General features: G+C 40.8%; 5 protein-coding genes across 9 annotated transcripts; 4 read left to right on the top strand and 1 right to left on the bottom strand.

The window, feature by feature from the left end:
• The first annotated feature begins 25,225 nt into the window (after window positions 1–25,225).
• Window positions 25,226–26,003, top strand: kiaa0040 (KIAA0040 ortholog). The gene has a single exon (XM_078173335.1). It carries the CDS (start codon window positions 25,377–25,379, stop codon window positions 25,707–25,709), a length of 333 nt encoding a protein of 110 aa, XP_078029461.1. The 5' UTR covers window positions 25,226–25,376; the 3' UTR covers window positions 25,710–26,003.
• A 14,193-nt stretch (window positions 26,004–40,196) lies between these two features.
• On the bottom strand, window positions 40,197–90,608 carry tnn (tenascin N). 5 transcript variants are annotated; one of them, XM_078173326.1, is made up of 20 exons: window positions 90,480–90,608; window positions 79,721–79,918; window positions 79,176–79,376; window positions 77,185–77,559; window positions 70,339–70,472; window positions 70,093–70,222; window positions 67,966–68,148; window positions 65,868–65,957; window positions 57,776–58,039; window positions 54,493–54,756; window positions 53,881–54,144; window positions 53,268–53,531; window positions 50,682–50,945; window positions 47,292–47,422; window positions 46,228–46,366; window positions 45,964–46,115; window positions 44,812–44,908; window positions 44,548–44,712; window positions 42,999–43,162; window positions 40,197–41,668 (listed from the first exon to the last, which is right to left on the bottom strand). In XM_078173326.1, exons 2-20 carry the CDS (start codon window positions 79,914–79,916, stop codon window positions 41,519–41,521), a joined length of 3,627 nt encoding a protein of 1,208 aa, XP_078029452.1. In that variant the 5' UTR covers window positions 79,917–79,918; window positions 90,480–90,608; the 3' UTR covers window positions 40,197–41,518. The 5 variants fall into 5 exon arrangements, with proteins under 5 accessions (XP_078029452.1, XP_078029454.1, XP_078029455.1 ...); XM_078173328.1 differs by lacking the exon at window positions 54,493–54,756; XM_078173329.1 differs by lacking the exons at window positions 50,682–50,945; window positions 53,268–53,531.
• A 23,709-nt stretch (window positions 90,609–114,317) lies between these two features.
• Window positions 114,318–116,885, top strand: mrps14 (mitochondrial ribosomal protein S14). Its single transcript, XM_033650147.1, has 3 exons — window positions 114,318–114,441; window positions 115,942–116,106; window positions 116,300–116,885. Exons 1-3 carry the CDS (start codon window positions 114,373–114,375, stop codon window positions 116,480–116,482), a joined length of 417 nt encoding a protein of 138 aa, XP_033506038.1. The 5' UTR covers window positions 114,318–114,372; the 3' UTR covers window positions 116,483–116,885.
• A 1,294-nt stretch (window positions 116,886–118,179) lies between these two features.
• On the top strand, window positions 118,180–124,053 carry cacybp (calcyclin binding protein). Its single transcript, XM_033649789.2, has 6 exons — window positions 118,180–118,318; window positions 119,919–120,129; window positions 120,246–120,342; window positions 120,459–120,558; window positions 122,464–122,558; window positions 122,944–124,053. Exons 1-6 carry the CDS (start codon window positions 118,301–118,303, stop codon window positions 123,104–123,106), a joined length of 684 nt encoding a protein of 227 aa, XP_033505680.1. The 5' UTR covers window positions 118,180–118,300; the 3' UTR covers window positions 123,107–124,053.
• Window positions 124,054–126,314: 2,261 nt separating this feature from the next.
• On the top strand, window positions 126,315–134,962 carry plk3 (polo-like kinase 3 (Drosophila)). Its single transcript, XM_033651155.2, has 15 exons — window positions 126,315–126,654; window positions 127,605–127,712; window positions 127,833–127,949; window positions 128,218–128,347; window positions 128,476–128,563; window positions 129,058–129,153; window positions 129,330–129,528; window positions 129,720–129,846; window positions 130,124–130,239; window positions 131,566–131,686; window positions 131,792–131,878; window positions 132,358–132,520; window positions 132,753–132,882; window positions 133,010–133,120; window positions 133,239–134,962. Exons 1-15 carry the CDS (start codon window positions 126,439–126,441, stop codon window positions 133,434–133,436), a joined length of 2,007 nt encoding a protein of 668 aa, XP_033507046.1. The 5' UTR covers window positions 126,315–126,438; the 3' UTR covers window positions 133,437–134,962.
• The last annotated feature ends 9,217 nt before the right edge of the window (window positions 134,963–144,179 follow it).

Below are 144,179 nucleotides of genomic sequence, written 5' to 3'. Positions count from 1 at the left end.
CTTATTTGATGTGTTAATCATTAAAGCAGTAGGTTTACCTCATGAGGACAAGTCTCTCAAAGAGTTTGTAAGACCACTGGTTTCTCCTTGTTGGTTGATTTTTATCTTTTATCGGCCCAATTTGCAGATAACTGGAGGACTTATGTAACACTATTAACAACGTAATTGTTTGATTCGTAACTGTATTCTGATTATTGAATCAATGACAGTACCGTGTTACATTCTTGCATTACAGACAAATGTAAAGTGACCACTGTGGCACATTACTTTTCAACATGTTACCCCTCACACTGGTCGTTATATTTGATATTTACAACAGTGGTTTCCAACCTTTTTTGTCCAACATGCCCCCATGTGGGCTCAAGTATCACACTCTGATCTGTGGGATGGTTGCATAGAATTGTTTCATCCCCACACAGATAAATCAGCTATATATGAATCCACACAAGAATTCTTGTTATATTGATATCCTGTAGTACTACTAACATTAGGAACGGCAGAAACTGTACATTTCCACAATTTACAGTACAATAATAACTTCACGTAACACTTTGTAAAGTGAGTTTACAAAGTGCTTCAACAGACGCACCAAAGCAGGATCCTCCAAAGAAGGCATTAACAACAACACAAAGCCAAACAAAAACAAGACAAAACCCATTTTGCGATGGGATCAATCAGCAATACACGACTTAAAACAAATGTGGGCCAGGAGTGTAAAGTGGTAAAGTGGTGGGGCAGCATGCCCACTAGGCTTGTGCCGGTTTGAAAATTTTCCAACTGGTTGGATTTAAAGCCAAATATCTAACCGAACCGATATATCGAATTATATACCTACTTTTACCACTGGGGGTCGCATTTGAGCTATTTTTCCCAATAAAAGCCTATTATAGGTGTAATGCGCTTCCAATCCACTAGGTGGCGATAATACTATATTAACCGCCAATACACACAAGGTTACACAAGAAGAAGAAGAAGCAGAAGGACACTAATCTCGCAGCAGCAGCAGACAGCTGAGCGGAGCTGCGGAGTTCGCAGTCTGCAGAGCCTCAGACAAACTAAACTAAACACTTGTAGGCTCCTCCACTTCATTTAAAAACATACATAAACCTTATTAAGTTGTCATAATAAATGTTTCAATGCAAGATAAGTTGAATATAGTCCCTTGACACGCCGCTGATGTGAAAAGCTCCCCGCCCCACCCGGTTTATCTGGTTGACGTGAATTAAACCGGGTGGAGCTCTTAAACCGGACCGAACCGGTTAAACCGGGAATCGGCACAAGCCTAATGCCCACCCTTTCCTACTTTCGACCACCGTACGTCGGGTGCCCTTGCTTGGACCACTCCCATCTTTGAACTTGATCAGACACCTGCTAAAATACTCAGAACACCTTTCCGCTAGGGATGCGCGCAATTAGACGTCCGCCCCCTCGCTAGTCGGCACCACAAATATTAGTCGGTTAAACCCAGTAGTGTTATATTTATGTACAAGGCCACTGAACTGTCATGTAGCCACCCACCACTAGTGGTTGCTACAGAGCCGTCAGACAGCAGTCACCCTCCCCAAGTTTTAAAACAGCACGGTAGGAAATTGGAGAGGTGTCCTCTCACAAAACCAGTGCAGTTTGGCAGTACTTTTTTAGACCAGTCGAATCATCTTAATTAAAATTTTCATTTAGTCGACATGGGAATTAGTTACCAGGAACATCCCTGGTTTCCGCTACAATAGGCGTCTCCAGGTTCACATTTCACCATGATGACGTGCACACACACACTCACATGGTGAAAACAATACAAGCCATCACTACAGTGTTGCAGCTGGTAATTATTAATAAATGATACAAACAAATAAAAACAGTGAGAGCAATATAAAGATGATAAAAGTAATTAAAGGACGACAACATCACATAAAAGAAAGTCTATAAAATTTAGTTTTAAGAAGTTATTTAAACAAAGTCACTGATTCTGCGAGGTGAGCCTTATCTCCTCAGGCAGGTCGTTCCAAAGCTGAGACGCCCTGATGGATAAAAGCACAGTCACCTTTCGATTTAAGCCTCGACTCTGGAACAGCCAGAAAGGCCAAGCTGAGGATCAGGGGCTGCGAACTGGCTCACATGGAGTTCACATGTCTGCTATATAGCTTAAGGCTCGACCCAGATGAGCTTTAAGAGTGATCCTCAACCTCGAATATACTTTTAGCTTTTTGTTGTACTTTCTCTCGTCAGTCTGTATGCTGTTTAAACAAATGACTGCAGTTGAAAGTTAAACTGTATTGTGCAGTCAGTTGAGCTCCTCCACCACCTTGTCATATACTCCCTGTTTACTGGGGAAAATACTGTCTGGTTTCATTGATTTACATAATGTCAAACTCTCCCTGTGACGCGACTGCGTACATTTAGCTGTGTTTTAACTGTGTTCACTGTCTGCACATTGTTGCCAGAGTTTTTCTCCAATTTGTTTTTTCCAGCTCCAAAGAAGTGCTGTCCCATTTTCTATTCATGATTTAAGGCCAAATAGGAAATGGAGTTTGATTTTTGCAGTGTGCCAGCAGCGCTCCTTAATGCCCCCCCACTCTGCATCAGCTGAACTACACAGACGACCTCAGGAGCCTTTCAGATGAGAGGAAGCTGACACACATATGAAAGTGTCTCTCAGGGCTGCAGTGACCTGAGGGACGAGCTCAGCACAGAGTCTGTACTCTATCACAGCACCTACAGTAAAAGCAATATTACATGCTCAAAACTTTGGATAGGGATGTTTTTGCAGAGGGCACAGCGCAGGAGTGTGTGTTTATGTGTGTGTGTGTTCATAAGAGCATCACATTTGCTGTTTGATAGGGTTAGGAAACTCTCCGCACTTCATGATTCTATTCTGATTCAGAGGCTGAGCTGTGATTATAAGACAATTATTGATGCATCAAAAATTTTGGATTTCTATTCAATAGTAGCAAGATAAAATCTAAGCATGACACACGTTTATGTCTGTTGTGTTTCAGCATTCAGCTGTTCCACCATCAGAAATATACAGCCTTAATTAACTTTTTCCATCAAATATTTAACACACTTGGGACAGTTTTTGGCGTGAACCTTAATCCTGATCCTCTTATGGCCCTGGTTGGAGTTTCAACACCTACAACACCAAACTTCCCATTGATAAAACAGCGTGTTTTGGCTTTCAACAACTCTATTAGTCAGGTGTCTCATCTTGTTTCAGTGGAAACACACTCTTCCACCCTCACAAACAACAGCTAGCTTAAGGAGATCCTAAACCGCCTCAATCTTGAAAAGGTTAGATTTTCCCTTGGAGACAAGACCTGGAAGCTCTTTATGTAGTTTTTTATTTATTTATTTTTTACTTTTTATTTACTTTTATTTTATTTTATTTCTATTATTTTTTTCTATTTTATTCATTTATTTTTAATGTTATTAATGTAATTTTATCTTTTTATTTATTTATTTATTTCCCTTATCTTATTACTATTATCATTTTCTATGTGCGTCTGATGCTTGATTTAAACATCAGCCGCCTCTCTCTCTGCCCCACAACATTCGCAATAATGATTCGCTTTCCTCATTTAAGTCCCATCTGAAAACACAACTTTTTAAGCTGTCATACTCAGTCTGATTTACTCATATTGAGTTTTGCACTGATATTACTGATTTGTCTGATTTTATGATCTATGGATACTTTGCTGTTTGTTTTTTTACTGTGTCTTATAAGGTCTCCTTGAGTGCTCTAAAAGGCGCCGTTAAATAAAATGCATTATTATAATCATTATTATTTATTATCGTGCTTGCAAGATTTGACGTAAATATGGCACAACAACTGGCTAACAAGATCTTGAATCCATCTTGTTGGTCTTCTGGTTTCCTTTTTTGAATGGTGAATACAGACTGCCGCTGCCTGCTGGTATGAAGAGTTTACTTCTTCTCAGGCACGCGGAGAACGTACATGCTCGTGGCTGTCATTAATGCGGTGTGTTCAGCACAGCTTTTCTGGCTGAGACACAGCCAATGTGAGGTGATGCCACAGTCGTTCATCGCAACTTCTTTGATGTCAGTTTGGTGCGTCTAAGCCTTTATTGGAGCTACTCATACAAAAATAATGTTCACTTAAGCTGCCGTGGGTGAAGTCTGTTTTGTTAACAGGTGACATTGATTAACAGCGATTACCCAGGAGAGGGGACTGGATACTGCGATAATAACGAGATGAGAATATGTGACACAGTGAGGAGATTAATGCAAGCAAAAGATTCAATAACTGTCATGTTGATATAAATTGAAGTTAAGCAGTTTTTAAAGAAAAGGTGTTTCCTATTTCTTCTCCCTGCAGAGTGAACATTTCTAATTGAACTTCACCGTTGTGTCAAAATGTTCCTGTAGCTACCAAATCTGAAATTAACAACCTTTTATTGTTTTCACTTAAAAAGCTGTGACTCTGCACACTGAGTCTTGCTATTTTAAACACTCACAATGACAAAAAAACAGGGAAGTGCACTTTTGTACTTCTTGGTTATCCCATGACCACATAAGGTCACACCACTGTCTGTCTGTCTGTCTTATAAGACTATCAGACATTACTGTGGCAGGAAACACCAGTCAAAGTCTGTCTTTAAAAGATAATGACACAGCTATTATTATGCAGCATTAATCTGCTTTAGCACTGAACTGTTCATGTCCTCTTTAAACTCAAAGACTATCCATCCATCTATCTATTTGAGTTTAGCAGTTTCTTCATGCATAATCTATTTTTCATCCTTGTTTTTTTCTGGCTACCTTAAATTCAAATCTCCATGGCAACCCAAATATCTTGGCTAGCTTGAGTGACTTTTTATTCCCACAGTGTCTCATGTTGCTTCTTCTGTATTTGGAAGTACTGCAGAGCAAAGAGGAACTTAGAAAGTCCCCAATGATTAAATGTAAGCACATTGGAAAAATACTTCCTTCACTGTAAACTTACAGTGTCGCCCTTTTTATTTATTTATGTAGCAGAGTAGACCAAAGTTTTGTTCTTCACAAGCCAAGAAAGAAAAGTTTAAAGTCCCTGAATACAGCGTATGTCATATGATAACTATGCTGAGATTATTACGTAATTAAATGTTAAAATAACTCAGACTGACCTCACAGTTGGAATGTGTAATTAGGTGCCCTTGTAAAAGCCTTACGTTTACATGCCAGCCAATAGCTCTTTAAATGATGGCTTTTCTCGAGTGCAAAAGGCAATTCCTTATATAGACTAATCATGTCTTCGTCTCGCTTTCACTCTGCCTGTTTTCACAGCACCGGGCCCAAACATTTTACAGGACTGAATCACAGCTAAGGTTTGTCTCTGGGGGACTGGTTTTATTAGCAGACTATTTCTGGACACTTGTCAGATTCCACGACAGCGACCCTTTAGTCACTTTTCATTAGCGCTCACATTCAAGAAGCCACAGAGTGCACCGTGTAAGGCTCATACACACTCCTTTTTCAATGTGTGTGTTAGCTGAGCCAGTAGGTCGTAGTGATTTGCAATGCCCTTTTGCACAATCCAGTAATTCCACAAGGCTTTCCCTAACGCTACTGGTAATGTCACAGTCACTTTTTTGCTATCATGATTGTGTGATCAGTGATGCAGTGTGAGCTCACTGGGCTTTCCTACAAATTTGTTCGGCTACAGACCTGAGCTGGATAAAGGGGTGTATTGTTGAGCTGGACTGAGAATAAGGTTTCTATATACCAGATGGGAGCTACGCCCATTATAGTACAATGATGCATGTATTGAGAGTAAGGTTTCCATGGAGGAAATGGGACATGTGCGAGGGTCACTGCAGTGTAAATCATAAGGTAGAGGAAATGGAAGGTATAATAAGGTCCTTATAAAGTAAGAACAAAATAAAGACGGACCTGAAAAGGCACATTGTTGCATAAAAACCAACAGCTTTTTCATATCATTCCTCACCACCTCTTATAGTTGAAAAATGGATCAAACTTTAAGGGACAGCTCACTCCCAAATCTAAAATGCATATTTTCTCTTAGCTGTAGTGCTATTTATCAGTCTAGATCATTGGTTTCCAACTGGTGGGTCACGGTCCAAAAGTGGGTCATGCACTCTCTTTTTATGTACAGTGAATTTCCAGCACAGAGCTTTTATTTTGAAGTGCTGTTTCCTGCTGTTCTGTAAGCGACTAATGGACAGATATGTCACAGAGACCACAAACTAGTTAATCACATGGCCAAACGCAAGTATGACGCTGATGTATTAAACTGTGGGACCTCAAACTAATGACTCAGGAGAAATCTGGACCTCGTGGCCGGACCGGTTGGGATCCACTGGTCTAGATTGTTTTGATGTTAGTTGCCGAGTGCTGGAAATATCAGCCATAGAGATGTCTGTCTCCTCTCAAATATAACGGAACTAGATACAGGGCGCAAAATTAACATTTTACCTCATCTGCCATTGGCTAGTGACGTCCAAAAATTTACCGGCCAAAAATATTTTTCACCAGCCAAATAAAAAAAATTGTGCCTTATTTGACGAAAAATAATTACCTTACGTTTTTAGTATGAAAATCCAACTTTAGGAAAATCCAACCCTGTCCTCTGTGTTTCTTTGGCGTGCTCGCGGCAAAGGCTGCAGTAATAGTATCACGATACCACAGCAAAAATGAGGCAGATGTGCCTTTTGTCATTTATAAAAAGATAAATCACTTTTCTATAATACATCAATGATATTTCAATGGAATAAATTACTTATTGACTTATTCATACTTCAAAAACAGCATCAATAAGTGATTAACATAGGGGGGATCAAAATAAAATAAAAAATAAAATAAAAATCAACCAGCCACCCTCCTCCCCTGACAGTCCCTCCATAAGTAAAGAACAGTCCCTAAAGTGCGGTGAGGTTTATGGAAATGTGAACCGCTCGTTTCTCCTCTGACACGCCACATACCTGTGTGCCGCCACGGCTCGGTTGTCCAGGTACTACTGGGCAGTCATGACACCAACGACAGAGAAAATTACTGGACCTGGAGTCGGACTTCTCTGTCGCCGGTAAGCCATTATCTTTCGCCGAAGAGCACTATGAGCCTCCGCCGTGTTCCTGTCTGTGACCCCCGTTCAACCCACAACCTCTAGGATTCGCCTTTCCTTTCTGCTGCTGGTAGAAACGTGATAATGGGGCACCCACTCCACTAACTTGACATGGAAATGAACGGTAGTCTAGAAAACTGGCGAGTTTTTTTTTTTTGTTTTTTTTGTTTTTTTGGAGGGTGCTCGTGCGCCCTCACATAGACTGCGCCCTGGGCGGTCGCCCACATTGCCCATGGCAAAAACTGTCCCTGGACACAGCTGGCAGAAATGGTCGAAGCACATAAAAAACCCACATGCAATTCAAAATTTTCCATCGGCCACTGGCGGGTGTGTGTTTTTGTTTTACACACCAAACTCATTTTTTACCCGCCATTGGCGCTTGGCGGGTGTTAATTTTACGCCCTGACTAGATAGCACTCAGCTTGTGGTGCTCAAAGCATCAAAAAATACATTTGGAAAAACTTAACAGCAATGTCTCTTTCTAGATATCATGACCCGGCTACTCAAGATAATCCACAGACTTTGTTGTGAGCAGTTTTATGTAGGAACTATTTTCTTAGAAGGAAGAGTGCATCTACTCAAGAACAAGAGGCTCATGTTCATGACAGTGAGAGATGTAAACATTTATGGTGTCGTCCTCGGCTGAGCTGTAACATTAGCTAGCTCAGTGGTGCTAGGTGAGCTAGCAGTAGATGCACACTTCCTTCTGCACAGTGATACAGTTGGCAGGTGTAGTTCCATTGAAAGAAAATGGTTCCCACATGAAGCTGCACAAAAAAAGGTCTATGGATTATTTTGAGAATACAATAATCCAATGGAATATATAGCTGCACTCAATGGCACTGTGTTTGCAGTGCTCAAAGTCCCAAAAAATACATTTATAAAAAAACTCAATCGCATTGTCACTTTCTAGAAATCATGACCCACTTAAGATAATCCACAGACCTTTCTGTGAGCAGTTTCATGTAGGAACTATTTTCTATCTACTGAAATACACCCGCCAACCCTAACACCGCACAGAATGAAGTGTGCATCTACTGCTAACTCACCAAGCACCTGAGCTAGCTAACGCCACAGCTCAGCTGAGGAGGACACCATTAATGTTTACATCTCGCGCTGTCACAAGCCTCTTATCCATGAGTAGATTCACCCATCCTTCTCTACGATGACACAGTTGGCTGGTGTAGTTCGGTAAATATAAAATTGTTCCTACATGAAACTGCTCACACTAAGGTCTGTGGATTATCTTGAGTAACCAGGTCATGATTTAAGAGAAGAGACATTGCTGTTGAGTTTTTCAAATGTATTTTTTTTGGCACTTTGAGCACCACAAGCCGAGTGCCATCTAATTAAATTTGAAAGAAGGCAGACTATGGCCAATACCGCCAACGCTTGGCAGCTCACACCAAAACAATCTAGATTGATAAATAGCTCTACAGGTAAGAGGAGAAATGTATATTTTTCATTCTGAGGTGAACTGTAGCTTTAAGATTTTCAGATGACTCCTGCAGGAATATAAGTATCTACATGCAGGGACGTCTCCAGTAGCAATCAAAAGCGGCAAGTGGAATATACAGTGAAATCATTTTCATATAAACTACTGTAAGGAAGGATTTCCATCAAGGCAAGCGCTGCTACACCAAGGTCATTAATCAACACTTGCTCGAGGTGACTGGACACTGTAGTGCCTCAACAGCAGCTGTGATATAGCTTCACTGTGTAGCACTACACACCCTGCCAGTGTGTGTGTGTGTGTGTACGTGTGTGTGTTGGGAGAGGGGGGGGGGGGGGGGGTTGCTATTTGTCTAAGATGGCTCAGACACACCTGCAGACATGGTGAGGCTTGTCTCATCAATTTTCATGTAACCATGCCCCGTAGCAAGGAAAAGACACACTGCATGTTGAGCCAGTCAGATGCCCTGGAACTGTATTTTCCAGGTTATCAGACAAAATGTAGCTGCAGTAGATTAGTCTAAAATAAAAGTGGGGATCAGATCATATTTCAGATGAAGGACGCATGCATTTGTTACTTTTAACTATCGATATTCTTGTTTGAGTTCTTTTAAATTTCAGCTACTTTAAGATATGAAAAGATAAAATTCCCCATTCATTATAATGAAAAAAACATTATTTTATAAATTCTTAAACAGCTGAATTTGGAAACTAACACCATAAAAACATCAGAGACAGAAGCCCTATTAAGCCTTTCCTCATTTTCTGTCATATATATAATGTTACAATGTCAGATGTTCATATTAAACATAGCAAAGCTACATATAATGAGGTAACCGTATGCCAAAGTGGGACCCTTCCAATGTTTTTTTTCTGCTTTTGTGTCTGTTCCAGATTTTCTTTACAAGATAATTCGCTCCAAGCAAGTTACTGCAAGTGTTTACATTACGTAGCCTACACTGCTACATGTAGCTACATGCTAACGAAAGGGAAACATGTAACCTTGGTTGCTAATGTTGTAAGTTTCTCCCCAGTTTCGGATCATATTCCTGCTGGAACTTGTGAGGATTTGGGTTAGAAGTTTTAATTTGTGATTGAGAGCGCTGCTATTCTCCGTGGCAGTCATTGCCCCAGCTGCAAGTACACTGCTACATGGAGCCTACATGTAGCTACATGCTAACAAAAGAGAAACATGTAATCTTGGTTGCAGATGTTGTTCATTTCTGCCCAAATTTGGATTATATTCTTGCTAGAACTTGTGAAGATTTCGCGTTTGAAGCTTTTATTTGTGACTTTCACTGTAGAAAGTGCTGCCATTCTCCATTATAGTCATTGCCCCAGCTGCAAGTACACTGCTACATGGAGCGTACATGTAGCTACATGCTGACAAGAGGGAAACATGTAATCTCTGTCGCCAATGTTGTTAATTTCTTCCCAATTTCAGATCACATTCCTGTTGGAACATGTCCAATTGTGAAGATTTTATTTGCAAAGCTTTTATTGGTGATTTCTCACATTACAAAGTTCTGCTATACTCCGTTAAATTCATTCCCCAGCTGCAAGTACACTGCTACATGTAGCTACATGCTAACAAGAGGGAAACATGTAATCTTGTTTGCCAATGTTGTTAATATCTCCCCCATTTTGGATCATATTCCTCTTGGAACACGTCCAGTTGTGAAGATTTTGGTTGAGAAGCTTTTATTGATGATTTTTCGCGTTAGAAAGTTCTGCTATACTCTGTTACATTCACTCCCCGGCTGCAAGCACACTGCTATATATAGCTACATGCTAATATCAGGGAGCCATTTAATCTTGCAATCTTTTTTTGTTTTCTGTAACCTTTGGTTGCTGATGTTAATTTATCCCTGATTTCAGATCGTATTCCTGCTGGAACGTGTCAGGTTGTAAAGATTTTGGTTCAGAGGACTTAAATGTTGATTTTTCCTTGTAGACAGTGCCGCTATTCTCTGTTACAGTCACAGGAGTTTTGGGAAAGGGACTTAAGGAGACAGGCGATAAAGGACAGAGGGTGAATATAGGTGTTGTATGGGGAAAATAGTGTTGTTGTTTTTTTAACATTAAAACATGTAAGCACATTCTAGTAGGAATGCAAAATAAAAGTATGAACCTGTAAATCAGCATAATAGGTGCCCTTTGAACATTCTTTTAAAAAGGAATTTCTTAGTGGTTGTGTGACCTGATTATGCAGCCGCACATTCACCTCATTTTGAGTTACTGTATGCTCACAAGCCAACATCGTACTGTTTGTGAGCACAGTATTCAAGTCAGTGCACTTTAGCTCCTCACTTCCCCCTTTCAGAAGAAGAGAATAAATAGACTGCTGCTTAATGTCAGGAGAACACTTTTTTCTTACTTGAATAAAAATCCTCTTTTGCTTGACTGAACTGAAAGGGCATTGACCAAAACGCCACGGGCACAGTGAGTGTGTGTGCGCAGACGCATGACCTCACTCTTTCATATCTCAATTGGATCTCACTCTTATACCTGGTGGTACTAACAATGCACACACACACTTTAACAGTTTTCATTTCCCCTATTTATTTTGGGACTCCGACATGGGTGGAGTGGTGTTGTGGTAATCTAGTGCTATTATGCAAAATGCTGCAACATTGCCTGCAACTTCTGGCTGGTGCAAGGTCTTCAGATTGGTTTGTGCTGTAGAGGAGCCTTTTTTAATATTCTAACATGGGGAGTTTGTTTTGAGACATTTAATAAAGCCTTCTTATGATTTCATTTCATATTCAGTTTACCTAACTTTCCCTCTCTGACATCACTCAGCGCCTCTATGAGTAAAGCAACCACAAGAATCCAGTTACCCATGTAGGAAACACACAGACAGAGGGCCCATTCTTACACAAAGTGGGCAGGGTGCAGTGACGTTGTGACCAAAACACACACTCACTCATAGAGAGGAGGAGGAGGAGGAGGAGGAGGAGGACGGGAAACAAGGGTAGAGAGGGAAACAGGAACAGAAAGTGAAGACTTGTCAAGATGTCTGGGTGAGGGGGACCAGAACAGAGCAGAAACCAGATGCCAAAACAGAAACAACAGAAGTCTGAGCAGCTGACTGGATTAGACAGGAGGGGTGAGCTGACCTGCCACTTCACATGTGCCTGCAGGGTAAGGTGCCGCTTTCAAAGAGATCTTGAGTGCCAGCGACTTGAAATACTTTCAAACTGTTGTGAGTGGTTTATATAAGCTGTTGATGCTTTTCGTTGTGGAAAACAGAGGCAAAGTGCTACTGCTGTTGCAGACTCCTATTTAAAAAAAAAAGTGTTGTTGTGGCAGTGGTTAGATTTGACAGGATGTTTGACAGGCTAGAAAGATAAGCTGATAAGTTTCCTCTTACCTTGAGTGCTGAGTGTCACCTTAATGTGCTTTTAAATTTGTCATTTCTTAAAATCTCTGAAGTTGCTGCATGAATCACTTACAATAGCTTTGCTCTGCTCAGGTGCTTGTTTTTGGCTCCTAATGATAAATTTAGTTTCCTCCTGCTGCTCCTTCTTTAAGAACGTCCTCCACTTTGCTCATTTCACTCAGTCAGGATCGAGTTGACACAAGTCTGAACTGTAACGGGCTTGAGCACTTGCTCTTTCTCACTGCACTCCTCCAGACTATCAGCAGGCCTGTAGCTACTCAAGCGAAACAGCTGCACTAAATAATCCAAGGTAGCTCATGTTTTCTGCAAGACAAAAAATGCCTGTAACAGTTTGTTGGTGGCCGACTCGAGTCAAACTGAACGTGTCAAAGTGTTGTGTATTCATACTAACTGATGAGCGATCTGCTCTGACCGTGTGCTTGGGGCGAGTCATTAAAGATTCCTGCCTCGCCTTCTGTCACAACTTTGTCTTTTAGGTCGCACATGTTCCTTAAAAAGCAGCAGGGGCTAACTGAGTGCAATCATAACATTTTTCTCAGCCCCTTCCTGGCTTTGTGTGCCCCAGAAGTGGCCTTTTCCTGTATACGAAAGACTCCAGGAGAGCACAATGTCATGAGAAAGTGAAGTACCCTGTCAGAGTCTTAGAATGGCATCTCAGTTAGATAATATGAGGCAAGGAAATATTTAAAGCCCACGGCCTCATCGTGTAATATGTACCTAGAGTCCTTATTTTGTATACGCATGGCTGTTTTCTGTATTAACATGACCTCCTCTGTTCTGTACCTTTAAACCACAAACTAACCTCAGCTCAGACATGCACCATCAACATTTACTGTGTGAACACCCTCTGTTCCTCTCAGTGGCCTGCTGAGAAACAGACTCTCAGCACAAACTGGCAATCAAAGAAAAGTTTAAACACTCAAGTGTGAAACTACCTGAGCTGGAAAATTAGGGCTTTACCGAATGTCACTTTTATTTATTTATTTTTATTTTTTGGATATTAAAGCCTCTAGAGTTTTTCAAATGAGGCTTCAAATGTCTGTCATATTTCATGACATCATCACCTTAAAAAAAGTTTTTAAATCCCTTAAAAGAATCATCAATTTGAATGAAGTGAGTCATTGGATTAAATTAGTCAGTCCTTTTTTTTTTTTTTTTACATTAAAAGCGTACTTTGTAGGGATGTCCCGATCACATTTTTTTGCCCCCGAGTCCGAGTCCGAGTCATTTGATTTTGAGTATCTGCCGATACCGAGTCCCGATCTGATACTTTGGCAATGCAGTAAAATTTTTTACTGTAGATTAACTGTATCATCCCACTATTTTTCTGTTCTTTGTGCTCTACTAGGGATGTAACAATATCACAATCTCACAATATTACAATACTGTACCCCAATAACAAGCCCATGACATTTATTGCAGTATTGTAAGACATGTCATGATATCAAAACCTCACTGTATGATAATAGTACAGTAGCTCCACGGTATAATATTAATTCCATTATCCATTAGTCAACAACAAGAACATTTGGTCAAAAATAAAATAGCTTATCATGCCTTTCTCAATCACCAGCCTCTTTCCCTTTATCCCTCCCTCACCTGCCTGTCTGCCCCCACCTCACTCACCCCCCCCCCCCCCACAGTCAGCTGACACGGTGACACGGACGATTGTCTCTCACACTCTCGCAAGCGCCGTCATTTCATATCGTTACATGTCCGCGACGACGCAGCCACACACACACGGACGTGCACGAAAAACAAGCGCGTTGTACCGAAGGCGCGCCGCTGGCGTCGCTTTGGGTTATGAGCGCACATGACGCACGTCTACAGTAAAAGTAATGGGTTTGAGAGTGCAAAAGAGCTACATCTGAACGCCCCCCATGCAGCCCGTCTTGCTTTAGACAAATAGGGAAAACCCTGACATGTATCTGATATGTCATAGGCCTATATCCGATCCCTGATCGGGATGTAACTTCCGATTCCGATCGAGTCTGAAACCACGTGATCGGCCCGATTTCCGATCACGTGATCGGATCGGGACATGCCTAGTACTTTGCCGATATTGATATTGTGCATGGCGATATTGTTTTCATACACGGATGCCAAGCATCTATCTTTTATTACATACATCATTAATCTTTGCAAATACACATTTTAATACAACTTCTGGTGCTAGAATAATAGAATCAATTACCTTTTTAGTCCACTAGATGGTGCAAGGCAAGGCAAGGCAATTTTATTTATATAGCACCATTCATACACAAGGCAATTCAATGTGCTTTACAAGAGAAAAACGTTAAGATAAAACATTAAAGGAACAATAGATCATTAAAAACAAAAGCTAAAAGCAAGAAAAACAGTGCAGAAAATGCATTTAAAAAGCAAACATAAAGCAAAAGCAACAGCAGACATATATAAAAACAATAGCTACAGATTATCCTAACAATAAGTTACATATCTAGTTCACTGGTGAGCTGCAGTAAACAGTAATGTTTTAAGCCCTGATTTAAATGAGTTGACAGTTTCAGCCGACCTCAGATATTCTGGAAGTTTGTTCCACAGGCGGGGAGCATAGAAACTAAAGGCTGCTTCACCTTGTTTGGTTTTGATCCTGGGAACACTGAGTAAACCTGTTCCGTGATCGGATCGGGACATGCCTAGTACTTTGCCGATATTGATATTGTGCATGGCGATATTGTTTTCATACACGGATGCCAAGCATCTATCTTTTATTACATACATCATTAATCTTTGCAAATACACATTTTAATACAACTTCTGGTGCTAGAATAATAGAATCAATTACCTTTTTAGTCCACTAGATGGTGCAAGGCAAGGCAAGGCAATTTTATTTATATAGCACCATTCATACACAAGGCAATTCAATGTGCTTTACAAGAGAAAAACGTTAAGATAAAACATTAAAGGAACAATAGATCATTAAAAACAAAAGCTAAAAGCAAGAAAAACAGTGCAGAAAATGCATTTAAAAAGCAAACATAAAGCAAAAGCAACAGCAGACATATATAAAAACAATAGCTACAGATTATCCTAACAATAAGTTACATATCTAGTTCACTGGTGAGCTGCAGTAAACAGTAATGTTTTAAGCTTTAAGCCCTGATTTAAATGAGTTGACAGTTTCAGCCGACCTCAGATATTCTGGAAGTTTGTTCCACAGGCGGGGAGCATAGAAACTAAAGGCTGCTTCACCTTGTTTGGTTTTGATCCTGGGAACACTGAGTAAACCTGTTCCAGATGATCTGAGGGGTCTGGATGCTTCATAACATACAAGTATATCAGAGATGTATTTAGGCCCGAGACCATTTAGTGCTTTATAGACAAGTAACAAGATTTTAAAGTCTATCCTTTGACACACAGGAAGCCAGTGCAGTGACTTAAGCACTGGTGTGATGTGCTCCACTCTCTTGGTGTTGGTGAGGACTCTGGCAGCAGCGTTCTGGACGAGCTGCAGTTGTCTGATTGATTTTTTACTCAGGCCTGTAAAGACACCGTTACAATAGTCCAGCCTGCTGAAAATGAAAGCAAGAACAAGTTTTTCTGTATCTTGTTTAGACAGAAATTCTTTTATTCTTGTTATGTTTTTAAGGTGGTAGTAGGCTGATTTAGTAATTGTCTTAATGTGACTATTGAAATTTAGGTCTGAGTCCAGAAGTACACCAAGATTTCTGGCTTGATTTGTAGGTTTTAGTGTCATGGCGTCAAGGTGAGCACTGACTATTGATCTTTGTTCTTTGGGGCCAAAAACAATTATCTCAGTTTTTTCTGTGTTTAGTTGTAGAAAATTCTGGCACATCCACGTATTGATTTCGTCAATGCACTTATTTAGTAAATATAGGGGACTGTAGTCATCTGGTGACACTGTTATGTAAAGTTGTGTGTCATCTGCATAAGTATGGTAGGAGATGTTATGATATTCCATAATCTGAGCAAGAGGGAGCATATAGATGTCGCACAGAAGAGGCCCAAGAATGGACCCTTGAGGAACTCCACATGTAATCTTTGTTCGCACAGATTCATAATTGCCAAGTGACACAAAGAAATCCCTGTCTTGTAAATAAGATTTAAACCAATTTAGCACAGTGCCAGAAAGTCCCACAAACTTTTCTAGTCTGTCAGGTAGTATGTTATGGTCAACTGTGTCGAATGCAGCACTGAGGTCCAGTAATACCAGAACCGAAATCTTTGATGCATCACTGCTCAGATGAATGTCATTTAAAACTTTTACAAGTGCAGTCTCAGTGCTGTGATGTGCTTGAAATCCAGACTGAAAGGCATCAAAGGAATTGTTCTGCTCCAGCAAAGGTCTCAGCAGAATTTAGCAGGAAGTTCATCAAAACGAAGGCACCATCAAAAATGCACCATCGCTGTTTAAATCAAACGTCTGGACTTATTTTGGATTCTTTTTTTTTTTTCTTTTTAAGATATTTTTGGGGCATTTTTAGCCTTTAATGGATAGGACAGTAGAGTTGGGTCAGTTCTCGGTAATACCAATTCGGTTCGGCAGTCCGTCTTGGAGCTTTTTTTTTTTTTTTTGAGACTGACCGGACCGCACACGTCATTTAACAACATACTCGGGCGGAACATACGTGGAGCGGACTCCGCGGAGGTTCACCCAGACTAAAAGCAGATGTCCGCAAGCTCTGTGCACGCAAAGCTCAGATTGTACGACCGTGCGGACTCCGCTCCGCGCACCAATGTCACACAAAAGACTGCTCGGCATGTGTTTTTCACATCGCGGGGATTTTTCACGGACATTTTTTACAGGAAACTACAATGCGGAAGTGCGCTCGACTATGGAAGCCCGAATGACTGCGGACATTCCTCGCGGAGTCTGCTCCGCTTATAGTACGCCCGAATCTGTGAGCACCTGTGTCTGCCTCTTCGCCAAGCGCACAGCAAGCAGGAGAGAGAGGGGGGTGGGGGTGGGGCAGGGACTGAGCTAAGGGGTGCAGGTGCAAGTGCGAATTCACCGAGGCCTCTACTGTAGCCTGGAGTTTGTTTAACAGTGACGGGGAGTCAATAATGGTGGACAATTTAGTCTCGAAGAGATCAAAGAATGCGCCAATATGGCAACACTTTGCCTTCAAGCCAGACGAAGGAGGCAATCCTTGCTTGCACTGATTGAGTAAGCTAAACCTGCAAATTTATTTGTAAGGAATAAAAGAAACAACGTGGTCCTGTCACTCTGTTGTCCTATAGTCGTTTTTTATTTTAAATGAGTCAATTGCGCCCCAAAGTGGCGAAAATCCGGTATTACCAACTTGATGTGGTTTTTCTCAAAAACCGGACCTTTTTCTCATACCGACCCAACCCAATAGGACAGACAAGTGTGGAAGGGGGAGAGAGAGAGAGGGAGTGACATGCAGCAAAGGGCCACAAGCTGGAGTCGAACCCAGGCCGCTGCAGCAACAGCCTTGTACATGGGGCGCCTGCTCTACCACTAAGCCACCGACACCCCGGATTCTTTGTAACATGGAAGGAAAGAAGGACTTAGATATGACACGTGATTTGCAAGCAGTGTCATATCAGAATAAAATACTCTGGCAATACTACGAGGGCTCACTTCACACTCCGCCATCCAGAGATAGCGTTAGCCTCTAACCACCAAGTTAGCGCTAAACCCGCTCTGCTGAAAAAAACAACCAACACTGGACGCTCTAAGTTTGAAAAAACTACCATCCAACTTTGAGAAAGCTAAGAGAATAGCACAGTTCATCACCTACTTCATGTGCAAAGATGTGCGTCCATACAGCGTTGTTTAAAACAAAGGCTTTTGTTACACGCTAAAAGCACTCCGTCGGTATGTGACACTGTCCCAACGTTTTTTCACCAACACAGTCGTACCCAACCTCTACAGACAAGTGAAGCATAAAGTTGAGGAGTCTCTGAGTACAGCAGGAAGGGTGGCATTAACTTGTGACGCCTGGACTTCAAGGTCAGTGGATTCATATGTATAGCGGCACATTATTTAACAGAGGACTGGTGACTGCTGTCTCATGTTCTCCAAACTTGACTAGTACACAAAAGTCACACCAGAGCAAACACTGCAGACCTCCTGCAAAATGCAGCACATGACTGGGGGATTGTGGTTGCAACAGACAACGCTGCTAACATGGGTGTTGCCATTCGGTTAGCAGGATAACTGCATGTGAAGTGTTTAACTCCCATGCTTAATCTGGCCTCTCAGAGAGAGTTAAATTGTCAACAGTTCAGTTTGTCAGGTGTATGCAGCATTTATGACAGATTGTATGATGGTGCTGGTCAGTCTGTTTGCTTTGCATCACATTTTGCTGCAATAAAAATGAGTAAAGTCAAATGAACAGACTGAAAACTTTATCTCATGAGGTAAAATTGAAGCTTTCCTTTGGGGAAATAATTTGCAGTCGGGAAAAAAGGTAATAAATCGCAATACATTGCAAGACTCAGCATATCGCAATATCGCAATAAAATCATATTGTGATCTAAGTATCATGATAATATCGTCTCATGAGTCCCCTGGCAATTCCCACCCTGAGTATCTAGGGCTGTTGCTCAAACTACTGATAATACTTACGGACAGAGTAAAGAAGCAGATCCACAGAGAGCCATGTCTCTCTTTCTCTCAAACTCAGACCAAACTTCATTCAAACAGTAAAACTAGGTAGTGCTGATGAAATATAAACCAAAGTTCTGTTATTGTATTTTTAAATAGACAATACAGACACATAATCTAAACATAATCTATAAAAATAATATTTTCGGCAAGAAAAGCTGGCCTTAAATGACTTCACAAACATATTTTAGTGCATTGTTTGGCTGTAATACAAGAATTTGTGAACCAGAAGCGACCGCCATACTGTTTCCTGTATTATAAAAGAGTGGATCAAACAGTGAAACTGTTGATCTTAAAACTGTTGACAGTAAAACTTTCCTAGTCGACATAGTCGTCCATAGTCATTTAGGGCCATTAGTCGACTAGTCGTCTGCATGTTTATGATATTAATTTAATGATTAAATGATATATTTTGGGAGGGGCAACACAATGGTTTGAGTTGAAGGTGTGAGAAAGAATAGTATCAGTAACATTGTTAACACTGTGCTACATTACAGAGAAATACAAAACCATACTAATGAACCTTCATTAATATAGGCCTATATTTTATCTACAAGTGCACGACACTTCCTGTGTCCTTTCAAATTAAATTCCCACAAGGTCCATTCACATAGGTTTTGATTTATTTTGACAAGGCTAAGAAACTAAGCAACCAATGATATCTTGCCAACTAATGACCTTTCTGGTCGATTACGGTTCAGTCAACTATTAGGGGGCAGCGCTTCTGATAAAATATGAACCAAGATTCTGTAACTGTGTCGTCTATTTCTTGTAAGAACTGTTTTCAGAAACATATTTTGGCTTACAGTTTAAATGTAATTCAAGACAGTTTGTTACCAGCAGGCTGCCATATTGTTTCCTGAGTTAAACAGACGAGCTCGCATTACGTCACCCACCAGCGGGAACGTTTATATCAGTCCAGTGCGGCGCAGTGCATTCTGGTAATTTTGGGGGTTTTTTAGCCTCTTGAACAAAAGCGAATGCCACAGCCCCTTTGCATTGTTTTTCTATCTTTTGTCAATAAAGTTTGACTTGTGGACTTTACAGCGCTGTGGAAATGTTTGGATCACACAAGTCGGAAACAATCCCAAGCAGCCACCACTGGAATCTAATTCTACAAATAGTATAATACCTGCTAGAGCCATTTCTACCAAGTCCTAGGTTCCTATTATTTTTTGAGTCACTTTAATGCGCCACCTGACCTGGCATCATGGGAACCTTTAATTAAAGGCAGGTGTGCTGAAGCAAGTGGAGCGTGGAAGACGCCACAGGGTTACAGTCTTTAACTGCTGCCTATTTGGTAAATCTTAGTTTTTATTGTTTGATGAAGTCATCTACTGCCCCATTGATTTGAACTTTGTTTTTGTAAAGGCCTGTTTATTTAGGGGACGTTTGTTAGGGGATTTTTGTTCCAATTTTCTTTAAATGTGACCGTCAAGATAGGCAGTTCATGGTGTCATAGCTAAACTAAAGACAGTGAGTTCATCATATTACCTGTTATGGCATCTGTGGGCAGCTATTTTTTTTAACTTATTCGGAAGCCACAAAAATACTAATATTTTCCAATATCATATATCTTTATCTGCATATGTTGATTTAGATTTCAAATGTCAATGTTCTGAACAAAGCTTTGAAGCTTTAAACTATTCAGTACATTCTATATTCTATTTTAAAACAATAAGCAACTACTTTTCTTGTCTTTGTATGTGAGCACACAGGAAAGACAAATTAAGATCCGACACTGATAATCTGAAAGATCCTTTTTAACAATTCACTGTTAAACTCTGACAACAGTTTGAGGCATAACAATGATCATTCTTCCTGGCCAGAGATTATAATTACCATACCACTTGGTGACTTATCCATTCCATTTAATGACTTTACCACTGAAACATTGTTAGTCATCTCTTTCATATAGCTAGATCACACCTCTCCCGGCCTTTGTCTCTCCTCTACAGACTTATTGTTCAGTGACTCCAGCATGTCGTGTTGACAGTGTTTTCATAATGTGAGGGAGATCAGAGTGTACACAAAGGTGCTGCTGCTCAGCCAAGCTCATCACAACAACATGTACCTACAGCAAAGGAAATGACCAAGAGTAATGTGGCAGTGACATTCTGGCTCCCAACAATGTGCAGTGGAGTTTATAGTCAAGTTTTCATCTGAATGCAGCGTAAATATTAACTGAATTTCCAGAAAATCAGCAAAAGGAAATGTGAATAATGTATGTGTCCATTCATAACTGTTATGCAACTATAAGGACTTGAGTGCATCAAGATTAACAGATGGTGGCGCTAAATCTCTGTTAGGGTGCCATTAAACCATTGCAGAAGAAGAGGATGCAACAACATGACAGTCCACGTATATCTGATATTTTCATTTTCAGCCATTTTTTGTCTCTTCAGTGAAGGGGAGGGCTGAGTGAGGTTAAACTCTCATGCACATCACCAGTTATACTATAAACCTGTTTACACTGCAGTTTATCGCAATTTGTTCAATTGATACATCTGCTTTTATACCTCAGTCAAGTGTAAAAACAGTTTCTGCAAAAAATTTACTTTTTTACCCCCAACATTTTTATGAGCAAATTTAAAACATGCATTTAACATGTAATAAAAAAAACATCTTATGACAATGCTTTATTTGCAAACCTTTGTCACTGATCAGTTCAATCACAGAGTGACTGAACTCAGTTCACTCTTACATATTAATTGTATAATACTTCTGTTAACACAGCGACATGCAGCCAAGAGCAACAGGCTGGAATCAATCCTGCGGCTGCTGGGGCAGCACAATGACTTCATGTATGGTATGCCTCCTCCATCCACTAAGCCACTAGGTACCCTGAGATGGTTCACTCTTTAGCTACTTCCATTATCTGCTCCGGAGAAAACAATGTGTTAAATTCTTTCTTTAACCACTTGTCTGATCTGGCAATTGAGTTGTTAGATTTACTAGCCTGATGTGGCATGTTGCTTGCCCCGGGCGATATCACAATCCTTTTTTTTTAAGCCCTGAGTCTGTGTTAGAGCTGCAAAGATTCATCAGTTATCTAATTGTAAAACAGAAATAATTAATTGGGACCTATTTAGTTGAGTTTGGAAATATTGGTTGGACAAAATGAGACATTTGATTAAGTCGCTTAAAGTCCCATTTCCACCAAACACTTTCGGTATGGTACCTTTGGAAACAAGAGTAACCCTTCAGACATGGTACCTAGACCCTCGGTCCATTTAGTGTTTCCACTGCAAACAGTACTCTTAAATGGGCGGAATATCCAAGGGATATTTAAAAATAGCAGGTTTGTGCATTTAGTCCTTCTCAGGCAAGCTCGAGGGTTTAGTGTTACCGGAGCCCACAGGAACGACATTCTGCGATGCTTTTTCTTTTGTGTGGATTGAGGATCAGAATATATGCAGCTCATATAACCCGGTCGAAATTAATATATAGACTAGAAAAGCACTCAGAGAGTGCAGACCTCCGCCAAGTAGGTGATATTCCCTCCCCCTCTGCATCAGATTTTGCAGCCTGCATCACAATTAGGTTATTTACATCACTATCATTATTAGGTTATATATGCCTTCACCATGGAGACACTGTGGTGTATTTATTTCGTTTTTATTTTGTACCAACACAGAATATCATGTTTTTTTTTGTATTTTTGACTTACTTTTTTTCGAACACAGAACGTTAATTTCAACTTTAGAATTACAACAATATTTAGCAAGTAGAACAAGACGTGCTTTCCAGCCACCAGATGGCGCTATTTTCACCGTCTTTAGAAATTGGAATTGCTGCTGAGGCTGTCAGACGATAGACTTTATTTATTCATTATTTTATCCACTTTGCTTCAACCGATTACCACCAAAATTATCATCTGTTCCTTGTCCCATTATCCACCTTTCCTGAAAATTTTATCAAAATCTGTTCATAACTTTTTGAGTTATTTTGCAGACAAACAAACCAACACCAGCGAAAACATAACCTCCCTGGCGGAGGTAATAAACGCTTGAGTGTATGTCATATAAAAAGTAAAGTCACGGTCAAAGTTGTCACAGTGAAATTTAAGGTGTGTTGTTGGATTCATGTTGTCAACTCAACATGCATTGAGTAACATTACAAGTAAACGTTCCACCCTAAAAATCAAATTTTTTTTTTCTTAGTCTACAGCTGCTGGTGGAGGCAGCGAAACATCCTTTCATTTTATAGTTACAGTTTATTAATAAAACTCTCCACGGTATGAACAGTGGTTACATGAGCCTCAAAACCAGCCACAACTCAGCCCTGAGCAGAGTGACCGTGCTCTATTGACCAATCAACAGACTGCAGTGTTCACAGCTCCACCTTTTAGTACCAGATCTGTGTGCTAGGTACCCCAACAGAGGGGGGACCAAAAATGGGGACAGTACGGAATGGTTCCATTTGTACCATCCACAACTTTTCACAGAGGGAACGGGGAAAAAAGCGTACTGAACTGAACTGTACCATACCGTACTGCTCGGTGGAAACAGTGCTTTAGGCTCTAGTTGAGGATTTTATAAGTTCTCTCACTGTTTTCTAATGTTTTGAAATGTTTTGAATGTAATCAGTAGTTGCAGCCCTGTCAGTATACATACCAAAAAAAAAAATCTCTGTACTAGTAATATTCTCCCACAATGCAAAGCACAAGGGAAACGGCGGAGCTTCTCACAGCTGCAAAAGTCCAGGAGCACCTCAGAAACCGAAAAAATAAGTAGTGGGGTTTTGTTTTTGTTAAGTTTAACTGGCAGTGACACTGTATAGCCGCAATTTGAATTCCACTGTATAGTGCACGCATTGCATCATTTCCTGTTCGTATACACCGATAAAGTATGTTGGTTTCTTGTGTACTAACTGCAAAAACTGTACACTATAAAGAGAAGTATACAGTCCTCAGAGATGCTTGGCCTAAACTGCACAGCTGCAAATGTGACCTTGTTTTTCACATTGAAATAAAAATAAGTAAACAAAAAAGAAGCTGTACACGTAGCAAAAAGCACAGTTTCAAATGTGGATATTTATTTTAGATCAGCGAGAGCTCTCCTTCTGAACTCACACTTTGACTTTTCAGATGACTCTTGCTACTTAGCTTTAAGCACTCAGCTTCCTGTTGAGCAAATGAACAGGAGGGAAGTTAGCGGGCTGTCTGCGGGTAAACCAATTTCACACATGAGACGCAACGCACAGCGACAGCCACACCGAATCTATTTGCTCTCCACTTGCAGGTGCATCTTCCTCTCTCCCTCTCTCTCTGCCTAAGAAGCAGCCAAATGTGAGATGAAAATCTTTTCTCCCTCCTGCATCTAGAATACAAAGAAGCTCTGTAGCCGTGAGCTATAGAGAATCTAGGGGACATACTTGAGTCAAATGGTGTTTGAAATCATTTGAAAAACTATAGTTGTTTAACACCGTTTAAATAAAGACGTCGCCGCGAGGCCTCAGACTTAATCAGTCTCGGAGAAGAAGGGAACAATATTACTTTTATTTCCAAGAGTTGTCTGTTGCAGACCTACTTCACCCATTGACGCACCTTGCCTCGTGTTTTCTTCTCCGAGAGAGCTATTAGGAGATTTCATCCGAGGCCAGAGGAAAATGTGACAATCAGACATTTATGAAAACTTAAGTCAGAGCCCATCTATCTCCTCCAACGGGAGCCATTAGCCGGGTATATTCAGATGAATCTCCTGCAGCAGGTCTCTCTCCAGCTTACCTCTCTCCTTTCTGTCTTTTTTTTTCTGACACTCTCCGTCTCAGTGGGACTCTTAGAAAGATTGGTTACCTCTATCTCTGTCTGGCCTTCTCTCAGACACAATCTCCCTCTCCTCCTCCTCCTTCTCCTCTTCTCTCTATCTCTCTCTCTCTTTGCCCCTGTCTTCCTCAGTGGGACTCTTAGAGAGATCTGCCCTGAATCCTGAATGACTCCTCTGCAGTATTAATGAGGGGAAAGCTGAAAATCTGAAGCTGACTCTGACAAGAGGGGGAGAGCAGGAGTAGAGACGTTAAAGACAGAGACAGAAAGATGGATTGGAGGCATGGAGGGGAGAGAGGGAGGAAGAGCTGTCTGCTGGAAAACCAAATTTCTGTCCATGTTAACTTTCTCTTTCTTTTGTTTCCACAGACACGCCCATATTTAACCACCTCTCTGCAAAACTAAACTGAAAGCCAAAGGGCAGGAGGACAGGAGAAGACTCAGGAAGACAAAGGGAAAGAAAACAGTCCGTGGGATGCCAAGCAGCGTAAACAAACTTGGCTGAAACACAGATTTTCATCAAGATCATCACAACGGGACTATTTCAAAGAAAACCTTGTTATACACAAATCAGCTCTTGGTCTTTTTGATTTGTTTAAAGAACGCGTTGGCTTTGTAACCACCTCACAGGACACTTCAAGGAAGAGGCCATACATGAAGTCAACCTCCATGCTTCCAGCGTTTCCATTTAACATAAACAACCCAAGCTTGAGCGCATATACAACAGGCCTCATCAGATAGAGCTGTAAACTCTGATCTTTAGAAGCAGAAAACAGGAGCACATGAAAGTTTAATGTATCTGACCTGACAGCTGCTGGGTCGGTGGGCATTTGATGTTTTGTTGAGCAAAGAATAAAACTTCATATCGTACAACATTAAAGCTGGAACCACATTACGATAAAGGAGGTAAATTAACTCCATATCTTGATAATCCGTGTGACTCCGGCTGCCTAATATGCACATTTACTGACTCGCAAACTTCACAACCCTCTAAAGGATTTATTAAAACTTTACAACTGCCAGAGAACGTCAATTAACAGGAGTCACAGCTCCGTATCCAAAAGCCATGGATGGAAGAACAGACAGCATCCAAGATTTTTTCAACCAACTTTGGAGCTTCACTACAGACAAGCACGACCAGGGGGTCTTCAACACTGTCTGCCTGGTGGTCCTCCTAACTCTTCCCCTGCTGGTGCTCCTCACCGCTTTTGTTGTGTGCTGCCACTGCTGCTGCTGTCGCCATGCCAACAGCTGCTGTTGCTGCTGCTGCAAAGACGCCATGGCAACCGCAAGGTCAGAAACGAAGAAGAAAAAGAATTCAGCCAACACTGAAGACTTGTGGATCTCTGTCAAGACGGGGCCGATGACACCTGACAGGGTCGCCCTGGCCATGGTGTAGGAATCCATTTTATATTTTGAAATTTCTGATCCTGGGTCAGTTGGTGCAGTCGAGCTGACCAAGCTTCTCAAAAGAGTGAAACTCGAACCAGCTCGAACTCAAAGGACACTTTAGACAAATGGGAGAGACCTCACATTGTCATGGGCACAGATTTGGTTGTAAACAGTGTACAGATTCTTGTTATTTTGTAATCATGTGATGTCATGTGTGGAAAATGTTTACAACATTTTGTATGATCTTTTTAGTGTGTGGTACATAAAGGAAGAAATACGCAGAACCATATATACCTGCAAATATGTGTGCGTGTGCTTGTGTGAGTGGATTAGATAGAGAGAAAGTGTGTGAGAGAAGTAGTGTTATTGAGAGCACTTTGTTCTTAGAGCTCCCATGTGAAATTCATTGCATCTGTATTTGGGAGAGAGAGCCAATTTAAGGAGTGCACAGTGTTCAGATGGCCAAAACACTGCCTACTTTTCACACTCAGGCTGAAATCTAGATTCGTGTTTGACTCACTTCCTTAAAAAACAACAAAAAAAGCCACTGATGTCCAAAAAGTTTCTCTCACAAGATGCAGAAAGAGAAGCAGAACTTATCTCATTTTTACTTCTTTCCTGCTTTCTTACTTTACTTGCTACAGTGTGGGACGCAGGAGAGACACTCCTCCTAGGTTTGGTTTTTGAGTGGTGTTGTATTCAGGTCAAGTGAGCCTTAAAGGCACGATTCATAACCTGAATGTAAGGAAAAGGACCAAGAAGTAGAAAATAAAATTGGAATCTGTTATTCTTCCCTAAGATATTTGAATGCACTGATTAACACAACCAGTCAGTAAAATTTTCTGGGCTTGTACTTACTGAAGTTTTAGATTTAAGTAAGTTCAACCTGGACCCCATTTTCCCATGTTTTGTGTCTAAGTGACAAATGGGCACGACAATTTTTGAAATTATATTATTATTGAGCGAGAGTGCTGCAGCTGGCAGCCATGAAACAGGCTGCAAGGTAACCACTTGGTGTATGTGTACAGTGTAAATTCACGTCCACTAAAAGTGCTTGTTTTTGCCACTGACAGGCTCAAATTATTATTCTAAGTCTGACAAAATTATAGAAAAGATCCCTATAGAAGTCAACCCTTTTGTTGGAGTAAGATCCTCTTTGTTTAACTAAAAACAGCCCCAAAATTGCCACAGGCAAACCCGCCAGATTCCATTTAAATAAACATTAATTTTAACATATGTAGAGTTGGGGATTGTTAGAACAGTGGAAACACGAACCAAGAAGGTTTTGGAGAGTTTTATTTTGTTTTTGTTGACTGTGTTGTTTGGAACAAGGTTGATTTTTCTGAGCTATTGCACCATGAATAAAGTCATCAACTAGATTATGTTGTGTGAAATGGACATCACATCACAGCGTCATGACTATGGCGGACCTGTTGCAACTGTCACAAATTCACATTACTGCTGGTATGAACAGTTGATAATAGTTTTACCACCAGAGGCTCAATGATACAATATTTTCCTGATACTTAAGTCACGATACAATATTACTGCGATTTTAAAGTTTTTGCGATATGCTGAGAATTGCCGTAACATACACAGACCAGCTAAAAATCAAAACCACTGACAGGTGGAGTAAATATCATTGATCACCTCGTTACAGTGCAATGTTATGCTGGGAAACCTTTGGTTCTGGCATTCATGTGGATACCACCCGACATGTTCCACCCACTCAAACACCATTGCAAACCAAGTACCCCGTCTCATGGCAACAGTACTCCCTGATGACAATAGCTCCCCCAGCAGGACAATGCACCATGCCACACCACAAAAAATGCTCTGGATTGGCCCAAGGAACGTGACAAAAAGCTCAAGGTGTCAACCTGGCCTCAAAATTCCCCAGATCCCAATCTTATCAAGCATTCATGGGACGTGCAGGTATGCCAGAGGTACCCCTGAGCCTCAGTGGTGCCTCCTCAAATCGGACTTGGCTCTGACCTGTCAAGGCACAGACACAGTATCTCTGTGACACACAAACATCTGTGTTTGTGTCGGCTCCTTTAAGTCCTGTGGGTTGTGAGGTGGCTAAGCGGCATGACCAACAGATGCTCAATCAGATTGGGATGTGGCTAACTTGGAGGCCAGGTTGATGCCTTGAGGTCTTGTCATATTCCTAAGGCCATTCCTGAACAGTTGTTCCAGTGTGGCATGGCAACTGTCCTGCTGAAGGGCCACTGACATCAGAGAGTGCCATTGCCATAAAAGGGGGTACTTGGTGTGCAGCAGAGATTGGGCAGTTGGACATGTCAAATGGCATCCACATGAATGCCAGAGCCCAAGGTTTCCCAGCAGAACACTGTACTGTAACAAGATGATCAATATTATTCCCTTCACCTGTCAGTGGCTTTAATTTTTTGGCTGATCGGTGTATATTGCTTTATCTTGAGATTTATTTATAATGAGATTACGTTGTCACTCAGTTCATCTCACATAAATAATTTTCATCGCAGAAAATATATCTAATCAAGCAAATTATTTTATTACTCTAGTAGGCTACCAAAAGTTTTATTTGTATTTTCATATCACTAATTTATATGATAAAAAAAACAATACTTGGCATCTGGCGATACAATATTGTGACACTATGTTGTATTGATTTTTCCCCACTGCGACTGTACATAAAGCTGCATTTTATTGAATTCATTTGAGAAACAAACACAATAATAATTTAATCTCTAAGTCAAACTATTGAACTATGCATGTGAATATACCCTAAAGCAAAAACTTACCCAACTTAACATATTTTCAAAATATTCAGAGCAGAGAAACCCTGAAATAATCAAATGATTTGGGCTTCAAGTGGATTGTGCCTGAAGGCTCATATTTTTTTTAAGTGTATGACATCTCAAAGCCCAATTAAGCAGAAGTGTCTCAGCAGTATCATCATGTTCAGGCATTAGTTTACACTGCCACTAAGTTGATCTTCTTGCTCAAGTGCTGCTGGGAAAAACAGGCTCCAACTCATTTCATTTCTGCTCAGACACATACATTCCCATGTGGAAATTGGGGTTTGTCTTTTCTGCTTCATGTTCACAGAGAGAAACTGTGCTTGTTGGGCTTAATTTGAAAGCTTGCCCCACAAAATAAACTCCTCCGTAGCTATGCATGATCTCTAATAAGCACTATCGCCCACACTAAGAGTTTGCCAAGAAATTACATCATCGACATTTTCAGGGGTTGGCTGAACATGTCACTGTGGTTTGTATGCGTCAGACCGATACTTAAAGTCAGTTTACAGAGTTCCTATTTATTACACTGACTATACAAGGCTTTCTCAACAGCTTATAGATTATGATAAGAATGGGAAGTAGAAATAGAAAGGTAAGATTTAAAGGACTTGCTCAACATTTTGGGAAATATTCATCTTTGCTTTCTTGCAGAGAGTCAGATGAGAATATTTACCACTCTTGTGTCTGTATGGTAAATATGTAACTGGTTAGCTTAGCTTAGCACAAAGACTGGTAACAGAGGGAAACTGCTAGCCTCGCTTTGTCTAAAGTAAAGTAATAATTAAAGGTTTTACTGATCATCTTTCCTCTGTAGATTAAAACACATCCACAGAGCTTTTACAAATTTGCAGAATGAAAGTATATTTTTTCCTAAAATAATGTTATGACTGTGAATTAATCATTTTCAAACTTCTGTTGGGTCTAAAATTAATGTTTAGTTTGCCTTTGTGTAAGATGTCTGATGTTTGGTTGCCAATACTGGTGGAACCTTTGCTATGGCACAGTGTTACCTACAGCTAGCTAGCAGGGCCAAAAGGCTCAGGGGGCCCCTAAGCCAGAGCTTCTGCATTAAGTCACTTTTATGACGTTCTCATTTCTTGTCAAAGGGCTTAGTCATGTTTGTCAATAACAGAGCCCCAAAAGTCCTACAAAAGAAAATAAAAACTGAAGGAATAGAGCGCCCCAGGAATGAGTCACAAAACCCAGAAATGAGTCAGCATTTTACCGCGCCCAGTTCCTTCATCTCAAAGTCAATGTTGGTTTTTTTATGGATTTTTGGCTGGATGCCTGAAATAAGGTCTGTCACATTTTGCTCTACAAAATGAAATACGTCAGTAAATACTCCACTTGTTTCTTTAAAAGAGGCAGTTGCTAACAAGTGGCTATATGAGACTCCACAACATCATCACACCGAGCTGCGTCGAACATGGCTTTACAGTGTTGTTATGGTGGTGACGTTAATGTCATGCGACCGCAGTGTAGTTTGCTTTTAGCCTAACATTAAGCTTTTTACTTCTGGCGATTGCTTTTAGATTTAAAAAAAATCATAAAAGTGATGTTCATTCACGAAGATTATCTTGCAGAACAAAATGTTTATGTATCATAAACGTGTTTGCCACAGAGCTAATTTTTGGCAATAATCTGAAGTCCACTGGAAAAATCAAAGAAGCTTTTTGACAAGGGAACCAGTGTGAGGCTAATTTCCGTGTCGGCCTATAATAAAATGTCATTCCTGGGGCACTTTGTAGCCTCAACAGTCACTTTGAAGATGTCACAAGGAAGAAACCATCATGATAGATTTTCAAGACAGTGTTTTTAACCCTCTCAGTTTATCTACAGGACTCTATGCAATCGATCTTTCACTAAGCCCCATCCCTTTGTGATGGTCCGACAAGCTGAGGAGTAAGCATGGAGCCCACACTGTAACTAACTGCACTCCCTGAAGAAATAATCATATTTTTGGAAAAATGAAACAGTGATTCCAGAGAGAAGCAGACAGAGGGGTCTACAGTCTGTGTTTGAAGGATATATCCAGGATGTCAAACTGACTCAGCAGCAACAACAGGTTAAAAAGACAAAGATAGTTAGAAGCTAAAGCCGAACTATAGGCTACAGATCACAGTGTAAAAGTGAACCACCACATCACTGCTGATCGCCACAGAAGACAATGAATATAAAGGGAGACTTTGCTGATATTGAACCAGCTGTGTGGCATCACAGTGTGTGCAGATGAACGATGTTTGGCTTCACCCCCGTGCCGCTGCCAGCACCCGGACCTTAGCCGCCGGATGGGCAGGGATCTCCAGGGTAAGTCATCTGCGCACAATGCAATGCCACAGAGCTGGTTGAATATCTGCAAAGTTTCCCTGCTTCCCTTCACTGGTTCCTGTACAGCAGGGTCGGTCTTTGTTTCACTGTTATAATCATTAAAAAGCAAAAGCAGCATGTGTATACATTCAGTAGGCTATATCTTCAGTAGCTAGCTAGCTAACCCTACACTTTTCAGGGTTTGATTTTGTTTTTGAAACAGGGAAGAAACGTATATCTTTTTCCAACCTCTCCAGGTAACGAGTATCATTAATACACGACATGCCCCAGGCACAACATTTAGCTCCAAATCCACAAAACCAGCCTGAAAATGAAGGAAATCTGAAACGACTGCATTAGAGTCAATGGAGCACAGCTGTGTTGTTGTCAAACCCTGGTCTGAACCAGCCCGATGCTACGTTATGATTGTCTAATCTGCGTCTGGGGACTGGATTTAGCAAAGGGGCAATTTGGGTCATTCCAGTCTGTGGGGAAAAACAACAGCATGTTGTACCTGCCGTAGAGGGGCTAGGGAGCCTTTTATACATTATCCCCAGGGGCCCACTGTGTCATAATCTGCCTGTGCTAGCTAGCCACATCCTAAGATTAGGCCTATCATAACGTTAGATTACATAAATCTTGAAACATTGCTCCACAAACTAACCACAACCTATCACTAATGTATAGTTACATATTGCAAAATGAATTCATTACTCTACAAGGAAAGATTCAGCACTTCACAAGACAGATTCTGCCTGTCAACTCGAACATAAAATATGCAGATTGTGCAACAAACCAGCAACCACTTCTGTTTCTAGCAACTGCGGTATTGTGACGTGAATGCATGGAAGGGGGAGTGCGACATCTAGTGGCCAATTTTATCAATAGCATCTTTAATATCTTACATCTTGTTCAATTAATTCGTAAACGTGTAAAAATTTAAATTTTCTGTTTTACAGGGACTATGTGTAAGTAAATATGTTTCCTGTTTCTGCTAAACAAGTTCAATAATTCAAGACATGACTGCTAATATATTTTTTAATTCATTACATCACAGTTGCCTCCCCGCTGCAATCAATCACCAGCTGACCATGAGTTACTGATATTCATCATCAGTTGCCCAATCCATCATACAGCATTGTGGGTGTTTTTACAGCCCTGTTCTATAAATGAATGCTGAAGTGTTGGTTGCATTAACGAGATTGCTTTGTTTTTCTGTTAACATGTTCACACCATCTACGCTTTTCTCTTGACACCTGTTAGGCAGTCTTCGTGATGTTGAGCCTCACTGTGTTTAAACTTCTTTCACTTTGAACAGATCTTATTATATTTTCTAGAGGAACTTTATAAATCAGCTGCCGGAGTCAAAAGGTAGGGAACATTAAGTATATATGGGTTTTTTATTCCCTTTGTCAGGTCGCTGTGATCAGAGGGAAAAGAGGTGGGAGGATTTGTCATCTGTTTGAACAGTGAATCCAGCGTCCTCGATGGTTTTCTATACAACAGTGCCACTTTTTTTGATCCTATCCAATTATGCATGACATTGTATATTTAGAACATGTTTTTTTGTTGTTCTACAGTTGGAAAAATGCTGAGGGGAATCTTTTTTTTTTTAATTATGTGCCTGGCTGGGCTTTGTTGGTAGCTCTGCATGCATAATTTATCCTGACATATAGAGATGCAATGATAAAGGACAGCACAATGTGGAAGATGACAGGGAAAGAAATAAAGTATATTTTTTAGCAATGTGGAATCTCATATTTCTGTTTCTGATGTAAACCGAAGTTAACTGAGCCATTGAGTTTTGACATACAGTCATAACTTTGTGTGTGAACATGTCATATATTGAGCAGGCTGTGAAGACTCAGACAATATGCTCACAAAATCTCAACATGTATTTATTTTGAGCATACGGGAACAAAGCTCCTGGTTATTTGTGCAGACCGTTAACACGCTGCACTTATTGAGACAAGAACTGTGACTGAATATGAAATGTGAGAAAAAAAACACAAACAACAAAGAAATGCATTTGTTTGTGGTGCATTCACATGCAGCGCGACACCTGCCTAAAAACGTTCCTTCCTATTACACCATCAACTTTCACTGCAGTGGATGGTGGAAAATAAGTAGATAGAAGTGGTGGAGGAAGGATTCCTATGGTATGAGCTGTGTAAACAAAACTGAAAGCTGCAGAGGCAATGCAATTAATAAGCACTTCTGCCTCTAGTGATCTTCATGAACATGTAATTTTCATCATCACTTTGATGGCCGTAGCGGAGTAATCTTTGATGAAAGTAATCAGTTTGGCTGGAGGAGCAATTCATCTTTGACAATATTAAGGCTCAGACATACACTTTGGGAAATTTGTTCCGTCTCGCAGATCCTGATTCTTAACCTGCGTGAGATATTTGGTGTTTGTCAAAGTATTAGCATAACTTAAGTCTCAGCATGTAAACAACATGTTTGTTTATTTCACTCTTTAAGGCCTGCGGTGTGAAAACGATCCTTCACAACTTGTCATCTTTTCACTGTGACGTGAGAAAAAAAAAAGGGGGAGTCTCACATTCGATCAGGAGGTGTATCCAGCTCCCTGACAAATCGGTTTTTATCACTGAGGCGCGTGGCCAAGGTGTGGTGAATTGTAAACAACAATCAATGTGTTGACAGCATTTTTAACACTTGAGTGGTTGAGTGGTTCTCAGCCATTGTTGAGTACTCAACCCGTCATGGTTCAGCTGACATCGAGTAGTATCCCCATCAGCACATTTGTGACTGAACATGAGAGGTACATGTAAATAGCCTCATTCGAGCCGCCCAGCCTGTTGAATGGAATATAAACTAAGCAGGCGAGCCAGCTGTGGCTCTTGACATTTGCTGTAAGAGCACGATTTAGTAAGAAGTGCATCTGATGCCTTTACAGAAATGAACAAAACACTCAAAATCTGGCTGCTAAGGCTGCTGGAAGTACTACGAGCAGGGATGGAGAAAGTACTATAATATTATAGTGGTGGAAGAAGTAGTCAAGTCCTTTACATAATACCACACTGTAAAAATACTCTGCATTGAAACGCCCTGCATTGAAAATGTTACTTAAGTAAAAAGTATTCAAGTACAATCAGGAAAATGTATACAATGTCAATTAAATAAATCAAAATAATTAAAAGGAAAAGCAGCAAGTCCTCATATTTTAGAAGCTGAAAAATGACTTAAATTGTCAAAATAGTTGTCAAGTAATTTTCTAATCATTCAACTAACCATTTCAGCTGCACTTGTATATTTTATATAGTTAAAATCTTAAATGGTAGATTAAGTAGTGACTAAAGTTAGGAAATAAATGTAGTGGAGTAAAAAGTGCAGTCCTTTTGACGTGTAGTGGCGTAGAAGTAGAAAGTAGCATTAGATTAAAATACTCATATAAAGTAAATGTACCTTAAATTTGTACTTAAGTCCTGCCTGATGCCGACTACTACTGTTATTATTAGTCATACTTCTACTATCATCATACACATATGATTATTATTGTTACATACATATACAAGTATATAATAATGTATGCTCTTCCTGAGGTTTCTACCATTTTTTTCCCCATTAAAGGCTTTTTTGGGGAGTTTTTTTCTTATCGGCTATGAGGGTCCAAGGACAGAAGGATGGCGTATGCTGTAAAGCCCTCTGAGGCAAACTGTGATTTGTGATATTGGGCTTTATTGATGAAATTGAACTGAAGTACCGTACTTGTGTAAATGTACTTAGTTGCACTCCCACACTGCAATATCATGATAATTATCATTAAATCATGACAGGCCGAGATAATACAACTGTTGGATTACAGAACACCCTTAGGTTCAAAAATAAATGTCAAACCACAGACCCTGGTGACCAAACCAACTGTGAATTCAAAGATGGCGCTTTGCAGCCTGTGCACATAACTGATAATCAATCATGCATATGCAACTGTCTTCCTCTCTGCAGCCTTACAGAGTCAAAACTGAATCAAACAGAAACGACAAATAGGTTAAAGTCTATGGACAGTAAAGCTGGTGCAAAAAGGATGAAGCCAACTCAACAGCCAACAGAGTCAACAACAGCATCACAGCAGAAAACACAGATGTAGCTTGTAATGAAGCAGTGCAGCAATCACACACATGAGCAAAGAAGAAACTGTTTGTGTTACTAGGTGACTGCAGTTACAATTATCAATACGTTTAGTGTTGTACTCACCTGTATGAACGTCAGTCCTCCACTGTCTGCTCCTGGTTCAACCTCTCTGGTCCCAGTATAACCAGTCCACTCGGCCTCTCTGGTCCCGGTATAACCATGTCCACTCGGCCTCTCTGGTCCCGGTATAACCATGTCCACTCGGCCTCTCTGGTCCCAGTATAACCATGTCCACTCGGCCTCTCTGGTCCCAGTATTACCAGTCCACTCGGCCTCTCTGGTCCCGGTATAACCATGTCCACTCGGCCTCTCAGGTCCCAGTATAACCAGTCCACTCGGCCTCTCTGGTCCCAGTATAACCAGTCCACTCTCCGTCCCACTGTTCCTCAGTTTGTTGAGCTTAACGAGGTGCAGTCACCCACCGTGAGCAGGTTAGCATTTAGCATAGTTAGCATGTTAGCCAGCGCGCATCTGTGGGTGTGTTTGACTCGGGTCACTAATTAGCTGCTAGCCAGGCGGCCCATAACTAATTAATTAAAGATGGCGGCGGCGTCGTCGTTGTTGTTGTTGTTTTACTTTGCTAAGGTACAATGTTGCCAAGCTTCACCCATATTTACACCCATAAATATTTTCATAGCATAACCTTGTGTATTGTTTGTAGGTTACTTTTAATTGCAAGCCTCGGCACAGGTGCGACCGCACACACCGGAAGTGGCGACGCGTCTTTTCCGGTTTGTCAGCCGCTGATGAAATGCCGTCCTGAAACTGCAGACATTTTAACATATTTATTTATTCATCTTATTAAGTACAGTACATTGTAATTTAGTGAACATAGAAAACACTTTTTTTTCTTTTTGTTTTATACAACCCCTACCCATCGGCCCTACCACATGAATAAATAAAATAATATTATTAATAATAATAATTTTTAAAAAAAAGAATAAAAATAAACACACACATTCTTCCTTCTTGACATAATGGTTGAGTCCATGACAATATAGAGGGAGTTGTAAATGTAAAGTAATCCAAAACAATCCCTAGGTAGATAAAATGTCACCATATATTAAATATTTCATTTATTCTGAAATGTCCTCAGTTTGCCTATGTAGTCAATCATAGGGACAGGGTCAAATTTTCCAGATGACCCCTTAGACTATATTTAATTTTCTCCAGGTTTAAGAAAAGCATGAGGTTTGGTGGCAAATGGTGACTGGGTTTATGCTGACTTTTTCATGTGACTTTCGATGTTAATGCATTGAGTACTTACGCAGACCTAAAATTACCTATTTAAAAAATACACATGTAGGCTACACACACTAAACGGAATTTGTCACAGAAACTAGAATCAATGTAATTTGTCAGGGGTCACTGGGGATGGTTGCAACACAGGATGGTTGGGAACCACTGGTCTAGGCCAAGTAGCCTTTGTGCTACTGAGAGAAATGCAAAAGGTGTTGCAGACGTCCCCAATCTCCCCGACTTCTCCTGGATGAGTTACTCGTGTAATGCTTCCATTGTATATTGGAACAGCGTCAACAGAGATGTGACAGAGACACAGTGCATCCAAAATTAGGTTAGCTAATCCCCCTGCAATACCAACAACAGCCACTAGGGAGTACTCACACCTTTACTATATAATGTATGCTATAATGTAAAACTTTAAAACTGTTTAAATGTAAAACTCAGTGGTATTTTTTTTCATTTGCTCAGTGACATTTGCTTCTTCTCTTCTCTTCTCTTCTCTCTGGTATGTACTTCTCTCTTTCCACGAACAGCTCATACGTCACCCCTTTAAACAAACACTCCCTTGTTACAACATTACCAAGTTCTCTCATGGAAAAAACACATCACACTGAACCCGAGGCGTAAGTGTCAACCAAAGTGACACACACAGGCAGAAAAATGTGTATGTCTGCATGCTTATACTGTATATAACCACACAGAGGAGACAGACAGACAGAGGCAGAGGAAGAGGGGCTCCTTCCCCCCCTCTCTGTTTATGCTGGCACTAAGCAAACCACTTGCCTTGCAGAGCAATGGCAGGAACCAATCTCCTTAAAGTAATTTGCAATCACTGTGGCTGAAAAGGCCTTTCGCATCAATGAGCTTTTGTGAGACATTTCATTTCAAAGTTGAAATGAAATGCTATGCTAGAAATATTTGCTGCCAAATTTCAGGCAGCAGCCTTCTCACACTCTCATTTGATTTTCATGAATAAACACTCCAAAAACATTTTCTTTTCACTTCTACATTTGGCCTTTGAGGAAGGAATGGCATTCCCAAAGTGGCGAAGTGTTTGTTTGAATAGATCCTATCTTATATCTGTATCTTTTTCTGTGTGCTTAAATGGTGCAATGTGCTCTTTGTATCCTTTCCATACACTTTTAGCAGCTGTGTGAAACTGCTTCCTGCTCAGACAGCCAGTGAGCTGTTGCCGTCTGCAGATTATGAGATACTGAATTGGGAAACTGTTGTGAGACCAGACGGCAAACAGTCATCAGTCCCCGCAAGTTCAGTTGCTCAATTCAGTATCATGAAAGTGTTGCACTGTGGGAACACCGCAGTTCTAGACAGAGAAAACTCAACTGAAGAGAGTGTCAGCACTCACTGAGCAGTTTTATTGTAAGGAGTCCTCCAAGATTCTTAAGAGATTAATAATGTGAACCCAAACTGAGAAAACTCCATCTGCCAAGGATGTTGTTGAAAACAGACGTAGATGATTTTCTCAAATTAGAAATGCAGATTTACTCTGTGAGGACACTTTGAGAAGTGGATCATTAGTCTGTTGGTCTATTACTGGTGTCAAAACTGAGATAGTTGGACAACTATTGGAGTGATTGGCACACAGTTTTGACAACACCCATGTGTGGGTGAATCCCAGTGAATTTGGTAATGTCCCAACTTTTCCTCCTGCACCACCAGCCGGTTGACATTTTTATTTCAGAGTGAAACGTCTTGACAACTGCTGGATGGATTGCCAAAAAATTTGGAATAAATTTTCCCCCATAATAACTTTAATAACTCCGGGGATCCCTTATCTTTTATCCTGTGCAGAGGTAGGCAACCTGTAGCTCCAGAGCCACATGTGGCTCTTTAGCCCCTCTCCAGTGGCTCCCTGTGCAGTTATCTTTTAACATTTTAATTTTCATTTATCATTGTTGCAGGCCTAAAGTGAATCTTACATTCCCCAGCAATAAAAGTGCGTAGCCTATACATCAATTTAAAAAAAAAGGTTATAACAATTCATCCACTAAAACATGTTTCACATGTCTATGGCTTGACACCTTTTCCTCGACATTTTGCCGAACCTCCCTGTTGGTGGCTAGCCTCGCCATTTTATGCCTCTGCACACCAGTCAAGTTGCAGTTACAGTTTACATTCATTTTCTGTGAAAACACGGATGCTTCACTTACATTTTCCCCCCTGGCAGCATATAAGATCTATTCAATCTACCAGTGTTTCAAGGTGGACACCCAGATTAGCGTCACCAATTCAGTATCTGACCAAACGTAATCTCTACTGTTTTTGAAAAATTATGTTGAATAATGGCCAGAAAAGTGTTTTTGCAGAACGTTATGATGTCACAGCGAAGTTGACCTTTGACCTTTTGAGTATCTAATGTCATCACTTCATAATCACATTTATCCTATTAGACATTTCTGTGAAATTTTGTCATTATAAGCTTATGAATTCTTGAGTTTGGGCCAAAAATATGTTTTGTGAGGTCACAGTGACCTCACAAAACTCTTGACCAGCAAAATCTAATCATTTCATTGTTGTGTCCAAGTGACTGTTTGTGCCAAATTTGAGGAAATTCCCTGAAGGTGTTCTTGAGATATCACGTTTATGAGAATAAGACGGACACAAGGTTATAGTGGCCTTTGACCTTAGACCTACAACCACCAAATCCTAATTAGTTCCTTGTTGAGTCAAAGTGAACGTTTGTGCCATATTTGAGGAAAGTCCTTCACGCTGTTCCTGAGAATGGGACCTACGGATGGATGAACAGACAACCCAAAAACGTAATGCCTCTGGCCACTGCTATTACAAGCTCAGCGGCATCAAAAGGAAAGTCTCACAGGAAAATAGACTTTAATATTGTGTGGACAAATTTGTTTGCTTTTAGTGCCATTGCTGCCAAGTGAAAGTACCAACTAATCATAATTAGCCCACTGCAGAGTCACCACTTTGTGGTAAAACATATTAATGAATGCTCATTTAGACCTATTAGAATTGATGACTTAATAGGCTGTGCTAAATCCATTGTAAGGCTAGAACATGTTTTGCAGCTCCAGATTTTTTTTTTGTTGCTTTCTAAAAAATGGCTCTTTTAATAGTAAAGGTCAGTGACCCCTGATCTACTGCCATCATCAGGTCAAACTTTTACCTCCGCTTATACAGGGCCAGGTCGTTGGGGCAGCAGGCCAAGCAAAGAACCCCAGATGTCACTCTCCCCAACGATACTTTCCAGCTCCTCCTGGGGGACCCCAAGATGTTCCCAGGCCAGATGGGATATGTAATCCCTCGAGTGTGTTCTGGTCCTGCCCCGGGGCCTCCTACCTGTGGAATGTGCCTGGAACACCTCCAATGGGAGGTGCCCTGGAGGCATCCTGATCAGATGCCCGAACCACCTCAACTGACCCCTTTCGATGGGAAGGAGCAGCAGGCGAGCACGAGTGAGGGTACATCCATCGGCCTTAGCTGGTGATAACTCGCTAAACTAAGATGATGAACAGAGCACACACTACCTGCAAAACATGAGCATGTTATGATTTCCGTTGTGAGCCCTGGATCTAATAATGGATGCACTGAAAGGGTTACTCGCCCCTGTAAATGTTCCTTCCGTCCTTACTGGCTGTGTAGAGATCCCTTCTTAAAGCAGTTTCAATGTAAGTGATTGAGGACAGGACCATTCAGTTCAAGGACAACTGAAGCTTATATGAGGTCGCAGCAGTCTGCAGTTACATTGAAAATGCATAGGGAAAAATTTTTTAATATTCCTTGACAGATCTCATAATAATATGTTAGCGCTTAGCTCAAAGTGTCATCTACAGCCTCACAGAGCTGCTAGCATGTCTGGAGACTTAGTCTTGTTGCGTCATCTCAAGATGGATTTATACGGTGACATGGTAACACAGCACTGACATTTCCATGGTAAGTATTCAAACTTCCACCTCTGCAAAAAGACACTCACACATAATTTTGTTCAGCCCCTATCCCTTTAGGCTCTATAAAATGACAATATCTTCATGTAACAAAACCTTTTATTTATTTATTTATTGAGAATGTGTGGCATGAATATGAATGAGCAGCTGTATCGTTAGTCTGACAATACAATTAGTAAAACAAAATAGATTCATATAAGGGTTTTTAAATTCCATAGTCACAGTCCTCATTCCTGACCTTGAAAATCCTGTTTAGGGATTGGCTGGAATAAAACTTTATGGGTCATGAAAGCTTAAAAAGAAATTTTGGTGAATTGAAAATTTATGAGAAGCGCTAGCTATAGATCAATTCTGGCATATCAGCAGAAATATTGATTGATGTGCTCCATCCTTGTCTCGTAAGCCAACAGTTTGTAATAAAAGTGTAAAAAAAATGTAATTATGTAATAAAGTCAAAGTCAAAGCAGTATTAATAACCTTTGTCAGCTTTCCAGATTAAAAACAAGAGTCTGGCCGTTAAGTCGTGGAGGATGGGGCAAACACACTTCATCCTTATTGACGTTTGATATAAACACACATCACATTGATTGATATGCGCTGTCCCTGTCATATGAATGTAAAGCAGGAGCAATATGGTCATTCAGGACAGCCATCCATTGTTATTCTCTGGCTCGTCCTGCACACACTAATGTGATGCGACAGTGTTTGCGGCATAGTGACAGCTGAATGTGACACCGCCAGCCAACTTCATACTCAATAAACTCAGGGGACTAACTCGCTAATCGGTCACACTCCAAACAAAACACACAAGCCGTTTTTACCGCTTTTTCTTACATTTATGTTGTTATGAAAATACTGCTATACACAAGAAAAGTCGCTACTCAAATTCTTCATAAGACATAAAATAAACAAATATAATACAAGTAATCCGGGCTGCTGCCCCGAGGTTTAAAAGAAAGTTAAAATGAATGCAGTAATTGGAAAAAAAATTGATATTTTGGTTCCAAATTTAACATAAAAGCACTGTTTCCTGATTTATAATTGAGGCAGTGAAACAGGAGTTTAAAAAAATAACAATTGCATCATAACTGATAAGACTAAACTCATTAATGTTCACTTAAAAACAACTCCAAGGCAGTTTTCTATTCACCGCTTTCCTGCCATCACACTAAACCTAGGAATTTCTGATGAATCTCATTGTATATAAACAGATAATAAGTTACTATTGCATATGAACATTTTTCTCTTTACCCAAAGAAGTGTTGTCCAAGAGTTGAGACACATCGAAGCATGTAGACCAGTGGGGACATATGTATGTACATATGTACAGAAACACCCAAATCTAGCATGATGGCAGGTTAATGGCACTGATGTCAATTGTGGTTTTAGTGTGAGGTGCTCTGTTATTTCTTTTGGAGGTTTGTGGTTCTGCTCTTCTCTCTGGCCATCAACGATCGCCTCTTCCTGCTGGACATGGCTCCAACAGGTCGGATCTTCATCTCGGTGAAGTCAAGGGACACCAGGTGGCCCTTCCACGGCTCCCAGTTCACTCCCTGACAGCAGATTGAGCGAGGAAGAGATCGAAAAAGGGGAGAGCGCAGTTAGAATGAGACATTGGAGTGATGAAAGGGAAAGGAGAAGGGAAATGAGGGAGACAAGAAAAAGGGTGAGAGACAGAGTCACAGAAGAGGCAGGCGGCAATGACAGACAGGCAGAATGACAAACACTAATAAACACCAGCCTCTGGCTTCATTTCTTGTGAGTACAAACTTGTTTTGACTGTTATTGCATTTTGCCAACAAACATTGCGGGAGACATCTGCAGCGGCAATATTATGGATGAAATCTCGACAAGAACAGAGAAATCCCCTGGCATTTTCTTCAGTATCAGACTCCCTTAGACATAATAACTGTTGTTGTTACCCTATCAGCCTGGTAAAAAACACTTATGGTTTATAGCTGGTGTGAGAAATGTGTTTTCTTATCGCTGCCGATGGATTCAGGCCATTTCTGTTTCATCTGAACAATCCAAAACAAAACAACTAAGAGTGGGCTGGGGTGAAGTTGTCTTTGATTGCTGACCAGGGAACGGCCCCCAGGTCAGCACACTTTTTTTTTTGTCTTTTTGTAAGCATGTTTTGACAGACACCCAAATAATAGTGTTTTTTGGGGAGGGGGGGTCATTAATCAGTGAGTTACATTTGTTGTGCATTATTTTAGCAAATCAATACATGAGAAGCAGCTTGTTGTGAGCAGTCGTTGTATAACTCCTGACAGAGGTATGCACAATGAAAAATGAATACAAAAAGAGCAGAACTTTTCCTTGAAACCTCCAATGACTGTTGAATTAACCAAGAACATCGCTCAATAAAAATTTTATTTGCCACATTGACATTTTGAGCTGAAGGGGACTCACCTCAGAATGGCAAACACACAGAATAAAACAGTTTGGGAATCCAGTTATTATTCACGGCCAAAAAGTCTCCAGTATAACTTGACTTTATGAGGATGATTTCAGTGCTACAACTTGAGGCTGAAGCGAAGCCTTGAGACTTATCTTAAGGACCCAAAGACAGTCAACCTGGGTTAGTATAAATCTGCTATCACATAATACTGTCAGTGCCACCTATTGGTGAGATGGCACACAACACCAGAAGATTTGACTTCTATACTTTGTCCTCGATGTCATACCATAAAGACCTGTTACGTTTGGTCAGAGTATTAATGTCAGTGACAGAACAATATTATTTAATACAAGTATAATTCATTTTGTGCATGTATGCTGATGCACATACCTGCGAGAAACAGACAAACCACTCTAACAGAAGGGATAGCTGCACCCTACAACCATCATGTGTGATCCAATGCAGCACTGCTCACTCACCACACTGTGTCTGACATCTCCCCATTTCCCGTTGGGGTTGGCCAGGTGACAGTTCTTGTACCACCAGGCGCCACGGTGGGTCAGGGCACAGTTACCCAGGGCGATGTCATTATCTGAGTCAACAGTAGTCCAGGGCCGGCCTTGGTGGTAGGTCATCGCATCACCTGGGGATCATCAACAATAATAATAATTAGTGCACTTTAAAGGGACAGTTCACTCCAAAATTAAAGATACATATTTTTCCTTTTACCTGTAGTACTGTTTATCAGTCTACATTGTTGTGGTGTGTGCTGCTAAGTGTTGGAGATATCAGCCACAGATATGTCTACTTTCTCTCAAATGCAATGGAACTGGATGACACTCAGTTTGTGGTGCTCAAAGTACCAAAAAATACATGTGAAAAACTCATGAAATCATGACCCGGTTATGCAAGATAATCCACAGAGCTTGTTGTGAGCAGTTTCATGTAGGAACTATTTTCTTTGTAACCGAACTACACCTGTGACTGCGTGTAAGGAAGCCTGCATCTACTCATGAACGAGAGGCTCATGCTCGTGGCAGCGTGAAAGGTGCTGTAAGCATCAATGGCGTCCTCCTGTAACGTTAGCTAGCTCAGTGGTGCTAGGTGAGCTAGCAGTAGATGCACGCTTCTTTCTGCGTGGTGATACGGTAGGCAAATGTAATTGGGTAGAGAGAAAATAGTTCCTACATGAAACTGCTCACATCAAGGTCTGTGGATTATCTTGCATAATCAGGTCATGATATCTAGAATGAGACCTTGCTGTTGAGTTTTTCAAATGTACATCTTTTGTGCTCTTAGCATCACAAACCGAGTGACATCTAGTTCCATTATATCCCAGAGAAGACAGACATCTCTTTGGCCAATATGTCCAACACTCAGCAACGTACACCAAAACAATCTAGACTGATAAATAGCACTACGGTAAGAATAAAAACCATACATTTTTGATTTGGGGCTTAACTGTCCCTTTAAATGATAAAAACTCTACATAGCAGTCCATTCAGTTCGACCTTCCTCTGTCAACAATATATTCTCAGATTGTGCTGCTCACTTTTCTTCCATGTGTCCCTGATGGAAAAAAGTAATAAAAGGCCAAATAAAGAGATACAGTATACATTATTTCAGCACACTGTGATATGTGTGGATACAGCGTCCCACTTGCTGTGCGTCTCTATCTGTCTGGCTTCAAAGCCCACTAAAAGTCAGCCTCCTTCACATACAACCTTACTTATATAACTCCTGTCTATAAAACCGACTGAATATAAGTTTCTGAAACAAATATCCCACCTACTGTTGGCTTGTATTAGCTTTCTCAGCACCCCACAGACATGGGTGGGGTGCCTACTGCTTGAAACCCCAGTATTCCCACCCCTGTCTGTCTCATTGCCATCCTCGCCCTCTCCTCCTCTCTATAACTCCGTGTATTTGAGTAAAGTGCCAGAGAGAAATTATAAGTTTTGAAAGCTACACATGCTGTCTGCTGTATTGCTGGTAGTTTGGAAAAGATTTTAGGAGCAAAAGGCCCACCTGCTGTCCCCCTGTAGTTGCCGATAGTGAGTTTAAATTTCTGCTTGACCGGTGCAATCTTAAAGTTGTCATATACAGCGTAGGCTCTCTCAGTGCCCAGGCCCAGGTCAAATCTCAGCTCATATTGTGTAGGAGTGTTGGTGAGCTCATATATCTTATCCAGACCTGAGGGAAGAGTCAGAGAGAGAATATGAAAGCAAGAAGAAAAACTGCATTACTGTTCATATGTGCATGTTTCAATGTCAGCAGAGATCCAGTGCTCACCAATCCAGAACTCGTCTGTCATGTTGCCAAAGCCGGCAATGTACTGTCTCCAGCGTTTCATAAAGTCCAGCTTGCCACTGGTACGTCGCTGGAGCACCTGAAAGCAGCAAGCACAGGATGTTCACTGACAGCTGTTGCACAAATGTCTCAAACTGTCTGCTTTGGGATGTTGGTTACCGGCTCCACCACTAAAATGCCAGCAATGACTGTCAATGACCATCATCATCCAGTGATTTGGGACTGCATTTCCATAAAGTTGAGGGACTCAATTTAAAAAGGATGGTCAAAACTGAAGCATCAGCAGTCTTGACTTTAGCTCCTAAAACGCTGGATCCCACATTAACCATAATGCAACTCAACATCTTATGGACTTCATCAGGATAAGTTTTCAGACTTTGAAAAGCAGCAATTGCCAGAATAAATGTTGGCATGGTGCATTTATACTTTATTATGTAGAGGATATATTGAATCTTCATGTTTCTTAGCTTCAATAGTGCTATGGTTAACATGTGGTTAGGTTTAGACACAAAAGCCACTTGGTTATGGTTAGGATATGATCATGTTTTGGCTTAAAATACCCGCTTTTGGTGGCACAATCACGGCTGGAAAGGCAGCGATGTCTCAGTAAAAAACAACCGCTTCTTGTGGTACTATCCTGGCAAGAAACACAGCAACTTGTCGCAAAAAAAACAAACAAACAAACATGCTTTGTGGATAAAAAGCTGTTAAAAGACGACCAGTTTTGTTGTTTGTTGGTCTTGAACATTGGTCTGCAGCTTGACATACGTCTTGCCAAGGTGATGTTTCATCTCCTGCTCCTCTCAATGACAAAAACAGCTCATATTCTGTCACTTCAGAAACACTGATATGAAACATATCAAACGTACACACATAAGGTATCTGTGGTTTGCAGAAATGTGCAATGCCAACATTTTCTTATGGCGACTGGGCTTCTGAAAAGCCACAGAAGTAATTATACAGCTGTTTTCACAAGCTGAGTCATTCGTGTGACGAGTTGGTGGAATGCTTCCTTAATATTTACTGGTACAGATTCTGCCCACATTAAACATTATTGTAAATAATAATACAACAATACACAGTAATATTAATATCCTGAAACCTCATTCACAAGGTCTGTGCAGTAATTCGTACCAGCCAGCCACCTCCATCAGTCTCCATGTCGCAGTACGCCTCAATGGGTTTGGAGCGGTCATTGTTAATATAGACGGTGTAGATACCGCTCTTCTTATTGCCATTCTTCATGATCTGAACGCAGTCCATGGGGAAGGGGTACAGGAGGCCAACTAGAGAAGAAGTGCGACAGCTTTATTAATGTTTAGAAGAAAAAAAAAAACACATCAGGAAGAGAGCATCATACACAGGGAACAGTGGAGACTCAGACAGTAGTGCACAGACCTGTTTTGAAGATGGTTTCTACCACCTTGCTCCTCTTGTTCCCCCTGTAGGCGATGATGGTGACGATGTATCTTTTCGCCATCTCCAAACCGGGTAAAGCAAAACTGCTCTCGCCGGCCCTGAGCTGCTTTTCAACCGCCTGAACACAATAAACAATTGCACTTACTCTTACTGAAATTAAACAGTCAAGTACTTCCTTCATATCTCTCACAAGAAAACAGTAAAATTCTATTTCAGATTTATTGAAACAACATCTTTTGACTGTTAATTTGATGAAGTGGAGAACCATTTTATGTATTTTGATTATGTTATTGTACACTGGATTAAAATGGTGAGAATTATGATTTGCAACATGTTGGGGATGACTGTGACAAACTTTTTCATTCATTCCGATTACTGAATTGTCACAAGATTGCATTTAGTCTTTAGTCAGTCCTGTTTATTCTGTAATGTTGAGTTATGATGTAAGTTGTAATGGTTGCATTGGCACTATGCAATTGTTTTGAGGACCCCAGGAAGAATAGCTGCTGCAATGCTGTAGTTAATTGAGAGCTTAATAAAAACACCCATAGTGTAAGTAAACTTTAATTAGAGACTGGCATTAAGCAGGCACTTTCATTTTTACAAAATCTGTAGAAGGTATCTAGAAAAAGGTCAAGCACCCATGTGCTTAAAACTACTTGTAGCAGATTCATTCCATTTTCGACCACAAGAGGTCAGCGTTCCACAGAGTTTAACTTGAACATACACCTTTACAGCAGCCTCAGCCTATTTGTAACAGCATTTGTATGCTTGTTAAGACAAAACAGGACTTAAAATCCAGCATTCAATGTTCCCATTTGGCCACAGGATGCTCAAAGGAACTGCAAATCTGCTTTTACTGAATGCAGAATAAAAGGTTTTTGCATCCTCCTACACAGTCAAACTCAGTTTTCCTTATGAGGGTAATATACTCTGATGCAGAATAGCTTCACCCTGTGTTTCCACATTGTGAGACATAGTTTCATACCTCAGTTGTGGCACATGAGAATACCTATTAGGGTGAGAAAATATGGCAATGTTACCTCCATGTTGCCATCTTCATCTCTATATGTGAGGATGTAACCATCAATGTCAGCGAGAGGGGGAACCCAGGACAAAAGAGCAGACTCCAGCTTCACATCTGTCGCCTTCAGGTCCTTAGGGGAATCGATGTCTGTGGATGGGAGTGTAAATCAGAGCGGATTATAGCACAAGAACATAGTGTATACCGTATGTTTATTCATACATCATATCAGCTCAGGCCTGGGTTGGGTAAGCAGATGATCTGTTCACTTAAACTGGGGAAAACACTTAATTATAAGTAAATAGAGTCTATTTAATTAAACAGATGTTATATTTTTCAGTAAATGTGCATTTTAATTAAACATTTTATTCAGTATTTGGAGTACAAACCTTTCTCATATTCACATGTGAATTAAGTGTTTCTCAAAAACACACATAACTTCGCAGTGCAGTTTTCATCTTTCATTTCCTTCACCTACCTCTGTGACAAAGCCAACATTAATAAATCTGACACTGTAGCCTTTCAGCCTGAAGCATGACACCAGAGATGACTGCCAGCCTGCTTACAACATACAATTTGCCTCTGCAGATAAACTGGCGCTTATTGCTCTGCCTCGTTGAAACGCTTTGAATGTTTGACCTGAAACACATGCTGAAATAATTTGTCTGACACAAAGACGCCTGCTGTAAAAGTGAAAGCCTTAACCTCCAATGGCTCAAGAAATTAGAGGAAGTGCACGTCACCGTGCCGTACCAAATCAGCTCAAGTAATCTATTATTTATTCAAGTCAGGACTCACACGTTCAGTTCTCAGTAAAAACTCTGCCTTGTGTTTATATTCAGGAATTGTCCAATTCTCCGTTTTAGTATCGCTGGAGAAAATAAACCGCTTTTCTGGTAATTAAATTATGATGGGAGAACAGAAGTGTGAACAGTGACAAATTTAGCAGTGCCATTTGCGGTATCATTAGTGGAAAGCAATGCTGCTGAAAAAAGCCTGTGAAACACACTGATGTTTTAACCGACATATTAATGGTGCTTGTTACCAGGTCTAATAAAATCACAAATGTAATAACAAATGCTTTTATGTGTCCCAGGTGATATCTTTTGACACAAAGGCTTTCCTATCTGAACTCAGCACCACGCTGGTCTGAAGCCACTGAGAAGTTTCTTATGAGTTACGACGAGACAAGTTTATAATCCAAAACTCGGCCATTTGCTGCCTAATTGAAAAAGATCCAGCTGTCACTTAGAGCTCCCGGGTGATTTTACAGATCATCTGGCTCACACAATGATACCCCTGTTGTAACCTGTTCACCATGTGCTGTAGCTGCTATTTTTACCTCACAGTAAGGCCCAATCCCAGTATACCCACTGCCCCTCCCACTTAGGCCTTACTTCTCCCTATTGCACGTTCATGTCTAGGGGTAGGGCGTCCTAAATGCTGTTGGGATAGAGGCTACATGGCCCACCAAACAGAGGTTTTTCAGAAAAAGTTATGAGTAATCATTAGCAACATGGCTGTACGAGCAAGAAAAGAAACCATAAATGTATTTTCTTCATTAATAAAAACTTAAAAATAACATTAACCATCATATTATCTTTGTTTTATGTCATTTCAGTGTATTATGGTCCCTTTATTTATAACAAGCATAAAAAATATCACTAGTAGTATGCTCTTGTCTTGGTAGCAAACCAGCTAGCGAGCTAACATGACATTGTTATTGCTGGTTTGTGCATGACAGTGCCATGTTTTGACATATTTTCATGTTGCATTCCCCTCCTTTAATGGCAAACAACGCTCCAAATTCAACATAAGTTGCTGCACTTGTTACTGCTCCTCTGACATCAGTGCAGACTGGCAGGGTACGTAGGAGCACGGGTTACTAATGTCTACAAAGCACCGCTAGTGAGCCTGATAATTAAGTAGTGTTCTTTTATTTGATGGCTTGTTGTTTGATTTATTGATAGCATGAAACTCGAGTTGTGAACGAATGTTATTGTGATAATACCATTACTGCCATAGTTATATCTATTTATGGAAATGCCATTGATGACTACTGATGACGTTTCAGTGTCTTCCAGGATTGTCCCATTTCATATGCGAAGATTTTAACCGCTAACCCATGTAAATCTATTTCGAGGGGCAAAGGGGAACTCGAAAGCGAGGGGTAGGTTAAAAATGAGAATTGGGAGTTATGGAGTTATGGTGCTCCCTGGTAGTTTTGAAGTTCAGACTTAAATAATTTCATTGTGTAAGAAATATTTTTAGATTTAATATCTCAAAGGCCATATGGTGTAAAAATTGATGGATTACTGTTGCATGTGTGCATGGAAAATATATAAATAAAGTTAATTAATAAAGCAAGTTCAAAGTGCGCTTGGTTTGCAGTTGTCTACAAAATGTGGCAGAATTATAGTTTGACTGAAATACTGTTTTTTGAAACTATCAGCAGTTTCGTAGGTGATATATAAAAAAGGTACAAGTTATTGCATGTTTACCAAAAAGTTGAAAAGGTATCACATGTGCTGCAAAACACCACAGGAGACTCTCTGTCCCAACAAAACAACCCAGATGTATTCCCTGACCTCTGATATTTAATGCTTGGAGCCCTGTGATTACCAGTGTATCCAGTATTGTCACATCAAACAACATTTAAGAAGTAAAATACAAGTATAATTTCGGGGAATCCACAACCAAATCCAATGTTGTTTGTCTGCATTAATTCAAATCCTGGGATTTTTTAGTCTATGGGAACACTCCACAGTGACCTGTTACTGCTTCTGAAGAACCATATTCCCTCAAACCACATGACTGACAGGAAATTCTTATCAGCAGTTTCAGACTACGGTATTTGTTTTTAACAGTAATAGAACAATAACCTGTTTGTTTATGCAAAGATAACTGGAACTCGTTACTGAATAACAGCTTAGTGCCAAGATCACAAGACCACAGCGGTGGTGCTTTTGGGTCCTGCACAATTTATTAATGCCTACCAAGAAAGACATTTAAAACAATCCAGAATTTGTCCGCATTATTCTTGTTGTTACTTTCGTGTGGTATGTCACCCCTATCAGTGTTGATATACAGCATGTCATCCAGTTTTGCTTTAGTGTGTTTGATTTAAAATTATGGTGGCTGATTTTATCATTAATAGACAGGCAGCTCGCACAGTCATATAAACATCAGATTAAGGCATCCCTGAACTGGAGAAAATGAGTTTGGGATAACAACCATTGGTAAATGTTTCCATATGTAAAATGTTGCTTTGCCTGTCAGTGTGGACTGCATAAACGCAAAAAAAATTGACCTTTTTTAAGATGCTAAACGATAAATTGCCATTTCAAGAGAGAGAGAGAGCTCTACTTTTACCAATATAAAAAAGCCTGCCTATTCATAGTTTATTAACCTGTCTCAGCTTTTGTTGAAATCTTCCTGGTGGCTTTGCTTCCCTTGATGGCCCAGATGTAGACAGTGTAGAGGACACCAGGCCTCAGGCCAGTCAGCCTGTAAGAGGTGCTGTCAGACCCGACTGGGATTTCCCCACTTGAGCCCTCAGAGGAGCTGTAGGTTAGGAGGTAGCCATCAATTTCTGCCTGGACTGGATCCCATGACACACTGAAGCTGGACTCTGCTTCATCTCGGGCTAAGAGGTTAGCAGGGTCATCCAGTTCTAGAGAAAGATGTTAGTGCAGGTGGTTATAATACTACAGATGCAAACTACAGGAACTACTGATGCAAACTACAAGATGTACGGTTTCATTTTTCACCCAGAGGCAAACAAATGAAATCTTTTGGCATGCATTTGCTACAAACATTAGTAATTACAAGGAGAACGATGTTTACCTTCATATATTACATCATAAGAAATAAGACACCCTCTATATATGAGATGTGATACATGTTTAAATCTTTCCACTAGCTCCCCTGCCCCCACTGCCCAAATGGAGAGGATGTAAAGGAAATAAGGACTCAGGCAGTAAGCCTGTAAGCCAGCATGGGATCCCAGAGGTGTCTCTGTGCTTGAGCTCTCATCAGAACTGGAGCTATACTTATGTCCATTGATTTTCGACTGCACTTCGTCTCACGACACTGATGATGGACAAGGAGTTAAGTTGGAGTGCCAAGTTCTGCATATGGAGTCACGGTTATAGCAAGAGCTAAGAAAACTTCACCTGGAATAAGGACATGAGAGGCTCTGCGGCCGAGTGAACCTTGCAGCTCCCGAGTTGGGGACGATATCTGTTTGGAAGAATAGAATGGACTAAGCACATTGCAACTCTCTGAATGTGCATCCATCTGAGAGAGACAGAGCACAATTTAATGCTAAATCTAGCCTCATCTATCCCCGATTTACCTGGTGGACGGAAACTAAGATTGGTCGGAACATTTGGGCTTCTGGGTTTCTGGGAAATAAAAGCATCACTGCCCATGTCTCTGGTATGATTTATGCTCTGCACAGAATTGACTCTGTTTAAAATCCCAATCATGGGAGAAAGTGAAGACTCCTTGTCATGGAGACATCCCAAGAAACCTGGTGGTGGACAGCAGGAGTGAAGAAGACTGTCAAACTGAGGAAGGCATCCTTCAGTTGTCCTCTTCTGGTAAAAGTCTTTTCCCATTCAGATATTTAGGTAGCTGTTTCAAGGATCCAGGATAAGTAGGATTTCACACATGATTTAGAGCGAAGGAGAAGGACAAAACATTAGGGGGATTGGGTGCAGAAATACAGACATTATATGAGGTCATGCTAGTGAAGAGACAGCTGAGCCAAAGAGTCAATCTTCAATCCATTCTTCACTGTGGTCACAAATGTTGGATAGTAAAGTACATGTAACTAAATGATCATATGTCTCCCGACATGCTGGCTGACCTCAGTCTACATGATGAGAAGAGTGAAGAGTCCAGAGTAGCATGTAGAGGTTTTTTGGTCACTTGGAAAGAATGAGCCTGAGCCCCGAGTGCCTCTTTATGCTCCAGGCATGACTGACTGAGGGCAGTCTCAGGACATGCTGGAGGGATTACACCTCTGAGCTGGCATGGGACTGCTCAGGAAGAGCTGGAGTAAGTTATTGGGGGAAAAGGATGTCTGGGCTGCTTTACTCACCGTGACCCGCATAAGAAGCTGGCCAGTACATGCATGAAATGATGGATGAATACATTGGAAAACTCCTTAAAACAAACAAGCTGATTAGTCTACCATGTGAGAAACACACTTTTCTTTGGGGTTTACAGGCAAGTTGTCTTGTCAAAATGGCTGTAGATATGATGTATTAAACACAAACATGGCTCCACAAAAGAACATGTGACGTAAGTATTTCTATGACCCATCCTAAGTCCTGCCCCTTTTTGCTCTGTGCTCCAATAACAGTTGAGCAAGCTCAGTTCCTGGCAGAACTCTGTCAACTTTCCACTTTCCACTTTCCTGTTACACTAAATATGCTATGTGCTAGACCCGTCTATGTTGCAAAGAAAAACAAATTCTGAAGACAGTTAGATGATGTGGCTGGGGGACCTGTAAAAGCAACGCTGGACACATTACATTGGTGTCATAGTCTTCACAGACACATTACATTGCATATAGTCACATCTTGAGTTAGCTAATATTAGCAAAATGTAACCTACATCAAGTAAGTCAGATCACCACCGTTAGTCAGATTGCCTCTTCCTTTTTTCTGTGGGAACGTTAAAGAGATTTGGGAAAGGACCGATAAGTTGTCGCTGACATATTTTTAAGGTGACATCATTCGCCAGATCAAGGCTAGATGTCCAGCATCCCATCATGAATGTATCCTTCCACTGCATACTTAAGTCCTCACGGTCAGCTTCTTGAAGCTATACTGCCTGATGCCAAAACAGCTAAACAGAACTGGCACCACCATGTTTCTTTTTGTCAAGCTTGTCCAACCTGGCAACAGCAACTAAAGGGGACAGGACTTTGGATCGGTCAATTGGTCAGGTAGTTTGGTTTAACAGAAAATGGTAGATTTGAGACCTGTCTCGGCTTGTGTCGAGATCTTCTTGCTGGCTTTGTTTCCTTTGACGGCCCAGATGTAGACGGTGTAGAGAACCCCAGGCCTCAAACTAGTCAGCGTGTAAGAGGTGCTGTCAGGCCCCAATGGGATCTCCCCACTAGAGCCCTCAGAGGAGCTGTAGGTTAGGACGTAGCCATCTATGTTAGCCTGGGCTGGATCCCAAGACACGCTGAAGCTGGACTCTGTTTCATCTCGGGCTAAGAGGTTAGCAGGAGCATCCAGTTCTAGGGGAAGATGTTAGTAGAGGATGTTAATGCACTACTGATGCAAACTACAGATTGCAGATGAGCTGAAGCTCAAATGATTTCCATCATCTCATCCCAAGACCTGGCCTCATGGCACATTGAAGCTGGACTCAGTAGTGCTCAGGAGGTGAAGTTCTTCATATAGAGATGTAGTTTTGAAATAGGCTAATTACAAAAAGGTGTTGGTCAGATTATAATGTAGGAATATAAAAATGTTTTAAGATGTCCAAACATCCTCGTGCATTTAGCATTTAACCCCACATTTTGGCATCAGCTGGTCAGATAATAAAATGCTTTGGATTCGAACAGAAAGTCGTAGATTTTAGACCTGTCACAGCTTGAGTAGAGATCTTCCTGCTGGCTTTGCCTCCCTTGATGGCCCAGATGTAGACAGTGTAGGGGACACCAGGCCTCAGGCCAGTCAGCACATATGAAGTGCTGTCAAACCCGACCGGGATTTCCTCACTTGAGCCCTCAGAGGAGCTGTAGGTTAGGACGTAGCCATCAATTTCTGCCTTGGTGTGATCCCAGGACACCCTGAAGCTGGACTCTGTTTCATCTCGGGCTAAGAGGTTAGCAGGAGCATCCAGTTCTAGGGGAAGATGTTAGTAGAGGATGTTAATGCACTACTGATGCAAACTACAGATTGCAGATGAGCTGAAGCTCAAATGATTTCCATCATCTCATCCCAAGACCTGGCCTCATGGCACATTGAAGCTGGACTCAGTAGTGCTCAGGAGGTGAAGTTCTTCATATAGAGATGTAGTTTTGAAATAGGCTAATTACAAAAAGGTGTTGGTCAGATTATAATGTAGGAATATAAAATGTTTTAAGATGTCCAAACATCCTCGTGCATTTAGCATTTAACCCCACATTTTGGCATCAGCTGGTCAGATAATAAAATGCTTTGGATTTGAACAGAAAGTCGTAGATTTTAGACCTGTCACAGCTTGAGTAGAGATCTTCCTGCTGACTTTGCCTCCCTTGATGGCCCAGATGTAGACAGTGTAGGGGACACCAGGCCTCAGGCCAGTCAGCACATATGAAGTGCTGTCAAACCCGACCGGGATTTCCTCACTTGAGCCCTCAGAGGAGCTGTAGGTTAGGACGTAGCCATCAATTTCTGCCTGGGTGTGATCCCAGGACACCCTGAAGCTGGACTCTGTTTCATCTTGGGCCAAGACGTTAGTAGGAGCGTCCAGCTCTGCGTGAGGAGTTATGGTTAGTATGGACTACTAAAGAACATCACTACATCTAGTGCAAACATAACAACACATAAATAACTACACAGCTGATCTAAATCAGCATAATGTGGCTACCTCTTACGCATCACCTTCGGTCACAGTATAAGAGGATAGAAATGTCAAACTTGGATCAAAGTGTTGGAGAGATTTGACATCTTTTTGGTAATTTAGTCAAAATTAGTTCTTGTCTCATCAAGAAGATGAAAACTGTTTAGAAACACTGAATAACTTTAGTTAAACAAATGTTGAAATTATTTCATTATTAATCAAATAATCCAATGTGACGTTTTTTTCTGTTGAGGTTTTGAGTCCAAGTTTGACATCATATCACATTATGTAAGCAGAGCTACGATGAGTATACTATGAGCTATGTTAATTAAAGAACATGCAAACTTCAATAGATGGTGACAGAACATTATTGGAGTTGAGAAAAATCTGAACCACTCAGATTACAGTGATACAATATCACTGTTTAGTTTGGCCTCTAAATGAATCTGTATTTTGACTTTGCTGCTCTATCACACTCCGGATGTTTGACAGTTCAAAAACAGGGAAGGAAGTGTTCACTTAAATACTGAGGGTGAAAACTTCCAACATGTATACACCAAATAATTCACACATCTCTCCCTTGTCATGACAGAGTGATAATAACAATAGTTATTCCTCCCTGTATCGCTCATGTTAAAGAGAAGCGGGGCTGTCAGTTTATTACAGTACATGATAGTCAGCAAGCCCCACTTTGGAGAACCAGGCAGCAGTACCACCACAGAAGCTAAAAAATGTACTGTTGTGGAAGGGGTTAGCAGCAAAATGTATTTTATATTGGAGTTATGATATTTAGCGTGTGAAATAGGGTATGGTGAACGTGCTAGGAAAGGTAGTATCGGCACGGTCACTACCTGGAGCTCGCATAAACGGAGCCTGTTGAAGGTGGCAACGCTGTTTGGGCTGAGAAAGCCATGTGTAATGTAAGGTAAAGGAGGTTGTTGGGTCGGCACGGAGAGCAGTGAGACCTGGCATTAGGGGAGTGTCTCTGGGACGCCAGAGATCCCTGTCTATCTTTGCTCTCTGCAAAGCCACCAAACTCCATTAACAAAAACAGTAATTCTAGCTTGCTTAACATGGCGGCTGCTGGTCTACCGCTGGCTCCTTTGGTTAGTTTGTTTGTGTGAATTTGGTGAATCTGAATTAACCCTTTAAACACCAAAGTCACGCATTAACGTAAACAAACTAAGTGATCAAGGCAGCGGTGGACCAGCAGTTTCCATGTTCAGCGAGGTAAAATTACTGTTTTTGTCAATGGAGTCTGGCTTTGAAGATTGTGTAGATGCGTTTCAGTTCAGTTTCCAGTCGCATAGCGTTGTCTATAGCAAGGTAAAGCAGTGAAGTATTCTTAAACTGATTTTTTTAATGTATCTTAAATACGTTTTGCTGCTGCCACTGTCCACAGAGGACATTGCTTAGTCTCTGTAGTGGAACTCCTGCCTGCTTCTCCAAACTCCATCATCCACTGTAGTTAATACACCATTTATGGATACATATCTCATATAACCCTACTTCACAAAGTTTGAACCATCCCATAAAAGTTCATTAAGACCACAATTGCTAACATCATCAGCTGCCAAAGTAAGCTTGAAGCCACTTCAGATATTTGCCTCCATGATCACTCCCGCTGGTTTATCTATGAGTGAAATTATTGGAGCTAAAATGTCTGTTTTTCTCATCAAAAAGTACCAGCAAAAATCTGAAGACTGAACCTGAATGAAAATCAAATTTAAAATGTGCATTAACATAGAAAAAAGACATCAGGTGTATTCAGCAAACACAGCAACTCAAAGAAGTAAACCGTTTTTTACCCAGTTGGCTGAAAGCAAAGGAAACTATTACACACACATACAGTACACACGCACATAACCATACACCCACAGAAGTGCAGGGTGTAAATTATAAATTCAACAACCTAAAAATTATAAAGTATGAATTACAAAAAGTGTGGAGTGTGCTGTGTGGATTGCTGCTCTTACACTGTATTCCTGACCATATTAAACATTTAGACTGTCGGTATTTAACAGTCACATCAATAAAAATGTGAAAACTGTATCTTCTTTCACTGCTGATATATGAATGTCCTAAAAGTTTCTGGTGTCTAAAGCCGTCTGGATATAAGCCAGTCAGTCATCAAAAGCGTTCTTCTGCCGCCTCTCTTCAGAGACATAAAGGCAAGCAGACAGCAGCAGCTGCTAACCTTCACAGCAGCTAAGATGAAGAGACAGGAGAACACAGGAGAAACAAAACCGCTGGCTTTGTTAACGAAGCAAAATTGGCTCTTCTCAAACTTCTTAAAGACGTTAAGCCCCAGGCTAAACTAAACCGCCTTTAAATCAAGTGTCCAGCCTAATTATGTTAAATAGCCTTGTTTTAGTGGGAGTTCAGTTTCCCTCTTGGCAGTTAGGCAAAGAGGGGATAGCGTGCTAAGTGTAAAGTGTCTACTGTGATGCTTTTTACTTCTTGCCATCACAACAAAGACAAGGAAATTGTGTGGAAAACCAACACACAGGAGATCAAAGTGAAATGATTGGTGCATTGTACACAAGGGCTATTTGAGGTAAGAGCGTCTAGCACAAAGGAGCTTGAAAAAAAGAGCCACTTAAAACATCTTTGTCTCTGCTCACAAGCTGTAAAGAAGAAAGAAAAGGAACACGTTGCCTGGAAACACTTGAGATATCTGAGAGTCCCACGTCAAAATGTTTTTTTGTTGTTTTTTTTTACATCTACTTTTTTTTCAGACTGAGGTGTTAGTGATTAATCTCTTATCTCAAACCTTTGTGTAATTCTTTGTCGAAGTCATATCAAACACCAGATCCTTTAAACATAAAGTGTCCAGCATTAATATAGAAGTAATCTATGAAGTTCTTTCACTGTGGACACAGAGAAAAGATCAAATGCATTGATCACTCCTGTAATGAATTCAAAGTTTACCTGTTTCAGCCTCTGTTGAGCCCTTACTGCTGACTTTGTCTCCCTTATAGGCCCAGATGTAGACAGTGTGGAGAACTCCAGGCCTCAAGCCAACCAGCCTGTACGAGGTTCTGTCACGTCCTACGGGGATCTCAGAGCTGGAGCCCTCAGCAGAGGTGTAGCTCAACATGTAGCCCTCTATATCTGCCTGGACACGATCCCACGAAACTGTTGCAGTGTCCTCTGTTACTTCAGTCGTGATCAGGTTGGTCGGAGCGTCAATGTCTGAAGAAGAAAGGGTGTTGTTAAAAAAAGGAATAACAGACAAATGAGGTGTTCTTGTTCTTCACTGATCCTTCCAATCCATCTACATGTAAAGCTGCAGAAACTCAGCTGAGCAAGCACAATCTAACAGTACCCAGGAGAAGGAAAACAGAGACCAGGAGACGTATCCCTGAAATATGTAATATGCTTTACATAAACAAGACAAGCGTGAAGAATAAAAGCAAAAACAAACACAAAATGTATCTGTCAGAAGGAGGCACTGGCAGGTACAGCAGCAGGAGTAAGCAGCACAAGCTGTGAGGAACAAGTGTGAATGAAAGAAGAAGAGAAGCAACAAATTCCTATACCTAAATGACAAAGGTTGTCCATCAGTGCCTTCCATAACAACCAGTATGACAATGATTTATGTGATTTACTGTTTTTTATCCCCTCTGTTTGAATGATACAGATTTATAGTTTTCGTTCAAATCCATACAAGAAAACAAACAAGTCCAACTCCAAATTTAACAAATGATGTTGTACGTAATGACGCATAGACAACACTATGGTTAGGGTTTGATTACACTTAGGCACAAAAATGACTTGTTTAGGTTTGAGGAAAGGTCATGATTTGGTTTAAATAAGTGTAATTAGGTTAAGGGTAGTGAGCCATGTGGTTGGGTTTAAATTACTGCTTCATCCTCATGGTTACAATAATGAACATGTGGTTAAGGTTCGGGGAAATGGGAAAGAGCAGCGGTCTCACTTGTTGAAGTCTGGACTTTTGTTGACGCATCCGTCTGTGGTTTTGTCGTAATTACTACTGCCAGTAAAGGGTTTTGTCACTTGAATGCACATATGTCATTTTTGGACACTTGCTGAAAGCGCTGATGCTGCTGCACTTCATGGGAAAAGAATCTCAACAATTAGGGATGTGTTTTACTTACAAGGGGCAGGATGGGTACGGCATGACAACAGTTTAATATACAGTTTCAATAGAGGAGTCTGAGGTTGGACTCACTGAAATGGTGTGCAGCATGTGACAGGTATGAGTAAGCAGTAAGCTGCAGCAGTGTTTGGCAAGAAGGAACTATAGAGCACTTTGAGGAAATGTCACTGAATGTTGTTTTTCTTTTCATCTGACAGAGTGGATGTGGCACACTTCCAATATAAATGTATGCAAGCTTGTTCTTCACTTCTCTTTCATATGGACACTGAAGATGACAAATGAACCACCGTCTCAAAGGAAGAGCTCTGAGAAGCTCTTGAAAAAAGCACTAGCACACAACCCCACTCATGCTCTGGTCCTGTTCACTGGGCTCCACAGGATGAGCTGCAGCGGGACGAGGACAGAGGAGCGCAGCAGAACACAGAGCCTGTTTGTAAAGTCAGTGGGCTTGGTGAATCACAGGAGACATATGGAAGACGCAGGCGGAGCAGTTGGTGGTGCATGTGTGTGGATGGGTGTTAGTCTCTGTCGAGGGAGTCTCGATGAAAGCAAAGAGAGAGGGGGAGGGAGACAGAAAATGAAAGAGCCGCAGAGGCCGAGTAAGAGAGACACAGAGGAAGTGAGGGGAAATGTAAAAGCAATCATCATTTAGGATTATTCCTCCGTGGCAGCGGCTCAGTGGAGGTCATTCTTGTGTCAGTGCACAGTCTGCATCATGAAAACTGATTGATGATGCATCCAGAAGAAGAAAGGCACCATGCAGCTGTCTAGCTCTACCCTCTCTTTGTCTCTCCTCTTTTTTCCCGTTGTCACTTTTCTGTCCTTGCGGCTGCACTGCCTGACAGTCTGTCATGAGCTAAACCACAGAAAGAATGTATAATGGCTCCATTTTATTAGGGTTGAGTGTTTTCTCCAAGGCCTAAAAATGAGAGGTCAATGAAGAGTCTAAGTACCTAAGTGAGCGCTACTAAGGGAGCCCAGAAACATACACAATGAAACAGCATATAAGGACTACATCTGAATGTTTGGTTTCTTTGATTATCATACTGGAGACTATAAAAAGCAACAGTTCCTCTAAATAAAAAAGCAAATCAATAGCAGTTTGTATTACACATGCACCAAAAAAAAACAAATATACTACATTTAATCTTTTCATAACTCACTGAATTTTTTGTCCTTTGTTTTGACATCTTCACACAGACTGTGAACGTTTTACTATTACACCTAATAGCTTCACGGTTGCACACCAGGAATGTGTGAGTACAACGTGACACTCAAACAGGCAGCGTGCAGATTGTGTTTGCAGCTTGCAATCTGGTAGCAACTGGGGAGTAGCTGTCACACTTTATAGGAGTAATTTCATTTCAGCTGCACTATCAATGGCTTTTGGATTATGTTTAACAAGTGCATATGTTGTAGTCTAATAGATATTTTTTTGTTTGCTAAACCAAAATTTGCCCACTTCAAAAGAGAAACAATCTAATCCTGTACAGCCAGACATCCGACAGTGCTTTCTGTCTATGTGCCCCCAGTGAAGGCAACACTTGACTGAAACAGGCCTGAAAAGAGCAGATCATCTTAACAACCATTGATAAATCCTAACTTTTCCCAACAAACACTGCTTTGCTACAGACAGCTTGAAGAGAATGAACCCTGCATTTTTTAACCGAAAGTGATGTCGCCTCAACATCTCCTCCTAATCTAATAAAAGTGAATTAAATAAATGGGCATCAAACTGATTTACAACAGTCAGACAATCCAAATGAACTATAGCAAATAAAAGTGTCTGACAGTTTGACAGAGAGAGTGCTATTGCTTTTTATCTGTCACTACAAATCAGCTTAAAATTGCTTTACAACCATCTGAGTTCAGCTTGTATTCAATGCCTTGTTCTTCAAAACAAAACTTTCCCCTCTCCCTCTTTGGTGTTATGTTGTTACCCTCTGGAGTTTCTTTGGCTCGTATAGACGCTATAGCTGCTGTCTTGGCTGTCTGATACAGTCTGTACGTTTTTAGATCTCTTTTTCCAAACACTACGACTTTCTGAGGGCGCCTTGCATTTGCTCTGAAGTTACAGTGTATGATGGATTGAGTTTCTCCAGACGTTCTACCCCACTAGCTGTGTAGTGACAGTGGCTACCGGGCTACAGAACACGAGCTGTGGCTTTGGCTGCTTGGAAAACAGCTTATCCATTATGGGTGGCATGTTCAGCAGAGGCATCGACCACAAGGCGCACAGCAACAGGCCATCTTTCATCATTTACGGCCTCACTGTGCAGAGGAAGCCATACAATACGTCTGTGGATTGGGCCCATGGAAAATATGTGTCAATAGGCGCCATTCTTTTGGAACTACAGTGTGTCAGGTGAGACATATGTTTTGTTGTGGAGTCCTCTGGCGACCACAGGCTTTTTTCATGTTTATCCAACAATCTATTTGTACCACTAGCAGCTCATAATTCTTCATGACAGAATGGACATGTCTACTTTGCCACATCCAGAAGTAGAAACAGCATACAATACGGATGATATGAAAGGCCCCCTTTGCCATCATAAATCATCTGCTTATTATCCATCCACTGTAGCCTGGCATCACCGGAGTAATACACATATGGGAATTAATCTGGATATCTGGGTATTATCAACAGGCGATAGGCAATGCAGTAACAGAATCTGATTCATATTTGATCAGTCCTGCCTTGTTTGACAGTTTGATCTGAGTTCCGTGAGCATGGTGCGCTGCGCTGTACAAAGGGTGCAATTACACACAATCAGAGCAGAGAAATGTGTGATGTGACTTTTCAAATCTGGGCCAGTGACGCTCCTCTGTCAATCACTGTATCAAACCCGCCCCATATTAGATAAACAACTGTGACTGGGCCAGCCAGACGCATCTGCCAGAGCAAATGAAACATGAGCTTGCAGATTCGTCTGGTTTCCAGGCTACTCTCACTCTACTAGTGCTAATTTCACACCCCGTTAGACCAACATAGTTCTTTTTGTTTTTTTAATTAAGTCACTACTAATGCTATCAATCACCAGAAAGTATCAATATATTATTACCTCTCAAAATAAAACAAATCTTTTTCTAATTTCTGATTGTGTGAACATGTACAAAATTAAACATTATACACACACACACAGAAAAGCCCAGCCTCAGTTCAACCCACACCAATCGTACTGTAACTGACGCAAAAATTTCTTTTGAGGATTCAGTGCTGTGCTACAGAATGTATGTATCCATGCATCCTCCTAATGCCACACATAGCTGCTTCATTCAATACCCCTATTATGTGAATGGAAGCATTCACTTGCATAAGTGTAGTATAGTCATACTTTAAAATGCTTTGGCGGCATCTCGGCACGCTGTATCGCCAACTCTGTCAATTACACTGTGCTCGACTTCACCACACCACTGACTGAATGGGTTGTAGCTTCTGCGGTAGTGGGCCAATCACACGTCTCATTAAATTAAGAATGCTTGATGATTGGGTGTGAAATTGCGAGTAAAACCATATATAAAACAACTGAATGCAGGTTTAGTTTGACTGGAAAAGTTTTCATACCACTTGGTATCGGTTTATTTCGGTAGATTTCTTAAAGGCATTGAGTACTGATATCCAGCCTGAATGTGCACACACACATGAACGGGCCTATCGAGCTGTCTCTCACCAATATAACGAACAGACAAAGAGGGGTTAGAGTTCTCATCATTATCTCTATAAAATGTCCCTTCTTACGTTTTCACTTGTCATTTTTCTGGTATCTACTGCACAGAGCTGTCTCGGAAAAAGCTGATGGACAAGTCTGAACAGACAAGGTACTCCCACTGGGCCACATGAGGTGCTATATAGTGTGTCCAGATAACATAAAGACTAAACATTCAGCTCCTCTACCAAAGCCAAGTCCATCTGCTTTTGGTTATATGGGCCTTGGTGGTGACTTTATTGAATCTGAATCAGCAGTAGCAGCCATGGTATGCTGTGTTTATACGCCTTATAATCTTTTGGCAGGTTAGTGACTGTGAAATGTCTGCAGGGATCCACTCGACTCTGGTGTTTTCCTAAATGTTAGCTGTCACTGAATCATTTCACGCTGGAACTGATGGCAGATAAAGGACACCGTAGCCACCCACGGAATCTCTCTTACACACACACACACACACACACACACAAACACATACATAATGTATTTATACAGCAAGACTAGCATAATTTCAACATACCACAGGCTGAGCGAGGATGATTTACAGAGCCACACTGGATGATGCACATATGGAAGTCAAGCCATAAATATTAAATACAGTGCCATTCAATAACCACATACAGCATGCAGTTTACAAGGCCAAGGACATACTACCAATTTCAGCACTATTTACAGTGTACAATAAAAACATGTTTACAAGTTTGGGGCTACTTTTGTCATCTTGGTAAAGAATCGTATATAAACTCCCATACTAATAAACAAATGTATGTGCTTATTTTGCATTTTTCAAAGTGGTAGCATGACAGGGAAGATTGAAATATCCTTTTCCACCAAAATCAGTGAGTGTATGCAGGTTTTTTAAAAGTGGGAAAACCTGTTTATACAGTCAGTAGACTACTTTCCCATTTCCAATAGACCAGAGCTGTGTACTTGGCTCTGCAGTAGCCGAGTATGCCTTTCTGTTTTTTTTCTGGTGTGTCACATTTGATGTCACAGACGACCCAGAAAACAGGTTAATAAACAGTAGAAAGCAGCATGGACACCAGTGAAAATGTTACAGTGGTTACTTCTTTTTTTATATCAGTTTTTTTTTTATCAGGTCGTTCTGTCAAACTCAGTGCTGACTTAATGTTGAATGATGTTCAAACAGTGCTTGGACAAAGATGGATGTTATTTTGTGGCAGCCTGTCATTGTATCACACTTGCATAGGGGCTAAAATTAGCATGTGTTGCATTTCCATCGTTGATAGAACGACAGAACTAAAGTCCACAAATAATATAACCTTTCCCATCATATGCAAAAGCCAAATGTTAGTGGGTTCTAGTGGCTTTTTTGTCCGGCAAGGAATGAGGGACCACAACAAAATACATGATAAAAAATAAAATACATGCAGTGAACCTTGAAAGGAAATTGAGAAAGAGAAAAGTGAGAAAGAGTGGAAGACTGATGGTAAAAATGAGGGGGAAATTTAGAAAAGTCTTTCTACAAGAGCCAGTTACAGCCTCTCCAGGCAAAAGCTCAGTTTCATACTATAACCGTAGCTATGCAGTAATGCATTATGCACGACTACATAATGTCACTGAAACTGCCTCTTTGTGACACATCAATTTTTATATACTGCCTTAGTCTTGCCCTGATTTCCCTATAAATATCTTGATTTCTCATTGCATCCCTTTTGTCCCTGTGCTCTCCTATTATTCTTGCTTATTTTGTGCCCTCATTTCTTGCTGTAATCATAGCACTTGCTGTCTTCTTTTTCTTTATTGCTTTTGCTCTTTTCTTAGTTCCCTCCTTATGTTCCTTGTATCTCTCATTGCATATAACCACGCTGGCCCAGTGCATACAGCGTGTTTGGTGAGATAATAGGTGAGTGTGGTCTCTGTTGCGTCATGCCAGACATCATAAAACCAGCACATCCTCGCTGGCAAGCAGAGCTGAGGACTATCCTCCTCAATCACCTCTAAGCCTTTTCGTGCAACACCTAAAATGAAGGATTGTAGCCACTGGAGTGGAGACAAGCCACTGTCTGTCTGGTGTAGATTAGCACATTCACACACACAGACACATGCAATTACTGCACGAGTAGGTGGCCCACTCACACACAGAAAGATTAGCAGTGTCAGGGGCCCTTGAGCACCTGACTGACTGCAAAAGAAGAGAGGTGAGTCTTGAAAATACCTAGCTAACACTGATGACTAAAAACCATTAAATTGGCTGCCTCAGGGTCTAAAAAAATGAAGAGCCATCAACCTGGAGACTGTTTTTGAACTGAGTAAGCTCTGAGGGTGGATGAGAGATTAGGTGAAGGAGGAAAGAAAGGAAGAGAAATGAAAGACATGAAAGTAGACAATAACAAAGCACAAATGAGCAGAGTAATGGGAGAAACTGAAGACCTGTCATGCCATTGTGGACCACTCCTCAGTCACTTAAATAATAACTTTAAAGCAACTGAATGCCATGACCAGCTGCTAAAGTGAAACTGTAAAATGAATTCCTCCTCACAACCTAAAACGAAACGTTAACACAAATGCGTCAAACCCAACGCCACACCACTAAAATCCAACATTACCAGGCGGACTCTGTAAATCACGACCCTTCTCACTTCAACCATCAGGGCGCATCTTGTAGTCGTTACACCATCCATATCATGTTTCCTCTTGGTGAACAAGCTCACCACAGCCATTACGACCTGTCCAGATTATTGGGCTGTAAATTCCTGGGCTTCGTCATTAACCAAAAATCATGCTCCTTGCCGGCTGTATTTATTATGCTGTTACCGTTGGCCGTGAGTGGAAGGTAATACCAGGTTGTATCATACCACATGTCAGTATTGTGTATGACATATTATGTGTTTTTCCTATTACGTTCCAACCACTGCTGAATAACTGGTGGCCTGACAAGAGTGAAGAGCTGTCTTTGATGCTGCACCCAATTTAAGACTAAGTGGAATATGGATGTCCTCACTGTGTCTTTAATGTGTTTCACTTCCACAAGTGGCTGATCTATCATTTTAAGTGTCATCCAATCCAGACACAGTTGGTGGTAGCACAAACGCAAGTCTCTGCAATTTCCGTCCAGCGGTACTCCATGTGGGGAAAATTGGCCCCATTTTGTTCTGACTGATAATATACAGAATTTACACTGTGTGACACATTGGGTTGAATAGATCATGGACGCTGACATGCTGACACTGACCTGTTGCACCAGTGACAGTGGAAGGCTTTCCTTCAGTGGTTCCTTTGATGGCCTGCACAGAGATCTGGTATTCTGTTCCTGGAAACAGACCTGCAGAAAGACACATTTTTAAATCTCCTTCGTTCCTGTTCCACCACATGTTTATATGTCTGACTTCTCTTCCTTTGCAAAATACTGGAGACTTTCAACTTGTCAGGCCTAAAAATCCATTTGGTTTACCTGATCGTCATAACTCTTGTCTACACTGAGGCCATTATCTATGATGAGGCTTGTCAAGTACACACTGCTTCATTTTAGGAGCTCGCAAGACAAAAACATGGGGAACCACTGCTCTATACTATTATGACATGAATGCTGTCTTCTATCGTCTGTACTAAAATGTATACTGCATATTGTGATACAATGATATTTGGCATAAATAAATATATGACATTCCACTTAGTCATGTATTTGTATTACATGCTTTTATGTACAATTCTGTATTAATATATTGATAATGTGATACAGCTCAGAGGTGTGTTTACATGTATGTACTGTATGTGTGTGCATATTTACTGAATGTGTTTTGAACATATGGATGCTTCACACCCCTTTTCCCCCCAACAATACAGAAGATCTATACAATCAGCACAGTTTGAAAGTTGCCACCCAAGATTAGTGTCACCAATTCAGTATCTGATCAAATGTCTCCCGTTCTGTTCCTGAGATATGACATTAAGTAATGGCCAGAAAGGTGTTTCATGCAGAATATTATGATGTCACAGCAAAGTTGACCTTTGACCCTTTGGATATAAAAATTCTAATCTAAGTTTATTCTTCACTCCAAGTGGACGTTTGTGTCAAATTTGAAGAAATTCCCTCAAGGTGTTCTGGAAAAACGCGGTCACGAGAATGAGATGAATGCAAGGTCACACTGACCTTGACTTCTGACCACCTAAACCTAATCTAAATCTAATCTAAGTTTGTTTTGAATCCAAGTAAAAGTTTGCGCCAAATTTGAATAAATTTCCTCAAGGTGTTCTTGAGATGTCACAGTCACAAGAATGAGACAAAGTCACAGTGACCTTGACCTGGGACCTATGACCACAAAAATCTGAACAGCTTATCGTTAAGTCCAAGGGGACGTTTGTGCCAAATTTGAAGAAATTTCCTCATTGTGTTCTGGAGTTATCGCCTTCATGAGAATGAGACGGATGCAAGGTCACACTAACCTTTGCCCCTGAACACCAGAATCTCATCAGTTTATCATTGATTCCAAGTTGAAGTTTTTGCCAGATTTAAAGAAATTATTGCATTCACAAGAATGAGACAAAGTCACGGTGACCTTGACCTTTAACCCATGACTACCAAAATCTGAACAGTTCATTGATAAGTCCAAGGGGACGTTTGTGCCAAATTTGAGGAAATTCCCAAAAGCCTTTTTGAGATATTGCGTTCAAAATATTGGGATGGGTGGACGGACAACACGAAAACATAATGCCTCCGGGTACAGTTATTCATGGCACAAAGGCATTAAAAAAAAAAAAAAAACAGAAATAAAATTAACAAAAGGGCAAAATATCAGTTCAAAAAAGCAAGAAATATAAAGCTTGTTTTTTGCTTGATGCATCTGTGATGGTCTTGAGTGCCTGCACGGTTAAAGTGACCTCTATCTATTATCTATTAGGCATGGTCCTTCCAAGAGGTCTCATGCAGCGGGTTTTGGCCTGTCAGGGAATTTTCAACATTACCTAATTACACACGGACGCACATCGACGAAGAACCATGCTATAAACCTGAGTTTCTGATACACTCCTCAACAGTTTGGGAAAATATTGGTTTGCCATAAGGACAAACTGCAAAGAATATAAAACATCCAAACGGTTCTTTGTCACAATCCCACATCATTGCTGTGTGACCATCTGTGCAGCGAGTATAACTGAGCCTTTAGTGGGTCTTTTGAATTGAATGATATCATATTGAGAGGTAAATTATTACAAAGTTTACGCTTAACCAGAGAGACTTTAAGATAAGAGCACAACTTTGGGGCTTAAGGGTTTTTTATTTGTGTTTACATCTTCTATGCAAACTTGTTTTTTTTGTCTGTTAAAACTCTTACCGGCAATAGTGTGCTTTGTGCGTGCCTCTTGACTCCTCTGTACATTCAGCTCCTCCTCCTGTCCAGCCGGGTCAGTGTGTGTGAGCCTGAAGTGATCCACCTCAGCTGATGGGTTCTTCCAGTCCACCTGAATAGAGACTTCTGTCTGGCCAATAACTCTGATGCCATCGATGGCAGAGACATCTGGGAAGGATACAAGTGTTGGAAAGCAAGGTGGAACTGGGAGTACAGACGTGACCCTTTAAACTGGAAAGCCTGCGTTAAAGCCTCCTTAATCACAAGCATCTGCCCTGCTCTACTCCCATGTCCCTGGGCTAGACGACGGATCCCCTCCACCCTGAAATGTTACCTTCCTTTCTTGGGAGGAGGCCATACAGGAATTTCCTATTTGGCCATCAATATCATAACCAAACATGATACTAGAAAATTAGTATTTTACTCTATCAAAATAAATAAATCACGCCTTGTCTTACAATATACTGTGGATAATATCTTCACTTACATGTCAGGAAAACTGCACACTGAAGTTAAACATATTTAACACATATTTAAAACAAATACAAGCACAGTACGACTCTCATTATTATTATGTTCGAGTATATTGTGAATGGTATTGAATAATTATGTAATCATTGCTCATCTTACATGAATTAATTTCATAAATTCCTTAAATAAGAATATATAACTGCATAGACAGTGTAAATAATGCATCTGTATTATTGTTTTTCTGCCATTAAAGTCAAAGACATCAAATATATACACATATTTTATGCAAAAGTTAAGTGTGATAACACATAACCACTGGTTTAACCTATCTGTGAGTCAGAGATACTATACATACTGCATCATACCCACACAGAGGTATTTGCCAAAGATTAAATTGCATTAAATACATGAATGTAACTGCGTAAACAGATAGGTACCATTTAGGATATTAGTATAGCCAGGGGGGAAGTCAGAATTGGCAGCATATGGTGAAAAAAGACAGAACTGTACCATCAAACAAAACAAATGGTACCAAATGAAAAGCGTTAGTATTTTTTTATGGCAGCTATTGGGTTTTTCCAGAGGAGAAAGAAAAACATTCACTTAAACCCTCTTTTGAAGTACATCATCTTTTGAAGTCGAGGACTATGTAACCAGTCTGCCTCATGCTGTGCACTCCTCACACAACCATAAGCCAGATGATGGCGTGTTTTCCCATGCCCATATGGGGATGCCATGCTCTGTGAGGTTTTCCATGGCTAACCAGGCTAACCACACATTAGAGCCAAACTCAATCGCTCCCTCTGTCTGTCTGTCTCGCTCACGCCCACCCAATCCTGTCTAGTAATCTCTTTCTCCTCACATCTGTCTCTACCACATCTGTGAACAAGTCCGATTTCCATTAAACACATCCGCGGAGCCATTTCCTTGTAATTACCTTTAAATTTAATGGTTAACAAACCAGTGCTTAATGAAACACTTAGTAATAACGGGCTTCAGCTTGTTCATTGCTCTCTTGCATCGCATTTCCGCAAAAGACATTTACGGTAGATTTAAATACAGGAAAAAAATCTTCTCATTTTAACTGCAGCTGCAAGCAATTTAGCATATGTGGAACAGACTGGTCATTCATGCATAAATGTATACCTTAATCATGTGCCTGCCCACATCATAAAGTGCTATTGTTCAGATGTGCAACTATCAAATCAATATACAAATGTCAAACTTGTCTACCCTTGTGCTGTGTTCTTGCCTCTTTCCTAAAATCTAGGTACCTAATCTGCAACACCTCCTTCCTCTAAACATTTAAGAGCTTGTCGCTTAAGTGTTTTCATGCCTCATCATGCACGCACTTAGATTTGACCTCAAATGTGACTGTTTAATCCACAGAAAATCTAACTAAATCCCCCAAACCTGCAGGCCATACCTAGACTCCCTGCCACTTGAGTCTTTAATGGGTCACATCTGCCTTTGAAACTACAACACCAACACAACACATTTAAAGGCAACATGCTGCACCCAGCCCTGCACCACTTCACCAGTAATGGTTCGTAATCTGCGTCATGCTCGTTTAGTCAAAAGAAGCACACATTCCAAAGCCTCACTGTTGTTTCCAATCCTGCACCTGCAGCCTGTGCTCACCTGTGGTTGCTTCAATCTTGTCTGCTTCGCTTTGGATTTCTTTAACGACAGCATACACCTTGACAATGTATGTGATCCCAGGTTCCAGTCCTGTGATGAGGTAGGAGTTCTCTGTGTTGGGAACCCGGATCTAAGATACAGTGAGTTGAAACAAAGGGTAAAATATTAAAAAATATATATCATTCCATGCTGCTTCCTTTATTTGACATTCCTACAGATTCTATCAAAGAGAAACCAAAAACCTACTTGCTCCAGGAGTCTCTCATCATCTTTGGGATTATATGTCAAAATGTAATACTCTGCTGCACGAACTGAATCCCACTCAACCAGGAGGGAGACGTCGGTCAGCTGGACCAACCGCAGACCCTGAGGGCCGAAGACTGACAGAGACAGCGAGGTAGACACAGGCAGAGGATGAGACAGAGAGAAAAGGTTTAACAGAGACACAGTAGCACATTTTAATACAATGTTCCATCTGTTTAATCAGCCCCTTGACTATTTCCCTTTGTCGTTTTCTTTATGTCCTTTATTCTTCCTTAATACACTTACTTAAAGGACCAGAAAATCTATTTCCTCTGGGTCTTTTACACTTTACTTTAAGTGTCCCTATTTATCCCGTATAATCAGTATATAAAAGTATTAAATGGCAATAACACTGTTGCAAGCAGACAGAGGGACATTTTTAGTGTTTATGAATGTACAGTGCTTGTCAACAATAAGAATGTCTCCTCTCCTCCGGGATAAATAAAGTTCTATATTATCTTTTTTTTTATTATTATTATCACAACTGTGTTTTACTATTATTGTCATTCATTTTTTGTTGCCATCTTCCATCTCTGGTGTCTACAGGAGGAGTTACAACTGCATTCTAATCATTGTAAACCATTTATGTTTATATATTGATTATTTATGATACATTTCTGCTACTTACAATGACTGTATATGACCACAACCTTTTCTGTCATAGTTAAAAACAATTTAGGGTATCTCACATGAGAGATTTTCACACTGGTTTGTGGTAGGATAGTGTCAGTAAGAAAAAGATGATTTAGCATCTCTGTGCACCAAGGTTTTAGCCACAATGATGTTAAATGTGGCATTATTTGATTGTGTGGTCAGCACTCAATCAAATTTGAGTAAATCCTTTTTTAAATAATGAATATTAATGTTGGAATATTTAAGATTTAAAAAACCACAATTACAGGGGCCTTAATGAGGAGACTGTGTCAATGTTTTTCTATATTTTGTTTGTACTACAGTTTGTACTACATTACTGCTGAGCAATTTTACAAGTAGTTCCATTTGTTTTTTGATATATTTCTTAACTTAAGTAATTTCATCTCAATGCAGCAGAGATACAGTAGGTTAACTCATAGACACTGAATAAATACTCTTATAGCTTCTGGTTGGATCAATATCATTATTTGGGAGAAGAAGAAGAAGAAGAGAACATACTTTGTCAATCCCTGTTTTGTTGTTATGTACATGTTACATACACACATGCACAAATGGGATCTATACACGTGCATTAAATGGGGAGATGTCAGAGTGAGGCAGCTGCCCATGGACAGGTGCCCTGAGCAGTTGGGGGTTTAGAGGCTTGCTCAAGGGAACCTCTGTGGTGCTCTGGAGCATGAACTGGCATCTCTCTAGCTACCAGTCCACACTCCATACCTGGAGGGGGACTTGAACCACCGACCCTTTGCTTCACAGCCAGGTCCCTATGGACTGAGCTACTGCCTTGAAAAAGCAGTGCAAACTTTTAAAAACCTAAAAAACCACAAAATGACATTAGAACCAGGAAATCATGAACCAGGAAAAAGCAATGCAGTGAGGTTTCTTTAGCACACCTGAGATGGAAACTGGAAAATATATTACTTTTCAGTGGTTTTACAAGGCCAAAGGGCTTCATCAGAGATGATGGAAAAATTACAGCAGGGGGCGAATCAGAAGGTATATTACTAGTACAATAACAAAATAGCAGCCAAAAGACAGTAGACAGCAAGTCAGCAGTGTTGGGGAGGGAGGCTTTCCACAAACAAGAAGAACTTTCTGTGGCCACGATAGAGCGAAATAAATAGATGGTAGATGGTGGTACATTTCGAGAAGCACACACAAACGTAAGCATATTTCAAGGGGAAGAAAGTGAGATGGGTGGTGAAGGAGGCCACCATAACTTTGGCAGGGAAGCAATTCACATCAGGTTCATATGCCGTTCCACAAGGCAAAGTCAGGAAGCTTAATGTTTTTTCTCAAATGTAGCAATCCTTTTCCATGCAGTAGCAGTTAATATCCCCCTGTTGCTACTCTAGGCACGACTATCAACAATCTTTACCCTCGAATAATATCTCAGAACAGCTGGGGTGAATAAATTAACATATTAAGATGGGAAAAAGTGGAAACATATAGTGATTTGTGTCTTCTCTGAGGAAAATATGACTGAAATAACAAGTTTGGACTGCTTAAAAAGGCTGTAAATCTGCAAAGAGTGAGCACAAAGGAAATATCGGTGTTAATGTTGTTCAGGACAAATGAAATGGGAATCAAATGGTAGTTAGCTTCTATTTTTTGCTCCTCTGTGTCCTATTATTTTTCCCATGTGTTTTATAAATATTTTAAAATGGGAAAGATGAATCAAGTCTCTGAGACATTTCACTTACTGTACACACAGAACTTGAAGAAGAAGCCAAATACGGTTTTGAGTTGAGGACAATTCTCAAAAGGTACATTATGTTGAACATAATCTCAGACATTTTTGAGACAGTCAAAAGAGCTACCATAAGAACACTAAATCCACAGCATCTGCATTGTGTTATTAGGGCTCTAAAGAGGTTACTGTATTCATTTTTAAAAATCTCACCAGCTTTGTAACGAGATTATCTCATTAAATGTGGCTGCTGAACTTTCCAATTTTTTTTCTACTCTAATCTGATGGATAGACAAAGGTTCAGGCTATAAAAATATTATCACTGTTAAAGCATCACTGTTTCTCTGAACCCTCATGGTGTCTGCCTTTGATAATGGAGATAAAAAATAATATTGAAGCTGTATCAACATTAATGGCGAGAAATGTACAGTATATCTAAAGCCGTATTTCAAGAGTCATGTCATCACGCAGGGAGCAGATTGACATCCATCATCCAGGTGCTGAAATGGAAAGTAGCCACATAAAACAAAGAAATGTCTCCTCTTCTCTCGGTGCTTATTACCACAACTATTACTAACACCTAAAAACAACACTATGTATTTTTTTTCTAACCTCCCACTTTCCCCTTCCTCCCTGACTTTTCCTCTGACACGGTGCCACTATTGATGTTGGACTCTATTCAACAGCACCTACACACGAAGCCGCAGATCTGTCTCTCGCTATGCTCTGCCTCTGCAGAGCAAAACACAGCTTGAAGAAACTAAATCACCATCAAGGGTTTGACATAGCTGACCTGCAACTGTGAAGACTGTGGTTCAGGACCTGAAATTGGTTGTGGAGCTTCTTTTGGTGGATCCATGTGCAGCAAACGTTAAAAAAAAAACCTGCTTTAAAGTATGAGCTCTGTACTCTGGGTTAAATGTAGAGGAAGAAATGCCATAGACAAGTACGGCCAGGGGTTGCCATCTATAGAATATTATTTTAAAGCTCCTTCTGCAGGCCAAGAGACGAGCACTTTGAAAAAGCTAAATTCTGTGCCGTTCACCTGCAGCTGAATCTTCAAGATAACCTTAGAAATAACTGTCAGAGTATGAACTCAGTGTATTAAACTGTTCATGCCTGGCTGCTGCTGCTCACCTTTCTGCTCGCCTGGCCTTAAATTGCCATAAAATGCAATTTTATACCCTGCTCCTGAGGCAGTACAGTAATAGTGGTTTGGTGAGCAGTGCATTTAGAAGGAAAGGTGATGACTCTTCAGGTGGGTCAAAGCCAAATGGAGCCCCACAAGACTGATGGGTGTTCTTATATTCCTGTGGTATTACAGTATGTGACCTGATGTCATTTGTTGTCCAGAGGCGATAGCTGTCAGTGGTCATAGGGTCATCCCGCCGAAAAGGCCCCATCAGCTGCTCTATCTGAAATAACTGTTGGAGAGATGCTTTGAATTCCCCAGAAGTAGGTCACTGTGGCCATCATCACTGCCATACCTTTAGGTTCAGACGTATGTCAATGGATTGACCATGTATTGCAAATAGTTAGGAGTCAAATTTGGTAGAAATGATTTAAGTGTTACTGGTACAGTAGGGTTCAAATGGTGCTTTTAATTCTGGGTTTGTCTTCCACATTGCAAACTACTTGCTCAGCTCAGATACTTTATTGAACCTTTTATCTCTCTCTGTTCACGTGTAAATATTTAACAGTAAACCTAATTGGATTAAATAAGGGCTTTTACAGAATACAAAGCACAGGTGGAAAAAATATTATGAATGATAGCTGAATTCCATTTAGCTACTTTAGCCTCAGTGTCCTCATATTGTGCATGCTAGCTGACTGTCACACTATCATTTCTTACTGGGGCACTTCAATAGAACAAAACCACCATTAATGTTAATAGTAACACTTGTGCTTTTCCTACTGTTAAAGGTCAAAATATCTGATGTACAAAAAGTTAATGAGCCATAGATGCTGCAGCATGAATCAAACAGCTGATAGCAGATAAGCTGGTACAAGCACGAATTGATTTCTCTGAGCTCTAAGAATTTATTCAGTAATAACCTAAGAGTTTTTTTACTAAATGATATGAAAAAGAAATGTATATAAAGGTGAACAGGCCAAGTATTATGTTTTTAATGGTCCCAGAGCTCCTTGTAGCATCTGTGTTTTCCATGAGATGGCAGTTAACATTAACAGCTTAATGTCAGCAGAGCTGTAGAGGTGACAAAATAAAAAGCTGAAATGTAAAATCTTAATTCTCATGAGAAACATAGATGAACCTAAATCAAGCAGAGGTCATAAAAAGTTATTACGCTATTCCCCAGATATATAATTCACCCATAAAAAGATCAGTGGAATATGCTTGCTCAGACACCTTTCATCACACATCAGAAATGTCACTGTTAGCTACGATAAAAACATAACTTATATGTATGATGTATGTCTGCAAGGATAAAAAAGACTGGAAAATATGCTGGTGTTTTTTGTTCTTTATGAATTGCTTACCAACAACAACAACCAACAACAATGCAGATTTAATGGTGATCCACTTTAAGGTCTGGTCATGCACGAATATTTCAAGTTCAACTTTAGCATGCCCTCTAACGTGCCCTTTGAGTAAACGGAGAGCCCAAAACGGATGAAGCTAGCTTATGAGCTGTGTTAAACCTCTCACTTTTAATTAACCCATCATTTTCTGAGCCCACGCTGTTGTATTTGCTGAGGTTTGCTGATATTTATGAGACAGAAATCAACAATAAATATCTGTCTTTTTAAGTGTGAACCTATTGTCCCATTATGACAGAGCTAATCAGCTAGATGCCCCCATTTTCTGGGGACAGTCCCTGTTTTTGGTGGCCTGTCCCTATCTGGAGCTGTCCCCAGAAATGTCCCTGTATTTAACTGCAGGGCTGCAGACTCTCATGCACTGAGATTCATGTAATTGACACTTTCCACACGTTGCACACTTTATTTTCACTCTTTCTCTGACTGGGATTGTTGGTAGGCTATTAGTAACTGTAGGAGAAGCAGGCCAACTCAAAACTTTTTATTAAGTACAACTATTAATAGGACACGGCAAAAGTTAAAATCAAAGTACTGCAGTCAGGAGAGGTAGGCCTATTCAGCACAATGTACCTAAATTTACTTTTGCTGAAGATGGAACTTTTTATTCTTATAAATGCTGCTTGATTGTTATATTTTGTGCTCGAAAGGCTGCAATCCTTTCAGACTTTCATCCTATTTTAGGCTGATTTTGAGCGAACCGTTGTGCCTGGGGCAGGTTGTGTAGTAACGATACTCGTTACCTAGAAAGCTTGGAAGGAGATATATGTTTCTTCCCTGTTCCAAACCAAACTCAGACCCTGAAACGAAGATATAGCCTACTGAATGTACACACATGCTACTTTTGCTTTTTAATGATTGTAACACTGAATAAAGGCCTACCCTGCTGTATAGGAACTAGTGAAGTGAAGCAGGAAAACTTTGCAAATATTCAACCAGCAGTGTGTCCTCGCAGTGTGTGCAGATGAGCGGTGCTTGGCTTCCCCCAAAGCTCCCTGCCCGTCCAGCAGTGGAGGTCTGGCAGCTGGCTGGACGGGGGGAAGCTAAACACCACTTATCTTCACACACTGCGATGACACACAGCTGGTTGAATATCATTAAAGATTCCCTTTATATCCATTGTCTTCTGTCTAAATCAACAGTAATATGGTGGTTCACTTTGACACTGACATCCTTAGGTTGTAGTTTGGCTTTAGCTTCGAACTATCTTAACTTTTTTAACCTGTTTTTGCTGCTGAGTCAGTTTGACATCCTTGTGATATCCTTCACACAGATATTGTAGACCCCCCTGTCTGCCTTTCTCAGAATGTGCATTTTTGTTTTACAATAAATGTAATAATATTTCTTATGGGAGTGCAGTTAGTTACAGTGTCGGGGCCATGCTAGCTCCAACAGCTTGGCGGACCATCACAAAGGTGTGGGGCTTAGTTTTTTTTTTTAATTTCATAGATAATAACATTGGTTATTTTAATGATATTCATGTCTGAAATCAGGTCACTTCATGCTAACCATCAATTAGCTCGGTTAACAGTTAGCTAACAGTTAGCTAACTCGCAATTAGCTAACTGAGCTTTAACTCTGCTTATTTTGTGCCTTTAATAGCATTAAATCTTTATTATTTAAAATACTTGGGGGAGTAAATTGCACACTACACATACAATATGGGATAACTATTAACAGAGTGGCGATATACTGTGAACATTAACTGGTGCTAGCATATTCACTTATTGCTAGCGTATCAGCCGTTAGCTCCCGTTACACGCTAACGTTTGCTAACAAACTAATGTTAGCTTAACTCTCAGCCTCTATCACCGCCTATTTCACCAGTTATTGTGCTTACAATGAAAACAAATTCAGAGTTCGTGTTTTAAACCTTCTGAATAACTTACCTAATGAACAGTCTTCGCCATAAAAGCCTTCTTCACAGATGCACTGGCCATCCACACACTGGCCGTTACCCACGCAGTCATTGGGACACTTCTGGATGCTGCAGTCCTCACCGGTGAAGTGCGGGAAACACACGCATTTTCCATCCACGCATTGTCCCTTGTCGTTGCAGTTGTCTGGACACAGGAGCTGGCTGCAGTCCTCCCCTGTGTAGCCCTGGTGGCACACACACTTTCCATCCACGCACCGGCCGTTGTCATTGCACTCATCTGGGCAGGAGGACACTGAGCAGTCTGGGCCTTCCCAACCTGGGTTACACAGGCAGCTGCAGGTGTCCTGCTGGTAGGTACCATGGCCACTACAGCTTGTGTCCACACCTGGAGACAGAGAAGGGGTTATTCATAGATTTAAATTATTTATAGGTATAAAGTATTTGGTTTTTTTTTACTTGCAAATATCCTCACTTACTCTTTGATGATTCTATTCTTTTTATTTGCATACTGTTTTATGTGGGTGTAGATTTCTGGGGGGACACAGGGGACACATTCCCCTCAATATTTGCATGTGCATTTGTCCCCCTCAATGAAATATGAAAGGAGTAGAGGTCTTTCACTGTGACAAAATTAAACACACTTACAACATAAGTTAATGCATAAAAGGCACACCATTTAAATTTTTTTTATTTAAATTTAAATTTATTTAAATTTAATTTCACCAGAATGCAGGAAATTAAGTGTGGGACCCTGTGTCTTCATATGAGGACATCACATTTTGGGTTTACTTGACCTTTTACTAGTCTAAGTTAATAGACCTGTTGTCCTCATTTCTGGACACTTTTTTGTGCCATCTAGTGGTAGTAAGAGCACAATACACTAATCCATTAAAAACAAGATGGCAGCCATCTCTGCCAAGTCAGTCTACAGCTAGTCTCGCTCACCAGACCTTTCTCAAGAAAAGAAAGGTCTGGCTGGGCTGACTCTCACTTCAAGATTGGAGAAAAAACACCCCGGCTGCTTGTATTTCTTTCAACCAATCACAATCGTTCTGGGCGGTGCCACAGCAACGGTGCGCTTGCAAAAATATTGCTGGGGGGAAACAGGTTTTGGTGTAACACGGCCACAAAAATATCGCCTACAAGATGCAAACCATGGCAGAAAAATGGCTACATCCCCACAAGATCAAACACCGCAAAAGTTAGTAAAGGACGTGTTGAAAACGGTTAAAAACTGCTACACAACCAGAGGTGGTAGGGCGGGACTTCAGCGGGTGGCTCATTCCGCCCAATGAGAGGCTGATCTATGCAGCGAACTTCCGTCCACTCAGACTAATAGACCTGTTGTCCTCATTTGTGGACACTTTTGTGTGCCATCTAGTGGTAGTAAGAGCACAATACACTAATATGTTAAAAACAAGATGGCAGCCATCTCTGCCAAGTCAGTCTATAGCTGATCCCCACACAAAAATGGACAAGATTAAAAACCTGATCACATTTAATGGTTGAAACTTGTTTATTTATGATTAATAATGTTTGTACTTTGATATGGCAACAAAATTGACCAAATTTAGAAACAGTAGCAAGCTAAGACACTGTTAATTAGTAAGTACTTGTTTGAGGACATTGGAATTTTATTATTGTCTTGTTTGAGGACACTGAGACTTTATAATTGTTGACAATGTTTCATTTTTTATACTTAATAGGTCCTACTGATCCCAAATAACTAGGAGAAATTAAAAATGCAAACCAAATAAAAGCTTGGGTCTCAAGAGGATGTGTCACCCCCCAGTGTTGAAACAAAACCTATGCCCTTGACTTTATAATAAATAAATCATAAAAAATATACTGTTTTCAGGATGTAAAATGCAGCTTCTTCCCTACTGCAAACTCCTCTCTCCACTTGTTTACCCGAAGGATATTGGGTCAAGAGTTGACTTCCCAGTTCAGCTGCTACACGATATTATTGCCTGTATTATATTGTGTTGTGGCACAGCTCACCTGCAGCCCCATGGCCTCCACAGCATCCCTGAGTACACTGGGTCTTTAGGTAGTTGACCTCCTCCTCCAGCCCGTTGACCCTGTACAAGAGTGACTTGAAGCTCTCCGAGTCCTCACAGTCGCACTTTGGTGTCTGCAGCTTGATGTTGTGTCTGAAGATGATGTCATTCTCTCCATTTGTAGTAGTCTCTGTCTGCAGACCTACAGAGCAGGACAAAAATTCAACTGTTTCATTCCTCACACACAATGATGCTGTAAATGTTGTACAATATTTATTGCCAGGTGAAAAATCTAAATAAGCATTACATACTACCCGAAAAATTAAGCAGCCAAAATGATACCAAAAAAACTATTCACGCCAAACTACATTCATCTACTACAGTAATCTTTGCAATGCACACTAAATTTATTATATATCTTTGTGTTGAAAAACACAAAAACAGTTCTTTTTTTCCCACTCTCACGTCATGTCTCACTCTCACTCATATCTCTTTTGTAGTTATTCTCCATTGCATTCTCTCTAGCTTTCTTCTTTTGTTTATTACCTGTTTCATCCTGGTCTGACAGGTGCTCAAGTTTACAACTGGAGCTCCCCGGGATGTCAATTTTATAGACGTGGCTGAAGGTGACTCCCTGCTCTGGGGCTGAGGGGTCTTGGTGAGTGGTGGCGAAGCTGAAGTTTGACACAATGCAGAGTAGAACAAGTAGGCACAGGGCCCTCCACAGGAGTCTCGTGGTCATGGCTAGAGGTCAAGATAAGAGCAGATATTTGTTCATTTTTGATTCTTTACACTTTCTGAGACATCTAACTATAGAATGCAAATGATTATGTGTGTCTAAAAACACCGTTGGACAGCATTTGTGAGCATGCAGAGCGCTGACTGTAAGGTAACCTTTAAAACTGTGACTACTCAATGAAAGTAGGGATTGGGCCCCTCCAAAACTATAATAATTGCAATGTTTCCGTGAAATAGTAAAAAGGACAGCAGGGTAGTTTATGGTTTGTGCAGCAGTTATTGTTACAGAATAGCAAACAAAAACACAAATTACTATAATAATAATTACTTTTGTAACAAAACTGTGGTAGGAGGTAAGCAAAGCTTGGCAAGAAAACCCTGCTCACCTCATAAGCATATTGAATTGCCTTACACAACAGAAACATCAATAGGATCAAACCTAAGCTCCTCACAGCTGGCTCCAATTCAACTCCAAGACTGTCAGAGTGGTATGAGATAATTCATCGTATGAAAGTGAAATGTATATTCCATCAGTGGTGCCAGGGTTAAGGTTAGCCCATGCCCATGGCCCCAGATACAATTGCTGTAGAGATTGGATCTTTGGCATGAACTATGTGTAACGGGCTACCGAATCTGTAGATGTTTGTCGACACGGCTGACTGGACCTGAGTCTCTGGGTTAAAAGAGGGTCACGTTTGTACTTTCCAGTCACTGTTTAATAGAGAGCTGAGGACAGAAACACTATCTAGACAATAAGTTACATTACAGTCAGTGGGGCACGCTGCTGTATATTTAATCTCAGGAAACCTGAACCATTATGTCACTGCGGTGTGTGTGTGTGTGTGTGTGTGTGTGTATGTGTGTATGTGTGTGTGTGTGCTATGCCCTCATTCCACAGTATGGCAGCAGAAACCGAGCAGTCATCACTTTGCCAGAGATCCTTTTGCTCTAAACCATAAATTGTGCTCAGTCAGGCGTTTGAAAACTTCTGAAACTTGTCCTTTGTGATGATGTCATTGTGTTTTAATGATAGTGATGTCATGTGAACTTAAAACCTTGTAACAGCAAGCGGCTTGCCCGGGAAGCAAAATTACATGCTTTCAAAAATAGCAGGGCTGTTTTAACCTTCAGTCTTTTTTGGACTTTGGTCTGAATTTAACATTCTGGTGTAAAAGTTTGAATTGCGGCAGAAGAAACTTCTGATCTGTGCTGAGCTTGTGTGGTCTATGGAAACACATACCCTCTAATAGAGTGACTGAAAAGAAAGCTCAGTAATAAAATGTTGCGGGCCCTGCTGTGATGCTCGACAGCTGGAAAACTGCACAGCAATATACAGTAGCATACATGCTTAAATAAATATATTGGATTTGTTTGAAATCGTACAGGGTCATTCAGTGGAATATGCATGCTCTGCAAAACCCCGAAGTTGTTACAGTCCTGCACACGCTGTATATAACCATGGAAGACAGACAGAAAAGGCAGGCAGGAAAATGGTATCCCCTGCATCTGCAAGACTTTTGTCTTATTCAATGTAAACTGGTGGGGTAGGGTTTACAGAGGATGGTCCAAAAAAGAGAAAATATCCAGTGAGCGGCAGTTCTCTAGGTGAAAATGCCTTGTTGATGCCAGAGGTCAGAGGCAACAGAGAAAGGCAACAGTAACTCAAATAACCACTTGTTACAACCAAGGTCTGCAGAAGACCATCTCTGAACCAACAACACGTCCAACCTTGAAGCAGATGGGCTACAGCAGCAGAAGACCACACCAGGTGCCACTCCTGTCAGCTAACAACAGGAAACTGAGGCTACAGTTCACACAGGCTCACCAAAACTGGACAATAGAAGATTGGAAAAACATTGCCTGGTCTGATGAGTCTGGATTTCTGCTGCCACATTCAGATGGTAGGGTCAGAATTTGGTGTAAACAACATGAAAGCATGGATCCATCCTGCCTTGTATCAGTGGTTCAGGCTGCTGCTGGTGGTGTAATGGTGTGGGGGATATTTTCTTGGCACACTTTGGGCCCCTTAGTACCAACTGAGCATGGTTTAAACACCACAGCCTACCTGAGTATTGTTGCTGACCGTGTCCATCCCTTTATGACCACAGTGTACCCATCTTCTGATGGCTACTTCCAGCAGGATAACGCACCATGTCACAAAGCTCAGATCATCTCAAACTGGTTTCTTGAACATGACAATGAGTTGACTGTACTCTTATGGCCAATCACAGTCACCAGATCTCAATCCAATAGAGCACCTTTGGAATGTGGTGGAACGGGAGATTCACATCATGGATGTGCAGCCGACAAATATCATCATGTCAATATGGACCAAAATCTCTGAGGAATGTTTCCAGCACCTTGTGAATCTATGCCACAAAGAATTAAGGCAGTTCAGCAAGGTGTACCTAATAAAGTGGCTGGTGAGTGCAAAACCCAATAAACATAGTTTCTAAAAAAAATAATAGGAAAATGTTATATACAGTACAGGCCAAAAGTTTGGACACACCTTCTCATTCAATGTGTTTTCTTTGTTTTCATGACTATGTACATTGTAGATTCTCACTGAAGGCATCAAAACTATGAATGAACACATGTGGAGTTATGTACTTAACAAAAAAAGGTGAAATAACTGAAAACATGTTTTATATTCTAGTTTCTTCAAAATAGCCACCCTTTGCTCTGATTACTGCTTTGCACACTCTTGGCATTCTCTCAATGAGCTTCAAGAGGTAGTCACCTGAAATGGTTTCCACTTCACAGGTGTGCCTTATCAGGGTTAATTAGTGGAATTTCTTGCTTTATCAATGGGGTTGGGACCATCAGTTGTGTTGTGCAGAAGTCAGGTTAATACACAGCCGACAGCCCTATTGGACAACTGTTAAAATTCATATTATGGCAAGAACCAATCAGCTAACTAAAGAAAAACGAGTGGCCATCATTACTTTAAGAAATGAAGGTCAGTCAGTCCGGAAAATTGCAAAAACTTTAAATGTGTCCCCAAGTGGAGTCGCAAAAACCATCAAGCGCTACAACGAAACTGGCACACATGAGGACCGACCCAGGAAAGGAAGACCAAGAGTCACCTCTGCTTCTGAGGATAAGTTCATCCGAGTCACCAGCCTCAGAAATCGCAAGTTAACAGCAGCTCAGATCAGAGACCAGATGAATGCCACACAGAGTTCTAGCAGCAGACCCATCTCTAGAACAACTGTTAAGAGGAGACTGCGCCAATCAGGCCTTCATGGTCAAATAGCTGCTAGGAAACCACTGCTAAGGAGAGGCAACAAGCAGAAGAGATTTGTTTGGGCCAAGAAACACAAGGAATGGACATTAGACCAGTGGAAATCTGTGCTTTGGTCTGATGAGTCCAAATTTGAGATCTTTGGTTCCAACCGCCGTGTCTTTGTGAGACGCAGAAAAGGTGAACGGATGGATTCCACATGCCTGGTTCCCACTGTGAAGCATGGAGGAGGAGGTGTGATGGTGTGGGGGTGTTTTGCTGGTGACACTGTTGGGGATTTATTCAAAATTGAAGGCACACTGAACCAGCATGGCTACCACAGCATCCTGCAGCGACATGCCATCCCATCCGGTTTGCGTTTAGTTGGACGATCATTTATTTTTCAACAGGACAATGACCCCAAACACACCTCCAGGCTGTGTAAGGGCTATTTGACCAAGAAGGAGAGTGATGGAGTGCTGCGGCAGATGACCTGGCCTCCACAGTCACCGGACCTGAACCCAATCCAGATGGTTTGGGGTGAGCTGGACCGCAGAGTGAAGGCAAAGGGGCCAACAAGTGCTAAACACCTCTGGGAACTCCTTCAAGACTGTTGGAAAACCATTTCAGGTGACTACCTCTTGAAGCTCATGGAGAGAATGCCAAGAGTGTGCAAAGCAGTAATCAGAGCAAAGGGTGGCTATTTTGAAGAAACTAGAATATAAAACATGTTTTCAGTTATTTCACCTTTTTTTTGTTAAGTACATAACTCCACATGTGTTCATTCATAGTTTTGATGCCTTCAGTGAGAATCTACAATGTAAATAGTCATGAAAATAAAGAAAACGCATTGAATGAGAAGGTGTGTCCAAACTTTTGGCCTGTACTGTACGTTAAATAAAAAATAGTACTTTTGTAAATTTATACTGATGTTTGCTAACAAGATGCAACTTTGAGGAGTTTAAATCGACATTTGCTTGTCGAGCATCAAAGACTAAAACAGATGGAAAAGAAGAAAATGTGCAGAGAGAGAGAAACAGATCCTAAAAATCCCCACTGGACACTGTGCGAGCATTCGCCAGAACATTAAAATGTCAACAAGTGGGTCTAAAACCTGCCAATCCTCCACTGATACCATTATCAGATTAACAGAGATTCAGAGTAAGTGAGATTACCTGATCTTTTGAGTATGCAAAGATTTTTTCTCAATTGCCAAGATGGAAATCTACTGCAAGTACTCAATTTGACACAATTTGTTTTCAGTAAAATAAACCTTGTCCTCCTTCTGATGATTTACACAGGTTGTAACTCAAGAAGTTCAGTGATTTAAAAGTCTCCAGCCCTTTAAATAGACGTGTAATTACCATGACCTGTTTCTAACTTGTCCAAACTCAATATAGCTGACCCTGTTTGGTTATTTTAGCTGTCTGTTTGATGCTGCTGGTCAAAAGCTTGAGGTCGGAGACTGGTGCCTGTGCGAGAAATCCAAACTATGACATCACTGGGAAATTGCTTTTTTGACCCTATGTGGTAGCCAAAACTTTATTGGGTGTTTAATCAATGGCCAAGTCTTTGGAGGGCAAACCAGAGAGGAGGTAAAATAGACATCAAGAGAAGGAGATGGAGAGGGACAAACGGAAAGGAAGGGAAATAGAGATGAAAGAAAGATTAAGTGAGTGTGAGAGAGCGAATAGGTGAAGGGAGGAAGTGATGGAGAGAGTGTGTTTGAGTCAGTGACAGTTTAGCAGTTAGCCGCATTATAGACCATACACTATAGCCATGTGGAATGGCACTGAGCGCTGGCGCACAGAGACGCTTAACAAGCATGTTTATAGCTCTCTGTCAAGGTTTTTATTTGATGCTTGCCATTTTCAGGCCCTTTCTTATTTCTCTTGGAGGAGATAGCACTGTGACCTTCCAAGCATAGCAGAGGGCCGCGACTGAGCACTGAGAATGTCCCCGTATAGGAAAGAGAGACAGATGGAGGGATTAATGGAGAGAGGAAATGGGGAATAGAGAGGGAAGTGGTGCAGTCACATTTGAGAGTTACAACCAGAGAGATGGATTGATGGATATATGATTGGGTAGAAGAAGGTTGGATGGATATATAAATCAGTAAATGCGTAGAAGGATGGGGGCTAATTGAATGGGTTCATATATGGATGTATAAATGAATGGATTAATGAATGAAAATATTGATGAATGTGTAGGAGATGGATGAATGAATAGTTGAATAGTGGGATGAATATATGGATAAATAGAGATGGGTGCATTACAGGGAGGGATGATAGATAGAATGAGGTATATCCTCTGGTATAGCATGCATTGTATAGGCTACTTAATATTAAAGGAATACTTCACCCCCATAAATGACCATTTTGATATCAGTTCCTTATCTTATGTTGAATTCATGAGGGAAACATATTTTTCGTATGCATCAAGGTAACGTAGAATCCAAAAATAGAGACAATGCTTGATGAATTTGAATAAAAAGGGTCCACATTTAACGCCATAGTTGGTAATGTTGGAGAGCTAGCAAGATTTGAAAGCGGCACCTCCTCTAAGCTCCACCCCCTGCTCCCCCTCCCATCAGTGCTCCGTCCAAAGCCACGAGCCCAGACCTGCCTGAACGTGCATCCTGCAGTCAGCAGAGCAGAGGAGAGCCGAGTAAAATAACAAATCCCCCCAAAGCAAACAAATAATTACCTGTCCAACAGAAAGACAACAACCTCTGCATCACTTTTCAGGCCCTTCAGCTCTTTCAGTTGTCTCCACCGTTCAAAAGCTGGACTGCTGTTGATGTCTGGTTTGTCCTCTCACTTTATCCAAAGCCTTTTTCGTCGCAGCCTTTTCTGCCTCTGACTTTCCTTTCTCAGCCTGTTTAGCGGGGCGAGCCATTACAAGTAACACTGGAAGTGATACTTTTGGCTGCATTGTCTCTGCCATTATTCAGCAAACTCCTGCTTACTCAGCATTTCTGCTGAGGAGTGTGCTGAATATTTCCGGCAATGGTGACACGTGACGAGTGCACGCAGTGAGGAGGGAGGGAGGGACGGAGGGGGACTCAGGCAATAGGAGACATGAAGACATCTGATTGGTTCTTTCCATTCGCACCGAATGGCAGGGATTGGTCAGAGTTTTTACAGGCCTGCAGCTGCCACAGAGGTCGGATTTTTTTCATTCCTTTTTCTGAACACATTATGTATTAACTACTTTCAGGATGGAAGGCCCATTTTACCCAGTATAACAAGAAGTGTTTCTGAACAGGATTACCAACTGTGGCTTTAACAACAGCAAAACTAAATCCATTTACAAACTCTCACACAATTCATGCAGTTTAATTAAAGTTTCATTTATCCAGTCTTATGCTCAGTACTTCCCAAAGACAGCTCTTTCTGATGGGTAACTGAACTAAGGTTGAAAGTTCTCCAAATAGCCAGAGTCCTTTGACAAAAACAGTAATTTTACCTTGCTGAATGCGGTAGCTGCAAGTATACAGCTGCCTCAATCAGTTAGTTTGTTTTTGTCATAGTGCCACTTTGGGATTTTGGAGTTTTAGTTTGGATTAAGCAAAGTCACACAATAACACTAAAAACCTGACTGGGCGAAGCAGTAGTAGACCAGCAGCTCCTGTGTTCAGCAAAATAAAATTACTGTTTTTGTCAATGGAGTCTGGCTTTGAAGAGAGCATGGATAAGTTTCACTTTTAGTTCAGCTTCCTGTTAGACAAGGCTGTCTGTTTGAGAGTACTGAGCATACAACTAGATAAATAAGACTTGGATTATATTGCAAGAGTTCTGTGAGAGTTTGTAAATGAATGTTTTGATAGAGTTTTGCTGTTTGTTTTTTTTTAACATGGACAATACTTTTCTCTGTTTTTGGATTCTTTGTTCACCAGAGGCAATGTGGAAAAAAAAGCCAACACATTTCTTCAATAAATTGGGGATTGAACCCACAACCTCCCAGTCTCAGGGCGGACACTCTACCGCTAGGCCACTGAGCTGGTAAAGGATAACCGCAGCAGATGGTAGTGGGACGGTGAAATGGCAGTAAAGATTAGGTACCACTGAATGATATACTAGATGTATGGAGCATTAATTGGATGTTGTGACACATAGCAAAGGTTTTTTACTCATTATTGTGAAAACAGAAGCCATTCACTGGATATTCTCCAATGGACCGCTAACACAAAGATGCTGAGCTCAGGTTTGGCGTCCATCACATTCATGATGTAAAAGCAGTTCACTGTCATTAGTCACCCTGAATCAACATGCATAAGCAGGATAAAGCGGGAAAACAGAATCACTGCAGTCCAGTGGACGCTCTCACTTCAGCACATGGCCCGACCAGATAGCATTTCAACCTGGCGTCCAAACCCTTCTCAAGTAAAATTCAACATGTCCATAAACACAGTTAAAAATTCCTTCCTGACAATAACTTCTCTATGTCAAAGCAGAGCTATGTCAATGGGCCTGTAAAATGCTAGTTCACTACCTGGGATGTGTTCACTCTTTTATATGGGAGAAAGAGGTGCATGGGACTCTGCCCATGTGTGTACAGTATGTGTGTGAAACTTGTCATTTATAGCTTACGGAGGCGAGGGGGGATTACCTCCACATGTAGCAACAGCAATTTAATGACCTAGAGACAATACTGTCTGTCAACACACAGACACCTTTCACTGAAGGCTTCCTGACAAGCTGTAGAAATGTTTGTCTGTGTTTCTAAAAATCTCTGTATTCTCTCAGAGCTTTGACAACAGTGAATACGCTTAACATTGGGTTAAAATGAACAGAGACAGGGAGGGGAAGACTGCAAGTGAAACAAAGACAAACAGCTGTAGAAAAAAACTTGTATTGGGAATACAGATACACACACAGAGATAGGAAGGAGAAGAAGAAGAAGAAGACTTGGTCAGTCTGTGCACATTTGCCCTATCCTCTCTAGAGAGCCATTAAGCCTCAGACAGAAAGCAGACTGTTTCGCCAGGTTTCAGCTCAAGAAAAGTCTCATTGGACCAAACCAACAACACTGAGGATGAAAAGAAGGGAGGGTTTAAAAAGTGGAGCTGCGAGGTCGAGCCTTTATGTGCGGTTGCAAACGTGTGGACGTTCCCTTCCCCATCCTCTTTCCCTGACTTTGCAGCAGCTTGCAGACAGAACGGGGGAAACTAAAATGAATAAAACGAAGCTGAAAGCAATTATCGTCTGAGAGCCGGGCTCATATCTTCACAGTTCTGTCTGCCTCCCGCTGCCTTACAGACCACAAGTAGCCCTCGATAAGGCCCTTGCTTCATCACGACCATAGAGGCTCTGTTCCCCTTAGTGGGGCTGTCAGATGAAAACCTAACCAACTGAAAAGAAAGAAAAATAACACAACCCGAGCATTAATAAAGCCTTAGTTCTAGACAGAGATAAGTTTTTGAAATAATAAAAATGTGTTTGGAGTAGCTTTTACGTGCCCAGGGGCCATTTTCAATCAGTGAAAGTAAATGAAAAAACTAAAGTTGTGAGGTTTCCATGAAAGCAGTCACGTTATGCAATCTGAACACTTTTTTATGAGCCACCCACTCAGGGTATGTGTGTCTCGCTTTCTTTCTTTCTTTCTTTCTTTCTTTCTTTCTTTCTTTCTTTCTTTCTTTCTCTCTCCTTCCCTTCTCCCTCTGCCTCCCTCTCTCTATCATTCTGCATGGCTGAGGGCCCACATCTGTAGCTCATTTTGCGAGGGCTTCTGTGTATTCCCTGAGCCAGCACAGTAGCATTAAAGGTAAATCTACTAGATCGACAGCCCTGTGAGAACATCCATCACCCCAGCACACAGTTATTATAAATATTTATGTTATTATCATGGAGGAAAATTAGTGCTGGCAGCATTGTTGACAGACAATAAAAGATTATCTACATTACAATGTGGTATTAGATATACAAATCGTAAATTGTAACAGAAGATCATTTTTGCAGGAATTAAAGGCTGTCGCAGCTGCTCCAAAGGGAGAATAACTTTTTTGATTAGTGCATTTTTGAAAGTTTAAAGAAGCTTAAAACTGATCCGAATTTCAAACTATAACTTTTTAAAATACTCTTTGTATTTTCTTTATTACAATACAAGACGTATTCAGCAATACACTTTGAAAAAAATAAGTGACTGAGGAAGTATTCACATTATATACTAAGTAAAAGTAGCTGTACCACACTAAAATACTCCATTACAAGTATTCCTGCATTCAAAGTGTTAAGTAGAAGTACTCTATATGCAGAATAGCACCTGTCAGTGTAATGCTATTTATTACTGGATGATTTATAGGGGTGTTTATCACTGATGCATTAACAGGTGTTGCTTTAACAGGTTGTGCTAACTGTTTGATACTGTTGGGTTCACTCTATAAAAATGCATTATATTTAATAAAACAGTGCTGTTTTGTAAGTAAAGTATTAATTTGTAAAGTAATGAGTAATTAAATCTGTTTAATAAATGTTATGAAGTAAAAATACAAGTTGTACAAATGTTTAAAGTTAAAAATAAAAATGCCAAAGTGAATGCACTGTAAATGCAGGAAGAAACGTGCCAACACTTTAATGCTCACATAACCTCATTTAGCATCTCATCCCCATCACACGTCAGTTATCGCTGACCAAGATTTCCACAACGAAACAACGAAGACAAAGTGTTGCCATGCACACCCAAACTAACATAAGACCACCTTTAGTCCTGAGACACATCATAAATTCCAGGTGTCAAGTTAAACTTAACACTGTCATTTAACTGACAGCAGGGTCAGGGTGAGAGGCTGCAGATGTGGACTGTGTCACTCAAGCCCTACCACCCATCTGGTGATAGCCTGGCAGATAGGCTGAGGTGAGACAGGGATAACAAGAAAAGAGGAAGGAAAGACGGCTAAGAACATTTAGATGGATGGAGAGAAAGAAAAGCAGAGAAATAGCCTATTTCTGGTGTGAAGCAGGTTGATAAATAGAGAGAAAGAGTACCAGAGGAGAAGCAAACGCGTACTTGGTCACCTTGGGATGAGGTAAAAATAAATAAGAGTGCTTTCTTAGCACAACAGACCTTTAATTAACAAAGTTGTTTTTCTCTTGATTGTCATAAAAATGCTTTCACTTACTTTTTTTACTAAATAGAAATGTCATAAAATAAATTACTTTAATCTAACATTGAACAAAAAAAAACCTACCTAACAAAACGTCTAAAGAAATGTCACACAGGGTAATTGGACTAATAATGGCGAGTAAACTAAATCATTTAATAAAAATAGGCAGATTGGGGACTGTACAAATGAAGTGCCATTTTTAAATCACTGAGAATGACAAAATGAAAATGTAGCCTTACCCTTGAGGGTTTTCTTTAACTTTCTCCTCCTCTACTCTCTTTCTTCGTCAGCAAGTTTCTCCCTCTGCCACCTGTTGATTCAAAGACCTCAACACTGCCAGTGACTTTTGCTCTCTCCCTCCCTCTTCAATTGCTAAAATCTCTCCCAAATGCCTTTAGGCCAATGGGCAGTTAGCTTGGGAGTGTCTCCTCTCCTCCTCTCCTCAAGTGATTGAATGAAAAGGGAGAGGGAGAGGAGGAGGAGAAAGATAATGAGCAGCATTTACTACTCTTTTCTTCTGAGCTAATCATGCCTCTTACACTTTTGTCAGAACTTTTAATAATAATAATAATAATAATAATAACAGTAATTTCCCCCCTGTCTGCATGTGTTTGGTTACTGTAGCAGAGGATGTTGAATTTAATCTCTTTAGCAGAAGGAGTAGGGTCTTAAACACAGTAACTGGATAAAGGTTGGATTCAAGGGGGAAAGATTGGCGCCAAGAAAAACGTAGAGTCGGCTTAGGATAGAGGGAACCACTGCTGAGAGGTTATGTTTGAAAAAATACATTTTTAAAAGTCTACACAAGAAAGCACTTATAAGAAAGGGCAAATTATGAATCAAATAACATGCTCACAGCAGTGGCATACAGATCTTATTAGAGTCAGAGACAAAAAAAGAGCTCTGTTTCCTGGAATCAAACCTTCTGGGGGTGTGGGGGTTTTGAAAATGGTGATAATAATCACAAGACTCTTGGATAATTTGTTGTTGGTCGGATGATTGGCAGCGAGACACCATAAAGGCTTGATATGATTTGACACTTGCGCACTAAATGTTCCTCAGGTTATTCCTGTAAGAACAAGCCGCCACTAAGAGTGCTGTGAGGACACATAACAGGCTAAGTCCTTGAAGCCGACAGAAATACCACAAGCATCTTGATCAAAAATGTACCCCCTCAGACCACCATGACCGCTTTGTAGCACGCAAAGGTTTGGTTTCTTTTATACAAGGATAGACCATGCAGGCTGCTAAGTGCACACGAGGACAGAACACACACATCAGCATCTACCACCATGAACATCACCAAAGACCCCAGGTGTCAAGGTTGGCAGTATTTTACGCTGACAGCAGCTGTTTGTCTCCTAAATATATAAGTCAGGTTTCGGATTTCTGCGGGAACCCAGACGATGGTGGAATTGTTGAAGTGAAACTGGAGCTGAAGCTGAGGGGCCAGGTGTGGTTGTTTGTACAGAACAAATGTTGCTTGAACTTTTAATCTCTGACATGTTGGACAAGAAGTTGTTGTTCCATCTGTCTTTTTACCCAGTATATGATTAGATGTTTGGCATCATCGCACTTGACACACAAGGAGACAACTAGCAAAACATGAAAACCAAGACTGAGATGTGTAAGTGAACCACAGCAGCTGAAGGCAACGGTGCCCCCACATATTCTTTATAGGGGCTGCCAAATTGGGCCACCGAATACTGTGGGGTGGCAAACCAAAAGCCATAATTGAGTTTCAGGGATTCTATTATGGTGTTGTAGTACGTAGGCAAGTTAAAAACTACGTCAATGTGAGACTTAAAGAATCTCTATAAACAGATATTTGCAAATGTATGCAGAATCTGTAGAAGACGGGACAAGATTTTGGTGTCTAAAGTGTTCTGGTTTCCATTTGAAGTCTGTTTGTAGTCCGAGTAGTATTGACAAACCATGTTGAGACAGCAGGTTAACAGTCCATGTGGATAGGTGGAACAAACTGGCTGATATGCAAACTCGGAACCCATCTGATGGCAAGTTCACTTTTTATAAGCTTTTTAAAAAATGTATCTGCATTCATATAGAACTATAATTTATTGTAGAGATTAGCCAAAATGACCAACACAAGAAAGACAAAGTTTGCTGGCTACACGGGATCAGCCTGACATATTGGCCCTCGCCCCCAGACGCTTTATCATCATCAGACAATAGCTGATGGGTTCCGATATTGCAAAATCACATACTGATAGCTTCTTATTTAATTAATGTTTGTAATTACCTGATGTGCATATACTAATAAGCTTACACATGAAGATGTATTATGCACAATTTTCCTAAAAAAACCACAATCATCAGCCATCACCTATGACCCACAAGAAGTGTGTGGAAGTGTATTTACCTACAAAGATTCTGCCCTCTGCCTGTCTGGTCTTCTTTTCTTCTTATTTTCTGTGCTTGGGACATTTATGAGTGTGTACCCACACAGCCCTCACAACCTTTAGCTCTGTTTTGCTCTCTAGTGACTCATGAGGGAAGTATTTGCCTTAGCAGCGATGCTTCACTATGTTGACTATATAGCTAACTTTGTCTGTATGTCCTTTAGTGCTGGGCAGATATTGTGTAGTGATTTAATCAGAGCTTTTTTGTTGCACAGCTTTAACTTGAAATAATGCTCCTAAGAGGTGTTAGACTGAAACGAAATAAAATGTCAGCAGTAAAAACGAAACATAGTGAACTAAAAGCCATCCCTTAATCTGAGGGGGAACTCCACAGTTGCGGGAAATCTTCTCAGCATTTGTGTTTACTGAGGAAGCAGTGGGGATGAAGGTAAACCATGGTGGATTTTGTTTTTATTACAGCATGTTTGCCAGTTTTTAGAAAAATATAAGAACAAAAAGAACAAGGATTATGTTGTTAGCACGGAGAGGAAACATAATTCTTAAAAGATAATATCTGTGGTTCTGCTACAGTGTCTGCAGTGTTTTTAGGAGCAAACTGCTCCTTGGACTGAGGACAGAGATGAATGAATCACCGGATGCTCCATAATGACACAGTCATTATCAGGGTTTACACTTCCTCTGAAAGTTAGGATATAACCTTGGAACATCAGTGCATGTAATGCTTGGCCTCAGATTTGGTGCTGCAGTGGAGCTTTCTCCCCATCTTACTAATTTCCATGATCAGAAAGCTATGAAACTAGGACACTTTCAATTAGGCTATGCGGAGAGAATAAAGACTACAAAGATTAATTAAGTTGCCTTGAATTTTCATTTCATCGTGTTGAAAGATTCTTTTTAACATGAACAAAGGTCCTCGGTTTTTATCATCAAAAAGAGGAATGGATGTATTAATTAACTTTGACAGAGTGGAGGGTGAAATCACCTAGAATCAGATTGTTATGGAAGACAGAGAAGAAGAAAGGAAGACTGGTATCCCATTAACAGATAAAAAAAAAATCCCCTCACCATATTGTTTATACACGAGAAATCAATGACTGAAGAATACTGTTGTATGGCTTTGCATTAAAAACTACCTCCATGTTGGTCTGACGTCCATAGACCTCCCACAGAGACTTTAAATAGGAGTCACGTAGTACATTAACAGCAGTATACAGCATTTCTCATAAATTCCTGTATATAAAACTACTACAACATAAATGCAACTACATGAAACAGCAGGACGTATACTGCTAGCCAGCATGTGTGATATGTGTGCGTGTTGGTATCAGGGTCGGCATGTGTATTTGCTTGTGTCCTTCATGTCTGTGTGTGAGAGAGTACAGATGTGAGCAGACTGTTGCTTGCTTATCTGAGATCAGCTTCAAATGGTTGGACTCAGTTACCGACTCTGGGATCTGGATGTGGGCGGGCAAACTGGTTCCCAACCAGGACAGTGGAATGCAGTAACACACACTGACCAATCACTCAAATACCAAAGTTGTCAGCGTGTTTGTCACAAATTTCAACAGGCATTAAGTTTCTATTTCAGCTGACAACTCATCCACAAGTGCTTTTACTAATTTTGGGAACATTCGGTACGTCAAAAGATGTTTTTGCTTTGGCCCTTTGTGGTTTGGTTGAAAATATCAACCAATCGCGACCTTGAGAAACATTATTTCTTCCATCCCTCCTGTGAAAAACTAGAACCACAGTCAGATGCTGTAGTTTAGGAGTTGCTTTGCATTACATTGTAAAAATGAGAACGTAATAGCGTGTCATTTATGCTTTATCGATCCATCTCCTCATGTCTTACACCATCTTTCTATCCATTCATCTCTCCTTTCTATCTCAGACTAAGAAATGTGTCCATCATTCCTAACAAAACAAGGGGAATCCTGAATATAAAGGATACGCAGAATTTTGCCACATTGAACATCATTCATGCATTCGTCTGCTGCTGTGACATGCTGGTTGGGAAGTGATGACATTTACAGCACTTCATGGGACAATGAGAAAATATCTCATGCACGTCACGATACTTTCAGAGAAACATGACTGTTTTCCATTGTAAGTGCTTGTTTTTAGCTCATGTCGGGAAACGTACCCCACATTGGCAACAGATGTCATGGAGCTCCTGCAGAAATCACAGCAGGGAGAACTTTATTGATGTTTCCTTTAATGTGATGCGTGTCTGTACTTTGTTTCCTCTCCCTGAACTCTTATTAGAAGTGCTCACACACCTTCAGTTCCCCTTCAAGTTATTCTTGCTCTTTTACTGCCAGACTTTTACTGCCAGAGTTGATATCAAAATTAAAACCATGACAAGCAAAAAGGTCAACACACTTGCTGAACATCTGGTCTACTCCAATTGATTTGGCCTGTACGCAATAAGAAAGTGCTTGTTTCAACCATCTCCATCTGTCAGTTTATTTTACTGTCTTTTGCTGCCCTAGAGTAATACTAGGCAGATTTTTTTGGTAACTGTTGCAAGGAGTAGAGCCAGTGCTCTTTTGCATTGAAAGGGGTCAATTGAGGTGGTTTGGGCATTTGATCAGGATGCCTCTTGGGCACCTCCTGTTAGAGGTGTTCTGGGCACATCCAACTGGTAGGAGGCCCCAGGCCAGACCCAGAACACGCTGGAAGGAATACATATCTTGTCTGGCCGGGGAACGCCTTGGGGTTCCCCTAGTAGTAGCTGGAAAGTATTGCTGGGGAGAAGGACGTCTAGAATGCTTTGCTCAGCCTGCTGCCCCCACGACCCAGCTTCGGATAAGCATTTGAAAATGGATGGAAATGGATGGATGTTTGTAGCAAGTGTCACCAATGAAAGTGAAAGTCAACCCCAGATCAACATATTCTCATACAACGGTTTGCAAGATATCTAAAGAATTAGAGCCCCATGAATGGCGTCGTTCATTATGTAGGTTAGGTTTAGGAAAAGAAAAATAGATAGGCATTGTCACATCACATATTTAACATAAAGTTATATACTTAAAGCAGCTGTGCGGAACTTTTTACCATTTATAAAACTGTCCCTAGTTCGTATCACCCCCCCTTGAAGATCCGCATATTTATTTGAACCAAACAGCGACAAAAAAGCAAAGTAAGTCTGCATGCCCGCAGCGGCCCGCAGCCATTAAACCACAGAAGAAGAAGGAGCCGTGTTTACGAGTAGGATTTAAGAAACAGGCTAAATGACATGTATTAGGGAGTAGTGAATGATTTCGGACATATTGCAAACTCTTGTACAGTAGGTGGTGGTATGCACCTGGAAGTTGTTTGCAATCCGCCAATATATTGAGAGAAGAAGAAGAGCCGTGTTTACAGAGCGTGTTCTTCGAGTAAGCAGTACGCAACGGGCATTGCTGAACACACAACAGTTTTACCAGATGGGTCTATAAGGACTTGGTTGTACTTTCGATGTCATGGCGGATAAAGAAGGAGCACCATCTAAAAGAAAAGAACAGAAGAAGGCTAAATGGGACAGTGATAGGGCTCGAGCCCAAACGCGTGTAAACCTCGGTCGGGCATTCACCAAGTGGAGAGAGCTGAGAGATTTGAAAGGTTTTAAAACTGATCCCAGGTTGGCCCTTTTCCAAATCGACAGGTATGTGATTTTTGTTTTTATTTAGAGAATATACCGCAACTTGTTAGACGTTGTTTCACTTCAATATATGACGACATGGAAGTTATAAGCAAGCTAAATGTAACGTTAGCTGATGTGAACCGCTTTTGTCTAGTAATGTTACAACAAACGCCACAAAATTATCTGTGACTGTGACCATGAACACAAATTTACAGCTGGCAGTTGTCCTCAGTTTATAAGAAATTCAGAGCTACACCAGAACATTTATGATTTTCCTCTCGCTCTCCAAAACAAATGCATGCGGTACTTGCCGGTTGCAGTCGAGATTTTACGAATGAAACCGAAGGCTGCGGTCGGAATTTTACGACACCAGGCTGTGGGTGTCATACCGCTTCGACCAAAAGGGGCACTATAATCAACGAAAACGGAAAGTTCCACACAGCTGCTTTAATGTAAAGTTAGTTTGGAAAAGTAAAATGGCACCATTGTACCTTAAAATGACTCAAGTTCCCTTTGTTTCACACAGGACAAGAGCAACCAGTCTTGGGGTACCCACTAGCTCACCTGGCAGAGCAGGTGCCCCACATACAAAGGCTGTGTCCTTGCTGCAGGAGCCACTGGTTTGATTCTAACCCACAGCCCCTTCCTGCATGTTATCCCCCTCTTTCTCCTGCTTTTACTCTATAGCTGTCCATTTGAATAAAGGCAAAAAGACCCCAAAAAATATCTTTAAAAAAAGAACATCAGTCTCCTGGGGAAAAGTCCTGTGTTTGTTTGACCCATCCACCCAAAGTTCCTCATAGAATGGCTACTATGATGTCCTACGAATTAGCGCCCCATGAATGACATCATGTTCTTAATGTAAAGTTATGTAATTAACGCAGAGTTTCTGCGGTTAGGTTTAGGAAAAGAAACATGGTGAGGACGGACCTTAAAATGACTCAAATGTCACTCAAAGTTCACACAGTTGTGAACGCACATCTCCTGGGGAATGTCCTACGGGAAAGTCCGTTGCTTTGTGACCCATTCACCACCCCAACCTGCCTCCTTACAAGACTGCTCAGCACCACCTCCTTGTTTACACCTGTCATGGGTTATGCATGAATTGCTGGCTCATGATTATGTGGGACGTGTATGAATTGAGGTGCATTGCTTTTTGTAGAAAAACCTATGAAACCGTTTGAGAACAGCCTGATGCACTCCCCCAACCTGCCTCCTTAAGCAGAGTTTCACTCTATATACTACTTCCGTCTTTCCTCTATGCAGCGCATTGGTCACGTGATTGCAGCCTTTCCGATTACGGACATTATTTACAAATTCTAGTGCATTACTTTTTGTAGGTATATGTATGAACAGCACATGATTACAGCCTGCCCAGATTCACTCTTGTTTTCGAACGAGCTTTGTCCACTTGGCATTTGCCTTGCTATATTTGTGTTTTTTTCTGCACTGTGTCCTCAATTTTTAAGCTTCCTCTCAAATGCATGCTGCTTAAGGTCTGGCACCATGTTGCCAAAATCCTGAATGGTATACCTTTAAAGCAAAATTGATCAGATTCCTTTACCCTATGATGCTTTCCCCTAAGTTTTAAACACCTTGACCATGCATCAGTAACCTCTCTTACTCTGTGTGATGGATAAGACTACCTCACTATTTTATTATGCATTTGCTGTCACACGCTAGATGGAAAAAATGTCCAAATGAATTAATACTTCCAGAAAGAAAACTAGCCAGAATAAATACTGACAGATTTACAATGCACAAAAATGTCTAGAAATGACTGGTGGGGCTGTACAATAACAACAACCTTAATTGTGATAAATCCCCTTGTTTCTTGTGTCCCCTTGATGACAGTGAAAAATATTGGCCCAGACAATACTTCATCTACTTTTCAATTAGGCTGGGATCTGGTTAGTTGGCTTGGTCATGGCATGTGGTTTACATTTTTTTCCTCATGCTCTTTAAACATTGAGGCCAAACACAAGCTTCAAAAACAAAAGAGATCGCCATTATCAGGATAGAAAGTTTTTGTTGTAAGTGGAAGAATGTCCCTCATCATGGTTTTGTATTTATGGGGTGCTCAGTGACCTCACCAAAACCCTTCAGTGACCCGTAAACTGCAGTTAGCTAATCATAGATGCTGTCTCCGGGCATTGCTGCCAGCTGGTCGCTAAGCTACAGTTTAGGAAGCATCCTGTAAAGCTGAGTCAAGACATTGTGGTGGGACAACAATAGTTACAGTGTTGCTCATTTAAGCTGAAATGCATTGTTAAAATCTTCATTGCACCACATTTTTTCCTATGAGACTACAAGAGGAGAGCAACATGAGTAGTTACTTTAAAATTAAAAGCTTCACTTTAAATGTACTACTTCATGAGAAAGGGCAAAGCTATTTTCAAATGATTTCCATAGGTTCTTGGTTATTTTGTTGTGCAGGAGTATACAAATTCACAGTGCATTCCTGTCTCTTACCCACATGTCTTTCATCAAAGATTCATTATAATGAGCACTAATAAATCAAAGTCAACAAAGTTATGTCAGAATATATTATGCAGTGTTTGTGAAGATATGAGCATGGCTGACATACCTCGATCTTCCCTCTCGACACAGTCTTTTCAGCAGGTTTTGGATTTGAGTTTGAATGCTTCCTAAATAGAGGAAGTAATTTATTGTCCACTCCTCTTCGTCTGCTGCAGCTCTTTGCTATCATCTTGGTTTTCCTGCCTGCTAAGATAAATAGCAGCCCTCCTGATGCTCATATATTTCTAGTTAGAACAGCCATATGTGAGGACTTGCACGCAGTGTTTACAAAAGGAATTTAAGCTGCCTAATGTCCTGCCACAATCAACAAGGTACCTGAGACATTACCGATTATGCTAAAGGTGTCATTAACTGAGCTAAGAAATGCAGTATTTATTACCATGTGTTTTTTGTTATCTATACAAACTTTACCTTAAAGCAGAGGCCTTCAACCTTTTTCGGGCCAAGGACTCCTTAGTTGAAATTAAGGAGAGACAGAAAAATGAAGTTGAGATAATATTTAATACAGAATATGAGGGTACAGCTTAACAGATGATTTGTGTTAATTAAGATTTAACAGAAGTTTTTGGTGCTTGGACACCAAAGACACAGAGAGCTTAATTAGCTTACGATTTACAAATAGACCTATTGGGTGAGAGAAAAACGTGCTGGTATACCACATGTTTTGATATTTCTGGGTGTGGTGTCAGTCTTAGGAAGGGATCATGTGCTGGACTATTTTTTGGCTTGGAGAAGTAACTGTGTTGCTGCCATGAGGTTGGTGGGCCACTGTCTCCAGTCTTTGTGCTAAGCTAAGCTAACTAAGCTAAGCTAACCATCACCTGGCTGTAGCTATATATATATATTAGTCTTCTTATATATAATAGGCAGATATGAGAGTAGTATTAGTCTTCTCATTTAAAGTGAATTTCCTGAAATGTGAAATTATTTCTTTAAAATTACAATCAAAGGTTGGCACGCATTGTGGAGACATCTGGTGCTTGGGCAGTGACTTGTGGCATCAGACACTGATTAAAAAAGCCGTCCTTTAACGTCAGCATGATATGTGGCCAGTCGCCATTATAGTTTAACAGCACTTCGCGGCATCACAGGGGATCACGGCAGGACAAGAACGAAAGTGAAGGTGGCGAAAGTATGGTAGGCGGGACAGGTGGTGGATGGGTCCAACAAGCAGCGACTTTCACCCACAAGAGTGTTGTTCGCGTCCCTTAAGATTCTAAAGCCAAACACTGTTCTTTTTTCCTAAACCTAACCACATGCTTTTGTTGCCTAAACCTAACCGCGTTTTTTTGTTGTGTACACCCACACGTGTGTTACTTGTTGGAGGAAAAAAAACATTAATTCACATTGTTATACTGATGTAGTGTTTTTATTTTGAAATAGACTGTATGTAAACATTAAATTTTCTCTGAAAGAAGAGTATTTTTAAAGAAGACAATGCATGTAACAGGCAGAACTTGACCCGGCATCCCAGATCATCAACACCCAGGGTACCTTTCATGTCGTATCTGGATGTGAAAGGTCCATGACCAAACGTTGATATGTGACGAGGTCGGAGTGAGAGAACGTTGTTTTTGTCATTAGTAATTTCACACAGAACACCGATATTAAACAATGAAAAAGTGATGTTATCTTTAATGAAGATTATAAAACTACAACACCGAGGCTCCAAAGTCTGAGGCAAAGTGTCAAACTTTATTCCTCCTTTCAGCCTTGACAAAGGCAGTGCATACTAGATCCACTCCTTCTGTTCTTACCTTAAACAATAAAAGCCCCAGGTGTACATTATGTAACTGTTTACCAGGGCGAACTTAAAAAGACTCAGAGCATGTCACTCAAAGGAAACTCCTTGAAAAGTATTAAAGTAGTTTAGGCTATACAAGAGCTTAGCTCAGACGGACTGCCAGATGCTGCACTGGGTCAATGGTTGTTTAAATTTTCCAGCAAATCTGTTCGCATCAAAACCTTTTATTGAACAAGTGTCGCAACTGTTGCAAATTTACAAGGCTGCTGTTATGAATAACTTCGATTCGAAATATTTGCTGGTGAGAATTTTGCATCTTGTGTCGATTATTCGTCACCCTCCTGGTGTGTATCAGAAGGACTTTCCAGTTAAGAATATCTGAGGCTTTTGACCACATTGTTATGGCATCGACTATTTATATCTACTTCATGTCTTTCTGTGGCTCAAACGACCACTTTCAGTAACTAAAACCTGAACCTTTCAAGTAAATATACAAAAAGCACATTAGCTCTTGTCTTTGAACCATATGGTATATTTAATTACTCACAGGCTAACTTTGTTTCCTCATGGATCTGGAAACTGTTGATTGAGGGGGGTGATTTGATCTGAAGGGGAGCTACACTATGAGGGGCTTTGTGCGAAATGGGAAGTGACAGATGGATCCAAATAGCACCCGCAGATATCCAACACATGAAATATGTTTAAAGACTAGATGTCTGGCTAGTCTGGGTGGTATTAGGCTACATTAACACAGCCAACTCATAGCTGACAATTTTCCATCATTGTGGTAAAATAGTTGATTTTTTCTGTTCCTGTCTAAACATTTAAAAATAGGGACAACATGTTTTCTCATTGTTTACGTGGAAATGACAAGATCAGATCAGAGGAAGCCGGGCCAAAGCCGGCATCAATGTCACATTCTGCATGTTTACACTTATGAAATGTCTCGGAGGATGTTTTCATTTTATTTTGACCAGTGTAAACTGAACGTGTGTGACTGTGGTGGAGAGCAGATCAGATTAGAGGACGCAGTGTAGATAAAGCCTAAGTCATTTAAGGGGAAACAAACTAATGCCACATGGAGGTTTGGGGAATGTGTTCCTCTCAAAGCCCTTTTTGTGTGTGTTCAAATTTCTTTGATGCCTACCACATTGTGCACATACAAACAAACTTGGGGGCACACATAAGCCCTCACATACACAAACAAACCCGCATTATATGCATGTTTATAAACTATAAGAGGTTGCCCTGTCTCCATCTGTCATCAATCTTTAATGCACACCACAGTTGAGTTTTTTCAGCCATACAGTATAGAAAAGGCAACATATGTGCAGTAATTGCTCATCTACATTGTGATTATCTGCTAATGTTGTTCAACCACTGTGAGCGGTCAACACACCCGGCTTTCAGATTCAAAGATTATTTTTAATGTGGCTTCTGTTTTGTTAGATAGCATATGGTAAAGACCAACAGAAATGATCTGATAATAACGTGTAACAATGGCTGTGGTCTGGACTCAGACTTATGACATCATGAGTACAGTAAACATCTGCATCAGATCACAACTTTAATAACAGGAAGCAGTTTTTAATGGGACCTATTATGCTTTTTCTTGATGTTACAATGTCGGATGTTCATATTAAACGTGGTCAAAGCCTCAAATAATGAGGTAAACATATGTAGAAGGAATCCCAGTGAGAAAAACCTCAGGCATCAGACTGTTCTGAATACCCTGTTTCCTATGGTTTCTCCTACTGTGAGTACAAGATGACATCTTCATGGGGTCATCTGCTCCGGGCATGCTACTGCAAGTGTTTACATTACATACTGTAGACTACACTGCTACATATAGCATGTAGCTTGTATGTAATCTTGGATGCTGATGTTGTTTATTTCCCCTTGATTTCTGATCACATTGCTGCTGGAACATGTCCAGTTGTGTTACATAGGGGGTCACATTATTAAATAACCTGAAGTTTTGTGGGCACTATATAGTGCAGTGTGTTTGCTAGCTGCTAGGTTGCTCACCTGGCAGCTGCAACTCCACCACTATTTCCTTCCATGCTTACGTGATCATGGTAAGAGCTGGCGGACACATCATGGCATCATAGAACATCAAGGCCTCTGCTGCCACAACTCGACAAGGTTTTTGTCTTTGCTGGAATCCCAATCATTTCTTTTGGTGTGTTTTGCCTCTATGGCAATCTGCTATCCGTCTGTTTTTTTGGGTTTGGTGCCAGTGCATCATTTCGTACTGCATTTCTATTGGTTAGTTAGTAGGCTTAGGTCATAACAGCAGTCACACTGTGTGATAGTCGTCCCAAATTTCTGACACTCAGAATTTTATCCCAGGCTGTCTTTAACCACAAGACCATGACAACGACCATCCTCGAACCTCTCACTGTGCGACGTAGTTCCACCATTTTAGGGCCACGACCAAAGATATTGTCACGTTTCTTTTCAAGATGGCCCACGATCTTTCATGTGGGACAGCCAAAAATCGCACAGTGTATACTGGGCGTTAGGCAGAGTAAGGCGGGTCATGCCTTCGCCATCCTAGGAAAAAAACATTCACTTTCAGTAGAGGTGCTTAAGACATTTTTGTCCATTTCCAAAATTCAAAACTCCCTCACAGACAAATGAAAGGTCACAAGGGGGTGATTTTTTGCATGGGAGTGTCATTTTGGGTGAAATTTCAAAATCTCAACTTTCAGCACGAAAATCCATTATTTGACCCTGTAATGCATTTTTATCCCAGCAACAATAACAAATGGCTAAATGACAGGTGGGCATTTTTGTCCACTTGAAGGGTCATGGATAGGATAAAAATACATTACAGGGTCAAATAATGGATTTTCATGCTGAAAGTTGGGATTTTCAAATTTAACCCAAAATAACTCCCACTTGCCAAAAATCACCCCCCTGTGACCTTTTGTTGGACACTACAAAAGTTTCTAGAAAATGGACATTTTTGTCCACTTGAAGGGTCATGGATGTAACTTTTTTGAAGGGTAACACAAGGGTTAAATAGACAGGCACTAAAATGGAGCATTATAGACAGAGCATGAATACAGGTGTTCCAGCCCAGTACAAAGAAAATAGTGTTTTTTGAACATTAAAGCATGTAAACATGTTCCACTTAAACCCAAAGTACAAGTATGAACCTGAAAATGGGTATAACAGGTCCCCCTTACACAAACTACAGTAAAAATGAAGGCACTTAATTAGGCATCTTTATCCACTACAGTTCACAGTATGAGATGGACCTGCCATCAGAATGATAATTAATGAGTCCTTATTCATGTGCGTGGAGTCAGTGCAAGCACATTAGCACATGAGTTAATTGGAACAGACAGCAAGTCAAGCAGCAGTTTGACGGATGAGCTGGTGTCAACAGCTGTTACAGAGCTTCCTGCATGGGCTGATGTGGATACCAGTCCTCAGGGTCAGGTCATCCTGTCATGAGACGCCGCGTAGAGACCTGACCCCCCGGTCCACTGGCTGACATAACCCAGCCCCGCTCACGCTTTTCGATCTCTTGGACTCAGCGCTGGTTTCTTTGAGGCTCAGAGGAGAGAAACAAGGTGAGAATTTAAAAAGCTCGAGCAGGTAAAGCAGCATTCACCTCCTGCCAACAGCTGTGGCTGATGCTCTTTTTATAGAATCAGTGGAGGAGACTGAGGTGAGACTGCTTCTATAGAAGTAACTACCCATGGAGACAAAATCCTGTGTAACTCATTGAGGTGTTACAGCTGCATTTGTGACAAATGAAAAAAAAAAAATACCACTGTGTGAGATATCTGATTTCAGGCGACAGTAAAAACAAAGTTAAGATAGCCTTTGACTGATAGGCCAAGACCTTTAGGGTCTCCACTGGAAACTTAAGGCACCCAGTTACAGACAGAGTGACAGTGATTAATAACACACATTCATGTCATTTCATAGGGAGCTCTAAATAACTCATTTCCTTCTTGTATTAATACCATTCAAACGCAAACATGGAAAAAGTGAGGTCATATGAATCAACACTTCCTCAAACTCTGACCAAAAGGAAATTATTTCAGCTTTGTAAAACGGCACCAAGAGTTACCCTTCACCTGAGTCTCTTGGGTCAAGAGAGATTTGTTTTCAAAGCTTGCGGCCTACACTTCCTAGAGCACTGGTGGTCCTGCTGTAACTAAGTATAATCACAGATGTTTCCCTCTCTTTCTCTCTCTCTCTCTCTCTGTTTCTCTTTTTCTCTACCCTCCAAAGTAACTGGACTCATTTGAATTCAGACCTCATTATCTTAAGTACTTCTATTCTTCTCCTTGACAATGACATCAACACCCAACCATAAAATCAAGGAAATACAGTTTTGGGCTTTTACAAATACCCACTAAAGTGGGGGGAAACACAAACCAGCTAATGCTTTTATTTCTGGGGTTATGCATTAAACATTTTATTCAAACAACTAGTGGAGCAGCTCTTTAAGACTTGATGGTTTTATAACATCCTCTCCTCAGCAGAGTAGAAGTGAATGCAGCATATCTGCAGATGGGACTCATCATTTTTACTTGACCGAAAAGACTCAGCTCCAAGTCTTACAATATTGTGATTGATAATAGTAAGTTGGTAATCTATCTACCAGGAGAAGGAAATGATAAAACAGATGCTAGGAGACAATCTCGCATTCGACTGATGCCTACACGTTCCCACTTTAAGAATTTAATTTGTTTGATGGACTCAATTTTCCAAATGTTGAAAATGTAGAGGCTTTGTATCTTTGTACTTTGTAAAAATCATAAATTATAAACGAAAACTTTAAAAGTCAGACAGATTTATCGGATGGTTTCAATATTACAGTCTGAGAAAAGAGGAAATCTGTATTTTCTCAGATAAGTTTTGTGAGGTTATATGAATGCATAAAACCCACAAAGTTTGCTGTTATGAAAATTTTCTATCCTCAAGAGAAACTTTTAAATTGCAAGTTTCGTTTATGCAATTGTGAATGACGATGATGAAACGTGATAGTTTTGTTTTTCCCATCTGCTCTAAAGTTTTATCTGACGTTGATAAAATGCGTCATGTATTGGTATGAATATGTAAGTTAAAGCTGCAGAAAGCAGAAATCTGGAAAAGACAAACAAAAAAACACAGCAGAATTTAAAAATACATCCTCCACCTGCTGTTCTCCTCTCACCCCTCTCTGTTCTTAGCCCCTCCGACCAGATGACCACAGTTATATGCAGCCGCTTCATGCATTAACCTGGTGTTTCCCATACACTGTTGTATTTAATCTTATTTTATTGTAGAGTTGCATGCAGCCCATTTGCTCTGCTTCTCCAGAAGGAGAGCAGGCAGCAGCTAGAGAGATAGATCTTTGTTCAGCAGCTGTAGAGGCTCGAAATTGGCTAGTGCAAACTCCCCAGCGCTGGGTGTCACAACAGGCTGGTAGCCAGAGCAGTGCCAGCTCTAATGTGTAACAGCAGCAACAGAAAGTTTGCTGATCTGGCAGACAGTCAGGGCTGTCCCGTGCCCTGGAGCTGGGGTTTGTGCTGGCTGGATTCGGATTGCTGCAGCTGCTACATGAAGGTCAGTTTTCAGAGCTGTTGCCAACTCTTTGAGGTTGTCTGTCAGGGAGTGAGGCAGAGGGCGCACTGTGATTCAAGGTTCTCGCTAACATCAGTTACATAAATGTGAAGATTACACCACAGCCATGAGCTTTTTGCTCCAGTTAGCAGAAGGCTAAACTATTAGCAACAATTTCCCTCCATCTCTCATATGCTTCACTGACATTTACAGGTGTCTTTCTTTTTTGGGGATGCTTTGCAGCATAGGCAATTGTTGCCAATGCTGGAATAGCAACTTTCTCTGCAGGACTCTCTGCCAGTGAATCAGGCTTTCACTGAGGGGACGTGCACATATATCTGCATTTGTAGAACAGCCAATACGAACACCTTCTCTCTGAAATGACCTGCGACTCTCCAAAGTCTCCCACCACAGGCTAAATTTTCTGAAGCCTGAAAACAGACCAAGGCCCTAACCCCCAGGTGTTATTTCTATTCATTTGTAAACCATTTATACGTCAAGCATAAAACATTTCCAAAGAATTTCCTCTTTCCAAACACCCTTTCTTTTGCACCTTTGCACTCTTTCATAAAAATGCCTTTGTCTTAATATATTGAAGTTAATACAATTGTCTTTGAAAGCTGCGATGGTTATGCATCTGTGTGATTCACTGCCTTAAAATGTATGTGTGAACTTGTTCGTTACGGACGTGAGAATACTTACCTGCATGCTAGCCATAAATTTGAACAAGCTCTCTTTCTCTTTCTTACTCACTTCCTCTCTTTCCCCTCGGGGGATGTGAGATATCCCTGAGGCCTGGAAAGCAGAGACCTCTGAATCAGTCAGGTCATGGCCTCAAACTAAATGAGCTGTATCTTCCTCAAATGGACACCGATGACTAAGAGGAGGAGGGGTCTGGTGGTGTGTCGGTGAAGGTATGTTAGCGGCTAAAGACTGATGATTCAGTGTCTGGAAATGTCAATATGTATGCACCAGATAACTGGATAACGTTGTTAAAGTAATATTCAGTTTTACAAAAATCCTTGGACTGTTTTTGAATTGGAAACAGAAGTTTAAATGTAATATAAAAGTCAAACACTGCAGAGCTACATGTCGACAGTATTTATTTTAATAGTGTGTTAAGTTATGAAGTGCTGGAAGGCCAAAAAGATCTTGCTGTCTCAGTTTCTCCCAAGACACACTTATACAGCCTTTAAATATAGCTGCATGACTGAATGAGTTTTCCATGATCAAAAATCCAGTCTGAATGGTTTGCTTTGTCAATGATTTATTAAATCACCTTTAAATACTGTAACATGTGCTTGGTTCTTTTCATTTGGCAAATTTTTTTTCAAAGACATCCGGAATAAAACAATGGCCCAGTTGAGGGCCTGAAAACTGTGGCTCCGCTTGTGAAGTTTACGACATCTTGAGGAGAGAGAGAGAGTTATTTATTTTACCACGCAAGAGAAATACAGGAAATGTCTCACGGTTACGCCCCCCCCCCCCCCCCCCCCCCCTTGCTCCATGTACTGTATGCATCTGATTATGGTTTCATAGAAAGAGTGGAATATTTAAAATGGACTATAATCACTTCACCACATTTGTATAGACTGGTCTGTCAAGACATAACACTTTCTTGACATTAAGTGATAATCACGTGTTTGACGTGGATAAAAATAGGCACACTCTGAACTAAGGTAAAGAAAAATTGTAAAAAAAAAAAAAAAAAAAGTATAAACATTATTGTAGACTGATCCAACATGAGAAGAAGTGGCTCATTTATAGTATTTAATAGTTGATCTGTCAGTAAGTCAGAAATTTACCCTGTAAACAATAACAAACTGAATTCATTCATCAACTAATGGATTAAAATATGTTTTAGAATACCCATATCGTTGCCATTACTCTACAACAAAGACTGGGTAATTCAAAGTGTTTCAAAGATGCATGACACCTCTGTTCTCTGTGCCAACTTCCATCACATTATAGCCTCATATAATATTAATTTATGATATAGAAATATAAGGAGAAATATGTTTTTGCAGCTGAAGATGATGGCACTCACAACTGGTTTTTAAATACATGCTGAGATGTGATTCTATACTCTAACCATGGCCTTGAGCAGTCTTAACTGAGATCACACTCAAGTTCAGCTTTAAATTTTATTAACATATAGCGTCTATATTCCACTACGATATTGCTGCTGACTGGTACGGTCTAATTATGTGGTCATGATTTATGTTCACAAGATGCTCATGTTGTACAGAGTTAGGTCGAAAGTGGGAAAGCCCACCCACTTAGAAACACAGCTGCTTGTTCATTTCTTGCAAGTCAAAGTATCTGTAAAGATGTCATTCTGATCAGAGGTGGCAGACGTGTTCACCCTGGAGTCACATATGTGTGTGTCTTTGCCTGCATATTTCACACTGTTCATTAACGCTATATGCCCCTTTCCCCATCCTCCTTCTGAAATCCAAATTGTGCCTGAGTCAAATACATTACCTAACACAGATAGAGACAGAGCATCATGCCACATTTTCTTCTCCCTGTGGTACATTGGAGATGAGTATGTTTGATGAGTCAGAGGATCCTTGTTTACTAGATTTATCTTGTTTAGGGCTGAAATGACAGAACGTCTAAACCTCTATAGCAAAAGTTTGAGTTGATTAACACCAGAAAGGTTAGCTGGCTGCCAATGGTTGTCTGTCTCGTAATTGTTAGTGGAAACATAGGCCCTATTTACACCTGCTATTAACATGTATGCTGAATTTTGGATCAAAAGTGGGAAGCTCTAAAGGCTTAGACACACCAAAGCGACACTGAATACCCAGACGCCTCACGTTGCTGTGTCTCAGCCAAAAAGTTGCACATGAACACACCAAACAGACAACCAACAAACACATATGTTTTGCGCCTGTGTGAGAGGATATACCCCCCCATACCAGCAGATGGCAGTCGTCTGTAATTGTCATTAAACAGGGAAACCGGAAGACCGTCTTGATGCTAGGTAGCCAGTTAGCATATTAAGAACACAATTCGTTGTTGAAAGAACAGAGCATATTTACTGTGCGCCAGTGAACAATGACACAAACCATCAGGAAGCGTCTCTGCTAAAGAGCTCAGTGGTTAAAGAAAAACAACCTTACCCCATATAGCAAATTTGTTTCAACCTCACTCCCTCTCAACTTAAGCTATTTGTTTACATGCCTCACTTGAACTGAGGTGAACTGCCAATCAGAGTAATTTCATTCTCTAGATGGCATTGCTCTGGCCTCTAGCACTACCGTAAGAAACCTCGGAGTAATATTTGATCAAGATTTGTCTTTTAATTCTCATTTAAAACAAACCTCACGGACTGCATTTTTTCATCTGCGTAATATTGTGAAAATTAGGCCTATCCTGACCCGAAAAGATGCAGAAAAATTGGTCCACGCTTTTGTTACCTCTAGGCTGGATTACTGTAACTCTCTATTATCAGGTAGCTCTAGTAAGTCCTTAAAAACTCTCCAGCTAATTCAGAATGCAGCAGCACGTGTACTAACAGGAACTAAGAAACAAGATCATATTTCTCCTGTTTTAGCTTCTCTGTACAGGCTCCCTGTAAAATCCAGAATTGAATTCAAAATCCTACTGTTAACTTATAAAGCTCTAAATGGTCAAGCTCCATCATATCTTAGAGAGCTCATAGTGCCATATTATCCCACCAGTGGAATCATCTTCCTGTTACGGTCCGGGAGGCAGACACCGTCTCCACATTTAAGACTAGACTTAAGACTTTCCTCTTTGATAAAGCTTATAGTTAGGGCTGGCTCAGGCTTGCCCTGTACCTGTGCCTGGACAGCGTGACGTGTGTGGTTGTGCTGCTGCCGTGGTCCTGCCAGATGCCTCCTGCTGCTGCTGCCATCATTAGTCATTAGTCATACTTCTACTGTTATTATACACATATGACTATTGTCACACATGTATACTGCCAGATATTAATACATACTTTCAACATATTGTACCACAGTAGCCAGAACTATAACTATAATATTATTACTTTCAATAATGTTGTTGTAACCTACTGTCATTACCTGCATCTCTCTCTCTGTCTCTCTCTCTGTCTCATTGTGTCATGCGGATTACTGTTAATTTATTATGCTGATCTGTTCTGTACGACATCTATTGCACGTCTGTCCGTCCTGGAAGAGGGATCCCTCCTCAGTTGCTCTTCCTGAGGTTTCTACCGTTTTTTTTCCCCGTTAAAGGGGTTTTTTTGGGGAGTTTTTCCTTATCCGCTGCGAGGGTCATAAGGACAGAAGGATGTCGTATGCTGTAAAGCCCTGTGAGGCAAATTGTGATTTGTGATATTGGGCTTTATAAATAAAATTGATTGATTGATTGATTGATTGATTGATTCACCAACTGGCGCAGATGAGTTCCAACGCTCACCAACCACCCGGCTTTGACTGATGGCCAATTGTTGGCTTGGTGTATCAGGGCCTCAAGTGTGAATACACCCAAAGCGTCTTCAAGGGGTCTTGAGACCCAATCGCTCACCACACATTCGGAGGTGGTCTGAGCCACCTGTCTTTCAGCAGTGTGTAAACTAATGTGTCCTGGGCCACACTGAAGGACCACCTACTCAGCCAACATGGTTACTCATCCGACTCCCCACTTTCTATTGTTGCTGTCACAATGCTGATGAACTGTCACAGCCACTCTTTTCTTTGGGAACGGTCACTTAAAGGTCTGTCTTGTTGGCCAGAATTAACACAACAGCAGTGGTTGAACAGTCCTAACAAACTCAGACCAACAATGCAACGGCTTCCACCTGTTAATAAACCCATTACTAACTGTTTGGTAATGTTAGGTGGATGCTTCTTACCCCTGTCGGTGTGTATATGGGCGGACTTTCACCAGCTGTCCCAAACACGGAGCTCACACTCCAGCATGGTCTCCTGGTGGTGGGCACTTATGTGTGCGTACAGCATGAAAAACCTCCTGTGAGTAGAAAACAATATGACATTTGATCTTTGGAAGCAGACACGATGTTTGTGTTTATGCGCATAAAGAGCAAATAAGTGAGATCCGATCACAAATGGTCACTCGACAGGAATGTGGAGACGCATTCCAGTACCAGATGTAAACTGGCAAACCTGAAGCTGTCCACTTGTGATTGGATCACAATATGTATGTGCTACATGGATGCAGACAATCTATCCACATACATGGAATATTACTGGATGACAATAAGATTACTATTTCCAGAGCTTCATGTTTTCCATGTGGTTCACATTCTACATGCTACTTCGATACTAAAGTGAAACCAATGCACCCAGTAGTCTCAGCCTCGGGTACATCATTTTGACCATGTTCACTGCACTGCTGCCATTTTTATGGATGAGGCCACTTGACTCTTGTGTCACTCAGTAATCTTAACCTATTTCAGAGACAGATCAGTTTCATATCGCATGGCTTTGTTCCCAAATCTCCCAAGTCTTTGCTGTGATCCAGCCTGCGGTCCTGATCCGCTGTAAGGCTTGAAGCTGCACTGCTGTTAAGACACCTGTCTACATGGCAACTTTATATTCAATTGCTCCTTTGATGCCGGTTGACAAGAGACTGTATTGTTATTATTCTACTGTCATTGTATTATCCACTTGTAAGGTATCAAGGATCTTTTTCTCCATTGGTCCCTTAACACAAAGCGCTTACAGCTACACACAAAAGCTCAAATGTTTCTGATTGCCACTGAATTCAGTATGAGCCATGGTAAGCCTCATACATCTATTCTTTGAACTGTCAACTGTCAGAGCTGTTCACATTGAGTAACTGTGAATAGATACCTTGTTCAAGGAGGCATTGATACCAAAAGATGTTGCCACTGACTGTTAAGCTGTTTATGTTAATTGCTTATAATTGCATGTTCTCATTCCCCTTCATTTTGTCTAATACAGTTGACCAGCATGATTACTATGCACGTTCACCCAAGTACAAGTTTTCTATATTGCCTGTGCCAGCTGATTCACCCTTATTTAATCAGAAAGAGTCTTGTTGTTTACTCCAATCAAGCTGTTTAAAGTCGGATGAAAGAACTCCTCCAGCAGAAAGGTATTTTTTGCCAATCAATGCAAAGCTTTACTCTTGCTGGCAGAACCTGGCAGCCTGGCATTTATCATAATTTTTTATACAACATGTGAAAACATAGAAGGTCACCTTTCAGATCCTCTCAAGCCTTTGACATCTCTTTGCTATGGAGGTAAAGGAAATTACAGAGGAAATGATTTTGACTTCCTGGTGATCTTGGAACAGCCCCCTGAGGGATTTGAACTATAAGCCAAAACCAGCTGACATTTCTGTGACATTGACATGTCAGTTACAACAGCATAACACAATAATATGATAGTCTTAAGGATTAGTGTATCTATTATTTATTATTCCAGTCCAGTGTCGTCTTTTTGAGTCTGGCATAGTCCATTTTCACATCCATCCACATTCCATTTTTCTTTCAAGTTATGCTTCTTGTAGTCTCAGTATATGTGTCAATTCCCCCATTAACACAAACTTCTTCCACAATTGTTAGCCATGGCCCTTCGCTGGTGGTGTTTCTTTACCCCAGTTCCTGGTGATAGCTTTCTTGCTTGCTACTAGCAATATTTTAATCAAATATCTATCACGAGCACTAATGTTTTCTTCAGGAATTTTACATAGATAACATAACGTTTCCCAAAATACAGTTATTTTCTGACATTTCCAAAAAAACATGAGAGTGGTCTACATCAAACAATCCACACTCTAACGGCAAACATATTGATTTATTGATAGAGAACCTCTCACAAACTCTTAAACAACTTAAAAATAATAGAATAAAAGTATTGGAGTCTGGCTTGGAAGACAGTATAAATGCATGAGTTGTGTGACAGTTTGTAAACTGATGTTTTGATATAGTTTTGCTGTTGCTGAACAAGGTCCCCGATCAATTAGCAAATCAATATGTTCACTGTTTTCTGTGGAGGCGTGCGAGAAAAACAAAGCTTTCTTCAAAATTTCAAGGTAATATGGCGTGACTAACTGATCCACAGATGGTCAATTTGTGGGTGAAATATTCCTTCAACAATGATATATAGTGCTGCTGTGAAATGACAATGCTGTATTTTCTAAAATTCAAAAACTGAACAAAAACATTTTTCTTGCTCGACAACCATGTAATTGTACAATTACAGTGATCTGAGAAGATTTGTTGCCTGCTCACCCAGAAAAAAAAGTCAAGTTGAATATTTTGACCTTAACTTATTTCATATAACGACAAACATACTTCAATATTCACTTACAGTGGTTGTGGTGTTGTTCATGATGCTATTAAGACCAGATTTACAAATACCACTATCCTTTTTAAGAGCTACATCGATACCTTTCATCGGCTGTCATTTTTCATTTAATTCCAGCCTGTATAGATTTTCCAGCCTGCTTCATAAGGTTGTTCTTTATAGAGGAAGCACTGCCTGCACTTTTTCATGTGTTAATATTTATCCAAGAACGCATCTGCTCAAGGCTGCAAAATAATGGGGATTGTTCGAGAAAACTTTAATGGAATCTGCAGCAACTGTAATTTTTTTTCTATAAAAACTTTTAAGGACAGTGCCCCGCTGAAACATATGTTGAAAGAAGACCAAAGTGCACTGTTTAATATATGTACTTCCCTGAAGCACAAGAGTTTCATTGTTAGTGGTATCAAGGGAGCAAGGATGTGTCTGGGTTTCGGGAGATTTAAGAATAGGATTGCAGTCAGACATAAGGTTTCGATTCAGCATGAGGACAGACCATTCTCCTTTGGATAGGTGGTGAGACGGCGTATGAGCTCAAACTCAAAGAACGACACTGTCACCTGTTGGTTTTTCAGTTGTACTACAAGGGTCTAATAATGCTCATCCTAACCTTGGATTGACTCCTGTAAGTCAAAACTGCAAGAGCACACAGTGATATTGAATTCAAGTCACTGCTGTTACCAAATCTAATCTTGCAGATGTCTCAGAATAAATTGTCAAATAATCACTTTGTCCTACAGAAGGAAGGCTATTTGGAGATTTATACTTATGACTTCCTCAAAGGGAATACATATCCTCTTGAGTGTCCATCTGAAAACTCTGATAAAGCAAAAATAATCACTCTTATTAGTCAAGATGGGTAGGACTGACCCATTAAACTTGTAGATTTGATTTACTATATCACTCCTGGTCGATAGGTGGCGACATATTCAGTGTGTTATCATCCTCCTTCGGTGGTTTTGCACAACATAATCATCCAATATGGCGGCGCACAGGATAGCATGTCTAGGCTTAAATGCCCTTTATTCCACTGTCTGCGCCCCAAAGCAGGTAGCTTACCAATTTTAATACTATATTTTGTGATTGAAGTGTTTTTATGGAGACAGCATCACATACAGGGACATAATGATGGAGAAAGCAACGGTTTTGGTGTTAGCAAGCGGTCTTGCTAGCTTTCGGACGTTAGCTTTGTAGCTAATGCTAGTTAGCCTGCTCTGCGACAAACTCCTTTTATACTGTTGATAAATAATTAACTTACCTATCGAATAGACGCATTGCTGATAGGAACGTAAGTGTTTTAGTGGGTTGATATATATTTATGTTACGTACACAAGTCGTGAGAGAGAAGTGAAAATGACATGACATCATTCGTGAAGCTAACGGTGCCTGGGAAGCATCCTTACCTGTGTGACACCACACTCTGAAATGTCAGTCTGTTTGTGTCGGGTAAAAGACTAATGGAGATGAATTTAAATTATTTAGACACACTAACAAATGAGTGTCGAAGAATTTACAAATGAAAATGTATAAACCTGAGAGGTTTGTAGGGACACAAATCGGGGTGGAAGATTCCAAGAAGGAAGGTGATATAGGGGTTATTACGATATGTTTTGTTTTTTTTGGTTAAGTTAAAAAGTTGTTAACTGTTACTAAGGGTGTTAAAATGTGTTTAATGTATGTACAAAACATACAAACTAAAGCTTCCTTTCTTAACGAGGGCTAAAAATCGTACGACTTAAAGTGAGTTACCCCCTTTATCTGATCTGAATTTGGACTCTACCATTATTCCCAAACAACACAGATCAGCTTGTTTACTAAATAATCATTATAGTGTGATTATAAAGGTGATCTGCATTGCCTACTTGATTTCACAGCGTTTCCCAAAGTACAAAAAATACAGAAATTAAAAGCAGTAAGATCAAGTTTATGTGTTTAAAACATATGTTTCTTACAAAAAAATTAATCAAAACTGATGCTCTGATAAGGATTAGTAATGAGGTGATGTTGAGTGAGTTCAAAAGGACATGCTGTCTCAGTACTTGTCCGTAGCACATAATCATTTCAGTTCAGTTCAGTTTTATTTCTATAGCTTAATATCATAAACCACAGTTTGCCTCAGAGGGTCTGCCCTTGGATCCTCACAGTGGATGAGGAAAAACTCCCCCCAGCTGCTCTTTCTCCTCCTTAGGAAGAGCACCGCAGGAGGGAGCCTTCTTTCAGGATGGACAGATGTGAAATAGAAGTCAAGTGTACAGAACAGCTCAACATAATGACATCACAGTAAAGACAATCTAATGAAAAAATGATACATGGAGAGAGAGATGTGAATCCAAATTATCAGTCTTGTGATCACAGAAGCATTTTGGTAGGGATATTTTAGTTTTCCTGTTAGTGCGTAAGAAAGGCTGCACTCATTTTATCACCTATATGTCAGTGACCAGTGTTTCTCAATCTGTGTTCTCGGTCTGTGACATTAGGCTCAGACTGCAGAAGACACTCTTTTCGAGCCTTTCACTCAGTATGTTATATTTACTCTCAATCACTGTGCAGGCCCTGAGGACTTGCTGGGGGGCAGTGGAGCAGGTTAGGGGTTACTACGTTGACTGGAGAATGCTGCGGGATGTCAAAAGAAGACAGATGGCCTTTGACTACGCTGATGAGAGGCTACGGATCAATGCACTGAGGAAGAACACCATCCTTCCCAAAGAGCTTCAGGTACGATGCAATATATCTCCTCAGACTGAGAATTTTTTTCAGTGTGCTGTAGAACTGAACAGTAAATCAGTGCTATCATTTATTAAATATCACTGGAATCAAATCTTTTGTAAACAGTATTGGAGATTATTCATGAAAACAAACATCCAGTATGTGTAAATGATTTTAAAACAGTTTAAAAATCTTTTCGCAGGAGGTGGCAGATAAAGAAATTGCAGCATTACCGAGGGACAGCTGCCCTGTTAGAATACGTAACAGGTGTGTGATGACTTCCAGACCTCGAGGAGTGAAGCGGAGGTGGCGACTGAGCCGAATTGTCTTCCGTCACTTGGCTGACAACAACCAGATGTCTGGGATTCTGAGGGCAAGGTGGTGACATGGATACTACGGTTGGATTGGATCATGAAAAAACAGTGTTTATTGTCAGCATTCAATAAAGGCTTGTTGTGGCCTTCAGTGTTTGCAGTCTTTAGAGGTCCTGACTGTAAGAAAACAGTTCCACAACTACCCACAAATGCCCTGGAAGGTGTCAATATTTGAAGCAAATCCAGTGAGATTAGAGCAGCATATTTTCAATATTCTGTATATGCTGAGGACAGGGATATGTCCTTTCTATAGATCATGTGTGTCCCAGTCAGTAAGTTGCTTTTGCTTTCTTACAGGTCTTTATGAAAAACATATTTAAAGAGAAATGTTAATGTGACTCCTCAGAGGAGCAAATATCCATGCAATTTACTGTACTCAGAAATGGGTGAATAAATATTGTTTTACCATACAAACCTTTTTCATACTGTTTCTTGTTTTAAGGTGTAATGTAGAATTTTGGACCTTTGTTACGATAAATGTGGTCAAGGAAAACCATACTTTCTTCCACCATCAGAAGCTAGTTACCCTTTAAAGTGACCAAAGAATCACCTAAAATGAAAGCTATATGTTCAAAATGTTGCAAGCCCAATGACTCAAACAATTTGATGTATTATATAATTAGAATAAAGCAGATTCTGATATTTACTGTGTTTAGAAAACCCAACTCAAGTTGAGCTGTTACCTACTGGAATCCTAAACTTAGAACACAGGATGGGGTGTTAATATTAAACTTTACCACTGAACTTTTCTAGAGAAAATTATTTTATTATATACATTCAATATATTTAATCATTTTCATTATATCTACCTGAGACCATGTGTTCTCATATAAGTTAACTTAGGCCTGTTATCCCTGTTTATGGACACTTTCGTGCTAGTGGCAGTAAGAGCACAATACACTAATACATGTAAAAACAAGATGGCAGCATCTCTGTCAAGTTAGTCTGCAGCTGATCTTAACACAAAAGTGGATAAGGTTCAAAACCTGATCATATTTTATGGTTGAAACTAGTTTATTTGTGTTTATAATGCATACAAATTTTGACCAATTTTAGCATCAGGAACAAACTAAGACACTGTTAATTAGGAAGTATTTATTGTGACATTGTTATCATCTCGTCTGTGGACATTGGGACATGATTGTTGCAGCATTACACACAGGCCAATTCTGTGACAAGACTGTTCCTTCAGACAAAAAGGACATTCCTAGCTTGGACTATGGAGCAAGGAAATTTCATACAGTTACAAACTGAACAAATCACAGTTTAGTTTCTGCACAGCCATGCTAAGGCTTTAAAACAAACAGTTATGAACAGTTTTAGACTTGAACAGTGACCTCAAACCCACAGAGTTACAAAAACATTAAACAAATGTTGCATTGTTTGTAATTTTGTTTTTGCACAACAATGTTTGTGCATTGAAATAAACAGTTTTACACTTTATTACACATTTTTGGCTATGAAAAAACCCCAATGTCCCCATATGAGGACATCATTTAGTTCAAAAACTACTTCCTGTTCAAAGACTGCTTTGTTTATCAGATCCGACCAATCCCAAATAGCTAGGAGAAATGAAAAATGCATACCAAACAAAAGCTTATACAGTGTAAATAGAATATAATTTACCATAAAAGTGGTGCTAAGTAGTAAATGGCAGTAAATTCTCCAGAAGGTGGCGGTAGTAAACCTATAGACCGACTTGGTAAACGAAGAAGAAGAAAAGTCCGCCTGCAATCCAGTCGAAGAAGAAGAAAGAAGGCGGACTGTATGACTGCAGACAGAGCAGGGACATATTTCTCAAACTAGCTAGCTGAACTGAAAAATCCTAAATGGATCTAACGGAACAGGTAAACGGCATGTTTCTGTTCAGCCCAGTATATGCCGACAGGGAAAATTGGGTGTCGTAAAGTCCTAGCTAGCTGAGGAAGCTTAATTTAGCTACATCTAGATGTTACATGAGTGAACTGACGCTAAAAGCAGTGCTACGTTAGCTAGCTTTGGTTGGTTGACTTAGCTAGTTAGCAAGCAACAGCGAACCGGTGTCTGTTATTCTTATCCGTCGTGAACAGTTATGTAATGTTGTGTAACTTACTCAAACGCGTACCTTCCAAAGATAATAACAGTGTCCATTCATGTCTGGTAGCATGTGTCAGCTAGCTAGCTAGCTAGCCGTTAGCTAGCTTTGACTGCAACTTACCAGAACATTCTAGCAACGTAATGTCAACATAACTAACGTTAGCCAAATGTGGACGCTCATTTTACCATGACAGAGAGATGAAAGTGGGGAGATCCACTGAGGCTAACGTTAAGCTAATGTTTGATTACAATTTCAAACGGTGAGAGAAGGGCCCAGTCCATCTGTATAAGTTAGTTAGCATCTCATGAATACCATCTACCTTAGCATCCCTCATGTGCATCGATAGGGTCAATGGTCCTCTTCCAGTAGACTAATTTCACAAGGCAAAAAAGTTACTTACATTAACTCAGATAGTTGCTACTGTGAATGGCGCCTAACGTTTTTAGTTACAGGGTGATTTGCATTAGATAAAACTATGGGCAAAAATAGAAACAGAGGAGTCCTCTCAGTCAGCTGGTTCTGAGGCTCATCTCCTCTAACAGTACAAGACATCTGGACAACCCTCACACAGTCCAGCCCAACCAAATTATTGCTAAAGAAAAAGAAAACTACATCAACTATTATAGACAGTACACAATGGCAAATTATCTGTCCTAACTACAGACTCAGCGATCACAGCCTGGCCATGGAGTCTGGCAGACCTGGCCCCCTAGAGAAGACAGGCTGTCCACAGAGACAGGTAGAGACAGAGCAGCATTGCCTGCTATGATGCAGCACATATGAAGAAATCAGAATAATATTCTTTACAAATATTACATGTAAACTCCAAGATTTTGATTCACTCTCTGACCAGACTCAAATGCAACATCTACTTGGAGAAAATAGTGTCAGCGCCATAGATGCAGCAAGATATGTCAGTCACAGCCTAAGAGACAGCCAACACAACAATATATAGTTCACCTCCTCACAGCTCACACTCTGCCTTTTTATTTACTCCTTCACTTAATTAGTTTCTTAAAATTTATGTCCATGATTTTTTTGTATTAGTACACTGTTGTTAATTGTTTCTGAATTTACCATCTTAAATTGTAATTGTGCTTTGGCAACACATGAAATGTCATGCTAACCAAGCTTATTGAATTCAAAATAAATTGAAAGATTTTGTTAGCAGGGCTGGATCCATATAATTAATGTGTTGTAATGAACACTAACTAAATAATATAATAATGGTGTGCTAGATACATGAAATGTTTATCATTTTTAACTTGAGATAATTGAACTGTTTCAAGAAAACATGTAGTGTCAAACTGTGTGTAAGTGGTCTAAATTAATGTTCATATCTCAGCGGTCGAACTGTTTCTCCAATACAGATCAACCAGTTGGAGGCAGATTTGCAGGAGCTGGGGTCACTCTTGGAGAAGGCGGAGAGGAAAAGAGTGCAGGAGCTGCTCAAGCAGGAGCAGAACAAGGTGGAGAAGGAGCTTGCAGTCAAGCGGCAACAGAAGGAGAAACAAGCCAAGAGAGATGCAGACCCATCTGCTGCCTCCAAAGCAGCGTACACAGTCAAGATCACCAACTATGGTACGTTGCCATTATTTAGTAAGACTGTCACTTATTTGTGAGAAATTACAACAGTTAAGATGTGTGCAAGAGCTGAACAGCATTTGAAAATTGTTCATGTTTCCTCTTCTGTGCAGCTTGGGACCAGTCCGAGAAATTCGTCAAAATTTACCTTACACTGAAGGATGTGCACAAAATTCCATCAGAAAACGTGGAGGTCAACTTTACAGAAAAGTATGATGATAATCAACACATATATATACATACAATGATCTATACACAGTGTAAACTAGTCATCATATGGCACTAACCATACAGTTGGTTGTATTTGTTCATCCTCTCTTTTGCAGGTCATTTTCTGTGCTCATAAAGGATCTCAATGAGAAGAACCATCAGATGTCAATTCTGAACATGTTGTATCCGATTGATGAAAAGGAAAGCTACAAAAAGGTAAATAAAGCACATTTGTCAGTTAAAGGAATAGACTGTGGTTTTTGATACAAAGTGGCACAAGTTTCTGTCTTGTCAGTTAAAAATTGAAAGCAGGAAATGGGCCTACATAATAAACATATTTAAGCCATATCACTACATCTTAAAGGACCAGTGTGTAGGATTTGGGGTGATCTGTTGGCAACAATGGAATGTAACATTCATAATTATGTTTTCAATTGTATACTACCATCTGAAACAAAGAGTTGTGTTTTCGTTAGCGTTGAACAAGCCCTTTGTATCTTCATAGGGAGTAGGTCTACTTCCACAGAGCCTGTCATATTGTGGCACCATGTTTCTACAGTAGCCCCAAACAGGCAAACTAAGTGGCTCGAGAGAGGGCCTTTTTTGTTTATATGTTGATCTGAAGGTCACTGTAGGTTCTCATAAGCCCCATTTCCACCAAGCAGTCCGGGTCAGTTTGGTATGCATTTTTTCAGTTTCCACTGTGAAAAACTGTGTATGGTACCAATGAAACCGTTCTGTACCGTACCCATTTTTGGTCCCCGCTCTGTTGGGGTACCTAGCACACAGATCTGGTACTAAAAAGTGGAGCTGTGAACACTGCAGTCGGTTGATTAGTCAGTAGAGAGAACTCTGACCATTCCATTAGTTTTTCTTGTCTCTCTTGGATGACATACACTTTTAGTAATGAGTGATCTGCAAGCGCTAAAAATATGTATTAATTGCAGATGTGTCACACGAGATGAGGAAAAACAGTGAGTGCTGGATGGAGCAGTGAGTGACAACAACCCCGGCCACATTTAAGAATACTGTTTGGGGTGGCAATGCTAAACAGACCTATGGCTATGGTTTACTTTTGGTTCCAAAGCTACAATACCAAAAGGGTTTGGTGGACATGGGGCTATACATGCTTGGAGAGTGAGAGGTGAGGGAAGGGAGGAGTATTCAATTGGCTGTAGTCTGCGACCTCGCTGCTAGATGCCACTAAATCCTACACGTTGGTCCGTTAAATCAGCTAATGATGCTTAATTGTTACGTTACATTGTGTTATTTTTGGAACCTTTTGTTAAAAGCTCATTAGCACACACTAGAACCTGTTGTGTTGCTGTTAATCTGGGTCAGAAATGTGCAAAGGTGTACAGCTGAGTGACATTAAGCAGTTGGACAACTCCAAAACAAACTTGCAGAGATAATCCTTAATTTACCACATTGATTTATCAAGTACTTATGGCTAACTACAATTGCTTAATGTTTCTGAAGTCCAGTTCAGCCCTAAGATTTATTGAGATGAGTTGAAACTTGCAATGTGCTTGGCTGCAACGTTCTGAAACCTGCCAGTTTACCAATGCAACAGGATGGTGTATCGTCTGTATAGCAGCAACACTCTGTACTTCCTTTCTAACTTGATGCTTTCCAGGTGCAAGAAATAAGTGAAAGATCACTTTGTGGGTGTGACATGCTCTCATACAGCGCACTGCAGCAGCAGCAGCAGCGACCCTCTGTCAGACACAGACGCACTGTGAGAACGGAGACCGCATATGTGTCGACAGTTGCGGGAATGTAAATGAGACGGAGTGGGGTTACCATAAGCCGGTTCAAGTCGAGCTGACATGGGCCGGTTCATACTGATGCAACTTTTCTCTGCGACTTACTAAATACGGTTTCATCTCATCACAAATCGTGGGTCTGAACTGGGCTTTACATATCCAGCAGCAACAAAGAAACACGGGCATCAAGTAGGCCTAGTCCGTTGTCACGCCAGCTGCTGAATTCAGGCTCAGTGTTGACTCGCATTTTACCTTTTGTTCAGTCTGCGTACTCCTGGAGGAAAATAGAGCGGCAGTCTTGTTGGCTTTTTGAAAACCCTGTCATTAATCTTCCCATCTTTCCTCCCTTCAACAGATAAAGACAGACATGGTCCTGGTCATGTGCAAGAAGAAGTCAACAAAGAAATGGGAGTGCCTAACAACGCTGGAAAAGCAGTCTAAAGATAAAGAGTAGGTTCAAAGAAATAAGGAATGTTGATTTCAGTTCAAGTAATTTGCACAAAGCAGGGATTTTGAGTGACATAAGGCCAGCGCAGCGCTTTAAAGAATTCATTATTTTAAGGTATTGTGCAACATTTAATGAAGCTTTTACTTAGTGCCACTACCGATACTTATGTGTGGTCAGTAACTAAGGATACAAGTGGTGTTTAATGACCATTTCCAGTGCCATACAGGTCTGGCCCATTACCCCAGAGACATTGCAGTGCAGTACCATATCTGTAAGCAAGGTGCCGCTGTCTATAATGCAGCCTGGGTGAATGTCACAAGATGAGACTGAGAATCGTAGGTATTCTGTTAAACACATACTAACTGTTATCCAATTGTTCACTGACAGTAAACCCAGCGTGGATGAGAACGCAGACCCCAGCGATGGCCTGATGAGCATGCTGAAGAAGATTTACTCAGAGGGAGATGACGAGATGAAGAGAACCATCAACAAAGCCTGGTCAGAGTCCCAAGAGAAGAAGATTCGAGGAGAGGACATGATGGACTTCTGAACTGCACTCGCTGCGTGTCCACAGCAGGACCAAGTGAGAGCTGCCAGGGATGCACCTGACATGACTTGAATATTAAATATCATAGGGTGAAACTCCAATAGAAATCATATTTACACAAAATCTATCAAAGTCAGTGTACAGCTCATCAAAAAAAGTTTTGGGATTAATGTCTGAGCCCTGGAAGGCCTCATTTTGGCCCTGCTTTGAAAATCAAGCTAACGCTGTCCTGATAGTCACGGGACACAATGCAGAAACCTCTCAATGAAAATACCTGTAAAACATAAAGGCAGTGTCCAGCAGATGGCGACCTTACACAGCAGTCAGATTTAAAGGGGTAAATGACCACAATGCAGTTGTTTTTCTTGATTAGTGTTAATAATTCATTGTTACAATTGGACCAGGGCACTTTAAACATGAGAAATGTTCTGTAAAGTCACATCTTAATATTGTTTCTGCAGGATAAGATGTTTCCAAGTGTACATTTGCCAAAATCACACTCATATTCCTTTAAACAAAGACAACCAGAGGACATTTTGTACGTCTTCATATCAGCCTTTTATTTATCATTCCATAAGTAGCTCAAATAACCGCTGCAGCGCCGTTACAGCTCATGCATCTGTCCGATGTAATAGATACATTACTGCATAAGTCTGTGTTTGACATGTAATGTATTTGACCCATTCCTGTTGCATAGCGTAATGCCCTAAAACATTCTTTCTAATTCCTGAATGTGACTTTCATTGTCATAGCTTTGACAGTTTCCCACTATAATTCCTATTTACAGTAGCACTGTTCAAATCGCCTGTTTCCTTTCAGCATTTGTGAATATCTAAAACTGTATGTTTTATTATGATTATTTGATTTCGGGCTTTTGTCATTCATGTATTGTTGCCTGCCCTCAGGGTGTTCATGAAGGTCTTATGAATATAAATCTTGATTTGAGTCTGCTCTGCCTCTGTCTGTCTTCTAACAACTTGCTAGACTTATCTTGCCCCACTATGCATGCTGTCATCATATAGTGTCTTGAAGTTACATTATTGTGTAGTCATGATTTAGATATGCCCTCACAGAAAAGTTGGTATTTTAGTGACTTATGTAAACTTGATCTTAACGCCTTTGTTTAAAAGGATTCTGCACAGTAAGATGAGCAATGGTTCCCAACTGGTCCAGATTTCTCCTTAGTCATTAGAGGTCCCACACTTTAATACATTCAGCATCATACTTGTGTTCGGCCATGTCATTTAGCGAGCTTTCTGTCTGTGTCAAGTAGCTCTCTCTTTGTCACTCACTCTACAGCTGGAGATGGCACTTTAGAATAAAAGCTCTGTGCTGGAAATGTACTGTACTTGAAATTAAAGTGTGTATTTTAACAAACTTGACATGTTTGAGTCACTTGCGGTCCATCCAGAATGGGCCCATGACCCACTTTTGGACCAGTTGGGAACCACTGACTAAGAATATTGTTTAAGATGCAGTACTGCTTTTAATAGTTTATAAGCTGCCACAGCACAGTAAAGCTGCAATGTCTAATTGTTTAGAGCGAGTATCTCCATCTTTGTATCTGTCCAACCCACTAATTTATCTGTGCCTGTACTTGTAACAGGTGGAGTTCATGTCAGAAGTGGGTAGAGTTTAAATTGAAAGTGGGTTGGGCCTGATCACAAGTTGTTCTTTTAAGCCTGAAATTTATCTGGATTAATCAGAAGTTGTGATATGTATTACCCATGACAAAAGCATTCACAGAACACAGCATTGAAATCCACCACAGCAGAGTCTGACAATGTTTCTGTCCGTTGAGCTTCAGATCATTTTTTTATCACAAGAGTAGTAGATTAAACACCCAAATCAGGATATTCCTTTATCACAAGTACAGATAATGACACATTTTACTTGTATGATACTCATAAGTGGCACATTAGCTGTACCAGATACAAGTTTCATCAGAGTTTTCGGCTAAACTCTATTAATTGCCAACCAATTTGATAACTGATTAATCGGTCTGAGTAATTTCTGTAAGAAAAAAAGGTTAAAATTCTCTGACTCCAGCTTCTTAAACGTCAATATTTTCTGGTTTCTTTACTCCTCTGTGACAATAAAGTGAACATCTTTGGATTGTGCATAAATCAAGACATTTGGTGACATTTTCAGACAATTAATTGAGAAAATAATCGACAGTAAAAGTAAGTGTTAGTTGCAGCCTTACAACACAGCTTGGACCAGTTAATAAAGGGAATTTAAAAGCATTTATATAACCCAAGTTTTGCACAGCATGAGCTTTAAGCTGCACCTTTTGTCCACCAGGTGGCAGCTGTGATGAGGAGTTCACATCAGTCTCTTTGGGGATTTCACACAGACTGGGAAAATCTGACCAAAGACTTTTTGAAAACTGTAGCTGTAGTTTTATTTTGTAGGATTCTGAAGACTGGCAGAAATACAAACTAATTAATCTACCTGTAAATTGCGAAACTGACGATAAGACTCACTGCAATATTTTAACCATTTGTAGGTCCTATAATTTATGAGTTATGGAATTATTTTGCTTCTACAGGTGGGGATCACATTATATGACCTGTTGTAACATTTCCATGGTAGGATGGCTGCATGACTGTTTAGAATATGTTGTGCCATTTCTACATTGTTAAATTAACATATTAATTATTGTGTACACATCCTAAAGATGCATGAGTCAGTGTGGCACAATTCATTTATGTAGCAGAATTAAAATATTTCACGACAATAAAATTAAAAGCAAGAAAATGATTCACATTTTTAAACATAATGACCCTTAAATAACAAAAATCCAAACAGTTAAGAGCCCAGGTTCATTATTTACGGTAAAAACTGGCATTATAATAAATCTATTCCCCCCATCAGTTCCAGGTACCCATTAACTAAATTCTAGATTAAAGGTGACCAACATTGGAAACCCCCTGTGCTCTGCTTGGGTTACATCGTGTCATTGGCCTCACAGCAGCTCTGTGACATGAGCTCCATCAACGTGAGCGCAACCGATTGGTTTTTCATGAGCTGTTTTCATTCATATTTTTCCTCCATCCCAGATATACTGTTTTTTTTTTTTTTTTTTTGATTGAGATTTTGTCTGAGCAAATCGTCTGGACTTTCTCCACCAGTGCGCCACCTCCCCACGCCCCCTGCTCCGTGACGTCGCCGCTCGCCTATATAGGCTCAGAGCTCCGTGCCCGGATACGCCAGATGGATATAGTTGGACGCGGCGGACGCATCATTACGCACAAGACGAACCACTGAGAAAACAAGGGAAAAGGATATATATACATATATACACGAACTGATCGTTTGCATCACTGCGTTTAATGGATACCGGTTGTTTCACCGCGGCGCAGCGTATTTCGTGCCACGCCATGAATGCGGATTTATTTAAGCCCGCTCCGGAGCGTGGACCCCAACAGTCCTCTGCCCCGGTGAAAACCAGCAGGAATAAACCCGAACAAACCAAACCAGAGCTGGCCCAGGTGGTGACAGACTCCAAAACGGGAAGATCCTACAGTAAAGGGAAGCTTTTGGGAAAGGTACGGAGGTTTTTTAATATTACATGTGCTTGTCTCGCGTCACCACAGGGATGTTTCTGAGCGTCTATCTGAGGCGATGTTAAATTGAAATGAAGCTGTCTGTGATTAAAATGCATTATTAGACGTTTCCCAGGTGTGACACTAATGCGGGAATAAGGGAATGACCTCGTGGTGGTGGATGTGGCCAATCTCCCCCTGCTGTGCGCGTCATTGCTGAATGAATCAGGCGCAAGGTGTGCCCAGCTCCTGTGCGCACACATGATTGGCAGCACCTTAGAAAAGCCGATGAATTATTATCCGCAAGAGTCCTCGCGTTTTAACGACATCTCAGACAGCTGTTAACCCATTAATGTCTGTCTGATTATGCCATGACTCATCTCCTTACAACACCGCATGTAATGATTTTTGTCACCCTGTGTGTGATGTGTGATGGAGCGACTGTATCAACATGTTGCTCGTCATCGATACGACGCGTCGGGCAGCCAGCCAAGTCTCCTTTTTTTTTTCTTCCGCTGCCTGCCGCAGAGCTGGAAACGTCTCCGTCAATTTCACAGTTAATGAATGCAGCAGCTCCGTCTGCCTCAACCCTCGTGTCCTCGAGCCTATTGCACCCCGAGATCTGCATAAATAAACAGCAGTAAACATGATATTAGGAGGTGATTGTCGGGTTTTAGAGGCAAAGCAGAGCAAACAAAGCAACAAAAGATGCTTGGTAGTTGATTATCTTGAGTATAAAATGATGCATCTGATTGGATTTAATCCTGGTTTGCTTATTTCCTCTCGTTCTGTCCTCACTAGTATTTCAGAATTCGCTAAATCATTCATTTTGATTGCTGTGCAGCTATTGATCCCCACATCAAAGACTTGCCATTGAAGCAGATAATTTATGGCCATTGCAGGTTTTCAACCTGCTGCTATCTTAACTGATCACCCTGTTTGTCTCCCCTAAGGGTGGCTTTGCTCGATGCTACGAGATGACAGACCTCTCCACCAACAAAATGTATGCCGTGAAGGTGATTCCACAGAGCAGGGTGTCCAAACCACACCAAAGGGACAAGGTACATGATGGAGCTTGTTTATGTCTTGCAGACAGGCCCGTGCACAACCTGAATTCACTGTCTGAGCTGTGTTTGGATTGAAATGTGCACACAAACTGACAGATTGTCATATTTGAACAGATCACGAATGAGATCGAGCTCCACAAAACCCTGTCGCACAAGCATGTGGTGAAATTCTCTCATCATTTCGAAGACCAAGAAAACATCTACATATTCCTCGAGCTCTGCAGTAGGAAGGTGAGACTTCAGAAATCTCTAGAACAGTCTGCACAGCTTGCCATTGACACAACACAGACTACACACATTGTATTTATATATAAGTTAAAGCATATACAGCTAACAGAGTAATCATTATTGATGAAGAGTCTCAGGCACCCACATGAATTACAACAACATCTAACGTCCATGCCACTGCGGCTGTGTGTGTGATGTACGTGCAGCAGTGTTGTACAGTTCCACTGATGGATGCGAGGCTGACAGCTCACTCATTGCTCTGTCTCCGTAGTCCCTGGCACACATTTGGAAGGCGAGGCACACGCTCACAGAGCCTGAAGTCCGATATTACCTCAAACAGATCATATCCGGCCTCAAGTACCTCCACAGCAAAGGGATCCTGCACCGAGATCTCAAACTAGGTATGTGAGCAATGTGACTGAAACGTGGCGTACGCGCACAACAAGCATGCCAGGAATCTGCTGTGACTTTGGGCAGGCATTGGCTATCTGCGGAATGCTGACAGGACAAATGTTTTTGTCTCTTTCAGGCAACTTCTTTGTCAACGAGAACATGGAGCTGCGGCTGGGAGACTTCGGCCTCGCTGCTAAGCTGGAGACAGTCGAGCAGAGGAAAAAGTATGAATTTTAACTGCTTTTCTTTTAATGGAGGTAGCCACCAACACCCAGTTTGAAGAAAGACATATATTTGAAAATTAAAATAGTTTTTTGAAAGCAATTTATACCATTATTTAATTGTTAAAAATGTCAAAAACATACACAGTGCTGCGACTATACATAAACATAACATCAAAGAACCTGAGCATTACAGTCTTAGCCATTTTCTAGGCTTTCATAATGCACACTGACCTAAAGCCATTACGTCAGTTACTAAGCACCTTCCTCCTCCCACTACTTTCCCCCCAGGAAGTACCTAACTAAACCGGTTTCCAAGTGGCAGTTGAATGTAGCGCTTAGAGCCGAGTTTCAATACCAGTTTGACACCTTCCTGTGGAATACCAGAAGAATGAGTGCAGCAGGAAAAAATAATGCAGCCACCACTTCCTTGTGTGTACAGTGCTTCTGCAGAACAGAAAGTAATTCGAAAATCTCATCTGTGCTTGTTTTCTCAGAACAATCTGTGGGACTCCAAACTACTTGGCCCCTGAAGTGCTCAACAGACAGGGCCACGGCACTGAGTCTGACGTCTGGTCACTCGGATGTGTCATGTGAGTTATTTGCTTTGTTCAGTCATGTGTAAAATAACTTGTGTGTTTTGCAAGAACAGGTTTTGTTTTTTATCTCTGCTTCATCTCAGTGTGATGACAGTGAACCCAACCACTATCTGAATCATTATTTTTGAATCTTGAGATGACGAACTGTTGCCTTGCTTGATCCCATGCAGGTACACGCTGATGTGTGGCAACCCTCCTTTTGAGACTCTTGATCTAAAGGAGACCTACAAGTGTATAAAGGAAGTTCGGTACACCTTGCCATCCTCGCTTTCCCCTGCCGCACAGAAACTCATCTCAGGCATCCTGCAGAAAAACCCCAGCGACAGACTCGCACTGGATCAAATCCTCAACCACGAATTCTTCACCAAAGTATGTTAGTCATGCAAATTTCCATTAGCTAAGCTCACAATGCTTTGTTTTGTTTTTTGTTTTTTTTGGGGAGTGGGGACAATGGTGCTTGGAACTACAACAGGATATAGCATATCAGCGCTTGGCGTATCCTCACCATGTCGTGCCTCCTACATCCTCCTCACCCTCTCTGCCTTTTATTCCTCCTCTAGGGTTTCACCCCTGATAAGCTTCCACCCAGCAGCTGTGTGATGGTGCCAGAGCTCCACCCCCCTAGCCCTGCCAAGAAATTCTTCACTAAGATGGCAAAGAGCTTCTTTGGCAAGAAGAAGGCGAAAGGTAAGCAGCAGCAGCACAGCAGTAAAGTGACTAACACAATAGAAGAGTAGGTCATCCGTTAGTTACATATTTGTCCCTTCCTGAATGTAATCATGTGCACCTGTCATCTTGTTAATCTGGTTTGACTCAGGAGGACTGATGTTTAAAAAACATGTTTAAAGCTGAAGAAAAGGATTGAGCTCAGTTTCAGGTTTCTGTCAAGCATTTTCTGACGAAGTGTTTAATGGCTACACATATTTGTTGTGACTACAATGCGAGAAAAATTTGTTTTTTGCAGTGGAGAAGATTCCATGTGAGGAAAAAGATGACAAAGACATTTCCAAGCTGGTGTCTGGCATCGTTAAATGTTCCATCAGCAGGCAGATCAGCTGCAAGACAGTGGGACCCAATGAGGTGCGTATTTCAACTGTTTTTGTGCCCTATTTCTACGAGGGGGAAAAAATGTTGGCCTTGTTTACTTAAAACAAAAATAGAGCAGGCACAGGTACTAATATGGTAATCACGTCCCACAAGGAGCACGGGAGTACATATTTTCATGGCATCTGTTATGTCTGATAACTGCCTGGCATCTATTGTTTGAAGGAGGCGTAACACCATGTTCACTGAAACTGTAAAAGTATCTTTTTTAAACGGCACTGCAATTGAAATTGGGTGAATAAATGTCTTTAATTATGAGCGAGCGTTTTCCCTCAGAAAAAGACCAGCTTTGACGACCAGCTTAGACTGAATATGGGGCAGCCATGTTATGTGAACAATGAATTATTATGCTTTTAATTATACAGATATTTAAAAGAAATTTTCTTTCAAGGATTAAAAGTTTGTTTTTTTGGCTCTTTAGCTTTGTTTCATTGACATCACAGTGTGTTATATTCTGTATTGTCCCGGGTGTCCTTCAGGTTGTCGACAGAAAATTAAAATTCAGAGGGAAATTATTGTTAGAAATAGAAGTGCATTTGATTTATTGAAGCCATTTTTTCCCCCTTGCATCCGAGAAAGCTGTTAATGCATCCATCCCTCCGCTTTTCCCTTGACGACATTAATTTAATCCTGCTACCAACTATCTGTGGATGCATTCATTTAAAAAAGACTCAGACCCAGAGCCGAGACTAAATGCCACAACAGCAGGAAGCTCAGTTGGCCAATCCCCAATCAGACTGGTCTAGTTGCTATTTATAGAGTCCAATAGGAACTACATTGTTTGCTCTTTGGTGTGAATGTTTCTGTCAGCTTGATAATGAGCCTGTGCCGAGAAACCAGGTTGTAGTCAGGAAGCACACGCTGCGGCACAAAGCAGTCATCTTTGTTTCCGTATATGTGCAGAAAAACATGACCTGTGAACAAACAGATCACCACCAGATAATTTCTAAAACACCCATTGTTATGAATGACATTAGAACCACATGTCACACTTGGCTAATGCTTGCAAAGCACACGAGGAAACTGTGGTACTAAAAGTAGTTTCATAGTGCAGTGGCAGTACGATTAACACATTTAAAAGCAGTGAAGCAACAACACTTAAAGTTGCAGCAGAATATAGACAATGGCAACATATTTTTAAGACCGACAAGCACTAAGCGAGCGTGCATGTATTAATGGAACACCTCCACTGAATGTGGTCTGTGGTCACCTTTTTTGACCTTTTTTCTGTCTTGCTCTTACTTTCACTTTTAGTTGTTTTCTTGTCACAAATCTTAAATAAAACCTTTTGTTGCTGCTCAGGTGCCCTCTCCCGTCAATCAGCTTGTCAGCTCCGTGCCTCTGGAACCGACTCCTGCTGAAGAGGAATCCAGGAAGTCAATCTCTCGCTCCTTCAAGGGCACCACGGCCAGCAGCAGCGAACGTAAGCCCCAATAGTTTTTTTGAGAGCATAGATATTGCATTGCACTTGAATTCTTTTCTCATTCTGATCCATATCTAACATATATAATTCTTGTTTTCTCTCCAGCATGCGAGGACATTCTCCTGACCCCCGCAGCTGTGTCTGAAGTGGCCGTCAAAGTTCTCAACAGCTGCCTGGCGACCATGCCTGCAGGTAGGAGAGCACTTTTGGCCTGGAGCATAATATGTGGCAAGTCAGAATGACGTGTGCGACCTCAAGACGGTCAATAGAAATGCTGAGTTGCATTTTTAAATCTTTGCATCTGCATCTGGGCCACAGAGCACTGAAACATCAAGCCAAAAAAATAATGCGGCTTCCTCCAACATGAACCTTCTCTGACTTTATGTTGTATTAAATCACAAATGATGCAGAATCACTTAAGTTTAATCAAGCAGATCTTTTCCGTGCCTCAGCCATTTCTTCGCATCCTCTGAATATCTGCTTACTCATGTAGCCTAAAGCACCTTTAAGCTTATAGCTTTTTCTTTTTTTTTTTTTTTTATTAGGAAAATGCTGACTTAAAGACTTTGGAAATATAAAAATTGTGTCCCCCATTTACGCTGGACTAGGAATATTAATATGCTGTGAAATTGTTCCATGGTCCTCAACATTTCTATCTCTTATCTCTGCAGCCACTAGGAACCCACCCTGTTTGTCCAGGCCCCAGTCCTTCCTGTGGGTGACTAAATGGGTCGACTACTCAAACAAATACGGTTTTGGCTACCAGCTGTCGAACCAAAGCATCGGAGTGCTCTTCAATGACGGAACACGCCTCAGCCTTTGTGATCAACGCAAGTACGTACATGAAGAGCTGCAGTATTTACTCAAGGTGTAACTGAATTGGGCTGATATGTGTTCCAGCTGTACTTATCAAGTTCCAGCGGCTCATTTCCGACGATGCGAAGGAAAATGATCCTCAAAATCATTATGAGGATCATTTTTTGTTAATCACATTGGCAGAAATGGGCTTCCTTAAAGAGTAACACTTTAATTTATGGTTGTTTCCTTTTTCTTTCTTACTAAACAGGACAGTCCACTACTGCTTGCCCAACAACAAACACTTCACCTTCCCTGCCAACGCTCTACCTGAGCAGCTTCGCAGTCAGAAACAAATTGTAGAGCTCATGGCCAACTACATGGAGCAGAACCTTATGGAGGTATGTGCAAAGAGCTTAGCTTTTAGCTGCTTATTGAATTGTTTGTATGCACGAAGAAGAAAAGCCCTTTTAAATAACTTTAATACAACATGCTGTGAACTTAACTATGTTTTTCTGTCCTCTTCAGGGTGGAGATCTACATTGTGAAGATCAAGTATCGGGTTGTCCTCCTCTGCTGCTCCAGTGGGTGAAGACCGACCATGCTCTTGTCATGCTCTTCAACAATGGCACTCTACAGGTTCGAAAAAAGCTCCGATAATACCTTTTTATAAAACAAGTAGTGTAAAAGTTATAGGAAAAAAATGTACCCACATCTCTTTATCTTACATTCATGCTCTGTATTTAATCCCTTCCAGGTTAACTTCTACGCAGACCACACCAAGATCATCCTGTGCAAGTCATCTGATGACTCCTACCTGCTCACTTACATCAGCCGGGAGCGCGTCTCATACACTTACCTCCTCAGCATGCTGAATGAGATGGGCTGCACCTCCGAACTGAGGCACCGACTGCGATACGTGGTCCAGCTGCTCCAACACCACGCTGATGCCTGAGAACACAGCTCTGTGCCTCCCAGGCTGCCTGATTGGGCAGATGCCTTAGAGGCGACCTGACTGGTTACCACCTCTTCTTAGGCAGCCTGACTGGTTGATATAATTTCTCAAGGCAGCGCCGGGACAAGCAGACGGGATGGAAGGGCTGCTCTGTGGAGCTGGGCAAATATTCTTGTCTGAACTGGTGCTTAGGCAGCTGATTATCTGATTGATTGACCTTGATGAACATCAAGCAGTCAGGAAGTTGCCCGATGCAGCATCTGCCTCAAGGGTTTGTGCCTGTCCAGCTTATGCCTCAAAGGTATCCACCTGGAAGGTATTGATACCTGAAATAAGAGACTCCTACCTGGCCTGAAATGATGGATCCCTCACAGGCAGATGCCTAAATGAACACCCACACTCCCACTTACCTTCCCTCACTCACTCAGAACCACTGCTTCTTGGCTGGATCTTTTCAAAGCCACCAACCAACCCTGCAGCTTTTCAGCTTCCTCTGATAGCCGATACCCCAGGCATGGTTTCTCAAAGGTATCTAAACACTAAAATTGTCTTTTTCGCTTGCAACGGAACAAGGATAATCTTGCAGCTGGAATTCTTTTTAGGCTCCGTTCTCCAAAAAGTATTTTAGCAGCAAGGTCATCCATGTCGTTGACTTGCACTGGAACCGTGATCTTGCAGCAGAGATGCTTTGGGAAGAACTGTGGTTTGATTAGAGAGAGAGAGAGAGAGAGAGAGAGAGAGAGACCCTCACACCCTCGGTTGGTTTCTGGCCTCTGTGAACTATGGTGCACACAATTGTTGTTTTTTTTTTTTTTCTCGTTTTTAAAATAAGAAAAAAAATTGAGCCAGCTCTAGGATCACACTACGATCTTGACCTCACATGCACAAATAACATTCCTGGCCTTATTTGATGATGGTGATGCTAAGGTGTGAAGAAAGTTCTTCTGAGCCGACATCACTTTTGTCTTTTTTTTTGTTATCGTTAGAAACAAATTTCACTGATGTGGTACACAACATACTAAAGGGGCTATGGGAGCAACACGATTTTGCACTCTGTTTTTTTTTATTTTTTCCTTGATTTGGAAATTCATCTGGAGAACGAAAACCTTTTTACTACCACTTGTTATATTTTATTTGTTTTTAACTAGATACCAAAAGGCATTTTCTTTGTTGGTTTTTAAAATGATTGTTTTAAATTCACAATACCATAGGTGAATATGTGTGTGTGTGCCACACATGTGCTGGTAAACAAAACTGTTGGTTGAAAAATGAGGGCGGGGAGGGGTGATAAAAGTGCCTTTCTGAGGGATGACTGTATAGTGCAATAACAACCCTTTGTGAATGTCAAGCTGGATACAAACAAGATTCGAGAGATGGGTTTTACAGGTGGGATTTACTTTTGTACTTTGAGCAAAGTGTAAAAGTAAGTCTGATAGCACTACACTCTCACTACCTGGTATAAGCTTTTAGAACAACTGGTAACATAAGTATATATCCCAGTAATATCTACTATGGAAAAAAGAAAACATTGTACTCTGTTGTACTGTACTGTAATCCTTATCGGTTTACATTGCTTTCTCAACCCAGAGTTGTATCCTAAAAACTGTGACCTGGAATGCAAGTATTACGTACATGTGTTTTCAAAAAACCCAACATTGTGAAAGCCATCTGCCAATTCAGAAGAGTCTTTATTTTTTGGCACATAATGTCTCGTTTATTTATTTTTATTTATACATGTTTTTTTATTTATTGTTGTGTAAATGTTCCGGTCTTGAGACACAAGTAGATGTTCAATTCCGATCACCTTTTGTATGTAACATATTGGGGGGGGGGGGGGGGGACACAAAATAAAGTTTATTGAAAAGTTTATTTATTCTGTGCTTATTGTTGAAGACTGAAGATGAGGAATTCATTGATTCTGAAAATTGGCAACCAGCTCCCACCAGATTGATGTTTGCAGCATGCACAACAAATACTGTAACATGCTCCCTCTTGGTATATTTGGAGCACTATTTCTCTCCTTTAAAACAAACTCAGATCTACTGAAAGATATATATATTTTTTAACATCTTGGATAAAATAAGTGATCAGTGACATAAGTGTGTCAGGATAAAAACCACATGGTTAAATATTAAATGCGCTCTTCATACTATTTGGTCAATTGTTTATTTATATATTGAATACCGAAAAAGCACATGGATTTGTCAGTGGAATATTACCTCACAATGGCTTACACCAGTAAATGGTAAATAGACTGAACTTGTATAGCACCTTTCTAGTCTTCCGAGCATTCGAAGTGCTTTTACACTACGTCACATTCACACATTCACACTCGTGTGGCTGAGGTTACCGTACATGGCGCCCACCTGCTACTCAGTGAGCGTTCACATACACTCACACAGGAACAGCCACCAGGAGCAATTTGGCGTTCGGTATCTTGCCCGAGGATACTTTGACATGCGGACTAGAAGAGCAGGCTCTTGAACCAGCCAATCTTCTGTGGACGACCCACACTACCTCCAAGCCACAGCCAGTGACCAGTAACCAGTGTTACTAAACTTATGGCCCGTGGACCAAATCTAGCCTACAATAGGGTACTGGGTAGCTTGCAAACCATCTTCTAATTCAGAATAAAACTAAAGTGATTTGGACTGGGAACTGTTTTTCACTCTGAATATTTTTACATCCTAGAAATGCCTCTGCACACACCTGATCTGTGCAGGGCTGCTGATTTGCCTCTTGGCAAAGATGAGTGAGGACAGCAAATGTCAAAAGGTTTAAACCAGCAATTCATTTATTATCCATGCTGAGGAATATTATTTATGTTTGTTTATTACCTGGCTCTCGGCCTCCTGCAATTTTGCAAGAGCAGCTGCTGGTCACAGTAAGTTCAGTATCCCTGGCTTACACTCTTGCTAGACAGGACTGTCCTCTCAGCCCATTACTCTTTGTGAGTGTGTTTGAGCCTCTGGCAGTGACCATAAAGCTCTGCAGCCTTGTTTAAAAATTTAGAGATGGACACTATGCAGATGACATCTTTTTTTTGTAGATAGCTGGCATGATCTGCTCGTGGTTTTCAAAATCATACGGATTAAAACAAAGATTCTCACTCTTATGGACATCTTGGCAAGTAGTTTAACCCTTGAGGCAACTAGAAGTAACTTGAATTTTGTGTTGACTTTGGTGGCCCCTGTGGACAAACATGGTAGTGTTTCCATGAACACCACCACCACCTGTTGTAAATATCTTGATTTTGCTACAGCATGCATTTGTTTTGGAAGCAGGTGAAAGAAAGATGCAGCTTTTAATATTATTATTCTTTTTTAAACACAGCTGTTTGCAGGATGGGTAGCACGGTGGTGTAGTGGTTAGCACTGTCGCCCCACAGCAAGAGGATTCCTGGTTCAAACCTGGGTGTGGGAGCCCTTCTGTGCGGAGTTTGCATGTTCTTCCCATGTCAGCGTACTCCGGCTTCCTCACAGTCCGAAGACATGCAGACTGGGGAAAGGTGTTAGTGACTCTAAATTGTCCATAGGTGTGAATGGTTGTCTGTCTCTACATGTCAGCCCTGTGATAGTCTGGCGACCTGACCTGCGACCCAGAGTGAACCCTGCCTCTGGCCCAGTGTCAGCTGGGATAGGTTCCAGCCCCCCTGCGACCCTGAAGAGGATAAGCGGTTAGAAAATGGATGGATGGATGTTTGCAGGATGCATAGCTATGAATTAATGTATCTATTTGTGGCTATGTAAGATTAATAAGTGATACAATGGTGGCTTTATTTTGGCCACTGACTTAATTTCGTATATTGATGTTAGACCATGTCTATCAATCTATTTTAAAATACATATTCAAACCTGTGGAGAAGGAAGAGTGGCAATTCAAATCCTGCCATTCTCATCATCTGTTGAATGATCGAGGTTGACTTGTGTTTTTGTCCGTGCTCTAGTCAGTTCCTTTCTTTTTCTCTTTGCTGATTCTGCCCCAGCATCAGCTTTAACCACAAAATATAACATCTTACAGAAAGTTCTCTGATGAAAAATCTCCTCCTGCTTCCTTTAAGTGGCTAACATCATTGTGAAACTTTGCCTGGGAAAATATAAACATAGGCTCTACTGGTTTGCATGTCACAGAAAGTTTCCTCTGATTTCACGATGAATTGGGCCTAGTGAAAGGCATTAGGAATATATATGATGGTGGTGGGTCATATCATGGCATCAGTATTAAATTGAGACTGTTTCATAAGGAGTTAAAAACTTCCTGTAGCTGCTTTAACTACAATGAAAGATCTGCTCAACATTAGCAGGAAGCCAAGGACAAAAATCTGTGCAGTGACTGTGCCAACTCACAAAGACAGCCTTGGTATGCCTAATAAAGTCCAGTAATTGGGCCACAGTTGTTCAGTCTGGGGCTGACTGGCATGACTCTGAGTAAGGTTTCAGTGTGGTCTCCTGGGCCTGTTTCTCCTCTTCTTGTAAAGCCAAAAAGCCAGAAACATTTACATGGTGTATCACGATACTGCAGTGGGCATTGCTAGCCCCCCGCAGTTTAGGGAACACTGGCAAGACACCATTGTCAGAATACTGTTTGCTGTAATGGATTATAGTGTGATTTTTATATGGCAAAGTCAAAAATGAAAGAATTAAAATATATGCACACCCCAGTTTTGTGTCAGGTATATTGGGAAGAGCACATATACGTTACATTTTATATAATAAAGGTGTATTGTCAAACTGTTATAGCTGTAAAAATCTGGTTTGGCATTGAATGACAAGCATAACACTACACCACACTGCACTATTGTGCTCTACACAGATCCTCAGCTCTTCTTGGTGGCGCCTATCTTCAAGGATTAAGCCATTTCCTTGTCTGAAAATGTGAAAAAGAAAACAAAAACCCCCAAACATCATGTTTCATGTGACACAAGTGAGTCTTAAACCAGCTCTGCTGCTTGACTGTTCTTTACAAAGAGGAGCCTCTGAACATGACCTTTTTCTTGTTGCCCTGAAGCCCTCAGCAGCAGCATCACCCCCAAGTGAGTTCCTCATCAAAGCCTCTTCATTAACTAAACAGTGTGTACGCACTCTGAAGCATGTGAATTCCTCCTCACAGCTTTGATAAAGACATGAAAAAAGAAGAACTCTAAATAGCCTGTGCAACACAGTACAGTAGCTCATTGCAGTGCCAGTGCAGCCCAGCGTGACTCCATTTAGTAACCAGTGCTACAGCAACTCGACATGTCAAAAGCTTTCTTATTATTCTCACTAATATTTTATTCTTCAATATGGAAATATGTGGCTATTTCTGCCTTAATTTAGGTCGGAAGCTGGCACACAAGGTCACATTATTTTGAATGGTTTAACCGATGAAAACGCAAGATTGTAGGTTTTAGAGTAGAGATTTGAGAAACAGGTGACATGATGGTGCAGTGGTTAGCATTGTTGCCTCACAGCAAGAGGGTTCTTGGATCAAACCAAGGGTGGGGGGTTTGAATACCAGGGTGGGGGAGCGACGTCATCCACCAATCCGAAGATCCGTGGTTTGATCCCCGGCTCCTCCAGTCTGCATGTCGTTGAGCAAGATACTGAACCTGATACTGCTCCTGATGGCTGTTCCATTGGTGTGTGAGTGTGTTTTATGGTAGTCTCGGCCACCTGTGTATGTGTGTGTGAATGGGTGAATGTGATTCGTAGTGTAAAAAGCGCTTTGAGTGGTTGGATGACTAGAAAGGCACTATACAAATGCAGGTCTGTTCCCTTCTGTGTCAGCATGGGCTTTTTCTGGGTACTTAGGCTTCCTCCCATGGTCCAAAGACATAGGTGTGAATGTGAGTGTGAATGGTTGTCTGCGTGTTAACCCTTCAATATTCTGGTGACCTGAAAAGGGTGTACCCTGCCTCTCACCCAATGTCTGCTGGGATCGGCTCTAGTTCCCCAGCGACTGCTAACAGGATAAGCGTTTGCAAAAAATGAATGTATTATCAGTTGTTTAACAAATCATGGAAGCAGATTATTATTCCAAAAATATAAGGGACTGTTCACCCCAAATCTTGCCTTTAGTGCTATTTATCAGTCTAGATTGTTGCAGTGTTGGAGATATCAGCCATAGAGATGTCTGCCTTCTCTTGATTATAATGGAACTAGATGGCACTCTCCTTGTGGTGCTCAAAGTACACAAAAAAAATGCATTTGCAAAACTCAATAGTAATATCTCTTTCCAGAAATCATGACCCAGTTATGCAAGCTAATCCACAGACCTTGTTGTGAGCAGTTTCATGTGTCATCTAGTTCCATTATAATCAAGAGAAGGCAGACATCTCTTCAGTTGATATCTCCAACACTCTGCAACTCACACCAAAAAAGAATAGATTGGTAAATAAATTTCTGATTTGTCTTAATCTGCTCACAGTATCAGCTGCACCCAGTGTTCAGATAAGTCTCGCATCACTGTTTTAAACTTGTCAAGCTGGTTTTATTATCTGTGAAAGAAAGGGACACATTTTTGTCTGTTATCTTCTCGTAATAGTTTCCATTATACCTTGAAAAGGCAGTTGCAGTTTTTTTTTATTGCAAGCTATAACTGATTTGTATCACTGTGTTTATTAGCAGGCAGAAATCTGGGGGAGTGAGGGTTGAAATATGAGAAAACAAGCACATAACATATGGAATACCGATATATGAATATGGACACAAACACACAAACGCATTAACAAAACTGACTTATACACACATATAGTATAAATGGACAATAATAAAACAAACAACACATATAGCCCGGCAGATGTAATGATGCAGCAGTGTTCTCTTCAACCATGAGCACAGTCAGAGAGGCCGTGAGAGCCAATGCAGGCTTGTTAGAGGCTTGTTTTGTGCTGTGTGAGTGTGTTTGTATGTATACAAAATAAAATGGCCTCCAGAAGGACAGGACTCACTTGGCAGCTATTCTATGAAACCCCACAGAGACACAGAGAGGGTGTAAGTGAAATGCGGTCAAACTTCTCTCCTGATTGCTCGCTGGAAACTGAAGCAGCAGCAGCAGCCAGAGATCACAAGGCTCCTTTGCTCTGTAACTGAGGCCAAAATGTGCTGATTTCACATCTTTGATTACAGCGTGAGACGTTCACCCAGTCACTTACCTCAGGTAGTGTAAATGAGAGGCCCTACTGTTAAATTCCTTCTGAATTCTATACTATTATATTGCACATGGTATATGTGTCTGCACTGCAAATCTAGTATGACTGTTTTGAATTTGGCAATATATATACATGAATGCGAAAACAGGGCTTAAATTTAAAAAGGAGATAAGGGGGAGTATGCTCTGATTTGCCTGCACCTTCATTGCAGCTGGGAGATACTGCTGCAGTGTAGGGGCACTTTCTACCATGAAAAATCACTAATAGAAAATTATTTGGCAACGAAGACTACAAGTTTCCTTGTTGTTAGCATGTAGCTACATGTAGCAGCATACTTGCAGCCAGGGAATGACTGTAACATAGTATAGCGGCACTTTCTACAGAGGAAAATCAAAGCTTTTAACACAAGCATACATGTTCCAGCAGGAATATGATTCAAAATCAGGGGGAAATTTAAAAACGCTGGCAACCAAGTTTACATGTTTCCCTGATGTTAGCATGTAGCTACATGTAGCAGTGTAGGCTACATAATGTAAATACTTGCAGTAGGGTGCCTGGAGCAGATGACCATTTAAGAATCCACCCTGAGGTGACGTCACCTTGTCCCAAAAGTAGAAAAACCTATGGAAACAGAATATTCAGAGGTTGTGAAGCCTGAGGTTTGTGCTCACATACGTCTGCAAAGGCTACGTTTACCTCATTATTTAAAAATTTGGCCATGTTTAATACTAGTGGCAACCTCTGGGGCTGAAAAATGAAGCCAACACGGAAGTGACAAAAACTGCAATTCTTTGAACGGGTGCTTGAGGCTGGCTCCAGACAACACATTCTCACTTCCAACTCGTCACATATCACCATTTGGTCAGTGGACTTTCATGTCTACATATGACATGCTAGGTATCTGATGTAGCTGTTCTGGGATGCTGTGTCAATTTACAGCTGCTACATGCATCGTGTCTTTTCAAAATACACTTTCATTTTCACAGGAAACGTACAGTTTCTGCTTGTTAGATGCATACAGCCTTTTTAAAATAAACTAAGACCATTGATAAAATGGCACATATTTACATTTATATCATCATGCAGCAAACGCACATGGTTACGTTTAGGAAAAAAACATAATGGTTCGGCTCAACATTCATATGGGAAGCATATGGGAACCAAACTTCCTGGGTGAAAGTCCGGTGTTGTTGGACCCATCCACCACCTCTCCCACCTGCCTTATAGGGACTTCCCAAGTCCTTAAATTATGTTGCTGTCCAGTGGCACTTTGGTATTTGATGATTTCAAAATGAGAACAAGGCGCTTCAGAAGCCAGTCAATCCCCAAAGACCCCCATGTTAACATGTCGATCTTTATAGCGGAAATAAACACGCTTAGAATACAGAAGACAGTTTTGGTCTCCATAGATAATTTTAATATTCACGACAACTGTACAGGAACTGATTTTTTTTGTAACTCACCCATTTACATTTTATTAGGCCTAAAGTTATGCATCATAAAGGGTGGGCCACTTTGAGTGAGTGACTGTCTGCTCATAGTGTCCTCAGCTTCTCAGTCAGATTCACCCATCGCTCCTTCACGGCTCCAGTCTCTGGCCAAAGTGCCGAACTCGAGGCCTCAAAACCAGTGGGTGACTTCATGGTAGCAACATTCAATTTTTTCTTTTTTTAAGTCTATGGTTTAACATGAACAACCCACATTGTAACATTTTATGTATGTATGTACTCACACACACAGTCCAAAGATGTCCCAAAATCGTCATTGTGGGGTGAATTTAAAGGATAGTTCCTGGTATTTCTATGGTTAACATTGGTCTTACTTTTGTAGCTGTTGGTTATGGTAACACTGTACTCACCTCAATAAACAAAAGTGGTCAGATGATCAGACAAGTTGAAAGCCAACAGTGTAGCACTATTATTTACCACTTTATTTGAAAATAAAACTGAAAGTGAATGCACCCAAAATAACTGCAGGCCTAATAATTCCTCATCGCACAGGAAAACCATGTGTGCACGATTATAGCAGGTAGAGTAGGTTGAAACTGATCCAGGACATTGGTCTGTAAAGTGTGATGGATGTTTGCAATGGACAGCTCGGGTCATACTTTCACTATTCACCTTTGTTTTTCCTTCAAAATGATTTTCGTTTAAATCCTGAATCATTGTCTGACCGCTTGTGTTTCTTGTCCCATCTGTTTATTTTGATGTGTGGCTGTCAGCAATCTTTTAAGTAGTAGAGTATAATACCATGTCAGATAGCATCAGTTTGCAAACAAACTAAAATAAGACCCGGTTTGTTATTATCTGAAATAATCCTTTAATACAAGAGAACGTATGATTGTGCGAACTTCCGCTCCACATTACTGTCACACGTAAAAATAGTTTTAATGGATTAATAACTAGTGACATAATCTCTGACACAAATATCCCTCGTGCGTCTTCCTTTTAACAGAATGATGTAATGCATTAGCAACGCAACCCATATTCAGTTTATGAAAGCTCTTACATTTGTTGCCTTCCCAGGAAAAACCTGCAGATGTGCAGGAAGTGATGCTTTTAATACTGCCAGCAGCAACAGCAGCTTGTTTGGAATAAATAGAAGATCTCAGTAAACAGCGTGGAGAGGAGACAACAGGAAAAATAGTCAACCAGGACTAGGACTCAAACATATCACAGTGTGATGTCTCTGTGTGTGACTTCTGGGTAGACAAACACTAGAGGATTTCCCTAAAAAACAATGTATAGACAGAAGAGTGTGGCCGTGTATTTTTCTGTAGAGACTCTGTCCTCTGCCTGTATTTTCTTCTTTTCTGTGTTTGAGATGTTTATGCGTGCGTATCCCCACAGTGCTCAGGTGAGGTCGAGGCTTAGTAAAAAGATAGCGAGGAGGTGCCAGACAGTAAGCAGCACACATCAAAGAGACACAGCACAGAAAAAACTGCAAATATAGCGAGATGAAATGCCAAACAGGAGTGAATCTGGGGTTGGTGTTCACTTTCACTGATGAGTGTCTATTTGCAGCATGTTCTCATCCCGAGTCGTCACGTATCGCCGATTTGTCAGTAGCCTGTCACGTCTACATGTTATGCGCTAGGTATCCTCCTTCGTCTGCTGCTGACATTCTGGGACGCTGTTACCAACGCCGGGACATCAAGAAAATCTAATGGTTAGGTATAGGCAACAAAAGCTTGGTTTAGAGCAAACCATCATGGTTTGGTACTACATTCATACAGGAAGCAAACACCAGGCTCCCAGGTGAAAGTCCAGGGTTTGTTGGACCCATCTACCACCTCTCCTGGTCGTCCTATGGGGAATTTCCTGCTTCTGAACTGACGCCGCCTGTCTGCGTATCTGCTGCCACAGGTGTCGCCTGGCTGACCAGCAGCGTATTATAACACCGTGAAAGGTTACATCTGGCGGGTCCATGTCATTGGTCCGACAGCCCATTGGTTCGACATCCCATTAGTCCGACTGTCCGCGGTGCTGAACGGCTTGCGGCGGGCGTATGGTGCGCCGCGACCTGCTCTGGGTCAGCTGGGAAAGGCTTGAGGTGAAGCAGGCTCACAGCTTATGTGTTTGTCACTTTCTTTTTCATTTTAACCCACACCATGA

Source organism: Epinephelus lanceolatus, chromosome 12, assembly GCF_041903045.1.
Source record: "Epinephelus lanceolatus isolate andai-2023 chromosome 12, ASM4190304v1, whole genome shotgun sequence".
Taxonomy (NCBI): Eukaryota; Metazoa; Chordata; class Actinopteri; order Perciformes; family Serranidae; genus Epinephelus; species Epinephelus lanceolatus.
This window is presented reverse-complemented; position numbering and strand designations above follow the sequence as displayed.

Bases quoted from the DNA above. Each gene is read 5' to 3' on its own strand.
- mrps14 (XM_033650147.1), top strand. From the start codon at position 114,373: ATGGCGGCGCACAGGATAGCATGTCTAGGCTTAAATGCCCTTTATTCC. The intron at 114,442-115,941 runs GTAGCTTACCAA...ATCACTGTGCAG, and splicing joins CTGTCTGCGCCCCAAAGCAG to GCCCTGAGGACTTGCTGGGG. The intron at 116,107-116,299 runs GTACGATGCAAT...ATCTTTTCGCAG, and splicing joins TCCTTCCCAAAGAGCTTCAG to GAGGTGGCAGATAAAGAAAT.
- cacybp (XM_033649789.2), top strand. The intron at 120,130-120,245 runs GTACGTTGCCAT...TCTTCTGTGCAG, and splicing joins AGTCAAGATCACCAACTATG to CTTGGGACCAGTCCGAGAAA. The intron at 122,559-122,943 runs GTAGGTTCAAAG...GTTCACTGACAG, and splicing joins AAGCAGTCTAAAGATAAAGA to TAAACCCAGCGTGGATGAGA.
- plk3 (XM_033651155.2), top strand. From the start codon at position 126,439: ATGGATACCGGTTGTTTCACCGCGGCGCAGCGTATTTCGTGCCACGCC. The intron at 127,950-128,217 runs GTGAGACTTCAG...CTGTCTCCGTAG, and splicing joins TCGAGCTCTGCAGTAGGAAG to TCCCTGGCACACATTTGGAA. The intron at 129,529-129,719 runs GTATGTTAGTCA...TTCCTCCTCTAG, and splicing joins ACCACGAATTCTTCACCAAA to GGTTTCACCCCTGATAAGCT.
- tnn (XM_078173326.1), bottom strand. From the start codon at position 79,916: ATGACCACGAGACTCCTGTGGAGGGCCCTGTGCCTACTTGTTCTACTC. The intron at 70,223-70,338 runs GTAGGTTTTTGG...ACTGTATCTTAG, and splicing joins ATGAGAGACTCCTGGAGCAA to ATCCGGGTTCCCAACACAGA. The intron at 54,757-57,775 runs GTAAACTTTGAA...CTCCTCACGCAG, and splicing joins CTCAACAGAGGCTGAAACAG to AGCTGGACGCTCCTACTAAC.
- kiaa0040 (XM_078173335.1), top strand. From the start codon at position 25,377: ATGGATGGAAGAACAGACAGCATCCAAGATTTTTTCAACCAACTTTGG.